This window comes from Sorex fumeus, unplaced genomic scaffold (assembly GCF_029834395.1).
Source record: "Sorex fumeus unplaced genomic scaffold, SorFum_2.1 ptg000061l, whole genome shotgun sequence".
NCBI classification, from domain to species: domain Eukaryota; kingdom Metazoa; phylum Chordata; class Mammalia; order Eulipotyphla; family Soricidae; genus Sorex; species Sorex fumeus.
The window spans coordinates 27013737-27135632 of NW_026606118.1; the positions used below are offsets into that span (position 1 = coordinate 27013737).

A 121896-nucleotide genomic window follows, 5' to 3' on the forward strand; every position below is an offset into this window, starting at 1 on the left:
TTAATTTATAAATTATTCTCCAAACTTCAGTGTAATTTAGACATCCAGTGTTTTATCTAGCAACCATAATTTCAGAGTTTACTCTTATTTACCCATTTATTGCTTATTAATTCTTCTGCTATGTTACGAGTTTGCTTGGCAACTTCAATAATGATTGTTATTTTTATCTGTAAGAGTAATAGACTGCACATAATTGCAATGTGAAAGTGTTTATAAAGTTTGAAACATAATTATTACTTCTAAAACTTAGTCATGAGAAGATTTTATTCCTTAATACATCGAGGGTAGTCATAAGCTGCTAGTAAGATCTTATTTAAATGCGTCTTAAGTAGATTATGTCTGCAGTTTTTCTTAATTTCTTAAATCTCTCACTACTAAGTATTGAATTTTGTCTTATAGGTATTGGGGGTTCATACTTAATACTTTCTTCTGTGATATTTCCAAAATGCACCAACAAGTTTGAAAAGCATAAGAACCATTTGGTGTGTCTATGGATTTAAAATAATGTATTTCAAATATTTTTACCATCCACTAAAAATAATATCTTTATGTTCTCATAAGAATGTAAAATACCTCTCTATACATTTTTACCTTGCATAAAGAGAATACAGAGTTAAATAACTTAATCCTATATTTCAGAGGTCCAGCTTAATTTTTAAAAAGTAACCGAAAATATTGGCTGGAGAGAGAGTGTAGTAGATAAGGTTTGCCTTCGACATGGCCAAACCAACTTGATTCCCCAGGACCCTGTATGTTCCCTGCGCCCCACCAGGAGTGATCCCTGAGTGCAGAGCCAGGAGAAAGCACTGAACACCATCAGGAATGGCTATAAAACCAAAAATCAAAACAAAACAAAAAGCCTAAAATACATCAGTGATCAATAAGAGCACAGTTGCCAGAAAGGAAAGGAAAAGGAAACTTGTTATTTTGAAGAGGTTTTCATTTCTTTGAGAAATGCTTAAGACGATCATTTGGAGATTATTACTGACTTGAAAGAGAGCACAGCAGATAAGGCACTTGCCTTACATAAGGACAACTCAGGTTTGGTCCATGGCACCAAATACTGTCCCCTGAACACTGTCAGGTGTGGCCCAACCTTCCCTCCCCACCCCAAAAGAAAATTCTGAATAGAAATTGTACTATCTGGTTTTTCTTTCCCTTCCTTCTCTTTCCAACTTAGAAAACCTGCAGTGAGTTTTACTTAACCATGTATCGTATTATCACTTGATTGGAGATTTGAATTTTATTCAAAATGGGTTTCTATGACATAACTGTATATCATTTCTGTATATAATTCCTTGCACAACATTTGGAATGATTGTCACTGGGGCTGGAGAGAGAGTACAGTAGATAAGTGCTTGGTCTTGCACCCAGCTGTTCCAGGTTCAATCTCTGGGACCCCGTATCCTCCTAGCTGCACCCAGTGTGACCCCTGAGCACAGAGCCAGGAGTAAACCATGAGCACTACCAAGGTTAGCACTGTAGCACTGTCCTCCCGTTGTTCATCAATTTGCTTCAGTGGGCACCAGTAACAACTCCATTGTGAGACTTGTTACTGTGTTTGGCATATCGAATATGCCACAGGGAGCTTGCCAGGCACTGCCGTGTGGGCGGGATACTCTTGGTAGCTTGTCGGGCTCTCCGAGAGGGATGAAGGAATCAGACCTGGGTCAGCCCACTGTGCTATCACTCCAACCTACCACCACCAAGGATAATAACCAAAAACCAAAATCAGACACAACCCAGTAGTTAACAATGTGAAAGTTTTTGACTCAGACAAAAGATTTCAGTGTTGTGACTTCATGTCCTGAATTGAGGAAGACCCAAAACTTTTTGTAAAGGGAGATGGGGAAAAGGAGAAGAGGTTAGAGGGAGCATGGAAGCATTATCTAAGGCACCATATCTGTGTGTTTGGTTGAGACCTGTAATTGTTTTTCCATCAGTAAAAAGTTCATATATGGCTGTACTACTGAAGATGGAAGCATGGGTGGTAATTGCACATTCATTAAGTAGCCAGGATTTAACTTTTAAACTTATAACTAAGGTAGAGGTGGTTTCAGAAACCTGCAAGCCAGACTAATAAGACCAAGCAGTTAGAGGAAGTCCCCCATCTAGAGCATCCTTGACTCTGACCTCTGACCTTGGGCGGGGCTGACTCCTTTCTCCAGCTTCTCAGCCAGCCACCACCTGGTCATGGAGCTTACCCTCTTAAACACCCTCTATAACATCCCAGCTTACCTGCTCATCTTCCTGACAACGAACTAGATCAGATACCCTCCAAGGCGGCCTGTCTCACCACCTTCCATCATAGAATGTGCTAGAAGCGCTCACCCACCCCCATCGCCTGCCTGGTGTCTACTGACTGTTTCTCCTTAGCACACCTCCCTCCCCCTGTTCTCAGCCATTTGTCTGCCAGACAGGATTCTTGCCCTTTGTCATGACTCCTGTTCACATTATGGCCTTATCAACCGCCCTGCACTCCTCGTCATTTTATTATTTTTATCTCTTTGGGCGTGTCACCCCCCTGCACTCCGACCTTCCTGGGGCCAGTGAATGATCATCGTTGGCTTTTTTTTTTTCGTATTTTTTTTTAATGAATCACCGTAAGATACAGTTACAGATTTACAAACTTTCATCACTGGCTTTTAACCAGATGTCTATCTCAAATATTGCCAAATGAGTGAGCATAAACATACAATAAAATTCAGATTTTTTTAAGGATGTGTATTACTTTCAGATATTTTCGTATCTGTTTGCTGGTATGTGATAGGTATTCTTGCAATGTAGTCCCATAATTGGAGAAACTAGCAGAGAGTCGGTAAATGTCGGCTAGAAATATGGTTTCACTTCAGTGAAATGTAAAGTAGAAATGTCGCAGCTTGATGAACAAGGTACAAATATTTGTAGAATAGGAGTAAGCATAGAATTTCACAGTCCTGTGTTTTGAGATTGTGATTATTCAAGCAAGTTAGAATGTATTGCACCGGGCAATATTCAACTGTGTTTTTGTTGACAAACGTTGACTGTGAGAACAGTGACTTTTTTTTTTAACTATGAATCTTAAAAGTGACGTTTGTGTGAGTACCTTAGCCCAGTGACATCTTTCCAGGTCTCAGCAGTGCTCATGGAAGAGGGCTCAGGCGTTCTGAATCTCCTCCTTGCTCCTATCTGCATTAGCTCTCCAGCTTGGTTTGCTCATTTTTCAGCTGGGAGATTAAATTTGCCCATCTGGTTCATTAAAGAATTGACCATAGCCCTCATAGAAATGTGAAAGTTCATGAGAGGCAGCTGGGGCGTGTGTGTGTGGGGGGGGGGGGGGGGTGAGGGGGTTTTACACCAACTGGCTTAAATGGGACCTAGTTCAGACACTGAGATCATGTGAAATTTGAGTTGAGACCAGCAGTATGCAACAGAGGACAGACAAATGACAAATGAGACTGTAGCACAGCACTTAGAGGCAAGCACTCAATTCACAGCCAGCAGTCTTTCCCTCTTGCCCAGAGAGGAAGGGTTTTTCAGCTTTGCTGGCCTCGTGACCATGCTCACGGCCACCCAGTTCTTCTGTCACATTATAGCCTGGGAGCAGTCGCGGACAGTCCAACCATGACTGTCCATGACAGTCCATGACAGGACAACCATGACTGCATCCAGCACGTCCGGCTGGGTTTCGGCTTTCCCCCAACCATGACCCCTCTGTGTCCTGCTGTATCATGTCCACCATTTACTTGACTTTTTTACCTGAGGTTCCTATGGAATATCCTGAGGGCCCACAAGGGGCCCCAGTTGAAAACCCCCATCTTACAGCATTACTGTCATACACAGAAACTAATGTGCTTTATCATTGTTCACATGTCATGAAGTATTGTCCTCTCTTTTTCATTCCCCCCACCCCATCCTTTCCAAATGGTCCATTGTTTTTGTGTTTTTTTTTCTTTTTGGGTCACACCTGGCGATGCTCAGGGGTTACTCCTGGTTCATGTACTCAGGAACTACTCCTGGCCATGCTCAGGGGACCATATGGGATGCTGGGGATCGAACCCGGGTCGGGCCGCATGCAAGGCAAATGCCCTACCTGCTGTGCTATCACTCCAGCCCCCCAAATGGTCCATTGGATTTGGCCAAAGAGCCTTATCTTTGCTGGCTCCAGCCTTAGCCCTGAACGTCATATATGGTCTGAGGAGGAATAAGTGAACGTCATCTATGGTCTGAGGAGGAATAAGTCACTAGAATAGAGCAGAGGCCCAAGGACTGGCTCTTTGAAGCATGTTAAGCATTTGTCAGATCCAGAGAAGGAGCAGTGAGCTTTGCAAGTATTACTGAAGCTCGGAAGGTGGTTCTTAGCAGGTGCAGTCTGTCTTGGCATCCTGGTTTGATGTTCGTATTTGTTGACTTGATGATGATGTGGAAGCATCCACATTCAATGGAAGTCACATTACAGTGCTCTTTTGATTTTGGCATATGCAAACCATCATGGCTCCTGTCAGCATTTGTCAGGGTGGATGGGGAAAAGGCAGGAGACTCCCAAGTAGTGCTCAGAAGGTCCAGGACATTAGCCACCGGCAGTTCTTGACCAACTTGACCATGGGTTCAACACAGAGCTCCAAGGATGCAATGCTGCTTGGCAGTGCAGTGCCAAGGATACCCTGGCCACAGTGCTAGGGGCTTCTTGGACAATGCCCTGCAGTCCACGGGGGTTCATGTGATGCTAAGACTCAAACCCATATTGAGCGTATATGAGGCGTGTCCCTAAGATCTGCACATAGTTTGAAAGATAATTAGAAGGATCGGGAGAGAGAAAGAGGTGGGGTCGGGGGGAGGGCGCAGAAAAATAAAAGAAAGATCTGGTGTGACAGTGCGATGACGCAGGTGGAAGGATACCTAGAGGAGGAAGGTCCGTTGAATGTTGCGGTCTCGTGGACTGTGTTCTGCCCACAGGCTGACCAGACTCATGTGGTCTTTACAGCATGTGGCCACTTAATATGCCACAGTGTGGAGTGACACAGAAAGTGATTCCAGGTGCCTATGAGACTTTTACTGAGGTTAACTTTTTCAAAACAAAAGAGCATCGACTCAGTCCTTACTGAAGTGCTCGTCTCTTTACTACTGTGCCTCCCTGCCCTCGCCCCCCACACACTCCCTTAATCTACTCCACACTTTCTTTTATCCAATTTGTCCACCACCTTCTCATCTACCAGGTGATTGGGGTTGATCATCAAGTACAATGAACTCCACTCAGGCAGGCTTCTCCCCAGTGGCTCTTGGTATCAGCTCACTCACTGCCTTTTAAGTGAATGAATTAACACTTAGTAGCCGTTGTTGTGTGTATGGAAAAGATTTGTTTTCTAAGGGGAACTCTGCTACCTAATTTGAAGCAGCTATATACTTTAATTTACAGTCTTCGTCATTCTCATTTGCCATCTGTCCTTCTAATTACTTTAAAAATTTATATCGGGGGCTGGAGCGATAGCACAGCGGATAGGGCGTTTGCCTTGCACGCGGCCAACCCAGGTTCGATTCCGGGCGTCCCATGTGGTCCCCTGAGCACCGCCAGGAGTAATTCCTGAGTGCATGAGCCAGGAGTGGTCCCTGTGCATTGCCAGGTGTGACCCAAAAATCAAAAAAATAATAATAATAAAATAAAAATTTATATCGGGGCTGGAGCAATAGCACAACGGGTAGGACATTTGCCTTGCACACGGCCGACCTGGGTTCGATTCCCAGCATTCCATATGGTCCCCTGAGCACTACTAGGGGTAATTCCTGAGTGCAAAGCCAGGAGTAACCCTTGTATATTGTCGGGTGTGACCCAAAAAGAAAAAAAAATAATAAACAAAAATTTATATCTAGGATGAAAGAACACAAATTGGAAATCTGTGATATGATGTCTGGTATTTGATAATATGTGCACTTGGGGCTGAGGTGGGGGAGGGGCGCACACCCAGGAATGCTCAGGGCTTATAGACTTGACCATACACTCAGGGGTCACTCCTGGTGGGCCCAGGGGACTGTGAGTTTTGTTATTGTTGTCATTTGTTGGCTTTGTTTTTGTTTTTCCAAAAAAAAAAAAAGAAGGGCCTTTGGGGAGATTTGGGGAGGAGTCATCCCAATATGATTATCCCCGGAGGGTAACCCCCCCCCATACGTATTTTTTTCTTTGACTAAGAGCTTTAGTTATAGTCTAAATGTTTTGAATTAGTGGATTATGACATTTTTCCACTCATTTACAAGTGTGGCCCAAAGCTATGAAATAAAAGGTTGTCTAGTTGGTTTAAATAACTAGCCATGAAGGTGGGGGGGGGGGAGAGGGGGGGGTTGGTGAGGAGAGAGGTGGGAGAGACGTGTAAGATATTCTTTTCTTTTGTCTCTTAGGATTTTTCCACCTGTATTCTTTCCTGTTTTGTTCTTTTATCCGGAAATATGATCTTCTAGTCTGCTTTATCTCTAATGCTTCTATTTGTGTTTCCCAGTTCTCTTTGACTAAATGAAAATGGGTGATTGGTGATTAGGAAGACCAGAATTCAATGCCCTATAGTCACTGGAAAGCAAGCCGAGTAAGATTTGTGTGAAATTACTGGGGTGGTAGACAAGTTAAAGGTTTTTAGATGCTAATTAAAGTGCATACTTACGCAATTGTTTCTCTAATTTAGTTTGTGGAGTAGGGAAGTTGTGCATGCGTGTGCGTGTGCGTGTGTGTGTGTGTGTGTGTGTGTGTGTGTGTGAGAGAGAGAGAGAGAGAGAGAGAGAGAGAGAGTTGTGGCAGTTTAGCTGCACTGTGCTTGATGTGATTTGCTGTGTTACAGTCCTGATTATCCATCGCGGGAGGAGGGGGGAGGATTAAAAACCTGGGTAAGAGACTGGGTGTACTAATTCTCAGGCAAATACAGCTGAGTCATCATTCACAGCTCCCATGGAGATTCCTATTGTAGTTTTACTGGGTTTAAAGGTTCCTTTGGTGTGGGAGGCAGAGTGCAGGGGCGTGGTCTGGGAAACAATAGTCTGGGCTCCCCCGACCCCCCCCATATGCTCGAATTAACTGGGCAGTCAAAGACTTAATGTGGACTTGCCAGGAGTCGCCTCAGCCCCACTAAAACCGTCTGGAAGTTCCGAGGGGCCGTGTGAAAATTGAAAACACCTTGGCTTCACCTTGGCTGCCAATGAAGGAAACTCTGCACTGTGTTTGCCAACTCCAGAAAGGAGAAACTTCTGGTGTGTTGGAGAGAAAAGCGAATGAGTGAGCACAGAGGCAGAACGCTCCTTGCGGCTCTCCTGCGACTCCAGACGGTGATTGGCTTTCCCTTTCTTGTCGTCCTGGGAGACTCGGAGCCTTCCAGATTAGGTTTCACTGGGTGCTTTCCGGCTTCCAGGACTGCTCAGGGTTTGTGACTGTGACTACCTCCACCCATCCACCAGCTCCCCCCCACCCCCACCCCCCTCAGATGTCTAATGAGGATTGGAGATTGGAGGAAGAAAGTTAGAATCTGGAAGAAGCTGCAGCCGGTGAACCGTCGAAGTCCCTAAGCTCTGTGTGGGCAACTTGGAAATGGTGGTTTTCATTAATGCCAAGATCAAGTCTTTCTTTAAACTTTTTCAGAAGAAACGTAAGTGGACCCTTTGCTCCTTGTCTGTGTCTGTGTGTGTGGCGGGCACGCGCCTGGCGTGAGGCTTGTCTTGTTCAGAGAGACGGAATGGGAGCGAGCGAGCGCACAGAACCTTAGAGCCCCCGCTGAGTTTTTCCCAGGTTGTCTGCATACCTCAGACTTCTCTAACTCCAGGGCAGACTTATGTGATCTTAAGCTTGTCTTCTTTATTGATGGTTGGGCTTTTAGCTGAACTCATTTCTTTTGTGCTTCTCCAATAAAGGAAAGAAAAATGTCTTTTGAAGAAAAGGGATTAAAAGAAAAAAAACAAACTCTTGTCTTGATGTTGTTTCTCCCTAACGACCCCCCCCCCCACCTCCTACCCTCAGAAAGTATATATATATATATGTTAGTGTTTTGCTAATTATGTAGGAAGCTTCTGTGTAGTCTGCCCTTCGTTTTTGGTGGGATGTTCCTTCACAACTCTTTGGGCTTCTCTGTTGTGTATTTAAGAGCTCAAAGACACACTGTCTACACAGCTCAGAGGTTGTTGTTGGAAAGCGGGCACCTTTTGTGGAGTGACTTCTTTGTGTACTTGGCCTGGTTTTTGACTTCTTTAACCCAGGCGTGCTCCGTCCTTCCTTGGAAAGTATAATTTCGTCCCTGTACATAGTTTTCTTTGTACATAGTTACCAGCTTAGTTTTGATCCAGTGTCTGGGTAGGAGCATCACTGCTAAGAGACGCTTTGGGGAGAGCAACAAAGCCAGCACTTGGGGCTCATTTTCTGCTGCTCTCTTGCTTTGAGGCTGTCTCTGGACGAGTTGACGAAAATCTGTCCTGGCAAGAGTGAGCTACGCCAGGGAAGAGACAACTGTTCTTGCGTGGCAGCCAGTTGGGAGCCGAACAGAAGGGCTGATGGTGTGATCACACACTCGAACACCCCTCTCGGGATCTGATTCCTGGTGGGCTGATCGCGGAGCGTTTCTGTTTTCAATACCGTTCCATTCTGAAGGGTGGCGGTTCAGTCTTAGCAATTGCACGGCCGTCCGCACGAAAGCACTGTAATTGGCTGCGGATTCTCTTTGCAGGATCTCTAGTAATTTCCACTCTGTGAGAGTCTCAGAAAAGTAAACAGTAGATAACTTGGCTTTTTGTATCAACATTGATAATTATAGGTGCCCAGAAAAGCGTGTTCAACAGGAGTGATGAGCATTTCACCTATTTGAATTGTAGCAGCCTTATGGATAAGCTTTCTTTGGCAACATTAAAAGCAGAAAATCTAACTGGCCTTTTTCCGTTTGTGTGTTGTGTTTGTGGTTGAGCAATGCAGTGAGGATGCAGTGCCCTTTAAGAAGTGGTGTTAGGAAGGACAAACAGAATGACTGCACTCATTTGAGGAATATAAAGTAGCATGATATGAGACTAACACCTAAGGACAGTAAGGGCCAGGAGGATCACACCATGGTTTGGAAGCCAGCCCCACGTGCTGGGGGAAAGGCAGCGGGACAGAGAAGGGGCCACTAAGTAAATGATGGAGGGATCGCTTGGGATGAAGGATGTGTGCTGAAAGTAGACCAAGGACCAAATATGATTACCTCTTTCTGTCTAGATTGCAAATCATAATGCCCCAAATTAAGAGAGAGAGTAAGAAGGATGTACTTACCACAGAGGGAGGGTGTGGGGTAGGGTGGGGATGGAGGATGGGAAACTGGGGACAATGGTGGTATAAAATGTGCACTGGTGGAGAGATGGGTGCTCAAGCATTGTTTGACTGAAACGCAATCATGCAAGTTTGTAACTGCATCTCATGGTGATCCAATACAACTTAAAAAAAAATAGTGGTGTTAGGAGGTGGGTCTCTGTAGTCACTGCAGAAGACTTCATATGATTCGTTCATTTGAGTTTCTAAATGCTGAGATGTTTCCCCTGGTGTTGATAGTCTGTTGACTTCCGCTCTATTGGCTATGCTGCTTAAATGTAAAGGTAAAAAGGTAAAGGCCCTCCCGTTGATCGTCGATTTGCTCGAGCGGGCCCAGTAACGTCTCCATTGGAGACTTTGTTGTTACTGTGTCTGGCATATCGAATACTCTCGGTAGCTTGCCGGGCTCTCCGAGAGGGGCAGAGGAATCGAACTCGGGTCGGCCATGTTGGCCGCTTGTAAGGCGAACGCCCTACCCGCTGTGCTATCGCTCCAGCTGCTTAAATGTATCACATTGAATATTATATTTAATTTTTTTAGTTGCATCTAGAGTCAGAGATATGGCTCTGGTGAGTCTAGTCAAGGCTCTGGACTCCTTTTGTAGAATTTTGTTTGAAGGCTATTTTCAGTGGTACTCGGGTCTTAAGGACCACTCCTGGTGACCACATGCAGGGGTGGGCTGCAAACGGGACTACCCGTTGTACTTTCTCTTGTGGGAACACACCTTCTATCCCCCGTTCCTCCCCTCCCAAACTTCCTAGTGCCTTGTTTATCCTCCTCAATGTGTGTATGGATTTGGTTTGGTTTAGTTTTGGTTTTGGGGTCCCACCCAGCAGTGCTCTTAATCCCGGCTCTGTGCTCAGGGATCACTTCTGGTGGGATTCGAGGGACCCTATGGAACTCGCATCGGCAGCGTACAGGGCAAACAAGCAACATACCCGCGGTCCTATTGCTCAGGCCCTGTGTGTATTTGTTTCTCTCTTATCAAACCAGTGTTTCCTGCTGCGATGGTGCTGTGTGGCTCAGTGAGGGAATCGCGATTTGCTTTGCTGATGGGAAGCGGGCAGGGCAGATCTCTCGGTGTTTCTCCAGCATTTTCAAACGGTAGAGCAAGGGGAAGCCTGTGAAATGCCAGGAAGCTGAGCAGACAGTTCAACCGAGACACTGCAGGGTGGGAGGGAGGTGGACAGCTCCAGTTTTCCCCATGGAGACAAAGCACAAGAGCCCCCTGGAAGCTGAGAGGATGTGGGGGCATTTGGCATTTGCGCCATCGTCCCTGGCTGTGTTGGGCTCCATCCGTGGAGGACCACTAGAGCCAACTGCGCTTGCCTGACACCTGACTTTCTCTTTCTCTCTCTGCAGCGGTTTCCAACCTAGATGAGGAGAGCAGATGGACTGTCCACTACACAGCTCCGTGGCACCAGCAGGAGAATGTGTTCCTGCCCAGCACCAGACCCCCCTGCGTGGAGGACCTGCACCGGCAAGCCAAGCTCAACCTCAAATCCGTGTTGAGAGGTGAGACTACCAGCCCACATGTTTAGGAGCGGGTGGGGGTTAGCGTGGAAAGCCTGGATGTGATTGTAACTTTAAATTGTGTCCGTTTGCTTTGGGGCCACACACATCGATGTGCTCGGGGATTACTTTCTTGGCTCTGCACTCAGGAATCGTTTTTAGTTGGGCTCAGGGGGACCATATGGGATGCTGGGGATCGAATTCAGGTTGCTGTCAAGTGCAAGGCAAGCGCCCTACCCACTGCGCTGTCACTCTGGCCCCTTGATTGTAACTTTTTTAAAAATTGTTTTTTAGACACTGTGGTTCACAATACTGATAATGGTAGCGATTTTTTTTTAATCAAAGCCTGTTCACGATGAACATAGAGTACGCTGTATCTTTATAAGATATAATCACTCACAACCACCCACTTGCCTATGGCCTTTGCAGATGCACTTGCCCATGCCTGCTTGCAGATATGCTAATCTAGCCTCCACAGAGCCCAGCCCAGCTTAGAACCCCTTTAGCATGTTTAAACTGCCAGTACGAATTTAATGCAAATAAACGCCTCTGACCTAGGATATTTGGCCACTGCCTTTTAAAAAGCACTCCAGTGAGGCAAAGCAGATTAGTTAGAACAGTCTTTTCCAAATGAGGACTGTTTGTTCTGTTTAGTTCAAGTCAGGTGGAAAGGGGCTCAGTGGCCCAGACTATGGAAGGAGTACTAAGTGGTTTGATTTATCCATCCTTGGGCGGTGCCCAGCCTCTGAAGCTTAAGTCCTGTCAACAGAAGGCAGAGTTCTCTCCAGTTGGTAGGAATTTGCGGTGAGGGTGTACTCCTAAATCCAGTTTAAAATTCTCACTTTCATCTCAGCTTCATATGGATCTTAAGCAAAGGTCAAGTGTGATGAAGAGGGCTTCTTAAGCATGATAGAGGAGCAAGGGAGTTTCATATATATACATATATATGTATGTGTGTGTATATATATATACATACACATATGTATATATGTGTATATATTCATATGTATGTATGTGTATATATACTTTTTAAAATACTTAATAGGGAATGGTTGAGCCACACCCATTAGTGCACCAGGACTATTCCTGGCTCTGTGCTCAGGAGTAACCCCTGGCAGTAATTGGGTCACACCTGGGTCTGTACATGTAGGACAAGCCTTAACCTCTGCCCTGTCCACACACCAGGATTCTGGCCTTGCCCAACACACACACACACACACACACACACACACACACACACACACATACATACACACCCTCTCTTCTTTAAAGAGAAAGATTTGGCATTCGAGGATCAAAGACTTTTCCTGAAAAATAACAAATCAGCATCCTGCCTGGTCAGATGTTGCTTCCTCCAACTCATCTCTTACCAGGCAATATTTGGGGAATAATTATGTGAAGAAGTACTTGTTTGCTGGAAAATTTATTGGACAGGATATCCTCTAGTTCATCTAAATAGGAGAGTCTTACATCCTAGAGAATTCTTTTTTTTTTTTTTTTTTTTTTTTGGCATTTTAGGTCACACCCAGCGATGCTCAGGGGTTACTCCTGGCTTTGCACTCAGGAATCACTCCTAGCGGTGCTGGGGTACCATATGGGATGCTGGAGATTGAACCCAGGCCGGCCGCATGCAAAGCAAATGCCCTACCCTCTGTACAATTGCTCTGGCTCCCACATCGTAGGGAAATTTTTGTCATTGATTGAAAAGGAAAACCCTGATTGTAGATCCCTTTTGCTTTTACTATAGTCTTGACTTCTCTGTCAGCTATTTATTAGTTCATTTGTGAGTGTCCTGTCAGCCTTAGTACTGTGATTACTAGCTGACACTAACCCCCTGTCTGTATGCCAAAAATTGCTAAACCTACTACATGCATTATCTAATTTAATCCATACCATAATGTTACTCTTCAGGGTTATAACGGATGTGAATTTTACACATAACTAGTACTTTCCCTAATGTTACAAAGTGAATAGTAGAGTCAGGCTCTAAAACTTGGACATTCTGAGATGGCAGAGCTGACGTTCTTTAATGCTGCACTCCATTGCCTTAACAGATACTTGCTGAGAGTCTGTAACTCTGGCAGAAATGCAGCAAAGGCAAGAGATTGGCTTGCAAGGACTTATATGTCATATCTACAGTGCAAATTATCAGACAGAAAATACTCAGAAAATGTGCCCCAGTTGCTGTATGGATTATTTTAAAAAGGACATCATTTCTGCTAAGAGAAAGAAAGAGGAAGAACTTGAGTTTGGTATTCAGAACAAAATAAACCAAATGTGTTGGGTCATAGTCTGTGGTTCCCTCTTCGCCCCTCCACCCCCCCATACCCCTTTGATCTTTTGTAATAACTTAGATCAGCTAATCTGTATCTTGCAGTATTTTCTATCTTTATATAGTCTTGGCATTGGCTTGTCCACAGTTGAGGATATTTGAGGGCTTCTTTTTTCTCTTGAGCCTGAGTAACCTGTATCTTTGAAAACAGGAACATAATCGAGAAGAATGACATCAGTTGGGCACTTTTGCTAGAGTTGACTTTGGTCTTTGTTGCCTTTGTGGTAAGATGACTAGAGGATCTAATCTCCACTCCCATCACTGCCAAGCACTTTTCTCTTTAGACTATTTTTTTTGGGTGGTGGGATCTGGACCACAGCCGGTGGTGTTTCTGGTTTACTCCTGGCAATCTTCAGGGGATATGGGGATTCAAACCAGAGTGCTTGTCTGCAAGGCAAGCACTTTAACTGCCGTAGACTTCCCCAGGGCCTCTTTTTAGCCAGGTTTTACAGAGCTTTTCTACTTAGAGCTCACCTTCTTCCACCAAATATTCAAAAGAACATTAAATGGCACGATTCCCAGGACAACCCCCTGAGGCAGTGCCAAACTAATGTTTCTCGGGGTGCCCAGACAACAGAATGCTGCATGGCATGGCTTGTAGAGAATCTTTCAGAAGGTATGTGTGAGTTTGAATATTTAGTCATTCCCCCTCTCCCCCCCGCCCCCCCGCCCCACACACCGTTCTCTTTTTGATCGCTTTCCAGGAAATTGTGCTTCGTATAACCCCTTTCAAGTTTTTTCCAGTACCACATCAGAGCTGCTCCTTTCTTCCCTTACATAGTTGAAGAGCTGTACATTAAGTTTTCTCATTTAGATTTCTTTTTAACTATTGCATGGATCCATATGAGATATCATCGCTGGTTTTGCCCGCACTTGAATTTCATTTTGAAAAGATAAATGCTTTAGTCATTGCTTTAATGTCCTCAAATGGTTTGTCAGAGGAATTTGCTATTAGCTATTCGTAAGTGTAATAACTTCGGAAAATTCTTCAAGCCCATCGTTGAAGTCTGAATTTAGATGCCCCATATGAGGTCTTGGATACCTAATAATGTTAAGGTTCCTGTTTAAGAAAGATGAAATGAGAAAAACACATCTGAAGTGCTTGTTCGTCAACTATTTCTTTATGTCGGATGTACAGAACATCTCGTTCCAGCATCTCCCAGTGTTAGTAACCCCGAGATAAACACAGAAGGAATGTTTAGAGTGCAGAGTCTTTATTGCCCTGTTGTTGGTGAAGGTTAAAAGGGAAAAAATCCAGTCCCTGAATCTATGACATCACGAAGGTGATGATGATGCTGTGCAAAGTCTAAGTTAATTTGACCTCAGTGGTTTTTGCTTAAAATATCAGAAGGGGAGCCAGAGAGATAGTACAATGGGTGAAGCTCTGGCCTTGCACATGGTCAAACCGGGTTCACTCCTCACCACCACATATGGTCTCCTGAGCACTGCCAGAAGTGAGAACTAAGCCCTGAACACAGCCAGGTGTTTTATTTATGTAGTATATACATATATGAGAGAGACAGACAGACAAAGGTAGCTAATTATTCACAATGAATTTTGTTTCTTCTTCCTTTCTCACTGTGATCCTGTTTTAAGACAAGAACAATGTTCTTTAATGTTAAACAAGTTGGTGCTTTTTCATAACCATTTGTTGCTCATTGTAAGAGCTGTTTTATGAGAATGCAGATTTCCTTTTGAAGCTTTTAAGCTCTGGAGGGAAATGATACCTCGTGTGCTAATAAATTAATAGCTCTGCTTTTGCCTATGATATTATGCAGAAATGCTTGGTGGTCCCTAGAGCATTTGCGAAGACACAGTAAGTTTGAAGTAGTATATAGAGACGAATAATAGACATAGCTTAGAAAGAATTTGAGCATCAGTTCAGTGCTAATCTAAAAGTTTTCCCAAGATTAGATGAACCTTCCAGGGTCCCAATCTTGATCTAGAGCTAAACTTGCTGTTGGGGTCCAGGTGGAAGTAAACTCAGTGCTCTGGAAGTTTGTAGAGGTTCAGGGGGGTACATAGGGCAAAAGGTCAATCAGCTGGAAATGAAATGAATTGGGAGCCCTTATGGCCCAGGCTCCTTTGTTGCCCACTGGAGAGGAGAGGGGGGAAAAAACACAGAGTAAAACAGGAGCAGGCCAAGGTCTCTGCTATTGTGTTTCACTCTGTCCTGGTCCAAGGCAAGCAGTAAGCTTCTGTATCTGTCCTTGGGTCATCTCTGGAGAATTGCAGAAAATTTGGTGGCCACGCTTTTATTCACTGCTCTTAGTTTTGTAGGTTAATTTTGTTATTTGAGATTTACAGCTAAGGAAGATGGAAACGTGAACATAGATTTTAAAATGTTTGAGGGCCAGAGAGAGAGAGAGAGGGTACAGTAGACGAAGCACTGACATGTGATCAACTGGGGTTCAATCCCTCGCACCCCATATGGTTCTCTGAGACCATCAGGAGTGATTTGGAAGCACAAATCCAGGAGTAAATATTTAACACAGCCAAATGTGGCCAACATACAGAAAAGCATACCAAATTGTGTTCAGGGAAAGCAAAGAAATATTGTAGGTAATAAACACTTGCCTGGCACACAACTAACCGGGGTTTGATCCCCAGCATCACATAAGGTCTTCCTGTGCAACTTCAGGCGTGATCCCTGCACATAAAGCCAGGAGCAAGCCCTGAGCACCAAAAATAAAATAATATTCTTTTCATATTTGACTCAACATGACCAGCTAGATGGATGAATCCTGTTAAAGTATTCATTCAGTTACTTATTAAATTTTCAAACAGATTCTATCCTTTTCATCTGTTGTGACTTGAATCCTTTGTGGAACCTTATCGGAGTAGGTGGTATTGAGTGGGAAGGAAATGGCCTTTTCTATGTTTTTATCTGTACAATTTTGCACTAATTAAAACAGCCTAGGGGCTGGAGAGATAGCACTGCAGGTTAAATGCGTTCTTGCACATGGTGGACCTGGGGTTCAACCCCAGCACCCTCTCTGATCACCCAAACACCACCAGAACTGATTCCTGAGTGCAAAGCCAGGAGGAAGCCCCCAGCATACTTGTGTGCTCTTCCCTCCCCCCTTTTTTGGGGGGGTCACACCCAGACATTGCACAGGGGTTACTCCTGGCTCTGCACTCAGGTGCTCAGGGGACCTTATGGAATGCTGGGAATCAAACCCAGGTCAGCCGCGTGCAAGGCAAACGCCCTACCCGCTGTGCTATCACTCCAGCCCCCCCCCCCCTTTTTTTAAGCCCACAATTAAGTGGAAGAGATTAAGGAGTAGGCCTGGGCAGTGAGACTCTGATTTTATTTCTTTTCAACCAGAAAACATCAGTTGACAGTTAGGAGCATATTAAAGGCTGAACTGAAGATATGCTATTTTCTAAGCTCTGGTCCCGAAAGCCCGATTTGGGAATGAGAGGAACATACTCTCTCACAGTCTGTTTCACAGCCGTGTAGTCACTGCATCCAAATCTGTTCCCCAGCATCTGTTGTTGCCCTCACACGTGTGCCACAGTCATCGCCCCATGCTTGCAGGTCAACCTGCCCTGGGGCTGTGGGATGGGGCGTGTGAGCACAGGGAGAGCCGTGAGTCGGCTCTGTGCTAACTCAGAGCTAAAGCGTTATATTTATTCTCACTGGAGGGGCAGGAGTGCAGTATTATAATTTGAAAAGATGACTGTACCGAATGATTCAAATAGGAGGTGTGTGTGCGTGTATGTGTGTGTGTTTGTGTATTTGTTTTTTCTTCATGGGGAAGCTAGGGTTTGTACCTAGTGCTGAGGGCCCTGGCTGGCTCTGGGGGCAGGGGTCATTTACTTTAATCCCTGTACCAGCTCTCCTGTTTCTTGATTTCTTTTAATTATGGACAGGGTGGCAGGTGGTGGGTGGGTGGGGAGGTGGCAGGTGGGGGCGTGGTGGTGTCTAGAGAAATAGTACAGTGGTTAGGACATTTTCCTTGCATGTGACCAACCTGGGTTTGATCCCTGGCATCACATATTATCCCCCGAGTCCTTCCAGAAGTAATTCCTGAGTATGGAGCAGCACAGAGCTAGGAGTAAGTCTTGAGCACTTCTAGATGTGACACCCAAACAAAAAATATATAAATAAATGGGGGCTGGAGCAATAGCACAGCGGGTAGGGTGTTTGCCTTGCACGCGGCCAACCCAAGTTCAATTCCCAGCATCCCATATGGTCCCCCAAGCACCGTCAGGAGTAATTCCTGAATGTATGAGCCAGGAGTAACCCCTGTGCATCTCTGGGTGGGACCTAAAAAGTAAAAAATAAAATAAAATAAATGAAGTGTAGTGGGATACAGATGCAATTTTAAAAACTGCAGGCTCTTGGGCCACTGACTCTCACAGCCACTGGGGCATTGCTCCTCAGGGATCTGCTGAGGGGAGGGAGGGAAGGAGCAGTGAGGAGAGTAGAGGGTAGAGACAGCCATACCAAAGCGGGCAGTGACAGCCACACAGGGCTCTGAAACTTCTGAAACATGCCAGAACCCTAGAGCTGCCGGGCTGCCCGGGGCTTTGGGTCAACACCCCTTTCCTTTCAAGATCAGGAAACCAAGGCCCAGAGCAGTGGGGGGATTGGTGAGCCCCCTCAGCAGCATACCCGTGGGACTTACTTCACAAGGAAGTTAAATATTTCATGCACGTTCACATGCAAAGTGTAAGTTATTTTCTAGTCTAATAAAATATTTTATTTAAATAAAAATAAGCATAAGTGGGAGGCATGGTACATTATTCTAAATATATATATATATATATATCCCTGGGGGGCTGGGCGGGGGCAAAGAAATAGGATTGGGGTTAGGGCACTTGCTTTGCATGGGGTTTATCTGGTTGGACCCCCAGCACTGCATACGATTCCCTGATCACTGCCAGGAATGATCTGGAGTATAGAGCCAGGAGCAAACCCTGAGCACTACTGATCCCTCTCTTCCTCTCCTCTACCTCCAAACCCCCGAATTGGGAGAAGAGACTGTCTCCTTTATTCGACAGAAGCAGAGACATTTCTTGGCATGAATACACCCAATTGGCGAGGGAGAGGACCAGGATTCTCATTGCGGTACAGGCAACATGTGGAAGCTGGACAATCATGGACCATCTCTGTACTCTGTACTTCCTTTTCTTTCTTTCTTTCTTTCTTTCTTTCTTTCTTTCTTTCTTTCTTTCTTCCTTTCTTTCTTGTTGGTGTTGTTTGTTTGTTTGCTTTTTGTGGGAGCCACTCTTGGCAGGGCCGTGCTCAGGGCTTCTTCCTGTCTCGGCACTCAGAAATCATTTCTGAAGGGGGTCCTGGGGACCATATTGGGTCCTGGGGATCGAATCCCAGGAAACTGTGTATAGAACAAGCGCTGTGACTCTGTGACTCTGGGCTCTTGACTTTCTTTCCTGCTGAACATTTCATGATTCAAGGATCTCAAATTTTGATTTGACCTGAGGCACCTCACTGCCACTGAGTGGTGTGTGAAGTATGTTAGTGAAACAAGATACCAGGTTCTTGCTCACTTCAGAAGCTGAATTCTAACAAATTGGGTTGTTCAGAACCAAGGGTGTATTTGGCATAAAAGGAGTGTTGCAGGCTTGTATCCTAGCATTGAGTCCTCTGGCCTGGCTGGCGAGGATTGCTTGGGAGCACCCCTGCAAATAATTCAAATAAGGCCGTAGAGTAAATATTGTCAAGAAAGAGAAGAGAAAGGCGGCTGCATTTCAAGGTAGACGTAATTTATTACTTTTAAAAGCAGAGCAAATTAAAACACGGTTGTGGGCACAAGGAACCCACCATGAGCAAAGGATTACACCGAGGAAGAGACTGGGAGGCTGTTCCCCGAGGAGGGCTGGGTCTGGCATGGGGGCAGGAGGATTTGCAGCCCTGTCTAGATGGAGGGCTGGAGAAAGTGTGTCCTGAAACCAAGCGGAAGCTTGGAAATGCATACCGGAAGTGCCCCTGCCACCTCACGTTGATTTGTCTGGTGACCCTCTGCCCAGTGCTTGTGAATCAAATTTTCTTTTCCCAGACAAACAATAATATTCAAGCCTTTTTAAATATATCTCTTCGGTATTTTCTCTTGTGGAATTTTTATCCTTAGGGAAAACTATGCAATGAGAATGGCCAATGGTTTAAGTTTCTTATGGAGAAAGAGAAGAGCAAAGACAAACCTAAAGCATTTGCTGAGTGGCCATGACTCGGGGGGGACTTCCGCTTTCGTGCCAAGGGTCACTCCTGATGGTGTTTGGGGGACTAGGTGGTGCTGGGTCTCTGGCCTTAAGAGCATATGCTCAATCTGTTTCCCCACCTCCCCGGCCCCAGGATGGATATTCTGTCTACAAAAGGGACGTTTGAACTTGTGTTGGATTTGATGGCTCATGGGTTGCTGTTTTAAATCTTCAAAATTATGATAAAGGGGTTGGGGGCAGAGGTGGGACTCCTAGCATCTTTGCCTTTAGGAAGTTGGGAGTTTCATCCCAAACACTTTCACCACAAATTGTGATTAGATACACATGACATTACCATCCTGACCATTTTTAAGTGCATAATTCAGTAGCTTTAAGTTCATTCACTGTCTCCAGACTCTTTCCATCTTACTGGACTCTTGGCATTTACCAAAGGTTCTGATTTTGATTACCTGGAGTTTGCTAACTCAGTAGAGGCATGAAAGATGCCAAGGATAAAAGCAAAATGAGCAATCATTGCTTTTTTGAGTGAAGCAGAGTCATGCTCCCTTTCTCCTTCCTTCCTTCCTTCCTTCCTTCCTTCCTTCCTTCCTTCCTTCCTTCCTTCCTTCCTTCCTTCCATTCTTTCTCTTTCTTTCTCTTTCTCTCGCTTTCTTTCTTTCTTTCTTTCTTTCTTTCTTTCTTTCTTTCTGAGAAGGTAGAACAGAAGACACAGAAGGTAGAAAAATGAAGACATTCATTTCAATGACTGGAGAAGGCTAACAAAGAGCTGGGGATTGTTTAAACAAAAGGCTTTTTGTTGTGCGGTTGTGTCCAGAGCCAGTGTGCCATTTCAGCAATCCTATTTAAAATTCTTGATAAAGTGAGTAACTTGAGTGGCCTCTACATTTCACTCAGAGCAGCCGAAAAAATGCTACATTGAAGGCCCCGCGGTTAGGGTTTGTTATCACTCAAGCTCCCCCTGAAGCCCAATGTCAGTGCTAATCTGTGCACGCTATTTGATAGTGAGTAACCTTGGTGATGCTCTGTCCCTGCAGGGACCGGCTTTTTCACTCTACAAGGGAATGAGATCACCTCCATGGTTGCCTTGTTCTGGCCAGCCCACCTGGAACTTACAAATGCTTGGCACCATGACATTTATCATGGGCATCAGAAGGCCTTCCTCTTTCATTGAAATCAGATTTTTAGCTACATCCGCAGCCCACAGAAGTGACTTTTGAAAGACTTTCACCCAGGCTGAAAGATGGTGCAGTGATTAAGGCACTTGCTGTGCTTCTTGCTGTCCCTGGTTTGATCCCTGTCATCGCATATGTTAACCGGTAAAAAGGCATAGAGCACAGACCCAGGAGCCCTGGGCATTGCAGATGTATGGCCCCATTTACCTCCACTCCACCCCCACCTCCCACAAAAACATGAACAGACACACATATTTTAAAAAATCAGAGTAGGATAGAGCAGTGGGTAAAGCACTTGCCTGGCCGATATTAGACCCCCATCACCACATGTGTTCCTTTGAGCACAGAGACAGGAGTGAGCCCCAAGTATCATCATGTGACCCTCCAATCCACAAAAAAATAAATAATGGTAATTTTTTAACTCTCTTCTACATAAATAATTGAGATTCCCTGGTGAGAGAAGTAGCTCACTGAGAGAGCACTTGCTTGACCATTGCATATTTGTGCCCTGACATTAATCCCCAGCACCATAAAAAAATAAAATGAGAAGCGGGATTGTGGCTCAGTGGTAGTCTACTTGCCACTCAAGGATATTGGAGGATGAAACTGCTTTCCAGTATGTGCTAGCACATTCGCCAACAGATTCATTTCCTATTGGACTCTCCTGATGATGACATAAATAGCAGGCTATTTTCTTGATGTGGAAACTACTGTCCTTAGCTTGGTCTTCCAAAACACTCAGTTGATTGAAGTGAGAAGTCATTGAGCTAAATAATTTTCAAGCATATGAATGCAGTAGACTCTTCTTACATTTTACCCTACTCTGGCACTAACACCTATCCACTGCAGACCTTCATTCCCTCACCATTTCCTTCTTCCACTGTATTCTCCCTCCAAAACTTTATAGCAGCTTTTTCTAAAGGTGAAGCTTCCAGGGCTAAGGAGTAATTATAGGGATGAAGTCATTTGTCTTAAATGCTGTGGACCCTGGTTTGCTCCCTGGCACCACATATGGTTCCTTAAGCACTGGCAGGAGTGATCTCTGAAGATCCCCCTAAATTAAAAAAAAATAATAAAGATAACATTTTCCTGGAACTTCTGTTCTAAGAAATAGCAGATTTCAAGGAGTTGCCCTGAATGCAGTTGGTCTTTTGTTGGTTGTTTGTTGGTTGGTTTGGGGGACACACCCAGCTCTTCTCAGGGCTTACTCCTAGTTCTGAGAACCATTGGTGGTGCCAAAGATTGAACCTGGGTCAGCTATGTGTGCAGCTGTGTGTATGTGTGTGTGTATGTGTGTGTGTGTGTGTGTGTGCATGCTTGTGTTGGTTTTTTGGGTGACAACCTGCAATGCTCAGAGTTCAGGGTATACTCCTGACTCTGCACTCAGGAATTACTCTTGGCAGTGCTCCGGGGACCATATGGGATGCTGGGGATCATACCTGGGTTGGCTGAGTACAAGAAAAATGCCCTACCAGCTAGACTATCGCTTTGTGAAAATTGTTACATCTCACCATGGGGACAGTAAATTCTTATTTGAGGGTTTACTAAGCTGTTGTTGCGAGTTAAGCTTTCTGTGTTAATGTTTGGTTAGTGGAGATTAGTTGACTTCTAAGTTATATTACCACCCGATCTGGTGGGCTCCTACTGGGATGTTCGTATTGTAGAGTTTGGAGATGTCACTCCAGAAAATCCAGAATATTTAACTGGGCGGTCCGGCCTAGGGCATGGCGGCAGCTGTTGGGGTTTGAGAGCGGATGCTAGGGCTCTGGCAGAGCAGGACCTTGGCCCGTTTCCCTCCCGAGATTGCCCCGGAGATCTCAGCCAGGGACCAGATAACAGAGAAATTTCTGTGGCAAAAGTTGATCTCTTTTGCAGTTTATTCATGAGTTCCTGAAACAAGGCCAGCAGATGAGCTTACATGGTGGGGCATGGGTGTGACTCCTGGGGCTTCTGGAAATTCTGGGAGGTGGGGGGACGTTGCCTTCTTTTTTTGAACAAATATGCGAGGAACCTTTCCTAATTAAACTCTAAACTGATGCTGGCCTTACCACCCCCCATCCCCTCTCCGTCAAGGGCTTGGTAAACAGCAGTGAGCCACAGGTTATGTAGGCAGGCCCTAGGCCTTGGGTTAATAAAGTAGGAAGCGAGGTCAAGGATGGAACAGCCTGGGCTGAAGCCTGTTCATGATTACACCTCTCCCGTGTAATCATTGCATCCTACCCAGCGCTAATCGTTCATCTGTTTCATGAGACCGCCCTGGACAGCTGCCAGCGGCCACCCAGAGTCTGATCCAGGGACTTAGGCACCATTCAGAGGGTGTGGACTTTTGCTTTCAGGACCTGGGGTAGCATGGGAGTGAACTTCAGAGGGTTCCTTCTAAGTGACTCAGTCTGGTTATGTGTTCAGAGTTCACATCGGTAGGCTGGGCTGGAAGCAGGAGTGGCAGTGGAAGCCCATCACTGAGTGAGAGGTGCTGGCAACCCTCATAACGCTTCCTCTGAGGTTGGAACTGGAGTGGGGAAGTACAGATAGCAAGAACTCTCCAAGCTTTTTTTTTTTTTTTTTTTTGCTTTTTGGGTCACACCCAGCGATGCACAGTGGTTACTCCTGGCTCATGCACTCAGGAATCACTCCTGGTGGATCACTCCTGGTGGTGCTCGGGGAACCATCTCGGATGCTGGGAATCGAACCCGGTTGGCTGCATGCAAGGCAAATGCCCTATGCGCTGTGCAATTGCTCCAACCCCTCTCCAAGCATTTTTGGGTTTTTGTTTTGATTTTTTTTTTTACCTGATTTACAAAGTTGTTGATAGTTGAGTTTTAGGGATATAATATTTCAACACCAACCCCATCACCAGTCATTTTTTATTTCTATGAAGATTCTACTTATGGGCTGTCAGTGATCTCATCAGTATCTGTCAGTTTACCTTTTTCAGGATCATCTGTATTTCTCTTTCTGTAAGTTGGTCTTTAGCAATTTGCTTCCTCTGGAAAGAGATCCATAATAGTAACGTGATGTAAAAACAGATCATGACATGAACCCTGTTTCTCTGCCCCTTTATTTTTAAATATATATATATATTTTTTTATTTCATTGAATCACTGTTAAGGTAGAGCATTACAAAGCTGTTCATGATTGGGTTTCAGTCATACAGTGTTCCAACACCCATCCCTCTACCGGTGTAATTTCCCATCACCAGTATCACCAGTTTCCTCCCACCTCCTCATATTACCTCCACACACACACACTCCAGCCTGCCTCTATGGTAGGTACCTCTTCTCTCTCTCTCTCTCTCTCTCTCTCTCTCTCTCTCTCTCTCTCTCTCTCTCATTTTAGGCATTATGGTTTGCAACACAGATGCTGAAAGGTTATCATGTATATCCCCTTATCTGCTTTCAACATTCAGTTTTGTCGAGAGCAATCATTTACAACTAATGTTGTCATAATGGACCTTCCTCTGTCTTAACTCCTCTCCAACCCCCCCCCCCATACCCTTGTGGTAATTTCCAGCCGTTGATCAGTCCTCCTGGTGTTTTGGGCCTTGGGTGGGGAGGCCACGCTGGCATGGTTCAGGGGTCAGGCGTTCCTTGTGGCTTAGTGCTCAGTGGTTGCTTGGGGGACCACCTGATGCTGGGAATCAAACCCAGGCTTCTCCATGCTCCACCCTTTGAGTCATCTCTCTAATCCTTACCAAGAATCTTGAGAGAACGTGGGACTGGAGAGATAGTATAGCAGGTCGGGCACTCGCCTTGCACTCTGCCAACCTGCATTCAGTCCCAGACATTCCATATGGTCCCTCAAGCACTGCATGAAATAATTCCTGAGGGACAAAACCAGGAGTAACCCCGAACACTGCTGGCTGTGCCCCCTCCCCAGCAAAATAGGAAAAAACAGGACAACTAACATGTAAGACCCTTCTACCCTAGCAAACGAAATGCACTGTCTGAACAGTACTCTCTCCGAACTTGAAAGTAGCTACTACATACAGCGTTTCTCTCCCTCTGCAGTGGTATGTTACCCCATCAGCTAAATTATCCTCCCTTTGTTTTCTTTTCCTTCATAAATCTTTCTGTCGATGAGTACACGTGACACAGTAAGAGAAATAGATGAACCCTTTCTGCCTCTCATGCCTCTGATCACTTCTCATTAGCAGAGTCTCTGACTATCAAGACTCTCTCTCCGTCTTTGGAGCAGCAGCTCTTCATGGCAGTTTTTCCTCAATGACAGTTATCCCCCATCACAATATCATGTCAATCACCATAACTTTTGTTTCTTTGCCCTTGAGCTACTTAACTTCCTTTATTTTTTTCCTGGTGTGACTCCCAGACCGGAAGTTCAGCCACTCCCAGGCACTGGCTAGAAAGGCAAGTTCTCAGCTCTCACTTCAGATCTGTTGAGTCTGAGCAGCCTGACAGTGGGCCAGCAAACATTCCAGGTGCCTCCAAAGCCCCTTAATTTGGAGTATTTTTGCTCCCCAGATTGCCACATAAATGTCATATCAATCAGGCAGCTCCACTGGAAGCACCTGAAAAGCTGGAGTCAGTACCTGGGTTCATGGCAAGCTAAGACCTCACCCTCATGGAAAACAATATGAACATTCCTCAAAAAACTAGAAATTGAGCTTCTATACAACCCAGCAATACCACTTCTGGGAATATATCCCAGCAGCCCAAAAAACAACTGCAGAAATGCCTTCTGCACTTCCGTGTTCATTGCAGCTCCATTCACAATAGCCAGAATCGGGAAACAGCCTGAGTGCCCAAGAACTGATGATCGGTTAAAGAAACCATGGTATATCTACACAAGGGAATACTACACAGCTGATAGGAAAATAGAGTTATGAAATTCGTTCATAAATGGATGGACATGGAGAGTATCATGCTGAATGAAATGAGTCAAAAGGAGAGGGACAGTTATAGAATGACTGCATTCATTTGTGGGACTAAAAAAAAAAACATAATTTGAGACTAATATGCAAGGACAATAGAAACACAGGCCGGGAGGATTGGTCCACAGTTGGAAGCCTGCCTCAAGTGCTTGGGGAAAAAGCAGCTTGAATACAGAAGGGACAGCTGTAACAATGATGGTTGGAAATGATCACTCTGGTTAAGAACTGTGTGCTGAAAGTAGGTAAAGGAACAAACATGATAGCTTCTCAATATCTGTATTGTAAACCCTAAAAGGGAGAGGGGAGAGAGGGAGCATTCACCTGACATAGAGACAGGCTGGGAGGAGATGGGGAGACTGGAGGGAAACTGGGGACACTGGTGATGGGAAATGTACACTGGTGGAAGGATGGATGTTGGGATATTGTATGACTGAAACTGGACCATGAGCAGCTTTGTAACTGTGTAGTTCATGGTGATTCAGCCATTCATCCTCTTTGGCAGATGCTCAGCGACTCCAGGGGCCTTCCCTTGCCCTGGCCTTTGGGCAGCAGTCAGCATGTTTTCTGGTTGGCTTTCTTCCTTGCTCACCTGCAGTTAAGCAAATCATACTGTGGCATCTGAAACACTTTATTAAAGAGAGGAAGATACTTTTTGAACTTTGAGAGTCTAATCTTGAAAGCTAGATGTTTTCTTCTTTCTGTGGGTGTTTTTGTTTTTGTTCTTCGGTGGTTTGGCGCCACACTTTTAGGGACTCAAGTCCTCTAGGTGTGGCCTGGCTCTGCACTCAGGAGTGATCATGGCAGTTCTCAGGGAACTCGACGTGGTATCAGGAAACTAACCTGGGTCAGCCCCATTCAAGCAAGGCTAGTGCTCGCCATCCCTGTTTTTTTTTTAAGTTTTTGTTTGGTTTGGGGACCACCTTCAGCAGTGCCAAGGGATTTCTTCTGACTCTGCACTCAGAGCTCACTCCTGGTGGTGCTAGAAAAAAAATCAGGGTCAGCCACATGCAGGGCAATCACCTTACTGGCTGTATTGTTCTTCACTGTATGTTTTATGGTAGTTTGGATGCTCCGTGTCATTGAAGGGAAGACTGGTGAAGAAATGGTGTTAGAGATGTAGATATGCATTTATTTGAGTTTAGTATTTAATATATACCATGGAAAGTGCTTTCTTATAACTACAATAAAAATTGTTACTGATAGGTAAACAAGGAGAGAAGAATGAATCACCAGTCTAAAGGTAGATCTAATTTTGTGCGCCAGAGTCGACCCTGTATTTGAAATCTATCGTTTAAAATTGTCATTACTTGGTATCAGATTGCCTAGGAAAATAGTCATTAAAGAGATCTGTATGAAATCTTTAAGTCTTCATGGTTTAACACAGTTTTTCAGTTCTTTTAACAAATTACTGGGTAGCTTAAAAATAATTTTGAACATCTATAGTTTCTTATTTATGTTCTTATTTGTTGATTCTTGAAAGATAATTGAAATAAATTGACATTCAACTGTTTTGAAGAGTTATGGAAAATAGAAATGCATTTTTGAAAGATTTAAAATGCTTGACCACCAAGGCAATATATAACAATATTAACAGTGTGGTTTCATTATCTTTTAACTATTGCCAAAATTCTTAAATTACAGAGCCAGCAGGTAAATCCTTCTACTTTAAAATCTATTTTGGCTTGATTTTCATTAAGAAAAGAACTTCTCAGATGTTTACAAAGCATAATATTTAAGTGCAGTAAATTTTCCTCATGCTCAATTAAATGCTCAAATTAGATTCTTTAGAAATATAATGCTCAGGACTGCAGTTGGATAGGAATTTACTTTTCCTTAAGAAAGCTTAGGTGTTCTCAATCCTATGGTTCTGGACCAAGATAGGTAATAGAACTGACCTTTTACCCTGTTGTTGATGTTCTGATGGCTAAATAACAAGAATAGACTTTTGGAGACCTGGATTTACAAGGAACTTTACACCTGGGTTTCATAATCCTTAAGACAGGTATCATGTCGGCTTCCCCTCAGTTCCCACAGAAATATTCTAAACACAAGTCAAAGAAGGATTGGCAAAGGGCTTTCAGGGTAGCAGTAGTGCATTTACTGTCAGTAGCAATGGCTTGAAAAATCGTGATCTGAGAAAGGATAAATTTTTAGACTGTGGTTTATCATAGTGCATTCTCACTGAAGCGGCACAGCACCACCATTATTTTTTATAATTAACATTGGAACTGGAGTCCTTCCAATTTTTAACAACCTTGAATTATAGAGGGAGGATTATGAAAGATTTAATAGTGTTTAGAATCCACATTCAGATTTTAAAATATGGTATGGTTAGAAGATGGTGCTGTTGCAAAATAACGAAATTGTGCTTTTGACCCCAGTCTTTCAAATCTTCAGTAGTAATTTATACTCCTGCATACTTACCCCAGCCATTGGACCTGGAAAATGACCCCAAAGCCTTCTTCGTTGACCCCTCTGGCTTTTAATAGGGCAATACTTGTTTCAAATAGTTTATCACTCCTTTCTCGCCATCCTCCCTCTACAAATTCAACAAGGCAGCAAACTTTACACTTCTCTCCTGTCCATTCATCTTGTCGTACCATTTCCTTGGTTAATAGAAAACATGACATTCACATACCCCTGGTTTTAATTTTTTGTGTCTTTGGTTTTAGGTTTGGGGGCCACTCCTGATGGTGCTCAGGGCTTACTCCTCTTTCTTTGGTCTCTCCTGGCAGTGCTTGAGGGGGATCATATGTGGAGCTGGGGATCAAACTAGGGGTAACACATGCAGAGGTCTCAGTACTATCTCTCCAGGTATATTGCTCTGTCCTGAAAATAAATTCCTTTTTATTCTCACTTGACTTTCAATTTCTAGCTCCTAATTCTGCACCCCACCTACCACCACCATTTAAGAAACCAAACTTATACTTAAATTTAGTTCAATTGTTTGGTTAAGAACTTGGTTCTTATGGGACTAGTACCACATTTGGTCCCCAGCATGCCAGGAATAATCTCTGAGCACAGTGTCAGGAATAAGTGTCTGATCACAGTCACAGCGTCTGATCACTGCCAGGTGTGTCTCCTCCCCTTCATCACCCCCCTCCTAAAAAAAATATTTTGGTTTTCTCAGTGCGCATATCAAAATCTTCATAATCAATTCAGGAAAATTTTCACAGTGTTTCATATGTACTTGTAGGATTATAAATATGAAAAAAAATCAATGACAAGAAATTCTACAAATCAGTGGTCGAAATACCCATGTTTTCTTACACCCTCATGAAGCAAGTTGCTTTTTCCTCATAAATGTTCATACTTAAATGGTGATTTATTTGAAATTGTTTCCTTTTTTTTTTTTTGATTTGGGGTGGGGTATCTCCGAAGTTGTATTGAGGAGGCCTGGACACAGACTGACTGGTGCTTGGGCAACCTCTAGGGCAGCTCAGGATGCTCTGGGTACCATATGCAGTACCAGGGATCATCAAGCAAGGGTCAGCCATGTGCAGAGCAAGTGCCTGACCTGCTGTCCTCGGTTCTAGCCTCTGGTTCCACCTGAATCCTAGCGTACTGGGGAGGGCCATGAGCTGAAAGTAGGTAATAACATCATGAGAGCATGTCGCTTCTCTATAATGTCCTGCAGAGGCTATCCCTGGTCACATGGGGAAAGGTCCTGTTCTCCCAGAAACCTAAGAGGCCAAGCAGAGTACCCGCACCACACACACACACACACACACACACACACACACACACACACACACACTTTTTCCTCTGTCTGTGCACATAATCCTGCTGTTCTGCCTATTCACCCAGCCCACACTTTCTTTGCCCGGGGCTGGGGAACCCCGTTTTGCGCTCACATCTTATGCTTGCTGAGTCCTGCTCCAGTAATACCACACCCTGCTCTCCTCTCAACTTTATCCCTTAGTACTTGGGACCTTCTATCACGCTATGTGATTACAGTTCTTGTTTGTCTGTGGCCTGTGTCTGACAGCTAACTTGTGCACTTGGAGCTTCTTAAAACCATACACTCGGGACCGGACCAATAATACAGCAGGTAGGGCATTTGCCTTGCATGCATCCAGCCCGGGTTCGATCCCCAGCATCCCATATGGTATCCCAGCACCACCAGGAGTAATTCCTGAGTGCAGAGCCAGGAGTAATCCCTGAGTATCGCTGGATGTGACCCAAAAAGCAAAAAAAAAAAAAAAAAGAAAACCATATGCTCTATGGGAGCAGGGATTTTTGTTTGTTTGGTTTGCTGTAGACTCCCCTCTGCCCAGAACAGTACTTGGAAGGTCCTAAATGCCTCATAAAGAGTTGTCCATTGCTGGTGGGTTGGGGATGCTGTTCCCTGGAGTCCTAGTGCATGAGTAGCCTTGAAGGGAGGGTTGTTTTGGGGGCTGATGACTTACTGTGAACCCTGGTCCTGTCTCGGGAGGTGGAGCTACTCTAACTCCTTACTCCTTGGCCATTCCCACATTAGAAACACCAACTAATCTCAACAATGTGCAGTACTGCTGCTGATCTGAGAAATATGTCTTATGGTTTTTACTACCAAAGAAGTCTAAGCTAAGCTGAAAGGTTTAGAGCAAGTAGAGAGGCATCATGAACGGAAGTTAGGGGAGCTTCAAAAGAGGAGTGGTTGACTAGGGATAGATCTCACCAAGATATAATCTGCTGAAAATTCTGGTATGTGGGTTTTGTGACTGAAATCTCCAGGCTTTCTCAGGGTAGGGTTGGACTGCCTTTCCCCACATCCCTTACTTCCGAAGGCCTCTGCAGTCACATCCACACCCCAAAGCTTCCACCCAATTGAAAAGCTACTCCAGCCTTACTATCCCGATAAAATACCGAATGCCATGAACAAACACCATGACCTCTTAGCAACTGTATTGCAAACCATAATGCATAAAAAGAAAAGGAGAGAGAGAGCAAGAAGGAAAGTGCTTCCCATAGAGGGAGGCTGGGGGTGAAGGGATGGTGGTGGGTGAAACAGGGGAAATTGGTGGTAGGAAATGTACACTGGTGGAGGAGTTAGTGTTGGGTCATTGTATGATTGAAATCCAGTTATGAACAGCTTTGTAATGGTCTATCTCATTAATATCCAATTAAAAAAATAAAGTAATGTGGAGTTCATGCCCAATTTAATCAACTTAATAAATGGCAGAATAAATAGCAGTACTCCTACATTTAAAAAAAAAAGAGGAGTAACGTGTGGTTCAGTCATCCCAAAGTAGTGCAGTGAGTCAGGTGCCCTGTGAGCATGGCATCAGCCTCTGGCTGGCCTGGGAATCCCCGAATACAGTTGTCTGTACTAGACATTAGCAAATAGCAAGAGGACGTGTGTTATGCATTAGTACTTGTAGCTAAAGTAAACTAAGAATTTATAGTCATGTGCAGAAAGGATTAGAGGATTTTCTTTTCATATTTATATGCCAAGTCTACTCATATTTTCCTACCCCTGTGAGATGCACAATGTTTTCACCTACTAATCTGCTTTTCTTTGAAGCAAAAGATAAGCAGCCTTCCCTAATCTTGATTTCAGAAGACCTTAAGCACCGGTATTTTTTTTTATTTTATTTTTTTTAAGGGATGACGGTGGGGTGTTGGGGAGTCACACCCAGCAGTGCTGAGGCCTTTCTTCTGGCTCTGTGCTCAGGGATTACTACCGGAGGGATTCAGGGGACTGTATGTAGTGCCAGTGATGGAACCTGGGTCACACAGTACCAGTGATGGAACCTGGGTCAGCTTGGGCATGCCAAGTATCCTACCTATTGTACTGCCTCTCCAGCCCTCATACTAGTGTTCTTTAAGATGCATATTTCTGGGGCTGGAGCGATAGCACAGCAGGTAGGGCGTTTGCTTTGCATGCGGCCGACCCAGGTTCGAATCCCAGCATCCCATATGGTCCCCTGAGCACTGCCAGGAGTAATTTCTGAGTGCAGAGCCAGGAATAACCCCAGAGCATCACCGGATGTGACACAAAAAGAAAAAAAAAGTTGCATATTTATTATTTAATTTTATGCCTTTATAATTATGGAAATCTAAGGATAGAGAAAAAACATAAACTGTTGAACCTATTACTGATAGAACTGGGCTGGAGAAAAAGCACAGGCAGCCAGGCCCCCACCTTGAATGTGGCCCCAATTCTAAGTCCTGTGCCACATGGTCCCCCCGAGTGCCACCAGGAACGATTCTTGAGCACAGGACCAGGAGTAAGCCTGGAAGGGTTAGGTGTTAGGTCCTGAACCCAAAATGGAATGAGATAAGTTTATCAAACTAATCTAACAACTTTTTTTTCTCTAGGAAAAACATTAAAACCTGAGGTTAAATGTGTCGATTGGCTAGATAACAACGAGTTTGGGGTTTATTTTCTTGACACATTAAGAGTGCTGTAGAGATAAACTAAGGAGGTGTAGTTTCTCGTTCTAAGTATTGTAACTATCTATGTGTTGTACTTGCACACCTGCTATGGAGTCAGAATACCTGAACCCCATGTTGGCGCAAAGGGTTGGAGGAAGTTTCTTTGTGTCAGAGTTTTCCTATGTGATGTGTAGGTAATGCTACCTCACCATCTCTTAGGGTTGCTGTGAAGAGATTTACTTCAGAGTAGCTTTGGGTTCTTGTGATCAGTGTAACCTATTGTCAGGTCTTCTGAGAACGGTTATCACAGCTTGCCTTTCCCCACCCCTAAGAGTTACTCTTCTTAGGAACTTAGATTTAAGGTTCTCAGGTTGGCCCTTGAGGTTTCTTTCCTAGAGCTTCCCTGCTCTTGAGTAGCCAAAGTTTGGTTTTCGTGATGCTCAAAGTTTCTTGCCAAGGGACAACTCTCTTGCCCTCTGCCCCCATCCTGCCTGTGCATGTCCTTGGAGATCCTTGGAAATCTCTCCACCTTTTAGCATTTCCTGGTTCCACTATGTTATTATTTGGCAAAGCCCTGCAAACCAGGTAGCTTCGAATAGCACCTGGATTGCTGAGTACTAAATTGTCTTACGTCCAGAACAAGGTGCTGGCCACTGTGTCTTGTTTTCGTGGTAAACTCCTCAGTGGCATATATACACCATACTTCCTGTGTAGCTATAGGAAAAGATGGTAGGCAGTTTGCTGCCACCTGGATGGATCTGGAGGGTATTGTGCTAAGCAAAGCAAGTCAGTAGAAGGAGGACGAATTACCAGATTATCTCAGCTCTCTGTAGTATATTCAGAAACAAAACAAGGAAACAGTATCAAATGATGACAAACATTGGAGCTTGGGTGCCAGAAATGAATTTCTGTACCCACTGAGGGGGTGGGGAAGGAGGATTGAAGAAGTAACATAAGGATATTGGTGGAGGGAGGCACTTGTGCTCTTGGTGATGGTGAGGTGTGGTAATAGTCTATGGCATCAAGACCAGAAACATGAACACTGTTGTAGCTGTGTCATCTAAACTAAAAATTGAAATTAGCAAAGAATTAAAACACAGGGGATGGAGACCTAGTAGCAGAGGTGACCACGCTATGACTGGTCCCGGTTCAATCCCTGACTCCACAGGGCTTGCCGGTACCACCAGCAGTGACCTCTGAGCACAGAGCCAGGAGCAGAGCCCCTGAGTACCACCAGTCGTGACCCCTGAAATAAAAAATATATATATAAAACACACAAGAGAGGCTTTACATTGCTGTTGCAAATGCCACACTGAAACCTCTCAACCTTGTTCAGGAAGGGCTGGAAAGAGAGACTTAATAGGGAGAATGGGCACTAGGAATCTGCAGAATCTTAGAAGCTGTGTTATCCATGTGTTTGGAAGAGCCATTTGAGCTGTTTGGGCCTAAGTTTTTTTGGGTTTGGTTTCTTCTTCTTTTCTTATTAAGTAACCGTGAATTACAAATATCATTGGATTTCAGGACTATAGTATTTCAACATGGAGCCCTCTACTAATGTCCATTTCCCTTGACCAGTTGCCACCCCCACCTCTGCCTTGCATTTCCCTCACACCTGCCCACCTGCCTCTATGAGAGTCACCTTTTTATTTTATTTTATTTAAATTTTATTGAATCACTGTGAGATACAGTTACAAAGCTTTCATGTTCGAGATTCAGCCATACAGTGATCGAACACCCATCCTCCACCAGTGCACATTGTCCACCACCAATGTCCCCAGTATCTCCCCACCCCCATCCCAGTCCTCACCCTGCCTCTATGGCAGGCAATTTCCCCAATACTCTGTCTCTACTTTGGGGCATTATGTTTTGCCCAAATTTTCCCACCACCATTCAAGCCTACCTGCCAGGGGCAGACACTAGATAATTTATTTTCCATTGCTCACTTTGAATATCATGAGAGTTCACATGGCCACAGTGGCCATGCACATCTCGGGTCTAGATTATAGATGGTGGGATCCAGAGACATCTCTGTAGGGCACTAATCCATTTTGGGATTCAGTTGGGAGTCTCTGGACCAGGGCTGTTGGTGCACCAGATTGTGCCCGGAGAAAGCTTGTGGGCATGACAGGTAGGCCTCGAAGCAGGCAGAAAGCCAGGGAGGGACCACCTGGAGCCTCTGCTGCCATGCAGCCTGGAGATTTAGTCCTGGTACCCGCATACCTGGGCCTTGCTTGTGGGAGCTCTTGGACGCTGGGATTCCATCTGGAGTAGGCAGGGAGACTGCAACCACTCCACCTAGGGTGCCCTCAATAGGCACCTTTTTAAATAATTTTTGACACTGTGGTTTACAATGCTGTTGCCAAGGGGTTTTCACGCATAACACTTTAGTCCCTTCCAGCCCCCTCTCTCCCTCTGGGTTGAACGCCCCCCTCCTCCATCTTTATAGTGGCCTGTCCTGTGCCCCTGCCCCATTCCCAAGTGACACGTGCTTCCTGTTCAAGACCAGTGCTCATGTTCTTTGGATGTTTGTTATTCCACTACTGTGTTTCATTATATCCCAGGTAGGAGACGATTCTGTGTAGGTCTCACCCTCTAACTTTACTTAGCATGAGACTCTCCAGACCCACCCATGTTGCAGTAAATTGCATGCTTTTGATTTTATGTATAGCTGAGTAATATTTCTCTGTGTACATGTACCTTATTTTCTGCATCCAATCATCTATTCTTGGACACTTGGGTTGTTTCCAGATCTTGGCTATTGTGGATAGTGCTGCAAGGAACATAGGGATGCAAATGTCTTTTCTCCATTGTGTTTTGGGACCCTCTGGATAGATGCGAAGAAGTGGAATGGCTGAGTCAGATGAAAGCTCAATTCCTGATTTTGGGGGGAATATCCATACTGTTTTCCAGAAAGGCTAGACCAGTCAACGTTCCCACCAGCAGTGAATGAACATCCCCTTTTTTGCCGCACCCGTGCAGACACTGGTTGTTCTTGTTCTTTTTTGATGTGTGCCAGTCTCTGTAGTTTGAAGTATTGTCTCATTGTTATTTGCATTTGCACTTCCCTAATGATAAGTGATGTAGAACATGTTTTCATATATTTCTTGGCTATTTATATGGCTTTGTGCCATTTTGTGTGTTGGGGGGTGAGGGACGGGGTGCAGTTTGGGCCATACTTGGGATGCTCAGGGCTTACTCCTGGCTATGCACTCAGGGATCACTCCAGGTGGGCTCTGGGATCATGTGGAGAACCAAGATAAAACCTGTGTCAAACCCATGCAAGGCAAATGCCCTACCTGCTATACTATGACTCATTTGATATGGCTTCTTTGAGGAAGTTTCTGTTCATTTCTTTTTCCTATTTTTAAGTCTCTCTCTCTCTCTCTCTCTCTCTCTCTCTCTCTCTCTGTGTGTGTGTGTGTGTGTGTGTGTGTGTGTGTGCTGTTTCCTCACTTGCTCATGAAGTAGGATTGGATTGCCCATCCTTGGTAAAGAGTAGTTATGGGGCTGGTTTCATCCCAAGGAATCACAGCAGAAGTAAAACCCAAGTTCCTTTGGCCGAAGTTGCAGCAGCTGGTATGAGGAACCCAGATCTGACCTGCACTGCTTGGGGCCGAAGGACAGGACAGTGGGTAGGGTGCTTTCCTTGAAAGTGGCCCACCTGCATTCCATCCCTGCCATTCCACTTGACCCCTGGAGCACTGCCAGAAATAATTCCTGACTGCAGAGCTAGGAGTAATTCCTGAGCAAGACCAGTGTGGCCAAACAAACAAACAAAAATGAACTGCATTGCCGAGTGTTGTTGAGACTAGAACTCTGTGATCATTGTGCGTAGAGTGCCTGCCTGGTCCCCAGAAGACTGTGGAGGGGAGGGTCAAGGCCTGCTGCCTTCTCTAGGGCATTCTGCAGACTTTGGAATTCTGAATTGCTGCCATTTTACTCGTTGGTACCAAAGGTTTAAATTTCAGAACTGCATCTAGAAAATGGAATTTCAGCAAGGTTTTTCCAGTAAAGAAATTTATTGTTGTTGTAGTTGTTTTTTTTTTGGGGGGGGGGGGGCTACACCTGGCAGTGCTCAGGACTTACTCCTCCCTCAGCACTCAGGACTCACTCCTGGTGTGAATCACGGGGATCACATACGAAGTTGGGGATCAAACCGAGGTTGACTGCATGCAAGGCAAGTGCCCTACCTGCTATACTATCTCTCCAGCCCCAAAGGAAAAATTCTTTTGAAAAGAACACTTGCAACCTGCTTGCTGTAGACTGTTAAAGACTTACTGCAGAAAGGGTTTGGAGGCCAGAGCCCAGTTAAACTCACTAGCATGGCTCAATGACCATTTAATTAGAATAATTTATTTTTTTTCTCCTACATTTCAGACTTTAGTTTACTAAGAAATGCCTGTTCATTGTTCTTGTGCTAAAGCAAACAGTTTGAAATGAAAGGGAGGAGGAGGAGGAAATTTGTGGACGAGAAACCAAAGGATTCAGCAAACAGTGACACCTTTATCCAAGCAATCCAGCGAGAACAATAACCCGGTTTTACTCTGACTTTCTGTTGCAAGAGGAGTATGTGCTAAAGATAGACTTTGGAGCCCATTTAGTGTAATGTTTCCAGCCTGTCACTGCGGGCATAACCCAGCTCTCAGTGACACTTTGCCTTGCAGTTACTCCGGGCTTAGTGTGTGAAATGTCTTTATTCACCATGGCTCGCCCTTGCTTCTACCTCATTCTGCAGACAATAAACTCAGTTTTTAATGAACAAAAGCCTAGTTTTATAGACCAAGAATGCTTGCCGCTTGTCGAGAGAAACATTTCCTAGATTTCCCCAAGAATGAAGAGCCAATGGAATCTGATGAGCTTCGTGGATTTCGGAAATTTGATGAGAGTGGAAAAAAGAAAAGGGGGCGGGGGTCATCTGGCGTAAATGACACTGCCGACCAGCGCTGGGCTCTGCATCATATTCCATCAGATTCACTGCTGCTCGTTAGCCTATTTTACACATTTCTGTGACATAAGTTTCATGGTAGGAAAAAGAGGCACTGTTTTAAATTAGGCTCAGATGGTGACGTCAACTGGAAGTACTAATCATTACCAGTCTTTCATGCATTCAACACATAAATAATAATTGTATATTTGGTCTTTTTAGATTTAGCACATATCAAGTCATTTTGGTCACTTTTAAATGTCTGGTCTAGCCATCCATTCCTTTTTTCCCCAGAAGAAGCATTTATTATGATTATTATTGTTGTTGTTATTATTATTATTATTACCCATACCCAGCAGAGCACGTCTCTGGAGCAACCCCTAGCTGTGTTCTAGAGATGTGATGTCCGGGATTGGAACTAGAACTAGGGTTGGCTGCATGGTCACATAAAGCTAACCCCCAAACTGTCTCTCCAGCAGAAGACCATTTATCAAATATAGTCTGACATAGTACCAAGAAGTAAAACAGAGTTTTGGGTTTTTTTTAAACTATTACTTTGTTTGTTTTGGGGTTTTTTTGGGGGGGGGTTGTTATTTGTTTTCAGGCTAAATCTGGTGGTGCTTGTAGGCTATTCCCAGCTTTGTACTTGGGAGATAGCTCCTGGCTTATTTAGTTGTTTTTTTTTTTAGGCCACAACCAGTGGTGCTCAGGCCTTACTCCGAGCTCTGTGCTCCCCTGAGAGCACAGAGTTCTGCTTCACTCCTGGAAGTGAGCAGAAAATCATATGTGGTACCGAGAATCTAACCCCAGCCAGCCATGGGCAAGGCAAGTTCCCCAACCATTATACTATCTCTCCAGTCCTAAAACAGATTTGAATGTTATGAAATCTTGCACTCTCACACTTACGAAGGGTGGTCAGTTAGGAAGGAGAGAAAGACTTGACAGAAGGATTTCATTTTAAAATATCTTGACCTTTGCTTAGTATTTTGGGCTGGAGCAATAGCACAGTGGGTAGGGCGTTTTTATTGGTTTGCTCTATTTTTATTAAAACAAATCCAATATTTTGTGGAACTCCAGATCTTAGCACAGCTCGCCATTGGAAAAATGCTAAGCGTGCTTTTGGTAGCATTATCTCCACAGTGAGGATAGATTGCTACTTTGTAAGATACAGTATCTAATATTGGAGAATATGTAGATATGTTTCTCACTGAAAAGAGATTGATATGAGTAAATCCTTATTAAGAATAAGTTGTATTCAGGTGGGAGCAATAGTACAGCGGGTAGAGCATTTGCCTTGCATGCAGCCGACCCAGGTTTGATCCCTGGCATCCCATATGGTACCCTGAGCACCGCCAGGAGTGACTCCTGAGTAGAGAGCCAGGAGTAACCCTGAACAGTGCTGTTGTGACCCAAAAAGTAAAAAAAAAAAAAAAGAAGAAGAAGAAGTTGAATTCTAGACAGTTCAGAAGGAATTTTTTCTGTTTCACTCAATATTGAGTGGTAGCAGGTTCAGCTTGAAGATTATTTTGCCCTTCAGTAACTAATAGTACTTAGCTGTCTCATGATTGCATATGCATATTTAGTGAGCTTGGCATGTTGGGTTGGAGCTATAGCACAGTGTGTAGGGCATTTGCCTTGCACGCAGCCGACCCAGGTTCGATTCCTCTGGAGAGCCTGGCAAGCTACCAAGAGTATCCTGCCCACACGGCAGAGCCTGGCAAGCTCCCTGTGTAACAACAAATCTCACAATGGAGACATTACTGGTGCCCGCTCGAGCAAATCGATGAGCAATGGGAGGACAGTGCTGTAGTGCTACAGTGGCATGTTAGAGGCTTCCCAGGACTTTCCATGGAGAGCTTTACGAAATTTCATTTATCCTTCTGGGTTAGAAACTTTCTTCATCCACTCCCACTGTGAGGTAGCCAAAAAAAAAAAAGACTGAGGATATTTTTATTCTCCAGTTGAAGAATTTTTATCAGAAATCCTGGTCTCTCTTTTGAGGAATAAATCATAGATAGGAAATCTGAGTGTGCCCTACTTTAGCTCTGTCTTCAGGTGTTTGGTTTTGCAAAGCTGTGCCAACAGGAAACTTTGCCAAACTTAACACATTATTGCACTACTTGAGCCTCTAGGGGATTTTTTTAAAAATTTTTATTAGTTAAGTACCGTGAGGTACAGTTATAGACTTACAGATTTTTGTGCTTGGGTTTCATTTATACAATGATTGAGTACCCATCCCTCCACCAGTGCTCATTCCCCACCTCCAATGCTCCCAGCATCCCTCCCACCCCCCCCCCCCACCCCACCTCCATCCCGCCCTACCTCTGTGGCAGGGCATTCTCTTTTGTTCTCTCTCTCCTTTTGGGTGCTGTGGTTTGCAAAAGAGCCATTGAGTGGCAATCATTTTTGGTCTATAGTTTACTTTCAGCATGAATCTCTCATCCTAGGAAGATCCTCCCGACACCCTTTACTTGGTGCTCCCCTCTCTATCTGAGCTTCCTTCTCCCCCAGCATGTGCGGCTGGCCTCCAAGGCATGGAATGAACCTCCTAGTACTAATCTTGGCTATTCTTGGGTGTTAGTCTCCCATTTTGTTACTTTCTATGTCACAATCTTACTATGTCTGTCCCTCTCTTTCTGACTCATTTCACTTAGCGTGATACTTTCCATGTAGTACCACTTGTATGTAAATTTCATGACTTCATCTTTTCTAACAGCTGCATAGTACTCCATTGTGTAGATGTACCAAAGTTTCTTTAACCAGTCATCTGTTCTCGGGCACTCGGGTTTTTTCCAGATTTTGGCTATTGTGAATAGTACAGCAGTGAACATAAGGATACCCATGAAATTCTTCAAAGAAATAGATCAAGCCTATGGGGGATTTAAAGGAACCTTGGGGCAAATGATTCCCAGAAGTGGGAAAGTTCCAGGCACTTAGAAGAGCTGGCAATACTTTGCTTGTTGCTCTTGCCTCCTGGTAAGGAATCATCAGCACCCTGGGTCCTCCAGGAAACCCAGAGACTAAGCGAGGAGCCCTAGTCTCTAATCCACCGCTGACCCCCACCCCCACGTCCCCTTGTGATTGCCCCGTCGTGGTGCCAGGCAGGCTTCCCTGACTTCACTCTGAATTCCGTACTCCTTTATTAGGCTCTTGGACATCAAAGTTAAATTGAAAATTAAACGTAACCCCAGAGTATGATGCTCCATGATTTCTCAGGCCCCTCTCAGCAGGTGAATCTCAGAAGCTGGACTCGCTTGACTATTTTGACAGAGTGACAAAATCTACCTACCCATTGTCAAAACTTCTAGGAATAAAGAGGCCAGAGTGATAGTACAGTGGGTAGGGCGTTTGCCCTGCATGCAGCCAACCCAAGTTCGATTCTCAGAATCCCATATGGTCCCTCAAGCACCAACAGGTGTGATCCCTGAATGCAGAGCCAGGAATAACCCCTGAGCATTGCTGGGTGTGGCCCAAAAAGCAAACAAAAACAAAAATCTAAAAAATAAATACTAAGAATAAGGAGAGTGGGAAAGGTAGTACAGCCGGTAAGGCACCTGCCTTGCACATGGTCGACCTAAGTTTAATTTCCAGTATGAAAAATGGTCTCCTGCGGAGACACTTGTGCACAGAGCCAGGAGTAAGTCTTGAGAACTTGTGTGGCTCCCAAACAAAACGAAACAAAACAAATTCTAGGAATTAAGACGCTGAGTATGGGGCCAGAGTAATAGTACAGCAGGTAGGGCACTTGCTTGGCATGTGGCTGACCCAGGTTTGATCCCAGCACCTCTTGTGATCCCCCGAGTACCAGCAGGAGCGATCCCTGAGCCAGAACCATGAGTAAGCCCTGAGCACTGCTGGGCTTGGCCCAGAGACAACCCAAAAGGGACTCTGGGTTCAAATTCCAAGTCCAGGATGACTTGCCGGGTATTACAGAGCCAGCTGACGCACTCCTACCTGACCCCAGGGCTGTTCATGTCAAGGAAAATCTGTTTCAAGTCTCGCAACACAGCATACGGGGACAGAGACCGGGACTTGATGCTTAGTGAACTCCATGTTCACCTTCAGGATGAATATTATTATTTTGACAACTTATCGTGGCTAGGAGAAAAATGCTTTTAGAAAAGGGAAGTAAGGAGAAAGGAAACCGTTCTGGGTTCTCAAGTCCTCTTTTCCTCCACCTCTGCAGAGTGTGATAAGCTCCGGCGGGATGGCTACCGGAGTTCTCAGTACTACTCACAGGGGCCCACCTTCGCAGCCAACTGCAGCCCACACGGCGAGGACTACCAGGATGAGGATGATGACACAGACCAGAAGGTAAGGCTTCCATTTCCTTTGCATCCTGGGATAGACCCCAGGGCAGAGAAAGGATTCCAGTGGAAAAACAGGCAAAATCAGAATAATGCCCTGTTGAGGGCTGGGGCAATAGCACAGCGGGTAGGGTGTTTGCCTTGCATGTGGCCAACCCGGGTTTGATTCCTGGCATCTCATATGGTGCCCTGAGCACCACCAGGGGTGATTCCTGAGTGCAGAGCCAGGAGTAACCCAGGTGTGACCCAAAAAGCAAAAAACAAAACAAAACAAACAAACAGAATAATGCCTATGAAGAGATCATCAGGAGGGGGCAGGGCATTGCTTAAGGGGTTGACCCCATGTCTTGCACGTGTGAGGCCCTTGGTTGGATCCCTTGGCAATGTGCCCCCTTCTCCCCCCATCAAGGCATAACCAGAGGTGGCCTCCACAGCAACAAAGATTGCAACCAGAAACAAACAAGATAAACATGTCTATTGAAGGGAGAGTAAAGATGTTACATGTTTAGAGCTTATTTTAGCAAAACTAGTTTGGATCAGGTAGCATCAAATCTTGCAAGCAGTAAGGGGCTCTGAGGAGCTCTACAAATGCAAGACTGGGTAAAATATCAGGCACTAGAGGTGACGTTGGGCACAGACCTGCAGGTTGGGTTTTGCAGGGTGTTCGGCTTTCGGGATGGAGGAGTGCTCAGGCAGTTGATGGAGCTGGTGCTGGTCAGGCGATTCCTCATAACTCCTTTGAGATTCTGTTTCTGAAGGAGCCATAATTAAAACTCAGTTTGGTCAGATGGGACTTAAGTGAATCAGTTTGAGCCTGTTATCTTGCTTTTTAACAAGTCGGCTTGGGTATTTTTGTTTGTTTTGGGTTCATTGATTTTGGGGTCACATCTGGTGTACTCACGGCTTACTCCTGGCCTTGTGCTCATGAATCAGTCCTGATGGGGCACTGGGGACCATATGGAGTGCTAGAGATTGAACCCAGGTCAGCTTCATGCAAGTCAAGCACCTTACCCACTCTGCTATCTCTTCAGACCCCTGTGGTAATTTCTTAGTCCCAGGGAGTTTGCTAAAACTGTTGTCATTCTACTAGGAGATCTCCAATTCAATGGTACTGAGCACATTCTCTGTCTTGTTGTTGACTTACTGTTATTGGGTTGATTACAGAGCTTTCTGCCAGACACTGAGCATTTCCTTATCTCTACCAAGTCAATAAGACTTGATAGGACAGGACAGACGACAGTACAGCATGTCAGTTATTCACCTTGCATGCAGCTGAGCTGACTTTGATCCTTGTCATCCCATAGGATTCCCCAAGCCTGCCAAGTATAGTCCCTGAGCACAGAGCCAGGAGTAAGCCCTGAGGTCCACTTGGCTAGGAGTGAGACCCCCAACAAACAATAACAACAACAAACAAAAACAAAAAACAAAAAAAAAAAAACAGGACTAAGCTCTACTGTCTGTAACAGAGGACCTGAAATTGACATGGAAGAGTTAACTTCCACTGGTCCTTGTCTCCTCTCTCTCTCTCTCTCTCTCTCTCTCTCTCTCTCTCTCTCTCTCTCTCTCTCTCTATCTATCTCTCTTTGCATTTTGGGTCACACCCGGAGATGCACAGGGGTTACTCCTGGCTTTGCACTCAGGAATTACTCCTGGCAGTGCTCAGGGGACCATATGGGAAGCTGGGAATTGAACCCTGGTCGGCCACGTGCAAGGCAAACAAACACCCTACCCGCTGTGCTATCGCTCCAGCCCCTCTTGTCCTCTCTAACACTGATGCACCCCTATGCACCCCTATGCACCCGGGTCTAACTCCTATGCACCCCTGATCCTCCTTGGAGTCCCCACTGTCTTCAGGTCATAGCAGTGGTTTCATTCATTTGTGTGCACCCACACAGTGCTTCTTCATGCCTGATTGATTGGCTGCTTGGCTGGCTCATGCCTGAAAGCCAGTCCCCGCTGCCCCTGCAGCCAGGAAGTGGTTGCCCACTCCCCACCTATCAGAAGTCTCCGTTCATCTGAATTCCAGGGATGACTCTTGATTCTGGAGCTTTTAGTGAAACAAACAGACAAAAGCCTTGCCTTGGATGGAGGTTTGACATGATGTTCATGGCAAATAGGCATTGGTGCCGTGTGAGAGAAGGTTGTGTACTTCTGGGGTGAAATGAAGCGGAATCAGGAGTCAGAGAAATAGTACAGTGGAAAAGGCAATTGCTTTCCACGCAGCTGACCCTGGTTCATATCCCAGTGTTTGGTCTCCCAAACACTGCCAGGAGTGATCCTTAAATTCAGTGCCAGGAGTAAGCCCTGAGCCAGGTGTGACTCCAAATAAACAGCAAGATAAGACAGAGGGGCAGTTCCAGGTTTGGGGGGAGCTGTTTGTTTTTGTTTGGGGGCCACACCCCAGCTGTATTCAGGGTATACTCTTGGTGGGGCTTGGGTACCATACAGGGTGCTGGGGTGAAACTGGACTGGCCTCATGCAAGGCAGGCTCCTTACTCTGCTAGCATTGCATCTGATAGGCCTGGCAGATGCAGTTCTAAAGGAAAAAATAGTGGCTTTCCTGAAGCACAGGGGTGATTGGGATGGAAAGAGTGAGCCATGCAGGAATCAGGGAGAGTATTCCAGGAAGAAGGTCCTCCTGGTGATTCTTTAAGATATTTGTTCTGGGCCAGACAAATTTGCCAAAGATGCCAAAATTAGTGAGACACCTGTAATTGCCTCAAGGAACATTCAGCTTTTAGTTTAGCAGAAGTAATCAGAATCAAAAGTTTTGTATAATTATTTCAAGTTACATAAGTGTTTCAAACCCGGGTCGGCCATGTTGGCCGCTTGCAAGGCAAACGCCCTACCCACTGTGCTATCGCTCCAGTGCCCCTCTCAGAGAGCCCGGCAAGCTACCGAGAGTATCTCGCCCACATGGCAAAGTCTGGCAAGCTACCCGTGACGTATTCGATATGCCAAACACAGTAACAACAAAATCTCCAATGGAGACGTTACTCAAGCAAATCGATGAACAATGGGAGGACAGTGACAGTGACAGTTGACAAAGTGTTTATCCTACAAATAATATTTGTAAGAGACATTCTTCTGACTTATGCTATCACTCAGGGATTGGGAAAGGGAGCCATATCTAAGAAAAATTAATTTTAGGGCAGTTGTAACAGACAAGACATACTAAGATCAAGGGAGCTACTCTGAGGGGTGGGAGGGCTAGACTGTGGCCCTGAGGCTTAAAATGTTTGCCCAGCAAAATGAGGCTGTGAGTTGAAGCTCCCAGAGCCTCTTTACATTCTTAAGGAATGTCTTTTGGGGTGTATAATTGTGCCTTTCAGGTACTGATTTCCTTATCTCAAAAGTGGAGGGAAGTAAGATTGGTCGTTAAGATCTTGAATGAACAGACTATTCATTCATTGACTTACTCAGTAAATATTTATTCAGCATCTCCAATATGCTAAGCCTTTGCTATGGGTTCTGGAAGTCCATAAACTGTATAGTGAGGGGGAAAGGACATCAATATGGGAAATCCGCAGAGGGGTGAGATAATGGTAAGGAGAGTGTAGGAGGGAAAGGCTCTGTGACGGTGTCTTAGAGCAGATCTTGGAATGAAAGGTAGGAATGACATGTGACTCTCAAGGGGAAAATGTTCCCCTGGATGGAGTCTCTGGGTAGTGCAGAGCCCAGGGTCAGAAACATGCTGGGGACTGTGGATGGGGGGATGTTAGTGGATCCCAGGAATGCGTGACCTGAGCATCACTGAGACCTAGCCCCCTAGTAATGAGCCAATGGCCTCGTTGGCCAAGTGGTTCTCAGGAGTGGCCCCAGACCTCTCAAGCACTGTCTAGGAGGACATTTGCTCCCAAACAAAAAAAGTGCAAAGGCCTGGAGACATGAAAAGTCAGTAAACTAAGCAGCAGGTAGAGCACCGGAAGTGAGGTAGTAATGACACTGGGAGAAGACCATGGGTCCGGATGCACAGGACCGCCTATGGGTCCATTGTCCCAAGGGGAGGTGTGAAAGCACGCAGTACTTCCCCAGTGGCATGACCGGTGTGAGCATCTCGAGGATTACTTACTTGCCACTCACCTCTCCTCACTGTTTCCTAATCAGTGCTCCCTCTTTGTTGCACCATGAGCTTCATTACAGAGACACTCTGGCTTTTCTTTTATCTTGAAGACTCCCGCCTTCAACCTTTCATCTTCCTCCAAAGCCTGTCCCATTTTCCACTTCCTCTTTATAATAGAACTTCCCCCAAAGAACTGTCTGGACTTGCAGCCAACACTGCCTGTCCTCGCGTTCTCCTTTGAACCCCCTCCAAACAAATGTCTGCCCCCGACACGCCCGGAAACGGCTGCTTTTGAGCCCATCCAGTCCTTCTGCGTTGCTAAGTCGAATACCTGATGCTCAGTCATCATCCACAGCCCTTTAGCAGTATTTTCATAGTTTCTTCTTCTCCTTGGAATATACATATATATATACACACACACATATATATATATATATATATTTGTTTTGGTTGTCATGAGATACACAGGGGGCTGGAGTGATAGCACAGTGGTAGGGCATTTGCCTTGCATGCGGCCAACATGGCCAACTTGAGTTCGATTCCTCTGCCCCTCTCAGAGAGCCCGGCAAGCTACCGAGAGTTTCTCGCCCACATGGCAAAGCCTGGCAAGCTACCCGTGACTTATTCGATATGCCAAACACAGTAACAACAAGTCTCACGATGGAGACATTACTGGGCCTGCTCAAGCAAATTGATGAACAATGGGAGGACCGTGACCATGACCATGAGATACACAGGCCTGGGTGTCGTCCTGTCTGGTTCATCAGCGCTCCTCATCCACTGCCGCTTCTCTTCCATCTACCAGAATTGCTGGGGATGGGGCTTGGGAAAGGGTACCAACACCACACCCGAATCCGTGTTCCTCCAGGACAGCCTTTACCACCTGGTGCAGTTCACTGAGTCCCAGGATGCTAAGTGTCCTGCACTAAAGTGTTTTCACTCTGTCTAGTCTGGACTTATGCATTTGTCTGTTTATAATCCAAACTCCACCTGAGTGTCTGGCAGGTATCGCAGATTCCTCCACATCTTAGTCTGTGATTCACTCGTCTGGCTTCCAGAAAAGTACTTGCGGGCCAGGGGGATCACTCAAGGGGCTAGTGAGCCTGTCTTGCAATGCGGAAGGTGGGGATTTGATCTTGGGCATCACATAATCCCCTGTCACTAATGGGAACAACCTTGACAAAGGGGCATGAAGCCCCAAAGCAACAGGCTAATCTCAGAAAGGGCCTCGGACAGGCTCAGAGGTCTTAAAAGGCTGAAGCATAATGCTTGCATGGAGGGGCCTCAGATTTGATCCCCAACACTGCTGGTTCTTGCAGGAAACAAACAATAAATACCCACCAGAGTTAGAAACCATAATCTGAAAGCTCATGCCAAGACAAATGCTCCCAAATCAACCTGGGTTTATTCTAGTCTTAATCTGAGGGTGTCCAGTATCAGGTAACCCGATCACACATTAACCATTATCAATTGAGGAGAAAAATCATATCAAAACCTTAGATATTGACAAGGTATTTGATATCATTCCACAGCCATTCTTTCTTTTAAAATACATTGGGGCCAGAGACATTGGGTTTCAGTCGTAGGCCATACGCTTAGCATGTTGGAAACCCCGAGTTCAGTCTGTGCACTTCCCTCACCCCCAGGCCCTGCTGGGTAAGCTCTGGTAGATCCTGGGCTTACACTCCCTGAATCCATATCACCAGGAATGGGCCTGGGCTCTCCCTCACCCCATAGTCCTTAGAGATCCATATGCATTTACACGCAAACGTATGTACAAATATATTATATATGTATATGCACACACACACACAGAGTCACGCAGTACGCAGTACCTGCTCATTAAATCCAACTTCATTTTAATTTTTTTATTTCATTTTATATGTGTGGTACTGAGCCACATATACCTAACAGTGCTTAGGGGCTGCTTCTTGGTTCTGTGCTCTAGGGTCACTCACTTCCAGTGAACCAGGCAGTACCAAGGTTCTAACCAGGGTAGGCTGCATGCAGGGCAAGCACTTAAACCCTGAACATCATGTTTAATGGAATGTTTCTATTAGAATAAGGCAGGAACAGTCCCTCTCAATATGACTATTAAAGGTGCAAAGAACTAGTTAGCACAGTGAAAGCTATAGAATAAGAAGTATGAAAAAGGCAAAGGTTGAGATTGCATTTCATTCTTTATACTTGGTCACTTTGTATACCTGATGTATCCAGAAAATAAAAACTTTGAAACAACTATCAGGAATAGAATTTAATTTGTAGTAACTCATAAAATTGGTATCAGTCACTGTCACTGTCCTCCTGTTGTTGATCAATTTGCTTGAGCGGGCCCAGTGGCATTGTGAGACTTGTTACTGTGTTTGGCATATCGAATATGTCATGGGTAGCTTGCCGGACTTTCCAAGGGGGCGGAGGAATCGAACTCGGGTCAGCCGTGTTGGCCATGTGCAATGCAAATGCCCTAACCTGCTGTGCTATCACTCCAGCCCAAATTGGAATTTAATAACTTTTATATTTATAAAGGCAAGTTGGATGTGATAGATACCACCATTTAAAATGATAGACAAAGCAACTAAGGATAAATTTCATAAGAAAAGCCTAAAATCTATATTTTTAAAACTCTAAAATGCAATCATAATATTTTGTTCTATTAAAATACAAATAAGCTTTGAATAAATGAAAATACTCTTGCATGTAGTACTCTTAGATGTCAGTTTCAAAAGGCTGTTGATTCTGTCCAACTTAATCTATAAAATGAACACGAGACCTATAAAAGTTGAGTCCATTTGTTCTGTTAAAGTTTGGGGTTATTTTGAGAGGGTGGAAGAAGAGAGTGGAAGAGAGAACTTGAGAAGTGGAATCTAAAGTTCATACCCAGGAGAGCTGTAAAATTAAGAAGCAGTAGGGGGCTGGGGAGGGGGCAGGGAGATGACTTGAAAGGGCTGGCAGGTTTAAAATCTAAAGCATCAGCAGTTGCTCCAGTGTGGTACCCCATGTCCAGACAAGGAGAACAGAAGCTGGAGAGATAATGCATCTGGTAAGGTACTTGCCTCCCACAAAGCTGACTAAAGTTTAATCCTTGACACCTAAGTCCCTTGAGCACCTCTGGGTAGGGCCCTAAGGAAAACCAAACAAAAACTACAAAGTCCCCAGTCAATCTGATTCATCATAGGATTTCCTACATCTCATTGGCATTTGCAGTCAAGTAAGTGGGAATCAAGGAACTATTCAAGAGACTGTAAAAAGCAAGCTGAGGCCAAGATCCCTACCTATGTGATTCCCGGCTTCAAAGTCACTCTGACAGTTGGGGTTATTTTAAATACAGAGACAAAATAGGAGGGAATTTCTCCAGGAAAGCCCCTTTTCCTTGTATTTCCTGGGTATTGTTTCCTAAGTAGTGGAGGATGTAGTGAGGAAAGGGACTAGATTCATGTGAGACACCAAATACTTGGCTACAAACCCTCTATCAAAGAAGGTCTTTCAAATGAAAAACTAGCTTGCATTCACAAATATGCAGTGTGTGCGTGCTCTAATAAGACAGTAGTTAAGGGCATATGAGAACAGAGAATGTAGGACTGGAGAATTGCTACAAGGTTTAGTATAATTGGTACAAGTGTTTACCCTGCTCACTGCCAACCCCAAATGGATCCCCAGCATCACATAGTCTCCCAAATATTACCAAGAATGATTCCTGAGCACAGAGACAGGAGTAAGGCCTGAGCACAACCAAAAGCACAACCAAAAGCTAAAAATAAAAAGAGAAAGAATCTAAGACTTCTCTGTTATTCTGGCTAATTATTCTAGAATAATTACCTAAATGCAAAATACCAAGCAAGACTGGTGTTTATGGTCAGAAGAAAAATATTTTGGTAATGACAGCCATATATATTCTTCACAGTGGAGATGTATGGTAGCAGAAAGAAAAATACTACTTGAAATATTTCCAACGGTATGTCATGCCTACCATCCAAATATTAAATCAGCTGCATTTTGTAAAAAATGCTGTTTATGAAGAAATTTAGAAATCCCGCTAAATACTTTTTTCCCCGCTCATGAATCTAAGAGTAGGGCACTGTGTTCGCATTGTTCAGGCCATAGTGTACCTGCATACTCCCTGCACTGACACTCAGATGTTTGCAGCCCGGTATAGATGCCAAAGACCATGGAAGGGAAGTTCTCTCTTCCTTTTGGTGGAGCTTCTGTTTGATAATCTCTAACTGAATGAGGGAACGTTCATAGAAGCCCCATTGTCTGCTCAGAAACAATGTCAGTCACGAATTACTCAATCTCTTATTTGTATTTGCCCTAAACTCATAAAATAGAGATGATGATAATGAAAACTGGAATTATAACAATAAAAACCGAGCCTTAATGATGTTGATAAACCAAAGTCTTCTTTCTATTTCCTGTTCTCTGAACAGGCTTCTTGGGTTCTGCTTCAGTCTTTGTTGAGAGAGATGTCAATGTTAGAATGCTGAAAAACACAGAATGACCTTGGCCTTGCTCTGTAGCTGCCAGTGTTCGGGGCTGATTTCTCCTGATTCTGGGGAGCTCTGCTTTGGGGCCGTTTCTCCACCTGTGAAAGCTGAGTGGCCTTAGATAAATTGCTTCCCTCTGGGAGCTTCTGTTTCCTCCATGGGGAAGTGTTATCAGCCACATGTTCTGGTTTGCACAAGACTGGCCTGGTTTACAGCTGCTCTTCTGGGTAATTATTAATAGCGCCCCTTTCGTTTTCAAAGGCATTCTGGTTTTGAAAATAAATTACACAGTTACCTTACCTACTTTGGAGGGTGGCTGAGAAGGTTGCCGTGAATTACTATGTGTAAAAATCCTTTATATGGTGCCTGGCATGTACTGTCTGTTCAAATGATGATGATTAGTATCATTAAATTGCATGGTTTTCCAAACCAGACTTCAAAGAACATGATTCAATAGACAGTGTTTGTCTTTATGAAAATTTGGCGATTTTCCCAATCATTCCAAGTCTCTTATTCTACCCACGTAGAGTTTCCTGCTGGAAGCAATGAATTTGAGAGGTTTCAACAACTGCTAAAAAATGTCTGATGACTGTTTGTGCACAGATTATCCATGTGAAGAATTACTGATAGCACTGTTAGTATACTAGTATTGGGTTTTTATAATAATAGAGCTCTTTAGAACACATGTTTTTTTTTAAAAAAAACTTTCACAAAGCTGATATTTTAATAATTATTGGTTTCATACTAATGATCCAGAGCTTGAGACTCAGAAATCAGAAGGTTTTTTTTCCCTAAGAACACACAGGTAAAATGTATCTGGGAGGACACAGAAGTGAGCAGTTGTACAATGGGTAGGGTAACTTGACTTGCACACAGCCAACCCTGGTTTGACCCCCAGTCTCCCAAATTTCCCCTGAGCCCCTCTAGAAGTGATCTCTGAGCCCAGATCCAGGAGTAGTCCTAAGCCCCACTGGGTATTGCCCAAAACTAATCAACTAACCACCCAGAAGTGGGGCTTCTCGTGCTATTATTCATTTCTTTGCTATTGCACCATGCTGGATAAGTAAAATGGGATGATTGCTGAAGCACCCAAATGCCTTCTTGTTAGGTCTGCTGTGTGCTGTGGTCATTTCCAATTTCACCTTTTACTGCTTTGCTATTCATTCACCCATGGTCATTCATCCCCTCCTCCCCCCCCCCCCCCCCCAAATCTACTTGTTACCTGGTTTCAGTAAAGAGACCCAGGCTGGGGACTGGAGTGATAGTACAGCAGGTCAGATGTTTGACTTCCACGCCACCAACCCTGGCTAGATCCCCCGCACCCCTGATGGTTCCCCAAGCCCACCAGGAGTGATTCCTGGAAGCCTTGAGCACTGCTGAGTGTGGCCCCCAAAACAAAGAAAGAGACCCAGACTGGCTGGATCAAACCAGGTTGATAGCATGCAAGGCAAGTGCCTTAACCTATGTACTATTTTCTGATCCCTATCTTCTTCTCCCTCTTCTTCTCTTTCTTGAAGAAAGTTCATATGGGGGAGGAAGGACAAAGGAATAGTAGCAGAGAGTTATTGATTCTCTGGTAATGAGGGTGATGAAATTGCATTTCAAGTATAAAACAATGTGGGTGCTGTTGTAAACCATATGATCTCAGTACAACTAGGAAAGGATAGAGGTGGGGGCAGGATTTCCTCTGCTGTTAGTTTTAGATTTCATATTCTAAAACTAACCAAAAAGGTACTTGTTTCTTTTTGTTAATTTAATAATGATGTGTGCATGATTTCAATGTTTTGAAGCAATACTATTTCAATTTTTAAAAAATAGTGTAGCTTTTAAATTCTGAAACTGATTTCCTTCCCTCCTTAAACACAATATTATGGAATTATAATTGCCATAAAACAAACCACAGACACATTTCAACTATATAATGTTTCAGCGTGAGTATACATATGTTGATACATATGAGTACATTTTTTATTTTGACAATCAAGATAGCGTTTGTATCAACCCCAAATGGGAACTGGGATTTAAATCCATTACTGACTCCAGAACGCCTGTTTTCCTCCAACAATAACACAGTTAATTGAGCCTTAACTATAGCCTTTTCCTCCAAACCACTCCTTAAGGGGAATTTTGAATCACGAGAGAGTATAAAGCACATCTTTTGCAACCCAATTACCCATCAATAAAAGAGTGGATAAATAAATGGTCTTAGAATGGAATGTGAACCCTCATGAAATGAACGAATTACTGGTTTACATAAAAACACAGATGTGTCTTAGAATACTAATAATACTGTAATCAGGTACCACTTTTATAAATTCATAGCAAATTTAAACATGTAGTTTAGACATGTTTATGCGCACACATTGCAAAAAGTTAAGGGACAATTAGCATGAAGATTGGGGAATGGTTACTTGGGCAAAACAGGGAAGGCCACAATGTAAAAACAGTTATTGGTGATATATTGCTGGTTAGGTAGTGAGCTCTTAGGTATTTATGTTATATAACAGACTAGGTATAGATCATGAACTGTCATAAAAAGATGATTTTTTAAAAAGAAATTTGAATGTAACCCTTATTCTCCATTTTTGCTATCTTGAGGAAGAGATTATTTAATATCAGTATTATTCAGTTTGAAGGATTTTATTCTAATGTGTGGGCTGGAGCGATAGCACAGCGGTAGGGCGTTCGCCTTACAAGCGGCCAACATGGCCGACCCGAGTTCGATTCCTCCGCCCCTCTCGGAGAGCCCGGCAAGCTACCGAGAGTATTTGATATGCCAGACACAGTAACAACAAAATCTCCAATGGAGACGTTACTGGGCCCGCTCGAGCAAATCGACGATCAACGGGAGGGCCTTTACCTTTACCTTTACCTTATTCTAATGTGGTAAGAAAGTTTAAAGCCCTTGGTAAGGAAGCTAGGTTAATGCATTGAGTAGAAAGGGTATAATTTGGATGGTTTAATCTGGGTATGTTACTGTCCACCCCACCACCCATCTGCCCAGCCATCATGGAGTTGCCAGGTAGGCTGTGATGCGTACCTTGAACTGGACCATTTCCATCACCTCTAGTTGTTGTGACTGGTTCCTGGGAAAAAGCAGAATAAGGGAAGAACAAAACTAAGTGAGCATATTTTGTGTTTCCAAATAGAGGAAAGAAGCAGCATGACCAAAGGCTGCAGAAGTTTTGGCATCTTATGAATCTGCTGGGAATTTAGAAAACCAAAAGTCAAACTATGAGATTTCTGGGCAGACAACCACTCTTCGTAAATGTCCTGCAGAAAGAAATGGGATATACATTGGTGTCTTCTTAACTAGTACTCTATGGCGTCTCATCTGTTCTCCATCTATTTTTATGTAGTAATTGCTAGAGGAATGCTATGTTTAGTTCTGACTTTAATTAGGTTTTCTAATTTTTGAAAGGATGGCAAACTCAACAAAGAAAACCTGGGTAACTCTTGGGTTTCACAGTCGAGCCCATGTTTTGGTAACTTGGCCATCAGCCAAGAAGACCATATTTCAGACTCTGCTGCCCATCTGCTGGGGACTTGTCTGATGTCTCGATCCACCCTATTGTCTCAGAAGTACGTATCCAGAACCCACTCAGCTGCTGCTGGGGCGGCAGTTACTCACCCTCATCGTGCAACTGGACTCAGGGAATCCTGCTTTTTTAAGTTTCCTTTGTGACTTTCTGTTCTTTCTGAGGCCCAGTCATAAGGTATTAAAGAACAAGACTGACCAAATAACAAGTTTACAAATTGCATTTACATTCTGAAAGCCTTGTATAAAAATCAACATTAACTCTTCCCCCAGAACTTAGGGCCAGAGAGACAGTACAGTAAAGCTAGCACATTAATCCTCCAATAATATTGTTTTATCATAACTTTTATGATCATAATCCACCTGACCTTGATAAAAAAAAATTCATGATGGACCTGCTTTTGTTACATGTTGCTTTCTTTAAAATCAGCTTCCAAGACTCTATTGGTGATATTAAGGACTTACTCTAATTTATTGTAAGTATTGCCAGATTGTTATTTTACACTGTATTAATAGCAGAAACTTTGGTGTTAGCACTTTTTTTTTTATGAGGGTGGGAATGCAGGGAGAGTTTGGACCACATCCAGTGGTGCTCAGGGTTCACTCCTGGCAGTACACAGGGAACTGTTTGTAGTGCCAAGGATTGAACCAGGTCACCAGCATGCAAAGCAAGCACCACCCTACCCCCTGTACTGTCTCTCTGGCTCCCAGCTCTTGGTTCTAATCCCATTTGTCCACTAGTGAACTTGTCCAAAGTCAAAGTGCTATAATTGCATTTCCTTATTGATAAGACATGACTGATGCTGGGAAGATAAGATGAGGTTTCATTAAAGTGGGAGGGATACTGGGATCAGTGGTGGTAGAGAGTGGTCACTGGTGGAGGGATGAGTATTTGATCATTGTTTAACTGAAACCCAAGCACAAAAATTTGTAAGTCTACAACTGTACCTCATGGTGTTTCACTAATAAAAATTTTTAAAAATAAAAAAATAAAGTCTGACTCCAGGATAAGGCATATAGCAAAATGAATAAGTGGTCTCTTTTTAGCTAAAAATTTGCAACAGCTGTTAGGCAGTGCTCACTAAAATCCTCCCTGAACTTACGTTTCCATCAGAAGACAAACAAAAAAATCCTTGTTTTCTTTATAAAAATGTTTATTTGGAGACACTTCTGCATTAAGGAGAACTTAAAGGAGATGCAAAAATGTCTGAATCTACAAAATATTGGGGGAAGGAGAGTTCTTAAGTAGCCTCAGGGTCTCAGGCCACTCCCAGAGATTCTCAGCCATCTGACCACACAGTTCTGTGCCAAGGTCTGAAAATGTAGCACTACTTAGACCCTGCAGTGCTGGGTACCGCTTGGCCGCTTCGTTGATGGCCTGAGCATACAGAGCTGCATCTGGTGGTACTTGGTGTGTCATGTAGTGCCAGAGATCAAACCAGGGTCTGATGCACAGTTGGCCCCTCTGGTTGTGGTGTTAACAAATAGACTTTTAGAGGGAGGATATGGGCTGTGGGCAGAAACATGGAGACTAGTTAGGAGGCTGAGATAAAAATCCAGAGTTGTCTACACTCCAGTTGCATTTCAGCCTTCTGCCTCAGAGATGCAGGAGGGATTGCCGTGTTTATATATACAGGGACTGCGAGTCTGCTTAATTTCTCTTAGTAGATTGCAGCACTGTGTAACAGTCACCTTTGCTTATAACTTTATCTGGGCCCTGTTTGTCTGGGAGATTTTCTTGCAGAGAAGGGAGCACTTTACCAAAGAGCTGATTGCTGTCATTTGTCCTGTCAGAGCTGTCCCTAGTGAGCATTCTTGGTGGAATGGCTCACTAATGTCCTGTGTCGTGGTGGTGATTGAGCCTGACACCCGCCCGTCAGCTGAAAGGAAAGTGTGTCACTAGTCACTGCGTGTGGGCACACATTGATCTCATGCAGAGTAGTGCTTCTCCACATCCTGCACTGACATCACATGGCAAAGGAGGCCCCTCGCGGCTGTGTTACCTCTCTCCATCCCCCCAGAACTTTGATTTTCTTTCTTTCAAGCCTGGGTGGTTTTGCTTCTGGTGTCATTTCAAATACGCGCCGTCCTTCACATTTGCCTGAAACTGTATTTCTGTGTGTCCATCAGAAAATTGGAGAAAGCTTTTAATTTAGAAATTAAAATTTGATCTCAACCAGGCACTCTTTAGGCACACAGTTTGAAAGTATCAAGGAACACTTCCTTTAATCTAAACATATGCATGGATGTGTGTGTGTCTGCACCTCACGAACAGAGAAAATGTATCATACGTTAAATTCAACAGCAATGTCACAACTGCACAAAAAAGGTGGGAATAATTGACTTACTTACAGCTTCATGTGGCTTAGCGGCTGCTGACTCAAAATGTCTTTGCTGTTCGGGGCACTGTAGGAGTTACAGCCATTTCAATCAGAATGAGATCAAACATGAAAAACACGGCACAGTTTAGTATTATAATTGGATGTCTGTAAATTATATTCATCATAAATTACATGTATTTAATTGTCATCATATTTCAAATTTCCTTAAGTGGAAAAGAAACTTTTTATTTTTGGCTTTTTTGGGTCACACCTGGTGATGCACCGGGATTACTCCTGGCTCTGCACTCAGGAATTACCCCTGGCGATGCTCAGGGGACAATATGGGATGCTGGGAATCGAACCCAGGTTGTCCGCGTGCAAGGGAAATGCCCTACCCGCTGTGCTATTGCTCCAGCCTCCAAAGAAACCATTATTAGTTTGATGCTTTCTGTATTAAGAATAGCCCAGGTGCTGGAGAGAGGATACCAGTGGTAATAAGGTGCTTGTCTTGCATATGGTCAATCCCTGGGGTGGAAGTGGAGGGGAGATTATATGATTTGTTTTATGTATTCACTTCTACAAAGTCTTTATTAATATTAGTAAAAGAAAAATGTGGCTGTTTGTCAGCTCAGGATTTTGCTTTTCTAAAATCACAACTTTGTATCTGATGCTTAATAGTAGGTGTTTTCCTTCTCCCCCTCCCCCACTTTTTTAATGTGGGGTGCAGAGATTTCCAAGAAGTATTCAGGGCATCTAAAAGTCCTTCCCAGCAATACACAGTCAATCATGCTGGAGGTTGCAGTGCTGTGCAGTTCTGTGGTACCAGGGATTGCCCACAGCCCCTGGTGGTACTTAGTTGCCTCCAGAACTGCCCTACCGATGCAGGGACCCTGCAGTGCCAGGGACCAAACTGATCGGCCAAACATGTAACAGCAGCACCTCTCTTTCATGGGACATGGAAAGTGGACATCTGACCCCATGTGGAGCAAAGACTCTTCCCGGGTTTAGGAAGAACGTCAAGACCTCTTGGGAGGTATAACATGAATAGAGACAAACGGATTCTTCATCTCGGCCCCTGTCTCCAACACCAAAGAATGCTGAATAGTCTAGTTGGTCTAAATCAGTTTGTGTTTAGACATCTCTTGTGCAGTCTTTTCCGATTTGTAGTGATTCTATTGCAAGACTTATTCTGTGATGGTTCTATTCTTCTGAGATGCCAGACTGATGTATGTCTGTCATTGTCTTAACCAGTGTTATCTTAGGCACTTGAGTTAAATTCAGAAAGACTCATTCTTTTCAGAGACAGAAAAAAATCTCACAGACATCCTCTTGTGTGGAGGAAGTTTGTTATGGAAAAAGAATCCAATTTCCTTTGTAGAAAATTCAAATACAACCAGAATGTGGTGTTAGGAATAAGGATGATCCAGCCATCACACACTGTGTGTGTGTGTGTGTGTGTGTGTGTGTGTGTGTGTGTGTATCTATGTCTGCATGCACACTCACAGGAAATGGGGTTAAGAGAATGAATGAACTATTGCTAGATAGATAGATACTTCTTTGAGAAAGCTCATTGACATCTTGTTCTGTCTGAAGCAAAACTTTTTTTTCCAATGCCTCATTTTCATATGTGGTAGCTAATGACTTTAAACTGGAAGAACAGTTCCTTGAGGGAGAGAAATTGTAGCTGGCAGCCGACCTGGATTCGATCCCCAGCACCACATATGGGCCCATGAGCCCTGCAAGGAGTGATCCCTGTGCACAGAGCTAGGAATAATCCCTCAGCAAAAGTCAAGTTTGGGGAGTGTTTTCACCAACAACATCATATTTCTCTTGAATCCTCGGAGTGCCGTTGCAATAGAATCAGCCTCCAGGTGGTAATGCTGAAGACTGCAAGAAACGTTTCCCAAAACAATTTTCATGCTGACGCTTTTTGAGATGGAATGGGAAGCCAGGTATTGAAGAGGGCTCCCCCCAGTTCGGCTGTAAATCTGTATCAAAACAGACACTGCTAGAAATGTTTTCATGAAATTCTGATAAGGTTCAAAGAAGAGCTTTAGTCAGCTTCTTCTAATGTAACAATTTCACACTGATTTTTGTTCACGTAAATGCCTTCGGAAGAGCATGTAGAGTTGGCCAATGGCTCTGTCTGTTCTGAAATGTCCTGTGAGGGTCAGAGTCTAAAGAAAATGAGATGGAGGCTAGAAATTACCTTGAGCAAAACTAAATTTTAATAAAAATGAAAACCAGTGGTCACCAGCCTGGATGTGCTTTTGGGCTTTTAATGCTAAACTAAGTCCAGCAGCTTTCTGACCGCTGTCAATATAGGAGAAGCAGGAAAATTGGAAAAAGATTTGGTGGCTCAGCAAAACCACTTGCAATCTTCCTGTGTGGATGCTAAGGCCTATGTCAATTGGGTCACACTCCAGATTAGCAGTTTTCATGCGAGCTATTGCTTCTAGTTTTTTCTAAATAAGAACAATTTTTTCCTTGCTTCAAATCCGTTTCATTTATTATTATTATTATTATTATTACATGGAATAATAGCATAGCAGGTAGGGCATTTGCCTTGTACATGGCCCACCCATGTTTGATCCTCCGCCCCTCTCGGAGAGCCCGGCAAGCTACCAAGAGTATCCCGCCTGCATGGCAGAGCCTGGCAAGCTACCCATGGCGTATTCGATATGCCAAAACCAGTAAATACAATTATTATTATTAATAGTATTATTAATGTTATTAATAGGAAGACCTGGGTGGGCCACACCAAGTGCTACTCTAGCCTTCTCTTGGTGCTGCCCTCAGGGATCACTCCTGGCAGTGCTCAGGGACCATACATGGTGCCAGGGATCTTAACTGGAGTTGGCTGCATACAAGGCAAGCACCTTAACCCCTCTATCTCTATTGCCTTTGATTACTTTTAAATAAGAAATATATTTTTAAGTGATTTTTGCCAGCTATCTACATTGTGAACTACATTATGAATTCTTCTTACCTTTTTCTCCTGCAGAGTTCCATTTCTTCATCAGAAGAGGAACGACTTATTTCCATCAGGAGATCTAAAACGCCAACCTCCAATGACTTCTCAGACATCAACACTCAGACAAACTGGACCAAGTCCTTGCCATTGCCTACACCAGAGGAGAAGATGCGGCAGCAAGCCCAAACCGTCCAGGCTGATGTGGTGCCTATTAACATAACCGGTATGCTTTGCACTGCAGACAGGCACTGAATATACTTCGGAGAATGATTCTGGCTTATTGTTTAATGTGTGTGTGTGTGTGTGTGTGTGTGTGTAGCATTCCATTGCTACGTCATAAAAGCTGTGTTCAGACTTCCTGCTCTCTGTATAATGATGGAATACTAAGGTGTATGTGTGTACATATAAATGATTTATTGCTTCTTAGACCATGCCACCAAAGGCTGATATCAAAGAACTCAGTGGTCCAGCTATTCATCTAAAATGTAGTATTTTCGCATTAAAAGCAATTCCTGAACGCAGCAAGGTGTCCCCAAACTGTGTGTGTGTGTGTCTGTGTCTGTGTGTAATTTGGGGGGTTGTTGAATGGGATCACCTTCTAAATGTGATTCTGGGTAGGCTGGGGATGTAGCTCAGTTACATTGCACATGTTTACAAAGTGGTACCTTGTAAGTATAAAATATGTACATTTCCTGCTATTTCAAATAATAGTTCTAGAAGTAGAGATAATATTTTTATGATTTTTCCGACCGATGTGTTTTCCTAGCTTTGGTTTTTTTCTCAAGTGTGAAACAACAAAACTTGCTTAATATCAAAATATTTAGTGAATTCGGTGAATATTTAGAGAGATAATACAGGGATAAGTTACTTGTGTGACCTGTGACTGACCCCAGTTCAAATATGGCCCACTGCAAATGGCCCCCTAAACACTGTCAGGAGTAATCCCTGAGCACAGAGCCGGGAGTAAGCACTGAGGACAGCCAGGTGTATCCTCTACACAAAAATAAATAAAATAGAAATCAAATAAATTATAAAACATTGCTTAAACTTAAGATGATAAAATTCTTTTTTGATCCCCATAACCCACAGAAAGGATAGGTAAGTGGCTTAAGGAGTATACAAAGTGCAAAGTAGTTGTGTTGAAAGTTAATAGAATCAGTCACTGGGATATATATGTGTTCAAGAGAAAGAAATTACTGGTAGTCACCATTGATAATCTGACCATAAAAAGCCTGCCCTTTAAGAGCCTACAATAAACAAGTGACTGATAGGATGTTTTCATAGTACATTAAGATTAAAAATCCATAGCAGGGCCCATAGAGATAGTACAGTGGGTAGAGTGCTTGCCTTGTACACGGGCAACCCAAGTTCAATTCCACCATCCCATCTGGTCCTCCAAGCCTGCCAGTAATGATTCCGGAGCATACAACGAGGAATAAACACTGAGCAACACTAGGTTTGGCCCCCAAGCCAAAACTAAACCAAAAAAACCCCCATAATATCCTTTGTTTCTGAGACTATTTCTGTTGACTGCTGTTAGAAAGTTTTTGCCATGGCATTGGTGAGAATTTGAGGAGCTAATTACATTTTGGTAATTTTTGGAGAATTTTCTTAAATTTTTACAAGGTATTTGAAATTTACATTTAGAAACTCTTCTGAATTCAGAAAAAAAATTAATAAACAAATTCATGAATTTTTTTAATTCCACAATAAATTTTTCCACACTTATTGTATGCACGCATTAAAGGAATGTCATAGTATTTTAATCAGTTTCCTTTGTAAATATATCATTGATCTTTCTGAATATGATTTTCAGAAATATTAGATCATAGTTTTTAAGGGTTATTTTTATATTTTTAAGTAACTGTTTTGGAACAAAATATACCCTTAGTGAAATAGGTAGGTACATATTTTTCATAATAAAATGCATTACATTACTGATGATTAGATGCAGCAGAAATGTAATTATATTATATATGATTAAATGACTCAGAAATAATATAAAGTGATTGCACTATGAAATATGACAGTCCTTAATGGAATTAGGATAAAGTGTATTATCAGATAAGAAAATTTAAGCGGACTAACTAGTTTCAGAATTGAAAAATTATTTGCTGTGAAATACATTATCACAATAGTAGACAGTGTCATTTCTTTGAGCTTAATTTTCTCATTTAACTAAAATGAATCAGAATTACATAGTGTTTAAAATTAGACCTTCAAAATTCCATATAGGAATGGTGAATGACAATAAAGAAATGAAAAGTATGGTTTATATCAAAATATAATTTTTAATTCAGTAGTTAACATTGTTAGAGATATAGAAATTCAATATAATCATTGCATATTTATTTATCTATTTTCTGTATTCTTATATTCACATTCACACATAGTTTATAAAGGGGTTAGTTTTTCTACTATTCTGGTAAAAAAAGCATCGAATTTAAATGTTTTACTTTTAGCTGTCAAATTGACGTAGTCTAGTTTCCTGCTGTTTCAATGATATGTTTATAGTCTCAGATGATTTGTGATAAAATGGTGACCATTTCTGTAGGGAATTGTCATGTACTCATTTATCTGGATGAACACTGACCCTTTCATTTGGTTTCCAGTAAGGTTCAGCAGGAGAAAGAAATGCCAATAAATATATTATGTCCAGAGTGAAGCCCGCCAGGCTTAGAAGTAGAACATTAGCACAATGAACTGCCAACTTGAAAATCAATGTAATCCCGTTAGTTATAGTCCTGTGGGGACTCAGCATGTTCTAAGAGTTGAAGAGGGGGAAAAAAGTTTACAATAAAATTTCCTTATGAGAGTAGTCCATAATCTGCTCCTGTGGGAAAATAGCTCTTCAACCTGGAAGATAAATATATTGTGTATACATATTTAAACAATTTGTACAAAGTGGCTTCCTACCTAATCCTACCCTTTTGAGCTAAGTATTCCTAAGTAGTAACCATGACGAACTAATGCCATTTTTTCAATGAAAGGGAGTGATTCAGCTCTTCTCAATTCACCAGATATTTACTGAATAACTGCTTTGTGTTGGGCATTAGCTGCATGCCACAGGGAATGCTAAGGTACATGGATCATGGTCTGTACCCTCAAGAAATGGATAGACATGGTTGTCTTCGGATGCCATGCGTAGGGGTAGATAAGTGCCCTTAATGGTTTTGCTTCTTAATTTTCTTGGAGCTTTGGTGGTTTTTCTTTCTGTTTAGGAAGCAAAATGGAAAACTAAAGGTGACTGTTGGTGTTCGGTCCCTTATAAATGTGTACATACAAGGACATTTCCCCCCTTGCAGCAGAGAAAACAGACCAACTATGGCATAGAAGCTCTTCACCTCGGTACACACACACACACACACACACACACACACATATGTATGTATGTGTGTGTATGTATATATTTTTGTATAAACTACACAATGATCTCAGTTCATGCAAAGGATAATGGTTTTCTCCATTGGCAACAAAGTCACAAATATTTTCAAGTTTGCAAGTATTTCAGTTTGTTGCTTAGTAACACGTGCATATGTTTTGATCATTCAGGGTTTTTATCTGTTTTGATTATAGTTCTGTTTGCACCTTAATCCCATGAACTTTGAAGGAACATTGTTCATAAGATACCACTTTGAATGTCAAGACTTCTATGCAGAATGAACTTTTCATTCTTTCCTTACAATGTAGGAATGGTGGGAGTATTTTATTTATAAACATTATATGCATTTTTATCTCTTTTTTTTCGAATAAGCACAATGCTTTATAAAGCTTTTTAAAAATTACATGAAAAAGTAATTTAAAACATACGGGCCAATAACTCATCCTTTACTATTCTGATTTCTCATGGCATATTCATTATGCAAATAAATTACACTGGAGACAGGAAAACAGGTTCTGTGGGAGCGCCATCCTGGGTTGGATAATGCTACCTGCAATGCCTGAGTTAAGCTCAACGTTAGAAAGGAATTATAAAACAGGGAAATGATTCTGCTTTAATAACAACAATGCTACAGGGTCTCATGTAATAAAAAGTACTTTATCATTATAAGGCTTTTATTTTTCATGACGGTTCTCACATCCACCAGAATAATTTCCACACTGTAGCCAAATAGCTTCTTTGATTAACAAAAAAGTTCTTTTATTCAACTAGAGTGGTTGGTTAACCTACTCATTACGTCACTTAGAAAAAAACCCTTATATTGACCTCTGGAGCTGACCAGATGATTTACGTGTATTCGTTGTTGTCAATGCCTATATGCTGATGTCAAGAGTGATTTCAGTGACTAGAAACCGTATACAAATCCCTCTGAGAGGTCGTACATTTTAGGTCACCCAGAACCACTCATCCATTTGCGTTATTCATACATTTGCATTTGCTGCTGCAGCTCATTTGAAAATGAAATCAAGGTGCTTTCTTTGGAAGGACGCACACACAGAGACAGTGGGAAAGAGCCTTATGATGATAATGTGCTTGCCTCTCCTTTTTTTGTCCTTCAGCCTCCATTCATCATATGACTGGCTAACCTCATTATTAATACCTCCTTATCATTTGACAACAAGCTTCTGGAAGAAAGTGCATGGTGTCGCTCGCTTGAAAATAACATTGCTTTGCTTGTTCTACTACTCTACATTAGGGGAGAATTTCGATCGCCAGGCCAGCCTGCGGCGGTCTCTAATTTACACAGACACTCTGGTAAGACGACCGAAGAAAGTCAAAAGGAGAAAGACTATTACAGGCGTCCCTGACAACATACAGAAGGAGCTAGGTATGGCTCATCAGAACTGCATTCTCCTGCCCCTCGCGCTGCTCAGCAGATTGTGACACTAACCTCATTTGTGGTGCTTTCGAAGTCCATACGTCCCAGTAGCCCTTTCAGAATGTCTTTCCTCTCTTGGGCACCAGTCTTAACACTCTATGCTTAGAGAGGGTCAGAGAGAGGATGAGCCATGAGCAAGCGTTTAGTGGGATGATAGAAATTTACTTTTGTGTCATCCCCTCTGTGTACCTGGACAACCAAGGGGAATTTCCACAACTTGATTTACTCTCCGTGTATAACTCTGAAGTTTGCATGAAATTTCAGCTCATCCAAGAAATTCACATCGTGAAGAGGGTCTTCCTTAGTTACACCGACAGCATTGGTGACATTGTGTCATTGGAGAGACAGTAGTGGAGGATAATTGGTAAATGCCAGTACAGTAGAAAATAAGTCATGTATATCAGATAGTGTACTTCCCATGAAGAGGTGACAGAGGTTTTTTATTCGGTATTTTTCAATTTTAAGAAGAGAAAGGCCTCCCCCCACACCCACACCCCAATTAAAGGAAAGAGCTGTTTTCCTCATTTTCCACTTACTCGTTTTGTATCTGTGAACTTACATATGCTTTGGATAATCCTTTGGTTCTTGCTCTCTGTTTACTTCCTCTCCCTGGTGTTTGGTGAGACCCTTTGAGGGTACCACTGAGGCTTTTAGGGCACACTGGACAGGGAGCAGGAGCTCTGGAAGTTGGATGGAGTTAGAAGTTACTAGAACCTGCCCCCTCAGGTGGTGAGAGGGTTTAGGGAATTCAGATAGGTACAGCACTTGGATCCTAGGAACCACTGTGAATTAAACAATGACAATAATCAATGCTTTCATTAATGTAGCGAATTTAAGATACCTGTCTTAAAATTTTCTTCCCTTGAGTTCAGAAATCTAGCAGACAGGGTGTGACCCTTGCCTTGCCTGTGAAGCATCTCAGACACTAGTTTGATTCCCCTGACCTCACGTGGTCCCCAAGCAACACCATGGGTCACTCCTGAACATAGAGCCAGGTGCTGGAAGGGCTGGCCCAACCCACCTAGACCATACTCCCCAGATTTTTGCTTTTCTCTTCAGCCAACTATGAACGTCTCTCCTGAGAGTTACTTTCACTTAATGTTTTTACTTTCATTTACCGTTGATGGTAATACTTGAAAAGCTCAGAATTAATATTTCTTCAGTTGTCTTTTTGTTCAATGGAGTTATCCTAGCATTGTGATAGAGCCTCCATTGCCCCGTGGGGCCATAATTCAGCTTCTGAGTGTTTCACATAATGTTTCTGCATGGATTTTCCCCCCATACCCTCCACAGCTGCCATACTGGGTAGAGGAAGAGTGCTCTCTCTCTCTCTCTCTCTCTCTCTCTCTCTCTCTCTCTCTCTCTCTCCCTCCCTCCCTCCCTCCCTCCCTCCCTTCCTCCCTCCCCATCTCTCTCTCTCTTTCTCCCTCCCTCCCTCACCCTCCCTCCTCCCTCCCTCCCTCCCTCATCTCTCTCTACTCTCTCCCTCCCTCCCTTCTTCCCTCCCCCCCTCTATTTCTCTCTCTCTTCTCTCTTCTCTCTCCCCTCTTGCCTTTTCTCTCTCACGGCCATCTGATTCTCTGGTATATATGGCCAGCCTTTCAGTCAGAGCAACAAAGGGCCAAGAATAGTAATTCTTCACCTCTGCTCTGGATAGCTCCAGCTGGCGGGCAGGTGCTTGTCTTATCCTGTAACACAGGACTGTGAGAAACAAAGGCGAGACGGCCTCCCCGGGATGTGTGATGTCTCTCTCTGGTGCCCGCCGTGCATCTGTGGTTCTGTGGTGGGGCCCCACCTCATGCTTCCAACGCTTTCCTTTTCTTCTCCTTTAAGTAACAGCCAACTGACTACTTTGAGAAATTAGTATGTACTCATATGTTCAGTTCAATAAACTAATTTCTTACAGCATCCAGGTAGCATTACTATTATTTTAAAATTTGTTTTGTTTTGTTTTTTTGACTACACCCAGCAGTGTTCAGGGCTTACTCCTGGCTCTCTGCTCAGGAATTACTCCTGGCGGGGTTTGGGGGACTAAATGGGGTGTCAGGGATGGAACCCAGGTTGGATGTGTGCAAGACAAGCACTCTACCCACTGTACTATCTCTTCAGCCCCCATTTGTATTATTTTTCTACGTTCCATTTTTATTATTTGGTCCAAGGTTATGCCATACCCAGTGAGGCTCAGGGCTTACTCTTGGCCCTGTGTTTGGGTCATTTCTGACAGTGCTGGGATGGTGCGACCATATCAGTGTTGGGGCTTGAACCTAACTTGGGAGAGGCCAAGGCAGGCAATTTAAGCTCTGCACCATCTGTACTAGCTAGCATTTGTAATTTCTATCTGTGCCAGCTAGCATTTGTAATTTTAACTATTGCTTAAGGAGATGTGCTTAAACCTATGGGAGTGACTGTGAAGATCAGCCCTTTGTAAAATAACGAGATTGATGTTTGGAGGTAGCTACAATGTAAGTGTTTTTTCTAACAAAAGTCAGGGAGGTTGGGGATGACTATTACAAAGAATGGAAGAATGTGGGGCTCAGATAAAAATAACACACATGCAGGTGTTCAGCACGAATTATCTAAATGTACGTCATAGGAATTCTAGATCCTGCAGTTTGGAACTTTGATCACTTTTATTACTGAACAAGTCGGTATGGAGCCAATAACTAACTCAAGGTGCTTCTTGAGCCAGCCGGGTAAATCCTGTCTTCTGTTGTTTTGATATTTTTTAAAGAATAAATGAGTTCCTGGTGCCCACTTTTGTTTCTCATTGGCATGTGGCTTAGCACACCCACTAATGCTAGAGGAAGAAGGCAGCTTTTCCCCCCATCATCCATGCTGTGAGGATTGCCAGTCAGGAACCAGTGGACAATCTGACCAGCTTCATAGCTGAAAGTCAGCTCTGTCTAAGTTAGAGCCTTTCTTTTTTTTTTTTTCTTTATTTTATCTTATTTTTGGCTTGGGGGGCCACATTCAGCTAAGCCCAGGACTTTCTCCTGCTTCTGTACTCGGGTTATTCCTGACTATGCTTGGGGAGAACAACATGGGGGGCCAGGATTCGAACCAGGATCATCAACATGCAAAGCAGGTTCCTTACCCACTATGCTATCTCTCCAGCCCAGTTAAGAGCCGCTTCTTAAAGACTATTAGAGCAGCAGCGTTCAGGAGCGTATGTTCTGTTCCAGTTTTGATCCCCTGCACAGCGTGATCCCCTGATCACTGAGTGACACAGGAGTGACTCCTGTGCACCAAGCCAAGAGTGTCTCTGAGCACTGCTGGCTGTGACCCAAAAAAACAGAAAGATGAAAGAAAAAGACCATATAGGAGGCTTGGAAAGAGCTCAAGAGCTCCTTTTTTAGGATGTGGGAAACCCCAAGTTCAGTCCCTGTATCCCTGTTCTATTTTTTGTTTTTTTTTAAAGACCATTACTCTAGTGATATATGAATGTTAGTTGGGGGATTGGTGAATCAAATGAGGAAAATAATGTTTGGATATAATAATATTTGACTTCTAAAATTGGATCCTGTGTGTTCTTCCTCCATTCTTAAGACTTTTGGGTGACTCTACCCATGCTCCCAGTTTTTTAGATTTTACTATATTTTTAGTTTTAATAAAACTGCAATTTCCAGCACTGTTAGTGGTAGGGTTTCATGTATTCAGCATTCCTGCACCACACCCTCCACCAGAGTTTCTTTTTTCCCCATGCCCCTAACCCTCTCCCCCACTGTGATAATCTCCTTTTGAACAGGTCTCAGTGTCTATTGCCTTTGGGCATTTGTGGTTCCCCTAGTGGGTCTCTTTTTGCCCTGTTTATGATGAAGATCATGCTGTGTCTGTCCCGCTCTCCGCATGATATACTCCAGATCCGTCCAGATAGCAGATGCTGTATGATTGTGTCTTATAGCCAAGTACTATAAGTACTATTCCATCTCCCAGTAGTTTGTCTTTGGTAGGTATCCAGTTTGCAAGCCCTGGACTACCCAGCCAATCAGGATCACAAATAGGCACTTCATATTTTCTTTAAAAATTGTGCCCCAAAGGCAACAGAACTAGATACTTGGTCCACAGAATTGAAGTTGGGATGGGAGGTATGAAACAGAAGGGGCCTTTGGGACCTGGTGGAGGCAAAAGGATAACTCTGGTGGAGAGAGTGGTGTTGGAATGATGTGTGCATGAAACTGGTATTGTAAATCACACTACCTCAGTAAGAATTCAAAAAAAGAAGAAAATTGGGGTCAGAGAGATAGTACAGGGATAAAATATGTCTTGCATGCACTGACCCCGGTTCAGTCCCTGACACCAGCATATGGTTCCCCCAAATACTGCTAGGAGTGATCCGTAAGTACAGAGCCAGGAGCAAGTCCTGGTTATTGCTGAGTTAGCCCAAACTGCTCCCAGCCCCCTGCCCCAGAAAAATAAAGTTTAGCCTTCTGGGGACCAGAGACTTAGCTATCGGAGGTAAGGCACTTCCAGTTAAATTCTTAGCACCACATATGTTCTCCTGAGCAGTGCTAGGAGTAAGCCCTGAACAGAGAGCCAATAGTATCCCGTATGTGTAGCCAAACCCCTCCCCGTGCCCCAAATTAGCTTTTTCTAAGGTTGGAGATTCATTAGTTGAGCATATGTTCGTATGTGTGAAACTCTGGGTTCATTTCCCAACACCTAGAACCCCCCCCCCCAAAATAATCTTCTCTTGATCTAAAGCATAAGGGTAAATGGCCAAATCATACAAATTGGGTTTTGGGGAACCACACCCAATGCTCAGGAGACCACGTTATGCCAGGGACTAATCCAGGACTCTTGCGTACAAAGCATGCCCTGTAAGCCATCTCCTTGGCCCACAGATCAGATTTGAAAAATCTGATTATCTGATGTAAAGACACAAGGACAGGTAGAGGCTGAGCACGAGATGTGGCACAAGTTGCCAGGGCTTTGGATTTTTTAAAATCTTCTCAGAGGACCAGAGAGGTAGCTCAACTGCTAGAGTGCATGCTTTTCATGCGGGAGGCCCAGGTTCAATCCCCGACACGGTATGTTCCCAGAGCACCACTCAGAGTGACTTTGAGCACTGCCAGCTGTACCTCAAAAGCTAAGTTCATTCATTTTAAATATAAAAATAAGGATCTCACTAGAGATGTTCCAGAGATAGGGATATGTAAAATGCTTGGTTAACTACAACTTCAACTTTTGCTTTGGAATCCATAAATTGTGGGCTCCAGAGACTAACAATATAGAATGCTTTTAAATAAAGGCATGTCCAGAGACTAACAGTATAGAATGCTTTTGAATAAAGGCATGCTATTTGCTACTTCCAAGTATATTTGGTGACCATTTTTTTTTTTTTGCCTTCCATTTAAATCACTGGGTGATAGCACCCTGGGGGATGCTGAAATGGTCAGGGTGGGGGGAGCAGCAGTAGCCTTGGATATATTTGATCAGTGCTTTCTGTTTGCTTGTTTAAAGATACATTTCCAGAAGGCACTTAGTAATTTTTTTTTTCTGAAAAAGGGGTATTAGCCCAAACAAATTTGTGAATCCCTGATATAAATGAACAAAAAAAAATCCCTACAAACTCACTTTTTAAAGGATTAGGTCACAGAAATTTTATTCGGAGAAGAAAGAAAAAGAATAATCTAATACTGCAGAGCCAACATATACATTCCATATTCTTGGGGCAGCCTATTCCCAAGTTCGGGAGCAGCCAAAATTTCTATGTTGTTTCTTTTTCTTCAGTATACATAGAAATGTATTTGAGCATCCTTTTATGAGATCTCATCTCTTTTACTTTAGATTATATATATTTTTTGGCATGTAAGTTTATGTGGCTACCAAATACTTTGAACATGCCTGGAACTTACTTTAGTATGCATTTCACAAACTCAGAAAGCCGGCAGAATAAATTCGTTGTTGTTTTTTTATCTCTTGGGCAGGAGGGGGGTGGTAGTGTTGAAGGCACATTTGTCGGTGCTCAAGGCTTACTCCTGGCTCTGTGCTCAGGAATTACTCCTGGGAAGATTTGGGGACCATATGTGGTCCTGGCGCTCAACCAGTGTTCCAATGCATAAAGCAAGAACCACACCTGCTGTATTGCCTCTCTGGCCCCAGAATAATTTCATACTAAATGTTATTAAAGACTTGATGAGACTTTTGAACAATCCATACACTAGGGTGCAGGGATGCATCAGCCATGTGGCCTTCCTTTATCATTTGGATGTCACCCCTGGTGTGGCCCAAGTAATCTCTAGCACCCCAGAGCCCAAGCACTGTTGCATCCTTGGGTCCTGCCACTGAACCACTGGCATGACCAGCTGAACTTCCCACCAGTATCTCTCAGTGCGCCCTGAGCCACACTGCATCACCAGGCCAGCCACTGAGCCATAGACCCACCCACACTGACAGAGCAAGTATCAACTGGAGTAGCCCCAACCAACACACCAACAAAAACCCATTACTCAATGGAATCACTACGCTTCAAAGTTTGGAATCAAGTTGATGCCAACTGCTACCAGCTACCCCAGATAATATCACACCTTCTGAAATGCCACATGGCAAAAATCTTTAGTTTTTATTTCCTGAAAATGGATTATCTCTTCTCCTTCTATCCTTTCGCTCATTTCGCCTTTCTGAGTGAGAAGCTGTGTGTGTGTGTGTTTGTGTGTGTGTGTGTGTGTGTGTGCGCACGCGCTCGCACGTATACATCTGTTTGTCAGTGAGTACACATGCAGTCATGAATGTGTCTGTGTCACTGTGTGCACACGTGTGCATCTGTGTGTCAATGAGAGTACATATGCAGGCGTGTTTATGTGTCAGTGTGTGCATCTGTCGGTGAATGCGTAACATGTGTGTGTGTGTGTGTGTGTGTGTGTGTTCTAGTGAGAACACTTGGCAGAGGGTGGGGGCAGAGAGACTGGTTTGCCTTTGCTAAGCATCTGAGTGTAAAAAGCCTTCTCCATTATCACCGTGAACAAAAGGGCTTTATGCCTTTCGGGGAGCCTCCCTTGGAGGGAGACATCTCCTTTGCAGTAGATAGAAGAACATTGCTGCCATTATAGTAAGACTCTTTGCTAGTTGGGTGAGCAAAAAGGCTTTCATTGCCGTGCAGGGTACTTGGCACGCGGTGTTTAATCTCTGTTCGGGAGGGAGGCGCCAGTGCTCAGGGACGAGTCACTGCATTGTTCTTTATCAGGTGAATAGTGGTGCAGTGGGGTGCTTGGCTAGCACACACATCCAGGCTCCTGCTGGAGATATTTTTAGGTCCTTGGTGGATGATAATAACGGAGAGAGAAAACAGGTTTTGCCACTGTTTCTCAAGATTGAGTATGTCCTAAGAATCCTAATGATTTCTGTGTGTGGATTGATATTTTTCTTCAGTAGACTTTGGGTAAGTTCTGGGCTTCATGATTTTTTTTTAAGCATCTCTTCTTTCCTCGAAACTAAACTAGTATCTGTACTTAAGCTATTTTCTCATCTGCGTTCTCCTGTTTGGCTCCTTCCTCCCAACCTCCCGAACTTTCCTCCTTGTCTCACCTCTCCCTTTTCTTCTCTCTCTCCTTTAAAATAACAAAACTTACAAAAAAAAAAAAACCCAAAAATAGGCTGCTCTTTGCTTGTAAAGCTCCAAGAAAAGAATAAGCCTAATTTGAGGAAATGTTCGCTGGATCCACTTCTGCGGCTCTCCCCTCCCCCACCAAAACATACCAGATTGCGATTGAATTTTGAATGTCACTAACACAGATGATAATGGCTGAAGATGGATAATGAAACATTCGAAACACAGATGGGCCTGTAAATCATTTTCCTTTTTCTCAGGATTTCCTTCTGACATTAAAAAAAAAAATTAAAAAGTAATATAATTAGCACTGTTTCATACCAGTTTCCTCCATAGCCTGGGTGGTAGGTGAGGGTGAGGGAATGTTTAACTATTGTCACCCTTGTCTTTGGGAATGAAAGTGGCCTTCAGGTCAGTGGATGGGTGTCAGGCTCCCTTGAAATCTTTACCAAGGAAAGATCATTCGAAAAGTTCCTTTTCCAGGACTAGAGAGATAGCACAGCCAGTAGGATTCCTGGCACCCCAGGTGGTTCCCTGAGCACCACCAGGGGTGACCCCTGAGCACAGAGTAAGGGTAAGCCCTGAGCACTGCCAGGTGTGGCCCACAAACGAAAACAAAAAGTTCCTTTTCCACATCAGACATCCTTGATCTCAAAGGGAGTACTGGAGAATTCCACAGGTAACCCCGAATTTATAGGAGGATTTGAAGCACAGTGAAGAGAAGTGCACAAAGTTTGTAAGGGTTTTTTTTTTTTTTTTTTTTGAGGGGGGGTTGTGTTTTCCTAACATTTAGGAGCAATACAAATGACTGATTAAATGCTCGCATAGGTGCCTGTAGGAGAAAAGAAACCAAATGAAATTGGGTGCAGGGGTGTTTGGGGTCAGAATTTAGAATGGGCGTGGGAAGCGGCGGGGCCAAACTACGCGTCTGTTTCATCTTTCCCTGCTCACCTGCCACCTCCTGCTTTCTCCCCAGCGTCCGTCGCGGGCCACGAGGATGACAGCCACTCAGCCTACAGCCCTGACCACTGTGCCACACTGGGAAGGCTCGACAGTCACCGGGCCGCGGGGCCGCGCTCGGAGACCCGGGACTCCAGCTGCCAGACGGAGGAAGAAGGGAAAGTCGTGCCACCTTCCATGCGACGAATCCGGGCCCAGAGGGGCCACGGCATCGCAGCCCAGATGGGCCACCTGTCCGGCTCCTCGGGGAACATGTCTGTCCTGAGCGACTCGGCTGGTATCGTGTGCCCCTCACGCCTGCGCGGTGATGTGGGTTTCCACAGCCTGCCCCGTTCGGGTGCCAGGGCCAGCGCCCAGTCCCTGGGGGCCCTGGGTCCCCCAGACAGCCCAGATGGCCCCTACGAGCGGAGCCACCCACGGGGAGATGACGGCTTAGGACATTCAGGCGGGATCCCCAGGGCCGGGGCGCTGCAGAGACCCAGGTCCCACGACCTGAGGTTCCTGGAGAGTGACGTGGTCACCAGCCCCGCGTGCGTGGTTTCGCCACACGCCACCTACACCACCAGCCTCATCCCCAATGCCACGCTGTCCTCCTCCTCGGAGGTCATCGTCATTCACACCGCTCAGAGCCCAGGGCAGTCGGAGGGGAAACTCGGCGGCTGCGCCTCGTACAGCAAGATGAGGCCCCGAGACCACGCGCTGTCCCGGCACGGGAGCCGAGATGCACCCCGCTCGCCCAGCGGCCACTGGGCCCGGGGTCACCACCCCGCCAGTCCTGCTCAGGCCTGCGCGCCCCGCTCCCCTTGCACACCCACACTCCTGTCCCTCGGTGACTCCGCCGACTCTCTCAGTGCACCAGCCCAGGGGGAGAACGGGGGCCCGCCCGGAGCACCGGCCTATCCGTGCAAAAACAAGCTGAGCTTCCCTGCCCACCCCGCCGAGGAGGATGGCAAGAGCGAGTCCAGTGCCACGGGAGGCCGGAGCCAGGCCAGTGCCAAGCCCTGGGAGTGCAGCACCACCGCCAACGGGAGGGTGTCCCCGCTGAAGCCACCGCTGGCCAGTCCGGGTCACTCCACGCCCACCAGCACCGTGAGCAGCTGCAGCTTGGACCAGGCGTCGCAGCGGGAGGATGCCAGGTCCCTGTACTCCGAGGACCAGGATGCCTCTTACGCTGCGGCCCACGGTTCTGGGAATCTCTGCCATAGCAACAACGGCTTTGGGGACCCCAGGCACAGCGTGGGGAGCATCTTCGACGGGCGGGCCCCCAAGAGCCCAGGGGATGGGCCCGTTTACTTGGACAAGACCCTCTCCCGGCACATCTCCCTGAAGAAAGCCAAGAAGCCCCCACTGCCCCCGTCGCGGACCGACTCTCTCCGCCGCGCCCCCAAGAAGAGCGCCCCGCCCAACGGGCAGCTGCTCAACGAGAGCCTGATCGCATCGCTGCAGCACTCGCTGCAGCTGAACCTGGCGGGCAAGGGCGGCAGCTCGCCATCGCACAGTCCCTGCAGCGACCTGGAGGAACCCTGGTTGCCACGCTCACGCAGTCAGAGCACGCTGAGCGCGGGCAGCAGCCTGACGTCCGCCACCACGCCCAACGTCTACGCCCTGGGCGGGCTCACGCCCTCGCAGAGCGACACCAGCAGCGTCAAGTCCGAGTACACGGACCCGTGGGGCTACTACATCGACTACACGGGCGTGCAGGAAGACCCGGGCCAGTCTGGCCACCCCAGCGGCGGCAGCGCGGGCAACGGGCCCACGCGCCCTGGGCACGCCGAGGCTCGGGCCGCCGCCGCCGCTGCTGCCGCCGCGGCGGCGCTGGGCCAGGGACCCGGGGGCTCGGCCAAACCAAAGATCCCGTCGCCCGAGAAGTCGCACCGGGTCACCTCTCCGTCCAGTGGGTATTCCAGCCAGTCGAACACGCCCACCGCCCTCACCCCTGTGCCTGTGTTCTTAAAGTCCATGTCACCAGCCCACGAGAAGGGCAAGAGCAAGCCCAAGGTGCCCGAGAGGAAATCCTCCCTGATCTCCTCGATGTCCATCTCCTCCTCGTCCACCTCCCTCTCTTCCAATACCTCCACCGAAGGTGCTGGGGGGCCCAAGAAATCAGAGGCCGCGCCCCCTCTCCCTGGCCTCTCGTCCCCCAGCCCTACGGACAAGTCCCCTCTCCTAGCCCCTGCCCACGAAGGCTCTCCTGCGGCCCCCTCCGCCCACTTCCCCCCGCCACCCCCAGAATTGCTCGCCCCACTCTGTTCCCCCCCAGATTCCTGCTTTCCTCCTCCCCCCACCGCCCTGAGCCCCCCTCTTCTGGAATCTTCCGCCCCAGGGCCACTTCCCCCGCCAGCCCCACCCCTGGACCCCCAATTGATGAAAGACAGCAGGCCTGCTTTCAGAAGGCCGAGCCGTCCAGAATCCCCCCGGGAGGCGGCCAAGCGACCCTGGAGCAAAGAGGAGGGCAGTCAGCCCCCCATGCCTCTGATCACCACCGAGGCGCTGCAGATGGTGCAGCTGAGGCCGGTGAGGAAGAACTCGGGATCCCAGCTAGCCCCGCTCGAGGAACCAGCATCTCAGGAAAAACAAGCCCCGGTCGCTCCCCAGCCTCATTTCAAGCCATCTGCTTTGCTGAAATCCCGAAATAGCATAAATGAAATGGAGAGTGAAAGCCAGCCCGCCGCCCTGACGAGCTCAGAGCTCTCCACTCCTGCCAGGAGCCAGAGCCAGGGTCACCAGGATGGTGCTGCCGAGCCGGGCCTGGCCAGCTGCAGCGCTGGGGACGACGGTGACAGCGGCGGCGGCAGCACGGCAACATCAGCTAGGGTTGAGACCTCTCGGCTCCACTCGCCCCCCGGCCCTTCACCCAGCAGGAAGCCGCCCCCCATTTCCAAGAAGCCCAAACTGTTCCTCGTGGTGCCGCCCCCGCCGAGAGATTGCACGGCGCAGCCTGCGGGGAACGTGAGCAGAGGGGCGTCCAGCCCCCTTAGAGCACAGGCGGAGGACAATGGTGGTTCTGATGAGACCCGTGCCAGCAGCTCGGTGCTGGTGGAAGGAGTCGCAGGAGCTGCCTCCCCGGACAGAGTGGAAGCCAATGCCCCGATGGTGCAGCCCGATGCCTGCCCAGCGCCCGGGCAGAAGGAGTCGGGCTCCTCCGAGAGCAGCGCGGATGGGGAGGAGCACGTGGAGCACCGCCCAGCGCTCCAGGATGGAGGACGTGAGTTCTGCTTCCTCTCATTGCCGGCCCAGCAGCAGCAGCTTAAGGGAAAACGGGCGGAGGGTGTGTTTAAGTTAAAGCTAATGCTCAGGGCTTCAAGGCTTCCTGCGGTGCCTGGCACTTGGCATTTGATCATTTTTTTTTTCTTTTTGAGTCATACCCAGCGATGCTCAGGGGTTACTCCTAGCTCTGCACTCAGGAATTACTCCTGCCGGTGCTCGGGGACCATATGGGATGCTTGGAATCGAACCCGGGTCAGCCTCGTGCAAGGCAAACACCGTATCCGCTGTGCCATTGCTCCAGCCCTGATGAATTTGAAAAATAAAAAAAAAAACCTTGAAGCGTCGAGTTTATGGAGGGTCAGAAATTAGATGGTGAGGGGAGGGACAGGTGTTTGCAGCAGGCGGGTGACAGTGAGTAGTGAGGTGGTGAGTCATTCCCCTTCTGGAGAGGTTACAGGGAAATTGAAGGGCGGTCCAGTACCAGTTCCAGACTTGAACAGAAGAGAATGAGCTCAGGCACTCATGCTCAGTGGCATTTCCCTCCCGGATTATGAAACACCAAGCCACAGACCCCACCGCCTCTCCCAGGAGGTTCTCAGGTGGTGCCCGCCAGCAGGAGAGGGGATGGGGGAGCTTGGCTAAGACTGAAATTCTAGTCGCTTACGCCTCGCCTCTTGTGTCTGCCTGCTGGTTCCTCATTAGCAGAGACTCCGGAGACGCTCCTCGCAGCAGCCCCTTCTCAGTCCGACGCCGGGGACTTCCTCAAGGAGGAAGGCAGTGATGAGGTGATGACCCCTAGCAGACCACGGACCACTGAAGACCTTTTTGCAGCGATTCACAGGTATCCCAAATGCTCCCTCCTATCCTCATGCACTTGGCAAGCTTTCCTTTTCTAAATGACTTTCTTTCTGGACATTTCTTCTCTCCATTTTAATTCATCAACTTGATTGTTAATGTTTCAGTGTGTTTCTGTATTTCCTCTGGTTCCAGTTTTTTTCCTTGATTCTTCTGAATCTTAGGAGGATGGGGATGAGGAAGGGGGAAGGAGATGACTCCTGCTGGGCACAGCCCTTGCTGTCAGGAGACCTTATGAGTTTTTTACAAACATGGAAAGCTACCTATGGACCAGTCCCTGGTGAGGAATGTTCTGAGTCTGTGGAATGAAGATGCATGTACTCTCTCTGCAGGACTAGCTATTTTATTACTGTTATTTATTACTGTTATGGAAAACTAAGTAAAATGCAATGTCTCTGACTACCTACACATTGCCATGAGAAAGTACAGCTTTTCCAAGAAGGAGCAAAAGAATTAAGCTGAAAGAATTACTGTGGGCTGCTAGTGCCATCTGCTGGCATAAAGAAATCATTGGGTTTACCAGGGCAGGCTGGAGCGACAGCACAGCGGGTAGGGTGTTTGCCTTGCACGCCGCCAACCCGGGTTCAATTCTTCCATCCCCCTGGGAGAGCCCGGCAAGCTACCGAGAGTACCCCGCCCGCATGGCAGAGCCTGGCAAGCTCCCCGTGGCGTATTCGATATGCCAAGAACAGTAACAACAAGTCTCACAATGGAGATGTTACTGGTGCCCGCTCGAGCAAATCAATGAACAACCAGTGGACAGTGCTACAGTGTAGTGCTACCAGGGAAAGTATTTCAGAATCGCTGCCTCGAACTGTAGTGCTTTCTCATTTCTGTGGTGGAGGGTGTGTTGGGGCCACACCTGATGCTGCTCAGGAACTACACCTGGCTCTGTGCTCAGGAGTCACTCCTAGTAGTGCTGACACCTGGCAGTGTTTGGAAGAACAGGGATCGAAGAACAGGAACCAGGGTCAGCTGCCTGCAAGGCAAGTTCCTTATTCCTGTACTTTTCTCTCCAGCCCTGCTGTACTTTTTGTAAGCCGTCTTCTTGAAGAGTGAGTGTGCTTTATTATTTTTCAGTTCTCTTTGTTATGTCATATTTCTGATTGCAAACAGCAGAGCGCTCTCACTAGAGTGTCATAAAATTCTCAGTACTCTGAACCATAATAGAATATATAAACCTTCTGTTTTCTTGCCAGCATCTTCGCCTCAGTATTTTTGTGTAACTTACGAACAGCCCTGTTTTGCCAGAATCTTTCATTACCCGGAATAAATGCCCTTTTTGTTTTCCTCCCAGAACAAAACAAGTCAATGAGTTAAATTGTCGAAAGTTATGTTCCCGGAGTGAAGGAATATGGCTCAGTGATAGATCACTTGCTCACATGTATAAAGCTCTGGGTTTGCACCCAAAAAAACAAAAATATTCCTTACCTCTTGGCACTGGTATTGGTGTAGTCTCCCAAGAGATGTCCCTTTAACATTGTGGAATTGCTTTCTTTGATCGCAGTAGAAGTGTAAAGGTAGCTAGTTATCAAATTATCTATCAAAGCAGGGAAATGAAAAATATAGCAGCCCTAGAACCCATTCTCTATACTGGCATATCTTGCGTTTACACATTTCCAGCTTTAACCAATGACACATCATAAACACTCAATAAATATTTTCTGAATTAAATGAAACCAAGTGGAACTTAAGTGGCAGGAAATTCTTCTAAGACCTGTCATCTTTTGTGTAGTATGGAATACACTGTGTTGCTAGATTCGCAGGCCTTTCTGTTTAGAACAGCAGCCCACGGACAGCCTGCATGCCTGCTTCTGAGAGGTCAGTGTCTGGTCTCAATGGAAGGCCGGCTGCTGGAGGCACAACTCACTATGTGCTTCTCCTAAAAAGATGGCAAAGTTCTACCCTGTACTTTATTTTAATTTAGCAGCTTTCATAAGGCACTGACATCTTTGTGGTTTCTCCTATTAAAGAGTTCTATTTACTGCAGATGTAGAAATTGATCAGTCTGTTGTTTTGTGAGCGCCTGGCAGAAGTCTTGAGTAGGCTGTGGATGGTGAAGGGAAAGCAAAGATGCATGTTGGTTTTTCTTTTTGTTCTTTTTCTTTTTTGGGGGGGGGGGGGCTTTTTGGAACATACCCAGCTATGCACAGGGTTTACTCCTCCTGGCTCTGCACTCAGAAATTACTCCTGGTGGTGCTCAGGCGACCATATGAGATGCTGGGAATTGAACCCAGGTTGGCCGCATGCAAGGCAAACGCCCTACCCACTGTGCTATCGCTCCAGCCCCACATGTTGGTTTCTGTTTCGCTTCATTAACCTAGTGGCATGTATCATTTAAAGAGCCATCTACCCTCTGTGATTTTTAGGGCTTTGGCTTTGGCATCGTTGAGCATCTAAGCTAATAATTTTAAAGGAAAATTATCTAAACCAAAATATAAAAGATCATAATGCAAATTAGGTCACTTTAGATTTAAAGCCAGATGGGAAATGTAGAACACCAGTTGAGGTGTGAAGTTTTTGTGTTTATTGAAGTAATTCATTTTTAAGCTAGTGTTAACTGTTTAAGGCCTTTTTATAGCCACCTTCATTAGAAATACATGTACAGACACACACACACACACACATGCACTTACATATTTGCGGAGACTTTTTCTTGTGTTTGCTTCTTATCTTAGGGCATAGTTGTTCTATAATACTTCTATAAAATACCATCACTTGTCTCAATTCTCAATTTACAACAAAAGGCCATGCTGTTTAAAAATTGTATTTATTTATAATGACTAGCTTTCCTTTGTTTCGACCTTAAAAACAAATTAAGTATGTACTTATTTATTTATTTTTGGATCTGGAATCAGACTTGGCAGTGCTTAGGGGCTACTCCCGACTTGATACTTAGGGGTTGCTCCTGGTGGTGCTCCGGGGTTCACGAAATGCCATGAATAAAGGCCAGGGCCAGAGAAGTAGACCAATGGGTAGGGCTCTTGAGCTGTCACTGCGCAGAAAGATGTCTCCTCACCACCCCCAAGTCCTCTCTGGCAAAGTTTCACTTTCTCCACCTCAGTTATTTTCTTTGAAATATGTGTGATCACACTGGCCCATCAGAAATCTTTACCAGCTCATAAATGTTGAGCTGCTGTTATTTCTGTGAGTTTAGCACCATTTGGCCGTTGAGTTAACCCAGAATATTATATTGCCCTTGTTGAGTACTGAGCAAATCATTGTACCCAAGACCACAGGTGTTCTCTCTCTCTCTCTCTCTCTCTCTCTCTCTCTCTCTCTCTCTCTCTCTCTCTCTCCCCCCCTCCCTCCCTCCCTCTCCCCCTCTCTCTCTGCCTCTCTCTCTCTCCTTTTGAGCATTATGGTTTGCAATACAAATACTGAAAGTTTTTCATGTATATCCCTTTACCTATTTTCAGCACCCAGCTCTTGTCCAAAGTGATCATTTCATTTCCAACTATCATTGTCACACTGGTCCCTTCTCTATCCTCACGTGCAGTCTTCAGACACTGTTCTGGGCCCTTATCATTTCTTCATTTCTCCTCTGTTGCTTTGGTGGCTTTTTTTTTTTTTTGACAAGAAGCATGTAGGGAAACTTGAGAGCTTTCTGTGTTGAAAGACCATGTGTAAAGACACACTAAAGACTGGCATGGTGGTGGGAAGGAAAATTCTATATTCTGTGTGTGTGTGTGTGTGTGTGTGTGTGTGTGTGTGTGTGTTTTCTCTCTACCTCTCCCTCCCACAGCCTCACAAATGCATGCCAAGTGCTTTGCCATAGGGGCTGAGCTCCATCCCAGCCCCTACGGGCTCCACTCTCAACCCTATCTGTACAATATCAGTCATCCTTTCCCTCTACATATCCCAGCATTTTTCAGCAGAAAAAGAAACATCCCATACATCTGTGTTATTTCTTTGGGGAACAGGCCACGCCTGACGGTTCCGTGGCCTACTGTTGGCCCACAGTGCTCAAAGTCACTCTCAGCCACACTCAGAAGACCATGTGGTGCGGGGGATCACACTAGGTCAGCCACACGCATGACAAGGGGCTTGACAATGGTACTGTCTCTTCAGCCCCCACGTCTCTGATATTAAATGTGAGGCATTTCCTTGCACTCAGCTGGGCTCTTCCTCACTCTGCTATGTCCCCTGCAACAGGCACCTTTGTTATCTCTGCTTCACTCTCGGGAGAGAAGCTGGGCAACAGGACCCTTCTGAGAGACTGGGTCTGGCAATACCCTCAGGAAAGTTCTAACTTCCCCCTCCCCCGCAACCAAGGCCCCTCGTCATCATCTGCACCTGCTTCCTTCATGTTTTCTCAACTAGTTCCATGTTTTTTTAAAGGATCTGCAGGTGCAGGAGGTTCAGTCTTAGTTGGAGAAAACTAGATTTCTAGGAGCTGATTTCTGCTCCAGTGAGAGCACAGGGTGGAGTGGCAAACATCTTCCCCACTGTAGTCTCCGTATCCCCAAGTCTTCCTCTTTCTAGTTGTAGCTGGCCCTTGAACCAGCCTACCAGGTAAGCCAACCTCTAGAATACTCCCTCTACTGAACCCCTGCCCCTACCCCAGTGAAATACTCTGCAACTGCATATGGTCCCCTGATCCTTGGCAGGAGTGACCCCAGAGCACGGATCCAGGAGTAAGCTGGGAATAGAGCTGGATGTGGTCTGAAAAACAAAAGTTTTTTTTTTTTAGAAAAAGGAGGATGAACAGAAAGAAATGATGGCCAGCCCTCAACAGTTCATTCATGGGCAGTTGACTTTATTTAATTTTTTTTTCTTTTTGGGTCACACCCGGCGATACACAGTGGGTACTCCTGGCTCTGCACTCAGGAATCACCCCTGGCAGTGCTCAGGGGACCATAAGGGATGCTGGGAATCGAACCCGGGTCGGCCTCATGCAAGGCAAATGCCCTACCCGCTGTGCTATTACTCCAGCCCCATGGGGAGTTCACTTTAGAGGAATTCTGTGAAAAATAGCGATTTGGGAGGGCCCAGATTGTGGCTTAGAGGTAACTATGCATGTGTGTGACCTGGGTCCCTGACAGGAGGAAGAAAATAAACCGTAGGAAAAGTCCCTGTCCAAAGTTAGTGTGGAGCCATTTGTTTCAGGTAATCCACTGAGGCAGGAGATGCCAGGTGGACCCACAGGTAGAACTGATTTGCGACTTCAAGTAGCAGACAACCATCGTTTTGTTTTTTGTTGGCTCTTTTGTTTTTGTTTGTTTGGGTTTTTGTTGTTGTTGTTGTTCTTTGGGGGTTTTGCACGGGTCTTTGTAAGTTTCCATAGTTTTAAAGAAAGAAAGAAAATCAGTGTTTTAGAAACAACTGGTAAAGAAAAGCATTAGCAGAGATGCATGGGGGCAACGAGCTGCTTGCTTGGGTTATTAACCGTCCTCCGTGCCCTCCCATCTCAGATCCAAGCGGAAAGTCCTGGGCCGCAAAGATTCGGATGACGATCACACCCGCAACCACTCGCCCTCCCCGCCCGTGACACCCACGGGCGCCGGCCCCAGCCTGGCCTCCCCGAAACAAGTGGGGTCCATCCAGAGAAGCGTCCGCAAGAGCAGCACGAGCAGCGACAACTTCAAAGCGCTGCTGCTGAGGAAGGGGAGTCGCGCCGACACCAGCGCGCGCATGTCGGCGGCCGAGATGCTCAAGAGCACGGACCCCAGGTTCCAGCGGTCCAGGTCGGAGCCGGCGCCCGACGCGCCCGAGAGCCCGTCGAGCTGCTCCCCGAGCAAGAACCGCCGTGCCCAGGAGGAGTGGGCCAGGAACGAAGGCCTGATGCCCCGGAGCCTGTCCTTCTCCGGCCCCAGGTACGGCCGTAGCCGGACTCCGCCGTCGGCCGCCAGCAGCCGCTACAGCATGCGCCACCGCATCCAGAGCAGCCCCATGACTGTCATCTCGGAAGGCGAGGGCGAGGCCCCGGAGCCCACCGCGGGCACTGCCAGGGGATGCTCGCTGGAGGGCCTGGACAGTGTTGAAAGGGACCAGGGCAGCGCGCTGGGGGCTGGGGAGCCTGGTGCAACGCTGTGGGCGCAGACGGCGCAGAGCCCTGCCCAAGGGCCAGCGGGTGGCCAGGGCAAGGAGCCGGCGGAACAGGCCAGGGGATCGCGGTGGGAGGACAGTTAGGGGCCAGAGCCCGCAGCCACCCCCCAGCAGACCTGGGGGAGAAAGCAGCACGCGGCTCTGTGGGGGAAGCCCAGCTGGTCATCTGCCTGGGTTTGCCCTGGGTCCCCCCCCCACACCCCCAGCCTTGGTGCCAGCCTCTGGGCAAGGCTGTCTGCAGAGCGGAAGAGGGATGGTTAGCACTCACTTGGCATTTGCCCTGTGGCTTAAAAGCGAGTAAGTAGAAGCTTAACTTCTGAAAGTGCTTCCTGGGGAAGAATTTTTTTTTTCCTCTCATTTTTCTTTGGCTTAGTGCTAGGTATGTGTGTTCATGTGTGTAGGGGTGTGTGTGTGTGTGTGTGTAGGATTTTTGTGTTGGGGTGAGTGTGTGTATGTGTGTGTATAGGGATGAGTATGTGTGTAGGATTTTGTGTTGGGGTGAGTGTGTCTGTGTGTATAGGGAGGAGTGTGTGTGTGTAGAGATGAGTATGTGTGTGTAGGATTTTTGTGTTGGGGCGATTGTGTGTGTGTGTAGGGTTGAGTGTGTGTGTAGGGTTTTGTGTACGGGTAGTGTATGTGTAGGGATGAGTTTGTGTGTGCGCATTTTTAAATGCTTCTTGGTGTTATAAAACACAGTGTATCTCTGTGTTAAAACACACACACACACACACAACACACACAAACGCTATGTGTGAATATAGAAAGACGAAGTTAAGCTAATTAAGAGTAAATGGAGGTGTCCAGACTGGGTGGTCATTGCTTCTGTTCTTGGAAATTAGAGAGTTCCAGAAAAAGGGAGAAGGCCGTTTCTTCTAAGCAAGAGCTGGTAGGTTTGCTGTTCTGACCGCTCTGAACACAAGGGTGCTTCAAGGTGAGCCATGTCATGGTTAACCCAAAACTTGGGGAAAGGGCTAAGTGACTAATCGGTTCAGGTACTTTTTTGGGGGGGTTGGGAGGGGGGGAGTCTTTGTTTCTTTTTTTCGAAAAAAAAGACAAAAAACCATGGCGGTTGGCAACGCTGCTGCACCGTCTCTCAGAGCCTGCTGCAGTGTTGTACAGACACACAACGTTTAGCCTGATTTTTAGGAAATGTGGGGTAATTTGTGAATGAATTTCCTCCCTGGGCAGCAGCTGAGGCCTTGGTGGAGAGCTGGAATGCACACGGACACACAGGAGGCGGGAGTGGAGAGAGGGGAGAAGAGGTAGAGATCTACTGCTGGAATTGGTTTCCTGCTAATTAAATAAAAGTTATTTTTCAGAATTAAATTTGAAGACTTGCACTACAGAACTGTGGGTGGCGTTTTTTTCTTTTGCGTTTCTTTTTCTTTTTTTTTTTTAAACCAGAGTTTAAACTTCCATTTGGCAATTTCTTACCACTTGAAATGTCAACATTTGCTAACTTTTGGATATCTTTTCGATTACACCAAAGAAAAAGTGATGGCAATTTTTCTTCGACTGCCTACAGTACCGTGTCCTCACTTAGAAAGGTTTATCAAAATCTATTCTGTGTTATCTCATTTGGAAGAAAAATGCTGAATAGTTCTTGTTAGTCAAATAAACTGATTTAAAAAAAATTGGAAGGGCTCAGTGATTAATTGGCCCTGGGATGATTTTTAGATTAAAAAGAACTTTTTGCATCATTTTGTTTGTGTGTTTTTATACATTTTTTAATAAACAATTGAATTGGCGAATTAACCTCTAAATCTCCTGTTAGGACATTAACGGTTTTAGACACAGAGGGTGGGACTGTGTATTTATTTTAATGTCATAGTTTTCTGATTGCTTCCCCCACTCTTTCCAACTGCTATATACTTTATTTATTGGTTAAATAAAATCAGTCTTGTTGTCTTCTTTAGAAGAATTTAAGATGACAGTCCTGAGATTCTTGGCTTAATGCAGTGACATTGCCTATTGTCATCATTTTTGGCATGGAAACATCTGAAAGTTGGGCTGCATCAGCCATATCATCAGGTTTTATACCGCCATGTGCCATGTACTGACACTTTGGTCAGTGTCTATGATGGCCCAGGTGTGTGGTAGGCAACACTATTAGGTTGAAGTCCACTCAAGCTCTTCACTTAGTAGTGAAATAATGATATATTTCTCAGAGAATATTCTAATCAATGAGGTATAGATGTACATAGTTTCCCCCTTTGTGATATGCCTTTAAGATTTAAAAAATAATAACCCTAATGAATTAAGTTTCCTTCCCTTCTGAAGAAAACAAAGCACTTCTTTTCACACCTTCAGAATCACGACCTGTTATTTGGCCAAAGGAAAGAAGAACTTTGTACCATATGGACCAACTGTCTACTGTCTACACTGGGCTTAAGAATCTTTTCTTTTAAATTCTAGAGAAGTGATGTTAATTTTGGATAGGAAATCTTCTCATGCCTCCCTAAAGGAGATTAGAATGTATGTGGAGCTCAGAAAATTTTAATATATAAATAACTTGTGTTGAAGGGAAGATAAGCAACATCAAGACTAATTCTATAACTATTTTTTAAATCCCCCTTTTTACAGGAAAAGAAATATACGGTTTTTAAATTTGCTTTGAATAAAAAGTTATAAATACCTAAACCTTATTTTGTTTTGTTTGTATGTGCATTTTTAAAATTTTATTTTAATGAATCACCATGAGATACAGTTACAGACTTACAAACTTTCATGATTACATTTCAGTCATACAATGTTTGAGTACCCATCCCTCCACCAATGTTCCCAGTATCCCTCCTGCTACCCCCATCCCTATCCACCCCCTGCCTCTTGTGGCAGGCACATTCCCTCTTACTCTCTCTCTCATTTGGGGTGTTACGGTTTGAAATACAGGTACTAAGCCATCACCATGTACATGCATTTTTAAGTAAGGAGCTAGGGCTTCTCATCCAGAACTGTTGGGGGCTTTGCTGGATACCAACAGAACAGCAGAGGAGACCAGGAGGCGTCTGTGGGCGGTGGGAATCCAACAGAAAGGAGCAAGAACATCGCTGACACCGGATGGTTCCGTGTAAAGATTCTATGGAAAAACAGCTCTAAACAAAGTCCTAAAATTTTTGGAATAAAATTCCAGTAAGGCACTGACTGCTAATTTACAAGATGGTTTGTGGAAAGTTGGGAGAACTTTTCACAGGCAAGGGTATGATATCAGAAAATAGCAATCTAAACTCATGACATCATTAGCTTGGCTAATCTGTCCTCTCTGGGAATTGGCTCCCAAAGACAGACTCTATAGTATTTAAAACACATATCTAGGGTAGTCTTGATAACCCTCTCCAAATCCCAAGACTGAATATGAAGATGAAGGCTGAATACCCAAACCCAGAGCTAAATAATTTTCATTTCCCCTGCTGCTACTCATCCCTAGGGGGGGGAGAAAAAAAACTTGGAAAGAAGGTTCCAGAGATAGAATCATCTGCATTCCACAGTTCAAACCCTTAACACTACATATGCTCCCTCAGGCAATGCTGGGGGTCACTCTGGAGCAGAGAGTCACCACATAAAAGTAAAGTTGGGAGGAAAAAAACATTTTAGTCTATCTGGTGGAAGCAGCCTCAAAGGTAGTCTCATTTCCGCTCTTCTGTTTCTGAAGAGTGTTAATCCAATGTGTTGCTACTCAGGGTTATAGAGATAGTACCGGGGTTAAGACACTTACCTTTCACGTGGTTGAACCTGGTTTGATCCCTGGCACCACACATGGTCCTCTGAGCGCCACTGGGTGTGCGCCCCTCCCAAAGAAACCACTGCTTCTCATGGGGGAGGGGCCGGGAAGAAGGGGAGTATAGATGAAGGGACTGCTAGTGCTTGGTGTCTCTGCTTGGTATTCAGGGAATTGGTTTTAGGAGCTTTGCAAAAACCAACGTCCAAGGACGCTCAAGTCCCTTCTATAAAATGGCATGGAATTTGCATAGAACACACATCCTCCCATATATTTTAATCATCTCCAGATTACTTGTCACTCCTAATACAATGCAGATGCTCTGTCAATGGTTGTTGTATTCTAGGAGGACATGACGAGAAGAAAAAGTCTACATATATTCAATACAGAACCAACCCTCACAACTAGGCCAAAGAACACAGTAGATGTTTTTCACCTGAGCCTGGTTGAGGTCAAGGATGTGGAACTGCTGGATACAGAGAACCGACTGGATACATTTCTTTGGGAAATCACAAAGAAGAACAAAAAAAAAAAATCTCTGTCCTTCAGCATTCCCACCAACACTAAGGCAGGTGTTCAGGAGAGGCCCAGGAGGCGCTTTGGTGGGTTCTGTTTTACTGTTTTCAGTGTATCAGTAGTGGGGTGTGAATTTTGCTGAGATGTTATCATGAAATGTATACAGGGGGTTAACTGACTTTGGCAGATATTAGGAGATTGTTAGGGGGCAAGGGAGGGCCTTTCGAATAACATAGACCTGGTCCTTAAGGGAAGTTCTGGAATAATCTGTTTAGTTACTCTCATCTCATGGTTTTGTTTGTTATTGTTTGGTTTAGATTTTTGTTTTGGGGCCACATGTGGCGGTGCTTAGGGCTCACTCCTGGCTCTGAGCTTAGTGATCACTCCTGGCAGTTCTGGGGACCAGATGTGGTGGTGAGATGGGGGGTAGAACCTGGGATGTCCACATGTGAATTAAGTGCATCAAAGGTTAATAAAGGCTGAAGGACTCCTAAGTAGAAAAATGTAGGTGAAATGTAATGAAGGGACTTTCTTCGAAGTTAGTTCCAAAATGCTGTGTAGTTCCAAAACACTGTGATTTGGGGGTCACACAACTCTGCTGGTTGATGCTGAGATGGAGCACAAAAGATGTATGGAAAGTGACTCTTTTGAGAGACAAAAGGGAAAGAAAGCAAGACCCGAGTTGGACCCCAGAGTTGTCAGAATGTCCAGAGAAAGCCACTGCCTACTCACCAGGAATCCCGGGGAGAAGAATGCTCATAAGGACAGCCCCAAAGCAGTCAAAACTGGCTATGCTTTTGTATCGTCATTTTAGTCAGTCTTTGACTGGAAGATGCCAGAAAAATGCATGCCATCAGTTTCCAGTGCCTTGCGTAGTCATAGGCTAGCTCGTTCCTGAGAAGAGTATGCTCTTGACATCTCCAGTAGACTTTAAAGAAAGTCACAGCTGGAGCTGTCAGTTAACTATACTCTTAGCAGCTGGGCAACTGGTACTTATCTGAAGGTGCTCTGAGTGGACATATTTCCCTGTGCTGGCTACCTCATCTCCAAATCCCAGAAAAGATATTTCTGTTATTTGGGCAAAGTTTACAAATTTATATCCATAAACTGACTGCTAAACTAGATATCTTCTTCTTATTATTATTATTATTATTTATTATTATTATTTTAGCCTTATTATTATTATTATTATTTTAGCCACGTGCTAAGAAAGACAAGTAAGGAGAGGCTGCTAAAATCTCAGGGCTGGGACAAATGGAGATATTACTGGTGCCCACTTGAGTAATTCGATGAACAACAGGATGATAGTGATACAGTGACAGTGATTTTAACCACACCAAGAATGTTCAAGGGCTATTTCTGGCTCTGTGCTCAGAAGTGACCGCTGGTGACTCTTAGGGGACCATATGTGGTATTGGGGGCTCAAGCCAGGATCTGCCACATGCAAGATACATATGTTCCTAACCCTGATGCTTAGATCCTGCTAACCAGGATAGGCCTCTCTGGTACCTGAGCTTTGACAGTGGAAATGTCTTTCAGTTCCCACGCAATTTAATTTGCTCCTGGTTGAACTCTATTATTCCAAGACCTGGGAAGTCAGCAGGTTTGCCCAGTGGCTGGGTCCCATGGCACAGCTCTCTAGCTCTGCAAATGGGACAGGTTCTAGTTCCTGTCTTAGCCCACCCTCGGGCTTTCAACTGACTGGTTTTTTCTCATTTTCTAACTCTAATGACTCTTCCTCTGAGAGGCCTTTCCTGATCCCCTCCTTTGATGTCCAACACATTCTGTCCAGCCATGCTCCAAGCCCCCATTTTATTGTATTCAAGCTCTCTTCTCCAGAATGTAAACTCTGATGGGGACCTGGTCCATTCTGCCCTCGGCTGCATTCTCAGGAGGAGGTAGATTAAATAGAACTGAAAAAAGGCAATGTTTGATTTGATGATTATGATATCTAAAGATATATTTCTTCTCCCCACCAGTTTTTTAGCCCCCAGAACACTATAATTGTGCCCGGAACATAATTATCAGATATTCCAAGTTAATGAAAACCAGTGAGGAAAAAGCAAAAGTTTTAGGGAGTGAAGTGATTGCTAGCAAGGAATGGATGAATGCACTGAGTTTAAGTAAATTATTTTGGGGGCAGTTAAAAAACATCACACCAGAGAGTAGCCAAGCATGTGGCTGATCCTGATTTAACCCACATATGGTACCCTGAGCACAGAATCAGGAATAAGCCCTGAGCACAGCTAGGTGTGGACCTTCCTTTTTCCCTAAAAGAACCCACATAATCAGGGGGAGAGATATAGGACAGAAATTAAAACAATTAAAACAATTAAAACAACTTACTAATATTGTCCTGATATGTGTATCTAGATAAAGCATCCAGCATTCCAAGGCACATTGGAAACAAGCTTAATTCATAGCAGCGCGTTCAGGTAGAGGGACTAAACATACACTTTACATCTAGGTAGGCTGATGTCTCTATTAAGCTCAGCTTCTGCGATGGAACCTTTCATTTTCTCATTCATTTTCCTCCGAGGGGGAGGGTTCACTTTTCTGGATCAGCCACACTTCATTCTTTCTGTTAAGCAATTTGAAAGGACTGTTGTAGCCTGCAGTGTAGTAAACCTTTTCGTCGAAAACTTTTCCTTCTTCCCTCAAAATGCTTGCTAAAGTCAGAAGTTGTTCTTGATTCTTTTGGGCACTAGAGAATCCATCAAAAGACCTAAAAAGGAGAAAGAAAATAAGTCTGAGTCATTCAATTCTTTATTCTTTTTTTATTTTGTTGATTAGGTGGGCACGGTCACGGTCCTCCCATTGTTCATCGATTTGCTCAAGCGGGCCCAGTAACGTCTCCATCATGAGACTTGTTGTTACTGTGTTTGGCATATTGAATATGTCATGGGTACCTTGCCAGGCTCTGCCGTGCGGGCGAGATACTCTCGGTAGCTTGCCAGGCTCTTTGAGAAGGGCAGAGGAATCGAACTCGGGTCAGCCATGTTGGCCGCTTGTAAGGCAAACGTCCTACCGCTGTGCTATTGCTCCAGCTAGGAGGGCACATCAAATGGTATTCAGGGATTACTTGCAAGCTCTGTGCTCTGGAATTTCTCCTGGCGCCACGCAGAGGCCCACATGGTATCCAGGAGGGAACTGGGTCAGACTCGCACCATGCAAGTGCCTTAACCCTGGCACTATCTTTTCTGCTCCCAGGAGAGAACTGAAATGTGGTGCAATGTCAGGCTGAAAACAAAAAAGCAGGAGGTGCTGCCTGAATGTTGGATCAAGTGTAGCTTCGAGGTGCCCTTGTCTCTCAGCTGCTGAACTCACCTTCCACTTCCAGGGCTTCTCAGTCCCATTGTGACCTCCACACACTTGGGGGACCCAGGAGGGAGTGTGCAGCCCATCTGCTGGCAAGCAGATTTGGAGCTGCCCCATCTCTGCTCCTCAAGCCTGAGCCTGTGTGCCAGTCACCCGGGGATCTTGCTAGATGCCAACTCCAGAAGCTGCAGTGACATCTGAGTGACGGCTTGCTAACAGTATCCTGCTAATGCTAATGGTGGTCAGAGAACCAAGTTGACATTTTTAGGGCCCCTTCCAGACTTTCAAGTTTCTACTGAACATAATTTCTTTCTTCCTGTCTTTGGAAAAAAGGGCTTGCCCTTCCTGATGGGCTGGAGTGATAGCACAGCAGTAAGGCGTTTGCCTTGCATGCAGCAAGTCCAGTCGAGCCAGATTCAATTCCTCCACCCCTCTCGGAGAGCCCGACAAGCTACTGAGAGTATCTCGCCCGCTCGGCAAAGCCTGGAAAGCTCTCCGTGATGTATTCGATATGCCAAACACAGTAACAAGTCTCACAATGTTCCTGGACCCTCTCGAGCAAATCGATGAACAATAGAAGGACAGTGACAGTGACAGTGACAGTGACCCTTCCTGATTACAGATTTATATGAGATTATTTTTTGGAGTAGGTAATGACTGGGGGTGTACCAAGAATATCAGGGCTAAATCTAAAATACAAGAACAAGACATGAAATATGTAGGATTGAACTCAGGGCCTCATACATGTGCTGTAGCTAACTCCCTGGCCCAGTCAGAAACTGCTTTGATGCCATGAATATAGTCTAATGGAAAAGATAAATCTTTTAGCATCTTTTCTCTCTAATGAACTGAGATGAAGTCTAACAGAGACAGGATCAAAGCTCTATGGTAACACAAGGCAGGATTAAACTGCGATGGAAGAAGGGGGTCACTTGAGTTGAGTCTGCAGTAGATGATGGTTTTTTTTGGAGCAGAGAAAGAGGAGGAACATGAAAAGGAAAGGAAGACCAAATATCAAAAACCCTTTCATTGTGAAGCATCAGGTGAGGTGAGAAAGCTGAGTGTGAGCTAGAGGGGGAGAACTTAAGACCTTCTGAAATTATTCCAAAGGCTGTAAGAAGTAACTTGATCATAGCGGAGTTAGTGTATAGGCGGAGACAGAAAATAGGATGGAGAGAAAGAGGCAGTTAGAAAGTTTCTGTGGGAATGAGGAAGAAAAGACAGTGAAAAGAGCCAAAAGGGGAAGTTGGGGTGAAAATTTAAGTATAGGTTTGGAAGTATATAAACAAAAACATCGAGATATCACTCTGACCTGGCAGAGCAGCTGACAAATTTGATTAATTTTATTTTGAAGATTAAGAACAGAAAACAGGGGCCAGAGAGATAGTATAGGAGTTAAGGCACTTGTCTTGTAGTAGCTGACCTTGGTTCAATGTCCAGCACTGGATGGTCCCCCCAAGCATTGCTGGGAGTGACCCTAAAGCAGAACCAGAGTGGCCCTGGAGTAGAGCCAGATCACCTCCAAAATAAAAGAATAGCAAACAAAAATATTCCTGATAAGTTGTATGATTAAGTTGTATGATTAAGGTGCCAATGAAAGTACCAGTCCTTTCACTAGAGGCACAATATAAATTGTCAAAGGAACAAACCATGTATGTTTTATTCACTCCCGTCAGCCAGTCACCTAGAATCATACAGTACCCTCTGAAATCCTTGCTAAGTATAGAAATCAAGATTTGCACACATATGTAAAAAGAATCAAAGGTAAATTGATGAAACTTTGTAGTTTTCATCGTAGCGACAATACAATTCAGAACCATGTCACTTTTTAACTTTATTTTTTCCTTAATGAGAAGCCAACTCTTAAGTCTTGAACTGCCTGAAGGGAATTTATTTTCTGATCCTATTAGGCTGAAACCAAATCTTGAGCTCCCTAATTAGAAACCCTCTTTTGTTGGGAACTGGAGTCATAATAGAGAGCACGGTGCTTGCCTGGATTATATCCCAGTACCCCAGATGGTCCCCTGAGCTCTGCCAGGAGTGATCCCTGAAGAAAGAGCCAGGAGTTAGACCCTGAGCACCACTGGGTGTGATCCACAAACAAAAATAAATCCTCTTTTGTTCTCTGAATACAATGCTCTGCAATTATCTATCTACAGCATATTCAGTGAATAGACATATAATGAAACTCCTCCAACCAACCTGCCTTGCCAGGAGCTGAAGGATATGGACAGGATTTGCAAGACAGAGACTAAAATTGGTCTTTAATATTTAGGAAAACAGAAGGACAGAATGGCGGACTCAGTAGAGAAACTGAGGCAGGCCTCAGAGGTAGGATGGGATCTGATCCAAGTGCTGAATGACGAAAGTGGGCTTTCAGGAAGAGGAGAAGGGGAGCCAGAACAAGCAATAACAACCATGTTCCCATTCTGAGACATGTGAATTAGCTTGTGATCTGCAGGGCAACCCATGAGAAATGATTGCGCCATGAGTACCCATTTTTACAGTTGAGATTTTGGAAAGAGTAATCCGAGTGAACTTGCCTGAGATGGAAGGTAAAGAGATGTAGAGTACTGTGGTTTGGTGAAAGAAGGGCAATAAGGTTAATGGAGTACAACCCACTGGGAAGACAGAATTGGGCGATACTGTAAGAGGCACTATGGAGATGGAGAGAGAGAACCCATTACCTATAGGAAGGACGTGAGACAGAGATGGGTTCAGGTGCTTGCCTTGCATGCAGATGACCCCAGTTCAGTGCCCAGCATAGCATATAGTCCACCAAACATCACCAGGAGTGACCCCTGCACACAGAGGGGTAGCTCCTGAGCACCCCAGGTGTGGCCCCAAAACAAAAACAAAACAAACAATCTCCCCTCAAGAAATTTTGCACAATAGGAACAATCTGAATTTTACCCTGAAACAAGAAGAAACCAACACATTTTTAAACGGTGTAACAGGTTGGAGCTTTTGCTACTGCTGCTGCTATTATAAGAAAGACAATTGGTCTAGTGTGGAGAAGAAAGAAAGAGAGGGGGGGACAGAGGAGTCCTTCCTGGGAGGCTCCGGAAGTGGACTAACAAGATGCACAGCCAATAAACACCCTGGAAGCTACTGAGCCAGGCTTTGTGCCACACTCAGGGATATAAAAGTGACTTCCATGTGGTCTATGTGAAGCAGAGAGCCTGAGGATGTCGGCAGCAGTGAGGACAGAGAGACAGAAGTGGAGTCCGGCATTCTTTCCAGGAATAATGGGCCAGATAAAGGGATGGGTGTCAGAGGTGCTGCCAAGGGGCCCGGCAGGTCTGCCATCAGGCGGCTGATGGTAGCCACCACAAGGACAGGGCAGGGTTGGAAGCAGCCTCCTGTTGTATGAGTTTGATTCCAATCCCCACAAAGAAATGCCCACCGCCAAGGGAAATCAGTTTAAGGAATGCAAACACAGGTCACTGTGGACAGATGACACAGAGCACGTCTAATGACACAAGAGTCATAAACGGCAAAGGGACATTGACAGTGATAGTGGGGTGGGATTGGACAAGGGGAGGGAGCAGAGTGGGAAGGGAAGATGTGACAGGTGCTTGGCACTTGGAGAGTAAAACAGAGGACCAAGAGGGTGGGCCGAGTTGAGTGATCCAGGACTGCTGCCTGGGTCACCTGGAAAGGACAGCAGGTGGAAGGGCAGGTATGAGGAGCAGGTGGGACTGGAGCACATTGCGGGCTGTGAGGACTCTATGGGGGTAGACGAAGCAGAGAAAGATTCTTTTAACACATTAGTGCCAAAGAGAAAATAAAAAAAAAAAAGGAGCAATAAAGGTCCTCTAGGGGCTGTAGACACATGCAAACAGTCATTTGGCACTGTCTTTAATGAACTCACCTGATTCTGTGAGCCAGGGCCAGGCCAGGAACTGCAGGATGTGGCCCAACAACTACCCCTCAGCCACCCACAGTTGGATAACATTGGGCTACCCCTGCTCCTCCCACAGGGAGCTTAGTTTTATTGAGTTACTCCCACAACAGTGCCCCTGAGGCACACCCAATTCCATGAGGCACCAATAATCCTATATTGCTTTTTCTCTTTCCTTTATGTCATTTGCATGATGTATTTAGCAATGTCCTGTTTGTATAGACACAGGAAGACAGTTCATGCTATGCCTTGTATCATGGGAGTTAATTGACTCCAAAATACTATTTACTTCTGGGCACCCATATTTACTTGACTTAAGTCTCAGTTGCCCTTAGTTTCCAAAAGTAGGGTCCTGATGAGGGAATGGATGGACCCAGGGCAAGCTGTGAGCAACCATGGCATCAAAATGGGCCAGGCCACACACCATAATACTCAACTATAAGTTAAGAGCATGGTCATGGACAAACTCTGTCATGACCCAAGAAGAAGCAACTGAATAAGGACTCTGCTGGGGTTAGGAAAGACTAACCTGGCCTGAGGACTGTGGTCTGGAATATATAGCAATATGTCCTCCCGGACGAGAAAAGTGCAGTCTCTGCCCCCGCGCCTGGGTGTTCCTTTCCGGAGTCCCTTGGAGGGGAGCGGGTTGAGCTTTCCTCCCCGCCCCGACCAGGGCTACGGCAGCCGGAGACCTCCAGGACCAGCCACCACCATGCTGAGACCACTCTCCGCACACCTGAAGGTACTGGCAGAGGGACAAAGCCACGCGGGTTCCGGGGCCGAGACCTCCAAGCCTACTCGATTTGGAGTCGAGCATCTTCCACCCAGATCCTCCAAATTCCAGTAGGCGGGGGTCACACCCACCACCTGGCCCCCTGGCGCCGTGTAATCCCATCAGCGGCCAAGACTCAGAGACTATAAAATCCAGATCCCGGAACCATCTTATTATCTTATTATCTCATTCCTACTTTGGACAAACTTGCAGGCTATCGAATGTAGCCTGCCCACAGGGCAGAGTCTGGCAAACTCCCCGTGGCCTACCAAATATGCCAAATACCAGTAACAATGATGGGTCTCATTCTCCTAAAGAGCCGTGAATATAATCTCAGGGCTAGGATGAAAGAGACGTTACTGGGGCCTGCTCGAGGCAATCGACGATTAACAGGATGATGAAATGAAAATGAAAAAATGTCCTCAGGAAGAGCCAACCTTTAAGCTTGATATATTGCTTACTGTGTTCATACAAAATGACCAGAAATATTATAAGTAAATTTACTATGATTGTTTAAATGGATTACTAGCTGAGGAAAGGAGAAAGCAATACACCCTGGATAGAATCCTGCCCTTGAGAAAATCTCCTACTAATCTTAAGTGCTGAACCTCAGAGGAGATTTTTGTCCTTGAGTTAATCTCCTGAAGGAGTGGCTTTACCTCTGTTTGTTGTTATGATAATGTTCAACCCCACCTTTGTGTATCCCTATCCTTCATGATTTCTATACAACTATGCTGTAAGGGGAAAGAGGGGACTAGAGGTTGAAGACTAGAGGAGGACAACGGGGACTTTGGGACTTTGAAGACTTGAGGGTTTGTGAGGATTAGAAAGTCGACGACTAGGAGGATGAGAACTGACACTTTGGAGACTTTAGTACTTTGAGGATATGAAAGAGGAGGACTAGATGGCAACAATGACCGGAAGTAGACAATTATAAAACTAGAACTAGACCAGGAAGAATAGAATGAAGTAGAGGACTTTAAGGTCTACAAGGAGACTAGAATGATGGAACTATGATGACTGGGACTATGACCAAAACTATGATTGCACCGTAAGGGGAGAGATTGGATTACAAGGGGGAGGAGAAACAAACTGACTGCCAACCAGTCTGAGGCCCAAGTCCCAGTTTCTCCATTTTGTCATCCAACTATCTGTTGCCTGTCATCTGGCTTGAGGAGGTGACTCTCTGCCACCGAATGCTCGAGTCCCCTGCATGCCCACAACATCTTTCTTTGAAAACTCACAACCCACAAAATAAATGAGAATAAAGCAAAATCCTCTGGTGTGAGACTCTTGGCAGAGAGAGAGAGAGAGAGAGAGAGAGAGAGAGAGAGAGAGAGAGAGAGAGAGAGAGAAAGAGAGAGAGTGTGTGTACTTTAACAAAGAGAATTTAATCTAAGGAATGAGAAACAGCTAACCGATACTCATATTAAAGGAACCGAGAATCTAACAGGCAGAGTAGGCAGCGACAGTTCCTGTTCCCTGGCAGAGGACACAATACGAAGAGTTTGGGGTAATCAGAACCTAGAATCTGGAAGGAAGGATACAAGGATACAATGGACTGGGGTTTCTTTCTTTTGTTTTGTTGTATTATGAATGTTTTTTTTTTTTTTTGGCTTGGGGACACACGTAACAGTGTTCAGGGATTATTCCTGGTTCTGTGTTCAAGGATCCCTCCTGGTGATGCTTAGGGGATCATTTAGGGCACTGGGGACCGAACCCTGTCAGCCATGTGCAAGGCAAGTGCCCTACCTGCTGTACTCTCCCTCGGCCCCATGTACTGTGTTTTAAAGGACTTTTTTATTCTTGTCCAACTAGACAGCAGGTAAGAGCTGCTGTTTTCTCACGTGTTTTGGGAGCAACTCTCTGTATCCTGTCTTATTTGAAGAGGGGGCGGACAGGGAGCGGGGAAGGGGGGGATCACCTCTTCCTTAAATGAATTGATTATACATTACAACAGACAGACCCTCAGTAATATAAAACTAAACCAGAGGGAAGACACACAAAATGCATTCGACTGGCTTTCAGTGAAGGGTGAAAAGCCGACTGAAATTGCAGAGGAGTGAGCCGGTGAGAGCAGGCAAGGAAAGCCAGCAGTCAGCAGGGCTATAAATTACCCACCACTTACCGTACAAACACAGTCATCCCGGCCCTGTCTTCAATGAAGACATCTGACTCCGAGGGCCTGGGCGGATCAGATTGCTGCTCAGAAGGGATATACAGGGAAACGGTAATGGTAGACTGGCTGAAGGGCCCGGCCCCCGGCTCCACGTAGCTCGTCACTGGAGCTGTCATCTTTATTTTCATCTCTGTGTCATAAAGATACAGTCAAATACTGAAGAGACATGAAAGCAGCTTTAGGGTACTTATGGCTACATATTACAATGGAATCTATTAATTCTATCATTTCTTTCCCTTTGGGGGAGGAGGGTTGGGGCATATTTAATGGTGCTCAGGGGTTATTCCCAGCTTAGGACTTGGGATCATGCAGTGCTGGGAAATTAAACTGGGCCTCCAGCATGCTCCAGTTCACTGTGTTATCTCCCCGGCCCTTGAAACTATTATTTCTGAATCTGACTTTCCTGATTTACTTTATGCCACTGATGTAAATATTTGCTCCTGTGGATGGGATGGGGGGGGGGGGGTATGTGGGCCACACCTGGAGATGCCCAGGACTTCTTCCTGGCTCTGTGCTCAGGGTCACTCCTGGCGGTGGTCAGGGGACCATATGAAGTACTGGGAATAGAACTGAGATCAACAAATGAAGGAAAAAAATGGGGGGAAGGGAAGAAATATATGCCAGGCAAGCGCCTTATCTATTGTACTATCTCTCTACCCCCAATTATTTGCTTTTAATATAACTGTCATTTTGATAAAATAAGGTCTTATTTGGGACTGGAGCAATAGCACAGCGGGTAGGGCGTTTGCCTTGCGCATGGCCAACCCAGGTTCTATTCCCAGCAACCAATATGGTCCCCTGAGCACCACCAGGGGTAATTCCTGAGTTCAGAGCCAGGAGTAACCCCTGTGCATCAGCAGGTGTGACCCAAAAAGCCGTAAAATACAAATTAATAAGGTCTTATTTGATAAAAATAAGGTTTGATAAAATAAGCAGTTTTTTGTTTTGTTTGTCAATTCCAGAGTTTTAGGAATGGAAGGAGCAATTACAGACCAGTATTTACTTTTACAATTTGCAGTGGGTCCTTGTCCGCCAAGTGAACAGAGGGCACGTCAGCAGAGGCAAGAAGTTTTGTCTGGAGGCCTAAGATTGTTGCACCTGCCTGAATCTCTTACCCCATCATCAAATTAACTCAAAAGCATTAGCCAGGAAAAGTTGAACGCCCGCTCAATTACTCCAATAGAAACAGAGAAACAGAGGCTTGAGAAAGCTTTGCAGGGTGTGAGCAGAGTGGAACCGGGGCTTTTCTTTAAACAGCCCAACGTCAATAGGAAGCCCGGGAGTCACTCAGGAGCCTAGAGTGCCCAGGGCAGCCGACTGCCTTCACCTTTGTCGTTCCTGCCTTGAATGTAGCCGTGCAGTCTGGTAAAACCTGTCTGGATGGCAGAATCCCAGTCCATAGACTCAACCGAGGTGCTGACCCACTTGGCCGGTCCATAGTGTCGGATCTCGTAACTTCCGGGCTGAAATGGAACACAGCAGTCCTGGGGACATGGGTCTGGACCCCGAGGCCAGTCCATTTAGATAAAATAAGGTCTTATTTGATAAAAATAAGTTTTTGTTTTTTTAAAAGACGCCTGGCTGGGTCTCGGGGATCCGCCCCGCGGTTCAGTCCACTGCTCACGTCCTTGGAGCACCAACGCGCGCGGGCTCCCTGGGCCTGCGCGCACTTGCATCCCCCTCCCCTTCCCCCGAATGGAAAGGGGAGGGGGCGGAGTCGGCCCCTCGGCTCTTAGAGACTGTCACGCCCCCTCCGCCGGGATGGTCCCACCGCAGATCCTGGGGTGCAATCCAGTTCTTCCCCCCTCTGCCCACGCACTTTATTTTTAATTAATTTATTTATGGGGAGGGGGAGGGTGTTGGGGGCCACATGCTCAGGGCTTACTCCTGGCTCTGGGCTCAGGGGTCACCCCTGGCCGGGTTCGGGGAGCATCTGGGGTGCCGAGGCTCTAATTTACCTGCAGTCTTTCTTTCCGGCCCTCCCCTCTTCAACACTTCTCTCAATCACAAAGAAGAGAAGCTGAACTGGGACAGGCCGTGAGGTCGCGCAAAAACTAAGGAACTTTGGGGTTTAAGAAGGCAAAGGGGGTGCCCAAGGCCCGCCGCCCGCTTTCTTTCGGCTTCCTTTCTTTCCACCTGAATTCGGTGGGATCCGCGGCCTCTCCGCGGGGCGCACACCCTGGGGGTCCCCTCGGGAGGCGCCTACCTGGGTGCCCGCGTCCTCGGGCGCCTTCCACGCCGGCGTCTCCAGGGCCTGGGCCTCCGGGTCCTCGGCCGCGCCGGGGTCGGGCTCCACCACCTCGGCCATGGGCGGCGGGGACGCTCCGCGGGGGGGACGAGCACCCGGGAGCCGCGCGGGGATGCAGGGGTGCGCGCTGGCCCCGAGTCCCCGCCCCCGCGCTGGCCCCGCACGCGGCCCCTCCCTCGGCCGGGCGCGGCGGGACGAGCCGGAGACGGGCCCGGGAGGGGGCGCTGCGACCCCACAGGCACCGGATCGCCACCCCCGTGGGATCCCGGGGTCCCACCTGGAGACCACAGGTGCAGAAACCGCTTGGACCCGGTCTTCTTTGGGGGTTCCCTGCCGCCGACCCCCCCCCGGACTCCGTACCCCTCAACTTGTTTTTGTAATTAACCTGCACGCAGGGCTGGGGGGTGGAGGCGCGCGGCGGGCGCGGTGGCAGGTGGACCGAGCAGCTGTGCTGGCGGGGTTCTGGTGTGACCGGTTCCGGGACTTCTCCTGCACGCCCCACACCTGCTGGAAACAGGTTCTGCAGACCCAGTCTGTTTCCCTGGACCAGCGCGGGCAGGCAGGCCCCTCGTGGGTGTACCCAGCGAACAGCAGCAGCGGGGCGCCTGCTCACCGTCCATGAAATTTATTATTTTACTTTTTTAGATTTTTTTTTAATTTTGTTTTTATTGTTTTGACTTTTGAGTCACACCCACTGATGCACGGGGCTTATACCTTGAGTCTGCGCTCAGGGGTCACTCCTGGTGGTGCTCAGGAGACCATTTGGAGTCCCGGGGATTGAACCTTGGTTATGCTCCATGCAAGGCAAAGTCCTTATTAGCATTTTTTCTTTCTTTTTTTTTCTTTTGGGAGTGCACGTCTAGCGGGATTCAGGGCTTACTCGTGGCTCTGAGCTCAGGGATCACTCCTGAGGTGCCTGAGCCGACCCAGGTTGGTGGTGTGCAAGGCAATATCCCCAGCCGCTGTGCTATCGGGTCCCAGTGTGAGTGGAGTTCATCAATATGACGGTTGCTACTGGAGGTCCAACCGAGGCCAAAGGTCCTCATCACCCCTAGAAGGTGGTCTAGATCCCATCATCCCTCTGGGCTCTGAACAGGACCGATGGAGATGGGTGGGACCACCATAGGTCCTGGAGAGTTCCAGGTCTTTCCCAGAAATCCCAAGGCTACTGAGTCATCCTGTGAGATTTAATAGGCTGTGCTGGAGGACAGAGAAAAAAAAAAAAGCAAGGACAGCAACCAGACTTGTGCTGAATTTTCTTTTTCTTTCTTTTTTTTTTTTTTTGGCTGAGATTTACTTCTCTACCTTCTCTAAGTTTATTAAGATATGATTTACAATGCCAAATAATATGCCCATCTGAAATGTACCACTCAGTGGTTCTTAGTGTATTCAAAGTCCTGCAGTCATTATTGTCACAATTTTAGAACCTCATTATCAGTTCCTCAACCCCACCCCAACCCTCCCAGATACTCCATACCCTTTAGCCTACACACACACACACACACACACACACACACATACACAGACACACACACCTGCCCCAGTGCGTCATCCCTCAGCCCAAAGAAACTGCACACCTACCCTCCGTGTCTAAATTTGTGGGTTCTGCACCTCATATGAATGGGATCATATTGTCTCGTTACATGGGAGCTGTTGTACCAGACCACCAGACACTGGCTAACTTATAAAGGCAGAAATTTAGTTGTCTTGGTTCTAGAAGCTGGCAGTTGGAGATCATGATGCCAACACAATCAGGCCTTCCTGAATGGCAGACCACCAATCTGAGTCTTAGAGGGCAGAAGGGACAAGGGCCTTTTCCTCTGATCTCATATATAATGTATCTCTTTGATTTTTGGGCCACATTTGGTACTCAGGGGCTACTTTGTGCTCAGTCCTTGGGGGACCATGGGGCACCCCACATGCAATGAGGAAAATCAGCCCCTGCTCATGAAAAACTGAGCAGCAGGAGAAATGAAAGTCTTCTTAGAAACATATTGCAACTCTGGCATATGTGCCCAATGGCCTCTAGATAACCCCCTGCCTTGTGACTGAAGAGTTGGCTCCGAGTGTCCTTGAAATAAAGGGTGCTGACTCAACTTTGCACGTAACACACTGAGAAATTTCTGCTTCTATCCTCACGTGCCTGCTGTCTGCAAGGGCCCCATTCCCTCTCAAATATTCTACAAAACTCAGTCTCCCCATTAGATATTCTATAAAACTGAGCTCTCACCTTTATTCTAGTTCCAGTCCTTGGGGCTTGGCTAGGTCTGCTGCCATCAATATATCGTGCTTCTAAAATTTTCTTACTGAGCGCTGGCTTCTTTTCTATCGATGTACTGCATGTAAAAGCACACCCTTCTTTGGGGCCTTTAATTTTCATTTATTTTTTTATTTCTTTGAGCCACACTTGGCAGTGTTGGAAGGCTACTGTTGGCTGAGTGCTCAGGGTTTGTTCCAGATCATGCTTGGACAACTATGTGGTGTGAGGAATGATACCTCCTGTATGCAGAGCACAAACTCAGCCCACTCAACTGTTTCTCTGACCCTCTGGCTTCTTTCAGGAGGAGACAAACTACATTTATGAGAGCTCTGCCTTCATTATCTAATCACCCCAGAGTCCCAAATACCATCTTATTGGGCAGGAAATGGGGAAAAACTTGCAGAACTATAGTATGTAACATATCATCCTGTCTGTCTCATTTCTTCCACCTCGCAACATGTTTTCAAGGTTCATCCACGTTATAGCATGTGTGTAGTACTTCATCTTTTATGGCTGGAAGAGACTTCATTTTGTAAGTAGTTTATTCATTTTCCAGTGGATGGATATTTGACTAGTTCCAGACTTTTGTCTATTACGAATAATGTTGCTATTCGTATTTCTGTCAGGTCTCTGTATCTTGTTATGTTTTCATTTCTCGTGGATAGGTACTTCAGAGTAGAATTGCTAGTTGGACTAGTAATTCCTAACAGCGCCGGGTGGGACTGCCAAAAAGCAAACAGAACGTCAAATCCATATGTCACTTTGAGGAATGGGTAGTCTATATTTTTAAGTGGCTGTATCAACTAGCATTTTCCCTAGCATGTGTAGGCATGATATTTCTCTATAGCTCCACCAATACCTGTATTAATCTGCTGGATTTTTTTTCCTTTTCCTTTTTTTTTTTTTTTTTTTTTTTACAGAAAACCTAATGGGTGTACCTAAGCGTTTCGAATTGTTTTGTCCTGGTTTTTGAGCCACACCCAGCAGTAGTGCTTTGGGCTTACTTCTGACTCTGCACACAGGGATTACTCAAAGGCTCAGGGTTCCCAGGGATAAAATCTGGGTTGATCACGTACAAGGCAAGCATTCTATCTGCTGTACTATCTCTCTGGTCCCAGTGCTTTGAATTTTTGTTTGCTTGTTTGGTTTTTGGTTGTACTGGACTACTCCTGGTTCAGTGCTCAGGGGATCACTCCCAGAGGTGCTCAAGGCCCAGGCTGCTGAAGAGATCAAACCCAGGCCTCCTCCAGCCTGCAAAGCATGTGCTCAACCCATTATGCTGTCTCTCCTGCCCCTAAATTTTTTTGAGACATAATTTTCATAACATAAATTTCACCATCATATGGTGTACTTTATAGTGCTTTTTAGTACATTCTCAGTGTAGAACAACCATCACCATTTAATTCCAGAGCATTCGATCACTCCATCACAATTTAGACAGTAGTCACCCTCCTCCAGCTCACTGATCTCTGCCTCTGTGGTTTGCTGGACATTTCATATATTTTAAATCATGTAGTACATGTGCTTTTGTAATAGACTTTTTTTCTCTTTCTTTCTTTCTTTCTTTTTTTTTTTAAGTCTTATGAGTTCACCCATCTTATGTGATATAGCAAGCTTCAGTTCTCTCTTCCTTTTCACTGTGAATAACGCTGCTTTGTATGGTCTAAGGCTTTTGAAGCAGACCTTGTAATATTTATCCCTTCTCAGACAAATGTGGAGTGGTTTGCAGACACATGACACTCATAGTATTTTTGCCAAATTTGTTATTGTACAGTGCTAGGTTTGAATTATTTTAGTGAAAACTGTATAATGAATTTGGCTCATTTTTAAAAATAACCTGTTAATTTTTACTTATGTAACAGATGTGGCCCCTTCCTTAGCTCACTTTGTAAGGTTGAGATCACAATTTTATTAAAGGGTTTTTTTTTTTTTTGGTTTTTATTGTGTGTGTGTGTGTGTTTTAATGTGGAAAAGAAAGTAATTTACATTGTTGCTTAAGAAGTAGGTTGTCTTTTCACCTGCAGAGTATCTTTTATAATTATTAGTGCCTTGGGGGAAGAGGGCATTTGATTTGTAGGAAAGCTGAGGTTAAATTTGGAGACATTCACTTTATAGGGTATGAAATGTACAATGAGATAACAGCAGGTAACTGGGCTAAATTATCTATATTTACAAGGTGGTAATTAGTTACATAAAACAACAGAAGGAAGAAAAGAAAATGGCTTATCTGAAAATAATAGGATTTCAGTTAAAATAAGCTTAATACAATTCGTATTAGTTTATAACATCGCTATTTTCTTGGTTAAGGTAAAATTGTTCTTTGTTAGTTCATATTTTTTTATTTTTGTTTTGTGGGCCAAACCGCTGGTACTCACTGCACAATCAACTGTGCATTGTAAGATGGACATTTTGACTATATTTTTCCTTCTGTCTGTCTTTCACAAATTTGCATGTCATCCTTGCAAAGGGGCTTCACTAATTTTCTCTTTATTGTTCCTATGTTAGCATATGAGCTGCCAAGGTGAGTTCATAGACATTCTTCCCGTCTATGAACATGGAGTGTCTTTTCACCTCTTTTGTGTCTTGCCATATGTCTTTTTTTTTCTTTCTTTTGTTTGCTTTCTGGGACTCACCAGGCAGTGCTCAGGGGCTCTTCCCAGCTCTGTGCTTGGGAAATTACAACTGGCAACTGCAACTAAGGAAATCCTGCAGAGCTGGGGATCAAACCCCACCCGTCCATATGCAAAATATACTCTCATTCCATTGTACTATCTCTCTGACCTCTATTAGATCATTTTTAGTCGATAGGACTTATGTGACACTGAAAGATACTTTTAGTTTTATAGCAGGTGATGGTACAAATAGGCACCTTTATATCAACAAGTGCTTTGTTATTCTTCTCAGTGGCAGACTTAAGGTTGTTTTATTTTATTTAGTCACCTCAAACACTGAATTAGTGAATATCGAACCACTGCTTCTAGAGGAAATAAAAGGTTAGGTTCCTGCAAGCTTATTGTTGTATTTCAGCAACCTATTAGTCAATATATTACCTTGTTTAGAAAGGTTATTGTATAAAAATACTTTATGTGAGAAGTACTGTTGTTTCATTAACATGGAACTTAGACTCATTATCCTAGCTCATGCCTTAATGAAGTTTGTCTAACACACGTATTTTCTCCCCCGAAGAACATTCAAACTGCACTTGCTGGTTCTGACGCATACCTCAGTGCTAACTTGGGGAGTGGTTTAAACAATAAAGCCATCAGTAAAAAGCTCCCAAATGGAAAAAAATGATAATAAAAATAATAATAAAATGGTACTAAGTGGACAGAAAAAGACACATTTACAGTAGCACTGTAGCACTGTCCTCCCGTTGTTCATGATTTGCTCAAGCAGGCACCAGTAATATCTCCATTGTGAGACTTGTTATTGTTTTTGGCATATCGAATATGGTTAGCTTGCCAGGCTTTGCTGTGACAGCGCTATACTCTCAGTAGCTTGCCAGGCTCTCTGAGAGGGGCGGAGGAATCGGACAGGGGTCGGCCCGGTTCAGCTGCATGCAAGGCAAGCACCCTATCTGCTGTGCTATTGCTCTAGCCCCACGTTTACAGTATGAGAGCTAAAACTAGAAGGCAGTGCTTTGCTTTGTTCTGCCTCAGCGTCTTTTGTTCTGCCTTTTAGCATCATGCAGCTAAAAGGTTTCACCTCTCTCAGAAAGTGCATGCCCACCAGCCCTGGAGAAAGTGCTATATTGATTTCAGAGTTAGAAACACACTTTGGCAAGCAGGAGAATTCGTAAATACACAATTCCCGAATCATGAAGCTGTACTGTAAGTATGCTCTGCAGCAAACTACAGTCATTTCTGCCCACAAATTGACTGAAGCCACAGGACTTGTTCCATCCCAAGTGTGCGTATCCCAGTGTGATCGCACTGTGTGTATACCAGTGTGATCAAAGGAGAATTCAAATACGTGAGAGAAGCACCAAGGCATGGCTGTTGTCATTTGTTGATTAGGTTATTTCATGTTTGTGCTGGATTTTATTTCCTGAGGACAGCAGTGACATGATAGCCCACCCAACAGGTTGCTTTCATAGTGCAACTTTGACACATCACCCTTTCCTTGAAACCTGGAAGTCTTGTGACTATTCCAGAAGTATCTGTGGCCTTTGTGGCCAGATCATCATGAAAGTCTTTTTTTTTCTTTTTGGGTAACAGTTTGGCTCTGGACTCAGGAATTACTCCTAGCGGTGCTCAGGGAACCATATGGGATGCTGGGAATCAAACCCGGGTCTGCCATGTGTGCTACTGCTACCTGTTGTGCTATTGCTCCAGCCCCTCACGAAAGGCTTTCAACTGTTTCTCTGGGATACTCACTCTTTGAATCTAGAAATGGCCCTCTGGGGAAGCCCGACTGTCTACTTGGACAGATGTGTGGGTTTCTGACTGGTGTCCTGGTGAGGCACCGACCTGCACACATGTGAGTATGTTTGGACAATTCCAGTCCCTGCTACATAGTCATCTCTAGGCAGTCTTGAAACTTCCACACAAGCCCCATGGTGTCTAAAGTTCCTGTACATATATTGCAATGCCTCTTAAGAGATAGTTTAAATTAACTTTGGGATAACTTGTTTTCCAGGAATAATAACAACTGGAAGAGTATCATCTATGTATAGTCTGACAGTAGAAGTTAACAGACTCCTGACAGATGAAAACTTGGGTTTTCAATGAATAAAATTTGACTTCCACATATTTGACAGTCAAGTTATTATTCCTTGGGGGTCATTTTTACACTTTCACATAAAATATCTGGTCTTTTATACCTGTACATGAAATATTTGATCTTTTTATAGTTTTACTACTATCACAAAATGATAATGATAAAATGGTAACAGTGGGTCTCATGGTGGGAAATGCAATTCCCCCCCCCCCCACACACACACACACATACACCTGTATTTTCTTTTAGTTTCGGTGAGAATTGTGATAGTCATCCATTATTTAGGCACAGACTGACTACGAAGTCCCTTTTATACCAAGCACTTGGCTCATTTGTTGATCCCTGATTGCTTGATAAATGTTGTATGAACACTGGCCAGAATTTATCAGACACATAAATAGTGAGTGTGTGTTTAGGAGCACCTGTGTACCGTTTTCCTCCTGGGACACATAAGAGAAAGAAACATTTATTGAATGTGGGCCTGAGGGTAAAAAACATTAGGGTCTAGCTGGAGTTTTCTTTAAAAATTAAAACATTCATTCTAATCAATATTAGTCTTGATATAACTTCTGAGATGGGTGTTGGCTAAGTGTTTTATAAAAAAAAGAGAGAGGGCAAATCCATACTGATTTTAAGCATTTTATACTTTGAAGTAAAAGTAGAATACCAAGGCAGAACTAGATAGCTCACATTCTTCAAAGAAGCAGGATCCTTGCTGTGGCTAAGAGCAAAAGCTTCTGATAGATTGCTTGCTGAAGGACCGATTCTTAAAAATTTAAGGCAGTTAACATGTTAATTAACATTTAGGTATGGGGCTTGTACTGTTGCCATAGGTGATCATAATTATTTGATTAGATCAAAGGAAAGAATGTGTAGGAATTGCATTTTTGTAGAATAGAGGTATTACAGTGTTTTAATGTTTTGCTTCTTTAAGAGAAGCCGCTTTGCATTTTCTCAAACATTTTCTGTGCAGTGTTCATGTTCAGCCTGTTTGTGAGTTCTGCATCATGGTCTCTCTGGGAACCCTCCACTCTTGAGTTTTAATGTACTTATTCAGTTTGTGTCCCAGAAGTGGGACAGGTCAAGGGTAGGTTAAGAATTGACTCCAAAAGAAAGGGAAAGTTGAGCAGTATGTCTGGGTCATGGGATCTTTCTTCTAAATCACTTTTTTTTTCTTTGATTTGTTTTGTTTTGGGTTCATACCAGGTCTTGTTCAGGGGATAGTACTGATTTGGTGGTCAGGGACCATTTCCTGGTGGTGTTTGGGGGACCATGAGGCGCTTGTTTGTGTGTGTGTGTGTGTGTGTGTGTGTGTTGTTCATTTGCTTTATTCTTATTTTTAATGCTTTATTGAATATCTGTTTGATAGACCTTCCACAAAGCTGTTCATGTTCATCTGTCTTTTAATCAGTGTATAGAACCCATTAGAATTTACATGGTTGGATTAAAAGTCACCATATTTGTTATTATTTTCTGTTTTTGCTACTGACCCCTAGTTTTTATCTTCCATTCTTCTTGCCTTCTGTGGTTAAAAATAAACATTTATGGGATTACCTTTACTTTCATTTCATTTATTAGCTTTTTAAGTATACTACTAGCTTTTGGTTTTGGTTTGTTATTGAGTCCAACCCGCCAAGTTAGGAGGCATGGGGAACTGTGTGGACTGCAGATAGAACCCAGCCTCCAGAGTGCAAAGCAAGCTCACAAGCTCTTTCAGCTTTCTTCCTGCCTCAATTCTACTACTGGTAAAGAGGAAATGTTTCCTAATGGCTGTCCTTGAGATTACAATATATGATTATAACTAAGCTAAGTTTATTTTCAAATAGCACTATACAGCTTCACACAGAGTAGAAGTACCTTGTGATTATAAAACAGTCTTAGTTCCTCCTTCTCACCTCAGATCATTGCTGTTATTCATTTTAATTATTCATAAGCTATAATCACTAAATATTTTGCTGCTGTTATTATTTTTAATAAACTGGTATCCGTTAGAGAAATTAAGATAGGAAAAAATTCAATTTTATTTGTACTTATTCCTTCTCGAATCTTTTACTTTTATATTCTGAATTTTATACCCATATCATTTTTTCTCACTGAATATTTTTATATCTCTTGTAAAAAACATTCACAGAAAATTACCTTAATTCTCATTGGTCTAAGAGAACACATTTCTTCACTTTTGAGGAATACTTTTTCATAGCATAGAATTCAGGTTAGTGATTTCTTTTCTTAACACCTTAAATATTTTATTTCACTTGCTTACGTTGTTTCTAAGGAGACATTATTCTGCTCTTTGCTAAGGTGTTTTCCCCTTTGGCTTCTTTGAGCATTTTTTTTTAGATACAGCCATTATTCTTCTTGGTATTATTCTTTCTTGTTATTCTCTGAGCTTTTTGAACCTGTAGTTTGACTTTAATTTAAAAAACTCCATTTAGAAAGCATCATGTTAAGCGAAATGACTCAGAAAGAAAGGGATAGACATAGAAAGATTGCATTCATCTGGGGAACATAAAGTAACAAAATAGGAGACTAACACCCAAGAATGGCCGAGATTAGTACCAGGAATTTTACTCCATGGCTTGGAGGCCAATCACACATGCTAGGGGAAAATGGAGCTCAGATAGAGAAGGGAACACCAAATAAAGGTGTTGGGAGGATCCTCCCAGGATGGGAGAAGCATGCTGAAAGTAGACTATAGACCAAACATGTATGTCACCCATTGCCTCTTTTGCAAACCACAACACCCAATAAGAGAGAGAGAACAAAAGGGAATGCGCTGCCACAGAGGCAGGGTGGGATGAGGGGGATGGGCGGTGGGAGGGATACTGGGATTCGTGGTGGTGGGAAATGGGCACTAGTGGAGGGATGGGTATTTGATCATTGTATAATTGAAATCCAAGCACAAAAATTTGTAAGTCTGCAACTGTACCTCATGATGTCTCACTAATAAAAAATTTTTAAAAAATCCATTTATTAGTGTTTCAAAATATTTCTTGTTTTTTTTTCACATTCTTCTTTCTCTCTGGTTTTCTTTTCTTTCTTTTCCTTCCTTCCTCCTTCCTTCCTTCCTTTTTCTCTTTCCTTCTTTCTTTGTGTGTGTGTAGGGGGGTTCGGGGATCACACCCAGTAGTACTGTGGTATCACTACTGGCAGTACTGAGGTACCATAAGCAGTGTTGGGGATCAAACCAAGGTCAGCCACGTGCAAGGCAAGCTCCTTACCCACTCTCTCTGACCCTCACATTCTTCATTCCCAGGTAGTCCCATTCCATATATTTTATAGCTTTTAACTTTATTTCAGCATTCTTAGATCTCTTAAAAGTTTTTCTTCCAGTTTTTTTTTTTTGTAGGAGTACTGCTATTTATTCAGCCACTGATTAGCTGATTGAATTGTGCATGAACTCCACCTTACTTTTTTTTTCTTTTTCCATTTTTTATAATTTTATTTATTGAATCACCGTGAGAGCAGTTACAAAGCTTTTGGGTCTAAGTCTCAGTCATACAATGAAACACCCGTAACCTTCACCAGTGCCCATTCTCCACCACCAAAAATCCCAGTATACCCCCATCCCACACCCTCCCCCTGCCTGTGGGGCAGATGATTTCTACATTACTCTCTCTCTACTTTGATCACATTCACTATTTTGACACCAGACCCACCATTATTTGAGATTTTACCCCAACACTCAGATCTGCTGAAGAGGCAACAATAGACAATTTGTGTTCTATTGCTGGTTATGAATAACATATGATGTCGTGTGGCTGCAGTAGGGCCATGTGGTTTTGAAATTCTGAAATTTTAACACTTAAATCTGAAGGGATTTCTGCCAAAAGCCACTGGGTTTAGAGATTTGCTCCTGAGTCTCTGGGATCATGGCCGTTGAGCAGCTTGATGAGGAGCCAAAGAGGCCGTTCGTGGGCAATGACTTGGGGTCTCGTTAGGGTGGGGAGGACAGGCCCGGCTCCACCTCCCCCCCACATCCCGTGAGACCCAACAAGTTTCGTCATTGCGGGCCCAAGCCTGACTGTCCAATGGCCTCTGGAGGATGACAGCCACCAAGTCGCCAAGAGGGAGCAGAGGGAGGGACAGCACCCATTCCCCTCTGGGGTGGCCCGGCGACAGTAACCTACTGCGGGGTCCGGACACATTTCTGACAAAAGCCGCTGGGTTTCGAGATTTGTTTCTGAGTCTCTGGGATCAAGGCCGTTGAGCAGCTTGATGAGGAGCCAGAGAGGCCGTTTGTGGGCGATGACTTGGGGTCTCGTTAGTGTGGGGAGGACAGGCACGGCTCCACCTCCCCTCCCATCCCGTGAGATCCAACAAGTTTCATCACTGCGGGCCCAAGTCTGACTGTCCAATGGCCTCTGGAGGATGACAGCCACCAAGTCTCCAAGAGGGAGCAGGCGGAGGGACAGCACCCATTCCCCCCAGGGTGGCCCAGCGACAGTAACCTACTGCGGGGTCCGGACACATTTCTGACAAAAGCCGCTGGGTTTTGAGATTTGTGTCTGAGTCTCTGGGATCAAGGCCGTTGAACAGCTTGATAAGGAGCCAGAGAGGCCGTTTGTGGGCGATGACTTGGGGTCTCGTTAGTGTGGGGAGGACAGGCCCGGCTCCACCTCCCCCCCCATCCCATGAGACCCAACAAGTTTCGTCACTGTGGGCCCAAGCCTGACTGTCCAATGGCCTCTGGAGGATGACTGCCACCAACTCGCCAAGAGGGAGCAGGCAGAGGGACAGCACCCATTCCCCCCGGGGTGGCCCGGAGACAGTAACCTACTGCGGGGTCCGGACACATTTCTGACAAAAGCCACTGGGTTTCGAGATTTGTTTCTGAGTCTCTGGGATCAAGGCCGTTGAGCAGCTTGATGAGGAGCCAGAGAGGCCATTGGTGGGCGATGACTTGGGGTCTCGTTAGGGTGGGGAAGACAGGCCCGACTCCACCTCCCCCCCCCCCCCCCACCATCCCGTGAGACCCAACAAGTTTCGTCACTGCGGGCCCAAGCCTGACTGTCCAATGGCCTCTGGAGGATGATAGCCACCAAGTCGCCAAGAGGGAGCAGGTGGAGGGACAACACCCTTTCCTCCCTGGGGTGGCCCAGCAACAGTAACATACTGTGGAGTCCGGATGCATTTCTGCCAAATGCCACTGGGTTTTGAGATTTGTTTCTGAGTCTCTGGGATCATGGCCGTTAAGCAGCTTGATCAGGAGCCAGTGAGGCCATTCGTGGGCGATGACTTGGGGTCTCGTTGGGGTGGGGAGGACAAGCCCGGCTCTACCCTCATCCCATGAGGCCCTGTGTGTCTCGTCACTGGGGGCCCAAATGTGACTATCCAGTGGCCTCAGATGGATGGCGGCCACTGGGCCGCCAGGGGGAACAGGCCAAGGCACAAAACCTATTCCCACCTGGGTTGGCCCAGCACCTGTAGCCTACTACAGAGACCAGACGCATTTCTACCTAAAGCCACTGGGTTCTGAGATTCGTTTCTGAGTCTCTGGGATCATGTCCATTAAGCAGTTCAATCAGGAACCGAAGAGACTTTGCCTCCAATTATATAGCTGAGCCGGAGGTGATTTGTAGGTGTGTTTCCCACATACCTAACTTTTAGCCATTTACTTTCTTGGTAAACTTTGCCCCAAGTTTTTGGGGTCTGGCCAAAGGCACAGCAGCAATTTTGGGGTATCTAGAAGTCTGAAGGCGCCATGAGGCTGCTGATGCACTCGCCTCACAGGTACAGATTGACCTGCTGGCGGCACCATACCCCCTCCAGTCTTTTTTTTTTAACGCCTCTCTTTGTTTTTCTATTTTGGAAGTTTCCATGACCATATCCTTTTTTGTTTTTGCTTTTGGGACCATACTTGATGGTCCTGGAGGGCTATTCTTGATTCAATGCTTGGGGAACTATGTGGCCCCAAGAATCAAAGCCAGGGCTTCCACATTTGATGCATGTGCTTATGAGCCCTTTGAGCTGAGCCCAAGGCCTCATTACGAACATATCCATAAGCGCAGAGATTCTTTCCTTCGCTGTGACTAGTCTACTGCTCCCCCGAAGACATTTATTCCCGGTAGTGCATTTGATGTCTAGTATTTGTTCTCTTTCTCTCAGATTTTCCAGTTCTAATATTTTTGCGTATTTTTTCCTCTTGAGTCCTTTGCACATTAGTCATAGTTATTATATAGAAATTCCTGGTTCTGTTCCTTGCTGTCTCTTCAGACCATATTGTTTTTGGTCTTTTAGCATACCTTGCAATGTTTTGGTGAAACATAGGTTTCATAAACGGATTATGAGGCACTAATATAGCACCAAGGATGTTGTTCCATGGAAAAAACATGAGTCTTGTATGCATGACATTCTATCCTAGTAACAGAAGTTAAAAAAGAATGACAGAGGTGTTTGGGGGGAAGCTGGTATATATGCTTTTTAATTATGTGGTGATAAGATTGATTGAAAGTGAAGAAATATTGAAGTCTTGTGACTACATCTCACAAGACCTAGATCTGGGCTGGGAACTTTATTGGCAGGTTTTTGTTTTTTAATTAAAAAAATTGTTTTGAGGGGTGGTGGTTGTGGGATACACCTGATGGTTCTCTGGTGTTACTCACGGCTCTGTGTTCAGGAATTACTCCTGGCAGCTCCTGAGGGACCATATGGGATGCCGGGATCACAACCTGGCTCAGCCTTGTCCAAGGCAAGTTCCCTACCCACTGTACTGTAACTCCAGCCTCAGGTCTCCATTCCTTTAAGACCTTTTTTACTTCCTATAAGATGATTCAGATCACCTGGAAATCCCACCTGTCTCCCACCCGCCAGGGTCAGTTAGTCTTGGCTAAAAAGCTGAAACGGTGGAGCAGACTGTCTCCTAGTCAAATAGTTTCTCCTGAGGGCAGGTCTTGTGTTTTTTTTTCTTTTCTTTTTATTTTCCTTCCCCACCACCCTTCGGATGAGTAGTATGCATATAAGTAACAGAATTTAAAGGAGGCACATGTCACACAAATGTGTGGACACCCAATCATCATGCCTCTGAACTGGAAAAGGCTCCGAGGGCAGATGTTATTAAGGACAACTTGCAAAATGCTTCCAGCAGGCTTCGTTTCTTTCTTCCAGTAATTCCAGCTCAGCATCTCCCCGATGCTTGGTCCTGAGGTTTCTGTCCATGAATATCTGCTACAGTAAGTTGCATCCTTTTGTGTTTCCCTGTCTGTTATTCTGTGGATGTATGTACTTCATTGTAGATTTTCATGACTTGGGATCTCTGTTGGATTTAAGAGAGTTGTGCGCATTTCATTTTTCTGATAGGATGAAACACTGACTTTCAGGTTCCTAAAAGCCAGACCAGAGGCTGGATTTCTCTTTCTTTCTTTCTTTCTTTCTTTCTTTCTTTCTTTCTTTCTTTCTTTCTTTCTTTCTTTCTTTCTCTCTTTCTCTCTCTTTCTCTCTCTTTCCCTCCCTCCCTCCCTCCCTTCCTTCCTTCCTTCCTTCCTTCCTTCCTTCCTTCCTTCCTTCCTTCCTTCCTTCTTTTTGAGTCACACCTGGTGTTACCCCTGGCTCTGCACTCAGGAATTATTACTGGCGGTACTCAGGGAACCATATGGGATGTTGAGGATTGAAACCTGGACAGCCATGTGCAAGGCAAACACCCTCCCTGATATACTACAGCTCCAGCATCTTTTCCTTTTTCTAAAATGATCCTTCATGATATTTTCAGGTCCAGTGTAGAACTTAAGGGAAATTCCCACATTCTATTCACTGTTTCTATCACATTCCCTCCAAGTCTAAAATCTTTTCTGTTTACAATTATTTCCTCCCACAATGACTTCTTTTGTTGTTTGTTTTTGTTTTGGGACCACACCCAGCAGCGCTCATGGCTTACTCCTGACTGTTCTCAGGGCTCACTCCTGGCAATTGTACTACCTGCTGTATTGTGGTTCTGGCACCCCCAAATGTCTTAACTGTTCACAATTTCATTCTTTTGTTTGTGAATTTTCCACTCCAGTCTGTCTTTTTGGAGAGCTAGCAACCAACTCTGCCCATGTTTGCCACTTGGGTCAACATTTAAAAAAGGTTGTACTATTCTGCGCATTTATCCTGCTTTGCAAATTGAATTAGTTGCAGCTGCACATGGGACTGATGACTTCAGGAAAGAGATTAGAGATTATGGGTTTATGAAGGATGGCTCAAAGCTAGATTTACAGATCTGGTCTTCTATAACCTGGTTACATCTATCCACATTGGAATTTACTTTTATTTTGGTTCTTATTTCCATTTAATTGGGCTGGAAGGTCCTGGTATCAGCGTTTCTAGAAGGGTTGATATCCACTGTTTTATAGATCAACAAACTTTCTTTTTAAAGGACTAGTGAGTCAATGTTTTGGCTTTGAAAGTCAGTCTCTGTTGGATCCATCAACTCAATTCTACCCCAGCAGCCATCAGCATGGGGCTGGGTTCCAATAAGATTTGAATGCCTGCAGTTTTCCTGTGTCCTGAAATACTATTTTTTTCAACTACTTAAAAAATGTTAAAGTGGTCCTTCTTTCTCAGGATGTGCAGTAACAGATTGCAAGTGGGCTTTGACTGTGGGCTATGGTTTGGCAACTTCTGGTTAATAGTTTTATTTTTTTTCTGTATTGCATCAGTTTGTTTCCATAAGCGAAAACATTTTCTTCTCCAGATCATTGATAACATTTTAAATGAGTCCAAGTATTGACTTAAATGTTAAATGTCTGATTCAGACGTTTTATTTTTAGTTTGGTGGCCTTACCCAGCTCTGCTCTGGGGCGACACCCTGCCTGACATGCAGAGGGTGGTAGGAGGGATTGTTCCAGGGGGGAGGAGGGAGGGGGGATACTCAAGCATTTCCTTAATAGCCTTAGAAACTGTAGCAGTTAGAATGTTTTTCTCTATTAGTAATTTCATTTTTCATTTTTCATTTCATCATCCTGTTATTCGTCGATTGCCTCGAGCAGGCCCCAGTAACGTCTCTTTCATCCTAGCCCTGAGATTATATTCAAGGCTCTTTAGGAGAATGAGACCCATCATTGTTACTGGTATTTGGCATATTTGGTACACCACGGGGAGTTTGCCAGACTCTGCCCTGTGGGCAGGCTACATTCGATAGCCTGCAAGTTTGTCCAAAATATTAGTAATACACTTGATTAAAATGACTGAAGATGGCAAGAAAGATATTCTCTCATTAAAATAAAAAGTGGTAGGGTCAATTTGACTACTCTACAATGTCATCAACTTAAATCTTTTCCATTTTTTTTTTTACTGTCGTCTCATTAATTATGGCTGAGGACTTGCCTCCTAGTTGCAAGATGGCTGTCAGGGCTGCAGACATCACCTGTCGACACAAAACACCAAAGAGGCTGTGTATTTTACTTCTATGTGTTTATTTTCAATGAGATACTCTTTTGTAGAACAAACCTCTCTAGGGTACCTCTCTCCCCTTAGGGTTCAAAAACTAAAGCATCCCTAGTACGGGAAACAAAATTACCTGAGTTAACAATCGTGCTGCACTGTGGGGAGGAACTGATGACTTTGCGATCCTAGAACTAATCAGGATTTCATTGGGAAAGAATAGCAGTCAGTAAAAGAGTTGAAAGATTTTCACAAGGTACTGGATTCTTAGAACTCAAAACCAAATTTTAAAAAAACTGAAGATTTTCTACTGAGTCGCTCATTTCCATTTGCTTAACTGCTACCCTTAAAGATCATCAGGGATTAATACAATTTTTCTGAAAGAAGACTTTTTTCTTCACTCAATTGTTTCTATGTTGCCCCAGTTTATATTATTTTTAATCAGATTATGTTTAGAAAGAAATGTCTCCTATATCAGCTTAATTATTTTTTTGAAATGATAACACACTTTTATGAAAATATTATTTTCCTGAGTGATACCACACTTACGAGAGCATAAAAAAAAGTTCATGTATCAAAAGATGAAAAGTCACTTTTCAGGTTCAGTTTGCACCATCAAAGTGTTGCCTAGTTTTGCATTCAGTATTGTTTTTGAAAAAAGATGTAGCACTGAATATGATTTTTAAGGACCATGCAGGCCACCCTCCCATTCTGCTGCTGCCCCTGAAATCCACAGGGATTCTGCTCTTTCCCCAGTGATATATGACCCACCTCTGCTCTGTATTTGAAAATCACAGAGGGAGATTTTCGTCTCTTCCAAACTCAGCTTGTATGTATATTCCTGATAGCCTTGAAGCCCTCTCCCCAGTTAATTGATCTTTTTGAGTCTAGTTTCCACATCTGTAGCCAATTTTGAACTGTGATGTATAGTGTCACTGTAAGAGCTAATCTGTTTCTCTTTACTTTGTGATCCATCCTGTTGACCTTTACTTTCCAATGTTTAAACTGATTGCTGCTCGATGACTTGGTCAAGGCCCACATTTTCAGACCTTGACCTGTTCCCTCAGATAAAGTGTCATACCAACAACTCCTTGTTCTACGATGGTGCTATAGGGTGATCCAGGATATTCTAGTGGGAAACATTCTCGCAACTCTGAGGACCAAATCATGAAGGAAGAACAACACGAGAGCAACACAAGAGAGATAGTACAGTGGAGTACAGGGGGTAGGCACTTGTCTTGCATGTGACTGACCCGGGTTCGATTCCCTACACCCTCTAAGGACCCCCAAGTCACTCCAGGATTGATTCCTGAGAACTGCTGAGTGAGGCTCCCCCAAACAATAGCAACAAAAGAACAACACTATGAAGAAGATAATTTTGAGAGCTTTATTATTTTGTAACAAAAATGCTTGTAAATGTCTAATATGGGAGCATTATTTATCTAGATTTACAACACAGTTGACCACGCTAGAGTGATCTAGACATGTTTATTTCTCCTTCTCCAACTTCCTATGCCTTCTAGAGCCCTCACACAGAAGTGGAACCAAGAGGCCCTGAAAAAACTTGTGCAAGAAGCCAAGTTAGTCGTGGCAAGTAGTTACTTTTAGTTTGTCTAGCTTTTTTTTTCTTTCAGGTTTCCTTCCTTTCCAATTTTTTTCTATGATCATTAGTAACTCTAATTGATTTTTCAGCTCCCATCAATCTTTCACATCTCTTTCAGGGTGCTGCATACCTACAAGAGCCCAGTCATCTTTAGAACAACCTGGGGACAAATGTCTCCTCAGGAACCTGAAAATGGGCTAGCTAGATTGACGTTGGTCAAGCTCCTCCCCTGTGCAAGGGATCTCATCTAGCCAAGAAAAAAACAGATTTTTGGGTCTAGAACCTTCTTCCTTCTCCCTTGGACTCTGAAGGATTTTCCAACAGAACTGTGTGTTTTGGGAGGGGTTGGGATTTGGGGACCACTCTTGGCAATGCTCAGGGCCCAGTCTTGACTCTGAGCTGGGCTCCAAGACAACCACCCTATGTGTTCCTGGGAATCAAACTGGGTTTGGCTCCATGCAAAGCAAGCACCTTAACCCCTGTCAATCTCTTCTGCCCAGAGCTGTGCTTTCAGAGGCCCCCAAGAGCATTTTAGATCTGTTCTTGCAGTCCAGGCAAACTTTCTTCACACCGAAGGACATAGTGCAGGGTCTCTTCCCTGGGGGCATTCCTGGTGGCCTCTTCATAAGAGGGGGGTAGGCATACGGAGACGAGGGCCACCTCCCTAGGTAGAGGAGAGTAGGGGAAGTTCTGCTCACTGTTCCACGGCAACGCTGGCAGAAAGTCAGTGACCTCTCCGGTTGCGGAGTGCTCTGTAAGGTCAATGCTGAAGACCTGACCCTGGGGCCGGGCAGCCTTGCAGTGGTGGTACAGGAAAAGCAGCAGAAAGGCCAGGAAGAGCAGGATGGTGGCCGGGAGAAGAATGCATAGGAATGGCTCCACATCTTCTTGGGTAGAACTTATCTTCTGGGTGCCCTGGAGTTAGCCAACCAAAGTGAGTTAGGGGGTGCTGGAAAGACGATTTCTAAAGCCTTTGCCTTCTCCCCATACTTTATTATTCTTTTCATAATTACTCCCTCTAGAGCTCGCTCTTAACCATTCACTGAAGCCAAGGAGTTTGAGCTTGTATAAAGTCAAGTGACTTGACATGATAGAGCATGAACTTAAAATGTTCAGGTACACTGATGGTCTTATTCCATTTACCATCAGGACAGTCATATTCGTGGCTACAGAAAGAATAAGCGACATAAGTTCTTTAGTCATAAAGATGACATTGTTATGTGCTCACCTCACAGCTCCAATGCCTTGAAATCTGTTTTGAAAACTGAAGGTTAATATTAATGAGATTTTTAGAAATTCCTATGATTTATTTTGCAATATTTTTAAGAAAAATGTGGAACTTTTAGAATTATTTGAGAAAGAATTGAAGATAAAGTCTTAGGCAAATTAGAAGGCATTGGGTTTTATAATAGTAACTCACAAGAGTAAGTGGTTCCTCTTACTCTCTCTTTCCTCATGGAATAAATTATATAAAAGAAATAAAGGAGACAAGGTAGAAAAGCAATATGGAATGATACTGTTCCAAATTGCACAGATATTGTTTTAAATAAAGCTCCTAGAAATAGCGAAATATTAAAAAAATAGTGAAATATTAGAATGTTTCTCTAATTCTATAAAAGCATACAGGAAGAAATATAAGTGTTCATACCCAACTATTACAGAATAAAGGAAAACAGTATTATGTCTTGTAATTGTGTTTTGAACAAAAACATTAAGCTCTATTTACTCAAATAAAAAAGTATGAGTTAGGGGAGACTAGAGCAATAGTACGGTGGGTAGGACATTTGCCTTGTATTTGGCCAACCCGTCTTCAATCCCTGACATCCCATATGGTCCCCCAAGCACCACCAAAAGTAATTCCTGAGTGCAGAGCCAGGAGTAACCCCTGAGCATATATGGGTGTGGCCCCAAAAGCAAAAACAAAAAAGTATGAGTTAGGGTTCTTGCCCTGATTTAGGTGGAATGAACAAATGTATATGTCTCATGTCATGATCTCTTAAATGCATGGCAGATCTAGTGTGTTTATATATTTTACTTCCTAAAGAATTTATGACTGTGTGTTATTTTGACTCAAAAGTAGATTTAAAAAGTATTTTTATTACTACATTTACACTGCTATGAAAGTATTTTTATATGCTATTACTTGGTAAAATATGAATTAAGAAATTTACCTTAAAGTACATACAAATTAAAGGATATTTTTAGCAGGGGGTTGGAAACAGAGCATTTTCTTTGGGTTCAGTAGCCCTGCCTTTGAAATCCTAGTCTGATCTTTAAATAAAAATGACATGGACAGTGCCTTCTCGATCTGGGAAATAGGGAATAAAATAGGGAAAATAACATTTTTTTTGAGGACTGTCATGAGAAGTTACAGAATCAGTGTAGAAATGACTGTGAATTATAATGACTTGAATATTTATATCTCAGAGATACAAATGGCCAAATATAGTAAAACCAATAAAAATACTAAATATAACCAAATATAACCAGGAGTATAGGAAATTGTGAATGAGACAAGAAAATATAATGTACATAAAATACTTATACTAAGTATAACCTAAAATATATTGTGATACTTAGGGCTTTGATTAGAATGAATAGCAAAGAGTAGATGAACTCATAAATAAATTTACTACCGTCATTAAAAAAATCAAGTTGGAATCCAAAAAGCAATTTCATTTTGTTTCCTCCTTTTAGATAAATCATTAAAATGTTCAAGTTATTATCTATTTTAATACTGAAAACAATTATTCTTCAATCTTGATAACCATGGACCATTTTGCCTCATATAATTGCCTTTATTTTCCATCCACAATATGGATAATAGTTTCTGATCTGTTGTAGGCATTAAATGTTAAATACAATATTGTATTCCATGAGTAAAATATACACAGAAAAAAATTTTTGAAAATATTTGACATAAGACCTATGTCACTTAGTATTATTAATATTGCAATCACTTATAAAAGAAGAAATGTCAGTCCACTCTTATGCTTGGTATACCTATTGGTTAGGTCTGTTTAAATTCTGAGATAACTAAAATACATAAAAGTAGATGAGGACAATTTTATGAGAGATTGTTTGTTTTCCAGCTAGTAAATGAACAGAGCTAGACGAACAAATTTATTATGTTGTCCTTAAGTTTGTTGTATATTGGTTCAAGTTGTCTTGGATTTTTTGATTAAAAGAAGGATATTTTTCTGTAGTTAGATGTTCTTATTTTTTCACTTTCCTGAAAGAGGTCTTGTAACTCAATATTTCTTTGTGTATTTTGACTCAAGATTTTATTTTTTAGGTGACAATGTAAAGAAATACCTAATTAAAAGGGTAACTGCTGAACGATGTATCATTATTATATCTAGATAATATATCAAACCTGTATAGTGATACAGACACACACATATTTTTTTTTTCTTTAAAAGAATTTAGATGGCAAATCTCACTAGATGATTTTCCAGGAAACAAACAAAAACACCTAAGTTTGTTTACTTCTTTAGTGCCTTTGCTATCACTTATTCTTCCACCTGACCGTAACATTCTGAGTTTTGGGCTTTCTACAGATATTTTCTTTGATGCTGCCTCAGACAGAGATGTCTGGTGATTTTCCTGACAAAGTAAAGCAGCAGCTGTCTTTCTTAGTGACAAACAAAGACTCCTTAACCCTCTGTTTCCCTTCCCAAAGAATATCCTTAGACTCCACTAGCTTTCTTTTTCCTTTAACTTTTTTTTGGATGAGGTTCTGTGATATACAATATTGTTATTGATAGTTTCCCATAAACATAACTGCCACACCCACTAAGTCATAGAACAGCTCTTACTAGACAGCAGAACTGTGGGGAGTTTGGTTTTATCCTATTTGCAGACATTGCTTACCAAACACACAACAAAACTGTCCAACCAAGGCATAAAGATGTGTCGACTCCTAGTGCCCACTCTGTGCCCTATTGGTTTTATCAGGTGTTCTTAGAATTAATTTGCAGCAAATTTCCCTTGAACTCATCCAAAGAATACTACTTATAAGTTCCTTTCTTTGACGATGCCAGCTAGTGAATTCATATTTTGTCATACTCAGAAAACAAATGGTCTCCACTTTTACTTTAGAGTTTTAAGGTCCTAAAAGGACAGGCCTTGTTGGTTTCTAAATGACTAAATGACGAAGATCATCTAGGAGGAGGAGAGGAAGCAGGTACTCACCTGCAGTTGGGTTTCCAGAAGGGGAAGGCTTGGTTCGCTAGTTAACCACTCGTAGGTCCCCCGGCCAGCATGTCCGAACTTCCTCCAGCTGCTGCCCAAGAGTTCCTGCATGTTTTTATCTGACTGATGCACTGGCCAACCCGTCCACTCCTCTGCCCAGATTTCAACAACGCTGCTTGTGGTTGGACTGGGTCCAGCTTGGCTCTGCTGGGCTGATGGCTGTTGATGAACTCACTCTGATGGGTGGCAACAGGAAAAAAAAAAAAAAAGAAAGCAGTCAGAGGAACCACTGAAGAGGGACTCTCTTTAGATTTAGCCTCTGACTTTCCTTCCGTGGCCTCTGTTACTCAGGGTTGGTGTCAGATATCAGATACTGGAATAGCTTTTCATAAGGGGGACTTGTCTGTATTAACATTATTACAGGGCAGTGAATAGTCTCAGTGAAGGAGGCATTTTGATGTAGATGTAAATAACACCCTCTTCCTTTCTTCCCCACATTCCTCTCTGGAGAAAAACAGAACCGAGAAAAACACAACCGAACTGAACATTCTTTAATTGTTTCTGCTTTCTCTAGTACAGAGAGAAGGGGTATCTGGTAGAGAAGTAGGCTCATTAATAATATTTTAATGAATTATTTAGGTGAAAGGATGCTAATGATAAAGTTGTACGGAAGCCAGGCAGACAATAGCTCACATTGGCGGGATGGAATGGCTGCTGGTTTCAATATGAGAAAAATCAAATTACCATGCCTAAATAGTCTTCTTTTTAATTATTGTATGAAGTTAAAAAATTATACTAAATCGGAATGAAGAAATTTGGAGTGTTTTTACATATTATACACACAGATGTGATTTAATAATGAATAAAATTTTGATGAATAAATTTTATAAGTGTAGTGTTTTGTGGAGTCAAAATGTATAATTCAGAACACTGGAGGTGAGGGGAGGTGGTCCTACAAGGGCACATCACCTATTAGAATCTAAATAGAAAAAGCTCTTGCTCCTACTTCCAGTGACACTTGAAGAATGTGTGTCAGTTATACCAGAGAAAAGCTGAAAAAACTGAGAGAGGCAGTCTGGGCCACACCCGGTGGTTCTCAGAGTCTATTCCTGCTCCATGTTTAGGAGAGATTCCTAGCAGACAGTAGAGGACCAGATGCTCAGAGGACCTTGAGCAGTGCTGGTGATGGATCTGAGCTCAACTGCTTGTGAGGCAATCACCTTCTCTCCTATATTTTCTCTTCAGTCCACTGAAACAATATTTTAAAAACAAAATTGCAGGACTTAGCACCTAAAAGTATATGAATATCTTCAGTTATTATAGGGAGCAAATTTAAA

General features: G+C 44.5%; 3 protein-coding genes and 2 non-coding genes across 5 annotated transcripts; 1 reads left to right on the forward strand and 4 right to left on the reverse strand.

Annotated features, from left to right (window-relative positions):
- The first annotated feature begins 7522 nt into the window (after positions 1 to 7522).
- On the forward strand, positions 7523 to 81855 carry NHSL1 (NHS like 1). The gene is made up of 8 exons (XM_056126357.1): positions 7523 to 7598; positions 10640 to 10792; positions 40838 to 40965; positions 58366 to 58558; positions 62973 to 63104; positions 71678 to 74866; positions 75571 to 75709; positions 81138 to 81855. The coding sequence occupies exons 1-8, from the start codon at positions 7541 to 7543 to the stop codon at positions 81853 to 81855; spliced, it is 4710 nt and encodes a 1569-aa protein (XP_055982332.1). The 5' UTR covers positions 7523 to 7540.
- Positions 81856 to 88355: 6500 nt separating this feature from the next.
- Positions 88356 to 98545, reverse strand: HEBP2 (heme binding protein 2). The gene is made up of 4 exons (XM_056126149.1): positions 98382 to 98545; positions 97503 to 97638; positions 96125 to 96305; positions 88356 to 88727 (listed from the first exon to the last, which is right to left on the reverse strand). The coding sequence occupies exons 1-4, from the start codon at positions 98481 to 98483 to the stop codon at positions 88523 to 88525; spliced, it is 624 nt and encodes a 207-aa protein (XP_055982124.1). The 5' UTR covers positions 98484 to 98545; the 3' UTR covers positions 88356 to 88522.
- A 4560-nt stretch (positions 98546 to 103105) lies between these two features.
- Positions 103106 to 103212, reverse strand: LOC130034833 (U6 spliceosomal RNA). Its single transcript, XR_008794164.1, has one exon. It is a non-coding gene; the product is annotated as a U6 spliceosomal RNA (small nuclear RNA).
- A 9127-nt stretch (positions 103213 to 112339) lies between these two features.
- Positions 112340 to 112442, reverse strand: LOC130034869 (small nucleolar RNA U13). The gene has a single exon (XR_008794184.1). It is a non-coding gene; the product is annotated as a small nucleolar RNA U13 (small nucleolar RNA).
- Positions 112443 to 116896: 4454 nt separating this feature from the next.
- Positions 116897 to 120738, reverse strand: SMIM28 (small integral membrane protein 28). Its single transcript, XM_056126358.1, has 2 exons — positions 120560 to 120738; positions 116897 to 117280 (listed from the first exon to the last, which is right to left on the reverse strand). The coding sequence occupies exons 1-2, from the start codon at positions 120668 to 120670 to the stop codon at positions 116897 to 116899; spliced, it is 495 nt and encodes a 164-aa protein (XP_055982333.1). The 5' UTR covers positions 120671 to 120738.
- Positions 120739 to 121896: the final 1158 nt, after the last annotated feature.

Bases quoted from the DNA above. Each gene is read 5' to 3' on its own strand.
- SMIM28 (XM_056126358.1), bottom strand. From the start codon at position 120,670: ATGCAGGAACTCTTGGGCAGCAGCTGGAGGAAGTTCGGACATGCTGGC. The intron at 117,281-120,559 runs GTGAGTACCTGC...GGCTAACTCCAG, and splicing joins TTCTGGAAACCCAACTGCAG to GGCACCCAGAAGATAAGTTC.
- NHSL1 (XM_056126357.1), top strand. From the start codon at position 7,541: ATGGTGGTTTTCATTAATGCCAAGATCAAGTCTTTCTTTAAACTTTTT. The intron at 7,599-10,639 runs GTAAGTGGACCC...CTCTCTCTGCAG, and splicing joins TAAACTTTTTCAGAAGAAAC to CGGTTTCCAACCTAGATGAG. The intron at 10,793-40,837 runs GTGAGACTACCA...CCACCTCTGCAG, and splicing joins CCTCAAATCCGTGTTGAGAG to AGTGTGATAAGCTCCGGCGG.
- HEBP2 (XM_056126149.1), bottom strand. From the start codon at position 98,483: ATGGCCGAGGTGGTGGAGCCCGACCCCGGCGCGGCCGAGGACCCGGAG. The intron at 97,639-98,381 runs GTAGGCGCCTCC...GTTCCATTTCAG, and splicing joins CCGAGGACGCGGGCACCCAG to CCCGGAAGTTACGAGATCCG. The intron at 88,728-96,124 runs GTAAGTGGTGGG...TCTCCTTTTTAG, and splicing joins GGGATGACTGTGTTTGTACG to GTCTTTTGATGGATTCTCTA.